The sequence below is a fragment of the Meriones unguiculatus genome, chromosome 9 (genome assembly GCF_030254825.1).
Source record: "Meriones unguiculatus strain TT.TT164.6M chromosome 9, Bangor_MerUng_6.1, whole genome shotgun sequence".
Lineage (NCBI taxonomy): Eukaryota > Metazoa > Chordata > Mammalia > Rodentia > Muridae > Meriones > Meriones unguiculatus.
The window spans coordinates 18,890,387-19,025,780 of record NC_083357.1 but is presented as its reverse complement, the minus strand read 5'-3'; the positions used below and the strand labels follow the sequence as shown (position 1 = coordinate 19,025,780).

The window sequence follows — 135,394 nt, the reverse complement described above, 5'->3', positions numbered from 1 at the left end:
GTGTAGCACAATTACAGCTTTGGTCACAATGTCCTAACAGAAATCCTTTCATGATGATAATGGGTGTCTATCAATAAAATCATCTACCGAATAAGCCATGAATTGATTTGATGGGAATAGTGGAGATAACTTGCCAGGTGCGCAGAATAACATCCTCCAAATACACTCATGCACGTGGTCCTCTAGGGGAAAACAAAAGAATTAGAATCCATCTATTCTCCACTAAAAAAAAAGATTTAGTTTTCTGTTCTGGGTAGCATGGTTGAGAGGTTTGTCAAGATCAGCTTGAAGGCATGCATGTAAAAACTGGAACCTGCCCCTCTAGCTTGGTGACTCAGTAGGTGTTAGGAACTATTAGATGATTAAGATGATTGATATATGAATATAGGTGTGCCTGCTGATTGAAGTATGGAAGGAACTAACCACTAACCCAAGAAACGTTCTTTAGAAGGAACTGTAGAAAAGCTAGAGTTGATCCACAGACAATTTTTGGGTTCGTGCCCATAATCTAAATGCCAACTCCATTTGGGATGGCATTGTAACTGGAATAACAGAGTTTGTGGTACCTGTCATGACAAACACCGATGTGGAGAGTCAGGAATCAAATCTTTAAATGATGCTTAGTGAGTCAGCAGTCTGAGAAGGCAGCAAATGAGGACTCTGAAACAAAACTGTCTTATTGTTGGGCAATGGTAGTGCACCTTTAATCCCAGCACTGGAGAGACAGAGGCAGGTGGGTCTATTTCAAGGCCAGCCTGGTCTACAAAGTGAGTTCTAGGACAGCTGAGCTACTCAGAGAGATCCTGTCTTGAAAAAACAAACAACAAAACAAAAACTGTCTTATATTTCATCTTCAGCCAGCAGATTATACAGTCATGGAGAAATGAAGTCAGTCAGTCATCTCATAGTTTAGCCTTGTCTTTTGGGTCAGGTGATCATGCACATATCTGACACACTAGAGATCTATGTCTCTCTCATTATTATCCCCTCAGATTTTCAGGGTACTTCTCTGGGGCCATCTAAACTGTAGAGTGTTAACTCAGAACATTCTATCAATTTTGTGTTAGACTATTGCTGCATATGCAGATTCTTTTCACAATGTGAAGTGAATATGTGCCCTTATAACACAGAATATTAAAAGGCCATTATCCAAATCTCTTTTGCCCCCTATATTTTCCAATGTCAATAGTAACTAAATCTATAAAATCTGTTTTATGTGGAAGATTTCATCTTACTTTTATGCCTTTAGTAAATTGTATGTATTGTGGGTATTCTGTGTAGTTTCTTATTTGTAGGGGATTCTTGAGTACGTAGTTGTGACATTGGTGCTTACCAAATATGACAGCAAACAGTTCTTATTATTAAAGGAGCATGGAAACCAAGGCCAGCAAGATGGCTCAGCAGCTAAAAGTCTTTGCCATACAAGTCTGATGGCCTGAGTTGTGTCTTTGGAAGCCATGATGGAAGGAGAGAACTGACTCCCAAAAGTTGTCCTCTGACCTCCACATGTACACACTATGGTAAGCATGTACCTGTGCTTACACATGCATCATACACAATAAATAATTTTTATAATTAAAATCTATTAAAACTAGAAAAGCTCTCCTTCCTCATGGGGTGCAGCAGCCAGGAGAGAAGAAAATAGAAGAAATCATCAAAACTAAAGAAAGCATCCCTTTCTTACATCAGAGAAATTTTTATGAGCTACCTTAACATTCTGTTAGATTTAGATAGTTTTTAGTACATCTTGGGAAGAATAACACTTTTTTGGAAGGGGGCAGATGAGATATTTCTAGAATCTCCTGTCTTGCAAAGGAAGTTACACTATGAGCAGAACCAAGTCATTCTTCTTCCTAAATGGCACCATTTCCTTGCCTGGGATGTGGACAGTGAAGGGTTAATAACCTGAAAGCCTCAAGAACCCCCTTCAGGAAGAGTTGTCCATCTGTTTGGTGGGAGGAGAGATTGGGGAGGGGTCTCCTGACAAAAGGTTACAATGTCAGGAGAACTGGAGCTGGTGCCAACATAATCAGAACTTCCACCAAAAATCAGCCCAAAAGTTCCCTTTTCTGCCCCCTAGCTCCTGTGTGAAGACTGACTGCCCTCCATTGTTCTGACTAAAGGAAAACTCTGCTTCTGTAGAGGTTGGTCTCATACATACATATCTGTGTGTATGTATATGTATGTATGTACTTTCATGTCACTGCAATCACTCCTGACCTAACAGACTGGATGAGTAGATAGGCTCAAGTAGAGAGGGTTGAGAGACGGCAGCACTAATATCAAGAACAAACTCTACGAACCTCAAAGAAAGAAAACAACTCAAGAAGAGTGTAAGGGGGAGGGATATAACTGGTGATACACCTAGGCATTGAAGTATGAAGACTTTCATAAGGCAGACAAGCATGAGGAAGGGCAGTCCAGACTGAGAAGGGCAGCCTGTGCGAGAAGACACCTGGGTGTCTGGAGGTGAGGCAGAATGGCGGTGTGGCTGAATAGAAGCAAGCCTGTGTGTTGACTTGCGAGGGTCTCTTAGCGACATGTGAGTGCTTCTGAAGTGAGCCCTGTCTAGATCCATTCCCTTGGCTACCCAGTACTCTTGGTGCCAGAGAGAGGTCAGAGCTATCACTTTGGGCTCAAGAAGAAAGCAAGCTTGCTTGAAGGTTACACCGACAGAGTGACAGGGGATTCCAAATCACCGAGAAGAAGAGCTAGTAGGCAAAAGCTTTGAGCTAATGTCTCGTGAGGTGAGGATGGAGAGCACAGAAACGTCTGCTGCTGGCCTCTCCCTCAAGTAGCTGTAATCACACCACCTCTTTAACTGGACGTTCAGTAGCATCCCCTGAAAGCAGAAACAGCCTCTGCTGCTTCCACATTAGATCCTGAGGTGTCTGTCCCTGTGACAATGAAGGAAGAGAATTGGTACTTCAGGATATCACAGAGTCTCTAGCAAGGGGCCCATAGTCTGAGAGACTCTTCCATCTAGGACGCATGTTGCACCAAACAGGATGCTTGGGAAAAGACTACAGATGCCCTAAGGCTCTTTTTTTTTTAATTAAATTTTTATTTTTTAATATTAGTTACAGTTGATTAACTTTGTATCCCAGTTGTATCCCCCTCCCATATTCCCTCCCAATTCCATCCTCCCTCCCTCATCTTTTCCCTACCCCTTTCCAAGTCCACTGATAGGGGAGGTCTCCTCCCCTTTCATCTGACCCTAGCTTATCAGGTATCTTCAGGCCTGGCTGCAAAGTCCTCCTCTGTGACCTAGCAGGGCTGCTCCTCCCTTGGGTGGAGGGGGGAGGTCAAAGAGCCAGCCATTGAGTTCATGTCAGAAATAGTCCTGTTTCCTTTGCTAGGGTTCCCAATTGGATACTGAGCTACCATGGGCTACATCCGAGTAGGGGTTCTAGGTTTTATCTATATATGGTCCTTGGTTGGAGAAACAGTCTCATAAAAGACCCCTGTGCCCAGATATATTTGGTCTTTGTGAAGCTCCTGTCTTCTCCAGGTCATACTGACTTCCCCTTTTTTCATATGATTTCCTGTACTCTGCTAAAGGTTTGGTTATGAGTCTCAGGATCTGCTTTGATACACTGCTAGGTAGAGACTTTCAGAGGCCCTCTGCAGTAGGCTCCTGTCCAGTTACTTGTTTTCTCCTACATCCATGTCCATCCCATTTATCTTTCTTAGTGAGAGTTGATCATCTTACCCTGGGTCCTCTTTCTTGTACATATTTCAGTATGTTTATCCTACCTTATAGGTCTAGTACCCACTTATAAGTGAGTATATACCATGTGTGTCTTTCTCCTTCTGGGATACCTCACTCAGAAAGGTTCTTTCTTTTAAGCATTTCTAGACTAAAACTGAGAGTACCCAGAGAGCACAACTTGTGAATGGAACCACTGGTCATTCTAGACAAGGCTTTTCTTCATCTCAGAGTACACAGCCTCTCCAGTCTCAAAGGCAGTATAGATGACTTTTATGTAAAAAAAGAAAAAGAAAAAAAAGGAAAGATAATTAAATGACATATGGAGAGAGCCATCTTCCAGAGCTCAGGTATCCACCATATGAAGTGTAATGACAATTTTAGTTTTGGCACTATTTTATTTTTAATTATCAGATTTAAAAATTCCAACAACACCCACATCTATAAGTTTCAAAGGGAAACCTCTCCCTCATTTTTTACCCCTGCACTGCCCTCTTTCCAAAACCAGTTACTAACATGTAATGTTTCTTTCTAAATATTCTATGTTTAGACAATCTTAGCAGCCATACAGAGGACCAATGCATTCCTCCTGTCAGCGGTGGCAGGGAGCCACAGTCCACCACTGCCACCAGGGTAAGGGGTTCTGCTGTAAGAGTTTCTCTTTCACCTTAGGGTCCTCCACTCAGATAAAGATGGATACTTTTTGACAATGTCACAGAAAAGGATTTCAGGTTAAATCAGAGGGAAGCAAAGTTAGTAAGTTTATTAATTATAAATAGGGAATGGAAGGCCCAAATATGGGCACATTTCTCTTCCACACTGTAGAAAGGGATCTGAACATAAGCATTGTTACTGGCTGAGTGCATATTCACTGAGTGCATATTCACATTAATGGCCTACTTGTCAGCCCAGGTAGCACACGGTGGAGGGCAGGACTGATGCCAAGTGGCATTAACCAAGACTCAGCAGTGCTGGAGGTACTGGAATAACACAGCAAATATATCCAAAGGAAGGAATCCAAAGAAGGTTTTTCTTGTAAAACCTTCTTTAAAAAAACAACAACGTGTTTTTATGAGTATTTTGCCTATGTGTATGTATGTGCACTATATGCAGGCAGTACCTTGGGGGCCAGAAGAAAGCATTAGATCTCCTAGAACTACAACTACGGATAGTTGTGAGCTGCCATGTAGTGCTGGGAACAAAATCTTGGCTCCTCTGAAATAGCAGCCAGTTCCCCTAACCACTGAGCCATCTCTCCAGCAACAGATACCCTTTTTTAAAAGGTGTATTTTATTTTAAATTATACGGAGGTGTCTGTGTGGATACATGCTTGTAAATGCAGATGCCCCTAGAGGCATTTGACCCTATGGATCTTTATTTACAGCCAATTGCGAGCCACCTGACATGGATGCTGGGAACCAAACTTGGATCCTCTGCACAAACGTGCTCTTAACCAGTGATGCACCAGTCTTGGAGCTCTGAAGAACAGGGAGCAGATGGCTGGTATAGTTATAACTCACTGGAATGCGACAGCAACCAACCTTCCCGGAAAACACGCCCTCTCTACAACTGCTGAGCCCTACTGTGGTTTTGTTTGAAAGAAACTAATAAAGAACAGTGGTTAGTAGACAATAGTTTCTGCCACATCTTTACATTGAAGACTATTCCTTGGGAGTGAGAGAGAGACAGAATACTTTAAGGCTTTTATTTTAAAACACATTAAATAAATTCATTTAATTATTTATATTTTTATATATTTTATATATTTATATATAAATTTATATATTTTTATATTTTATAAAATATATAAACATTTATATATTTTTCATCGAGAACTGATATACATCCTGGCCTATTTTGATTCTGTTTTAAGAATTTTAATGTTTTGGGTTTCCTCAATATAATTCCTGCATCTCTCTGGTTCAATATAAGCCCACATAAATATGTTAGAGTGTTTGAGTAAATGGTGAATGGAATTATTTCCCATTGTTTGCAGTCACTTGTAGGCACAAATACCTCATGCCTGCCACATTTCTATAGTATGCCATGATGAGATGTATTTCACAGCACCTAAGAATATGAACTCTAACCTCAGGAGAGTTACTCTCAACCCAGTTTCTATCTGTGTGGCTGTCTTTGTTTGAGGGTTTTTTTTTTAATGATTTATTTGGTTTTATTTTATATGCATTAGTGCGAAGGAGTCAGAGCGCTTAGAATCAGCATTAACAGACAGTTGTGAGCTGCCATGTGGGTGCTGGGAATTGAACCCAGGTCCTTTGGAAGAGCAGACAGTGCTCTTAACCACTGAGCCATCTCTCCAGCCCTTGTTTGAGTGTTTATTCCTGTTATAAAACACCATAACCAGAACAACTCAGGAAATAAAGGGTTTATTTCATCTTACAGTTTACAGTCCATCAGGGAAACTAAGACAGAAACACAAGACAGGAACCTGGAAACAACAACAGAAGCAAAGAGCATATGGGTAAATGCTGCTTACTGGATTGCTCCCCAGGGCCGTCTCAGTTTTTATTATATATCCAGGAACTACCTGTCAGTGGTAGCACTGCCCCAGTGGGTGGGAACCCTACTACATCAATCATTAATCAAGAAAATATCCCATAAATTTGCCTATAGGCAATCTGATGGAAGCATTTTCTAAATTGAGATTCCTTTGCCCAAATTACTCTAGCTTGTTATTTTGACAAAACAAACAAACAAAAAACTAACCAAGATGGTGACTAGGTAAAGAAATCATGAAATTTTCAGGTAAATGGTGGGATCTGGAAAGGATCATCCTGAGTGAGTTGTCCCAGAAGCAAAAAGACACACATGGTATATACTCACTCATATAGACATACAACATAGGACAAACCCACTATAACCTGTGCATCTAAAGAAACTAAGCAAGAGAGAGGACCCTAACTAAAATGTCCAATCCCCATCTGGAAAGGCAAAGAGGATGGACATCAGAAGAAGAAGAAAACAGGAAACAACCTAGGAACCTACCACAGAGGGCCTCTGAAAGCCTCTGCCCTTCAGACTATCAAAGCAGATGCTGAGCCTGATGGGCAACTGTTGGGCAGAGTGAATGGAATTTTAGGTAAGAACCGGGAAATAGTAAGAGCTGGAGAGGACAGGGTCTCCACAAGGAGAGCAACAGAACAAGAAAATTTGAACACAGGGAACTTCCCAGAGACTCATACTCCAACCAAGGACTATTCATGGAGATAACCCAGAACCCCTGCACAGAAGTAGCCCAGGGCAGTTCAGAGTCCAATTGGGTTACATAGTAATGTGAAGAGGGACTGCCTCTGACATAATCTGATTGGCCTGCTCTTTGATCACCTCCCTCTGGGGGGGAGCAGCCTTACCAGGCCATAGTAGAGGACAATGCAGCCACTTTTGATGTGAACTGACAGACTAAGATCAGAAAGGAGAGGAGAACCTCCCCTATTAGTGGACTTGGGGAGTGGCATGCAAGCAGAAGGAGGAGGGAGGGTGGGATTGGGAGGGGAGGAGGGATGGGCTTATGGGGGGGATGCAGAATGAATAAAGTGTAATTGATGAAAAATTTTTTAAAAAAAAGGAAAAAAATAATTTAAGAACCTTAAATGACTTTCAAAAGTGGAGGAAAACATGGAGTTAGTCAATTGGCATGGAGCACGTCTCGCCCCTGGGGGCAATGGTCTCCTGAACCTACTCAGACCTGGGACACCACCACTGCTAGTTCTAGAACTGACGCAGGATGTTTCAACGAGGGGGTTAAGGCTTCTCATAATATTTCCTATAAGCCCACACCTGTTTGTCTATATCCCCCATTTTTATTCATTATTAGCCAGATAGAGCCAAGTAATTGTGGTAATGATACTTGCTTTTTTGCCCAATGCTGGAATGCTAGTGAATTTAGATATGCCCTGGTTACTCGCATACCTCACTGGGTGCCTGTGCCCGTTGATGCCCCTCACGCTATGACTCTCTTCAGACAGAAAAGGGATCTTGGAACTACAGCCACCATTGTTAGTACCATCTCATTGGCGGCTGTTGGAGCTACCACCACGGCATTAGCCATGAGTCATACTGGGCAGACTGCTCAGACCCTGAATAATCATTTAGCCAATGTAGCTCATGCCTTAGTTGTACATAAAGGAATTAATGCTCAACTAAAAGGAAGCTTGATGGTGTTCAATCAGAGGATTGACCTCGTGCAGGAGCAAATTGATACCCTATGGCAAATCGCTCAACTTGGCTGTCAATGAAAGTATGCTGGACTTTGAGTCACTAGCATATAACATGAGAATTTTTCCTGTGCTGCAAATCTGTCTAAACAATTGTCAAGCTATATTTTAGGTAATTGGACTGGAGAATTCGATACTACGATGGAGCAGCTGAGAGTGGCCATTGTCACAGTAAATTCTACCAGAGTGGACGCAGGACTAGCCACAGGATTATCATCATGGATTGCTGCAGCCATGAATCATCTGAAGGAATGGGCGGGCATGGGAGCGTTAGCAGGCCTTCTGGTGTTGGTCTCCTTGGTTTGCCTGTGGTATATATGCAAGATTAGAGTCTCACAACAGTGTGATGCAGCCATGATCATTCAGGCCTTTACAGCCATTGAAGCAGGACATTCTCCCCAAGCATGGTTGGATACCATAAAAAGCTAAAATGTTACGCTCAGGATGCGAGGCTAAGCACTGCACTCAGGGTCAGCCGCTTTGGACCCAGAGAAGAGCATGTCTGATTGCATGCGGGTTGATACCCCAGGTCCCGCCTCTGAGAAAAAGGTATCGGACGGGTCTGATGCTTTTTGGGTGGATGACACCTAAATGAACATCGGTACAAAGTCCCAATTTATTTCTAATATCAGAGATCAGACCTCTACTCTTGCCTGATGCGTCTAAAACAAAAAGGGGGAACTGTAGAGAGCTGCGGAATGCTATGCCTTAAAGATGGAGCTGGTTTCTGCCTTCCACCTTCCCGATGGTGAGTGCTCTCTGTCACGAACAATTCCACATTTGGCTAAGGCTGAGCATCTGGCTTGCTTCCATGTATGTGGACCTATCTGCATTGCCCACGTGGCACGCCTGGGTTGGCTACCCAGAGGCTATTTAAGCTGTGGGCTGGCTTTCCCCAGGGTCCGAGAATTGTTCAAGGTTCCTGAATAAACTGCATTGGAAAAAAAAAAAAAAAGAGAGAAATATAGAATAAAAAAAAAAGATAGTGACTAGGATAAGTTATTATTCTTGATCAACTTCCTCATCTGTAGAATAAGTACTGATGCTATAGAGTATAGAGGCTGTTACAAGGATTTAAATGAGTATCATATACAACGACTTAGAACAGTCTTTGGTACATACTAAACTATATGTTAAGAGGTCCTATGATTATAAAATAATGTCTTGTTTTTACGATGCTATGGATTGAAGCCAAGGTCTTTCCCATGCAGGGCAGCTTTTCTATCTCTAAGCAAAGTTCCAAGCCAGTTAATTAATTCCAATCATTTTAAAAATAGAATATCTTGAATTAGCTAAGGATATAGTCATACCATCAGCAAAAAGAGGTAGTGTTCTTGCCCAAAGTGTACAGTGGTTATTTGCTCTCATTAAATTTGTTTTTGCTCCACTATTTTGAAGGCAACTTTAATTAAAATTAGCATCATTCTATTTACGGTATTTGCTTTCAGGTCTTGGTAAAGAATCTTTTGTTAGGACCTGGGAATATAACTCAATTGCATGAAGCCCTAGGTTTGACCCTCAGCACCACACAAACCTGGTGTGGTGGTGCATACCTGTAATCACAGCACTCAGGAGGTAGAGGCAAGAGGATCAGAAGTTCAAGGCCATACTTGGCTACTCAATAGGTATGATGCTGGTCTAGGCCATAGGAGATCCTTTCTCAAAAACAATGTCCTAATTTAATTGAATTGCTTTATTCTTGTTTCATTTGGGGATATTATTGGGGAAAGATGTGTTTGTTTGTTTGTTTGTTTGTTTGTTTGTTTGTTTTTTAACTAATTCCCTTTGGCACCTAGTAACAAGATAAGCAGGTTTGTTACATTTAATGGGTCCATATAGAATGATAGATCTGCTAATGTTGACACTATTTACATTCTTAGGTTCAATTCTGTTTAGTTATTTGTTGGGGGGTTGGTCTGATGCTTATATTTTTATGCTAATTACTGGCCCTCAAGATCTGGTTACTGCCCTATCTTTGTTGTATAACTTGCCTAAGACATTATTCCTGATAGCTTAATTAAAAAACAAACAAACAAAAAAAGGCCTGCAGCTGGGTAGGGCAGAAGGAAGTAGATGTGGCTAAGTTTCCTGGGCTTTGAGGACAGGAGAACCATGGGAAAAGACAGACAGACAGGAAGAGAGGAGGAAGAAGGAAACCATGATGGGTGAGTGATGGGTTATCGAGGAGAAGGAACCACATGGTCCAGGTGAAAGTACTCTAGGGATGGTGTGGATGGAGAAATCACCAATATAAAAAATATAAACAAGTATTTGTAAGATTATAAATGGAAGGTAGCCTACTTAGGTGTGGTTAAGGCACACCTTAAGGCAGATGGCATTGGATGGGGTCTGGGAGGTGGATGGGGAGGTTATTGAGATAGTGTAGGTGGAAATATCTGCCCAGCCCATGGTAAATAAGGCAATTATAAAATATAATAGCTTTCTGTGTCTTATAAATACCACTGTCTTAATAATGCCACTGTAACAATTATAGGGCTAATAGTAAACACTATTTAGCCTGATACTACTTATTTCAAATAGCAGTTTTTGTATTATTTTTGTTTCCTGCTCTCATAGTAAAACACTCTGACAAAAGCACCTTAGGAGAAGAAGGGCTTACCTGGCTCACAATTCCTTTTCTCTATCATGCAGTTTAGAGCTCAAACCCATCACAGTCCCCAGAGGAATGCCAACAGGACGACCTGACCTAGACAGCTCTTCCTTAAGACTTCCCTCCCAAGCTGTAGAAAGACTGTGATGTCCAGAAGTGGTGGGTGACTCCAAGGAAACAGTGTCTTTCAACACAGTGGATTTAATGCTTATATGAACACTGTGAAAGCGTGCACAAGACCTACATAGGTCCAAGCCAGACAATGTTGCAGCACTCACCCAGAGTCCCACTGTAATAGTGAAGCTATTAGCAACTGATACCTGCTGGTAAAGGGAAACAGTTCTCTCCGATGGGGCAGCAGTCATACCCCAGGGCCAGCTCATTGCCCAGATACAATATGCTGATTTTTGGTTTATGGATTTTTAAAGGGAGACAAAGAGAGGGAGAGAAGTGTGGAGTGATAGAGGGAAAGAAAGAGAGAATTAAGTTGAGTGGGAAAGGGGGTAAGGGGGATCTGGGAGGAGCTGGGTAAGGGGAAAACATGATCTAAACATACTGTATGAAAAAAAAAATGAATTGGAAAATAAAGGAAGAAGCAAAACTCCTTTCCCAGGTGATTCTGGATTGTGTTTAGTTGACAATTAAAACTGTCATGGAAGCCTAAGATAGTATGCTGCTGAAGATCCTCTTGAATTAAGGGTTGGGCACATTAAAAAACAAACAAACAAACAAAATCTATCAAACTGTCAACACTATAGAACGACAAAGCTATCCATTTCTAATTTTCACCTCTGACATCGGGTCATGCTTTACAACCAAAGATTACAATTAGTATTGTACGATTAGTACAATCGTACAATTAGTACTGTCTGCACTGCAGGTGTAACCTTGTTTCCATGGCCCAAGCACCTGTCAGTGCGGCCACAGATGCTCAGATCATGGACCTCTTATTTGAGTTATGTACATTCAGGGGTTTTTTAGATTGTATGCATATGGGTGGAGGGAGAGGAGGCGGCTGGAGAATGCTCATTTGAGTACAGGCGCTTGCACTTAAGAGTCCAGAAGGAGCTCAAAGTGCAGATGATGGTGAGATGCCAGGCCTCTTGCAAGAACAGTATACACTTAGCCACAGAGCCCTTTCTCCAGCCCCTGTGTATATTATTCATATTGTGTGGGTTACATTTCATGACCTTGTAAATCTTAAAGTATTATACTATGATTTGGTACCCACCTGAAAAGGTCCTTCCACATTCATGGAATCTGAGCAGTCAAACATATATTTGATAACAATAAAATAAATTTTGTCAGCAAAGCTTTATTTTCTTGTAGCATTGCTGAAAGACTTAGAGTACTGAGAAAGGAAGGAACACGGCACACATAAAAGAACATCTTTATATACTATGTGTGTCTCTCTGCTTCTGGGAGAGCTCACTCAGGATGATCTTTTCCAGTTCCCACCATTTACTTGCAAATTTCATATTTTCCTTGTTTTTTATTGCTGAGTAATATTCCATTGTGTAGATGTACCACAATTTCTGTATCCATTCCTCATTTAAGGGGCATCTGGGTTGTGTCCACATTCTGGCTATTACAAATAAAGCTGCTACAAACATGGTTGTGCAAATGTCCTTATTGTGTACTTGAGCCTCTTTTGGATATATCCCTAGGAGTGGTATAGCTGGATCTTGAGGAAACACTATTCCTAGTTGTCTGAGGAAGCGCCAGATTGATTTCCAGAGTGGTTGCACAAGTTTACATTCCCACCAGCAGTGGAGAAGGATTCCCCTTTCTCCACAACCTCTCCAGCATGTGTTGTCACTTGAGTTTTTGATCTTAACCGTTCTGATGGGTGTAAGGTATATACTCACTCATATAGACATATAATATAGGATAAACCTACTAAAATCTGTAACCTAAAGAAACTAAGCAAGAGGGAGGACTCTGGCTAAAATGCTCAATCCCCATTCAGAAAGGCAAAGAGCATGGACATCAGAAGGAGAAAACAGGGAATAAGTCAGGAGCCTGCCACAGAGGGCCTCTGAAAGGCTCTACCCTGCAGACTATCAAAGCAGATGCTGAGACTTATGGCCAATCTTTAGGCAGAGTGCAGGGGATCTTATGAAAGAAGTGGGAAACAGTAAGATCTGGAGGGAACAGGAGCTCCACAAGGAGAGCAACAGAACCAAAAAATCTGAGCACAAGGGTCTTTCCTGAGACTGATACTCCAACCAAGTACCATGCATGGAGATAACCTAGAACTCCTGCACAGATGTAGCCCATGGCATTTCAGTGTTCAAGTGGGTTCCATAGTAATGGGAACAGGGACTGTCTCTGACATGAACTGATTGCCCTGCTCTTTGATCACCTCCCCCTGAGGGGGGAGCAGCCTTACCAGGCCACAGAGGGAGACAATGCATCCAGTCCTGATGAGACTTAAAGACTAGGATCAGAAGGAAGGAAAAGAAGACCTCCCCTATCAATGGACTTTGGGAGGGGCATGCATGGAGAAGAGGGAGGAAGGGAGGGGTTGGGAGGGGAGGAGGGAGGGAGCTATGGGGGGGATACAAAGTGAATAAATTAATAAAAAATTAAAAAATTAACTTCACAAAATATAAAAATTTAGAGTTTCTGACCCCAAGAATATATATGAACATCTTTAGCCAGGTGTGGTTGGTGGTCCCAACACTCAGGAGGCAGAAGAAGCTGGATTTTTGTAAGTTCAAGGCCAGCCTGCTCTACAAAGAGAGTTCTAGGACAGCCAGGGCTGTTACACAGAGAAACATGTCTCAAAAAAAACAAAACAGAAAAACCAAGGAAACCAAAAAAAATCTTTTATGTTCCCTGCATTAGGCATTGAGACACATAGTGAACTGCAGTATACTGTCAAAGCTGCTGTATCTCTTAAAATGTATAAGAAATTCCAAAGGTAGAGATGTTATAATTAGCATGTATGTGTTTTGCTTTTCATGCTTTTGTTAGTTTTGCTGTTTTGAGTTAGTCCCAATAAGGCCACACTGGCCTTGAACTCCTTAGTTCCCCACCCCTTCCTCAAATGAACTGCTGGGGTTCGGACATGCACCACCACATTCAAATGACTCACATGTTTTGAAACACTATCATTAACATGTGACACTTGTCTTTATCTCATCTAACATGTCCAGGACAACTTGAACAGAATGCTACTCACAGTGAGAGCATCCTTTGAGAGGTAAGTGTCAGCTGGGCTGGTGCTGCAGGCTGTGACAACATTCAGGAAGCAGAGGCAGAAGGACCACAAGTTTCATGCCAGTCTGTGGTATATAGCATGACTGTGTTTCAAAAAACAAAAACTCAAACAAGTAAAGCACACACACACAAAAAAAAGGAAAAGGACATGCTTTGTAACTAGCCTTCTGATGGTAAACTGATAATATTGTGTGCAAATCCAGACATCAGTGACGGAGTCTAAAAATAGCAAAGAAGAGGTAACTTTGGTTGCAAAAAAAAAAAAAAAATGCAAGGAATGCCTTAACATGTTTGTTTCATTTGTTTTGTTTCCCCTAGATCTACAGTGATACTGAGACCAGAGTACAATTTTACTCAGGCCACAAAACTAGACATCGAAGCAAAGCTCTGGTTCCTTCATTTCTTAGTGTTTAGGTGTTCTCCTCCCTGTGCTGGGTCCTAGGAATCCTTTCAGAATGACGACAGCAGAATCAATCTTAGCATGAAACCAACACATGGCTAACAAAGCAAGGAAGCAAATGAACCTGGCTCACTTCCACACAATTTGAGGTGTGTTTTCTTTTTTCTATTACTCATAAATAAAACCTTCCTAACTGAACACAGGCAGAGTTGACAGGATAATAGAAAGGATATCATAGCAGCCTTCTTTCTTTAATCTGGAGAGAATGCTCTCATTCCTGGGCCTCCAGTTAGTCATTGGCTTACCTGATAATCTACTGGAAAGACTCTAGAAAGAGGGCTCTACTGACTTTACTGTGGCACACTTTGTAGACCAGGCTGGCCTCGAACTCACAGAGATCAGACCACTTCTGGCTCCCAGAGTGCTGGGATTACGGGTGTGTGACACCGCACTGGCCAATTCTTGGTCTTAATTTAATTGTTTTATGCATGCACAGGAAAGGTAAATGAACCTTTAGCAATAAAGTCAGGCACCAGTTAATGCTCTGTTTTGCAATAAATGCTAGCTGCTTCTTGAACTCTTCTCCCTTGAGCCCAAATGCTTTAGGGTTTAGAGGAGCATGTTATGATGCCTGCTTGGGTTACTGCTGAGCAAGCAGATGAAACCAGCTGAGTTTAAAGATGCTGGACACTGAGTGTTTACCCAGCTCTGTCTCCTGTTCTTAGTGTATGCTATCTGATCTAACAGCACTGGTGGTGCAAAATGGTAATACATATGTCCATCAAGATGGTAATATATATGTTATCTAAGCTTTCACGAGGCTTCTAGTTGGCTTTAACTTTTACCTTGTTGGGTTCAAATTCGAAGGCTATTCAGGCATGGTATAATCCCAGCACCCAGGAACTGAGGCAAGAGGATTACAAGTTTGAGGTAGCATAGGCAACATAACAACACCATGCTTCAAAGCAAACAAATCTATCTTATGATATTTATATTTCTAGAATTAATTTTCTTTTCAAATCTTTCAGGCTATGTGGACTTTGGGAGGATTGTTCTGGTTTAGGATTTTAATTTTTTTTTTTTGAGACAGAATAGCAACATATCCAAGGCTTGCTTTGAACTACTACAGATTAGTTTGAACTTCTGATCCATCTGTCTTCCAACTTCCAGTTCCTGGAATTACTGGCACGCACTACTTACAAAGTTGACTCTGGGAATCGAACCTGAACCCAAGACTTCATGTAATCACCATCTGAGCCACATGCCCAGCCTATCATTCAAGGATTTTGTGTTTGATCTTTTAAAAACTGCTGAGCTTTATAAATAAGTTTTCCTGTGCTGGCTTTGCAATAAGTTATTTGTCTAGTCTACTGGCAGTTTAATGAGTTCAGTCTGTGCCTTCTTGAACAAAAAGGAACTTGGGATATTGGGTGCATGTTAATTAGCTCTCAGATCCAGTCTTTTTTCTTTCTTTCTTTCTTTTTGAGGCCCAGAGATTTTGGTTGTTAAAAAATCATAAGCACAATTACGTCATTTTGCACTTTCATAGAATGTATATCACAGCAGACTCTTAGTAGTCCCTACCCTAGAATGCTACTTTTCTGAAACAGAATGGCATTAACCATAACCATTAACCATCAAGTTCTGAGTATCCTTGTCTAAAAAAAAAAAAAAAATGGCTTTCTGCTTTATTTACAGTAGCTTCCTCTGGGAATCTTCCTCACCTTTAGCCAAAGTTCCTAACTCAAGCCAGATACATAGTGAGGAATGAGCTGCCTGTGAGAAAACCTTCTGGTGTGTGTGTGGGGGGTGGATTGGTGTTATAAGTACACTCACCCTGTACCAAATTATATTAAATCTTTTCTCTGAAAGATCAGATCTCTCATGCTAACGACCCTTCTCACTTTAGATCTCCTTTCTTCCACAAACCTTCCCATGTACATCTGGATGCTGTTCCAGGGCCAGGCTCTGAAATCCCAGCTGTGGAAGAGATATTTGTAGTATAGTTCAGGGGAGCTCCCTGAGCAGACTCTCTGGGTTGAATATTGCTGTAAGTTTATATGGAATGTGAGACTGACTACGAAGTCATGGAGGCAAATATGGAGAGCCTTTGGACAGAGTTCATCATTAGCTGTTTCCCAGATGAACAGGACAGGGGTGACACTAGAGACAGATGACTACCTCTTGGGTTTGGGACACGGTGTGGCAGTTAATAGTATTTTCTGCTCAAGCATGAGGACCTGATTTTGAATGCTTGGCATCAGTAAAAAGCCAGATGTGGCTGCAAGAGTGCAGGCTTGGAACCTTAGTGCTGTGGGAGACAGAGATAAAAGGCTCGCTGAGGCTTGCTGGCCACCAGCCTAGCTTCAGGCTCCAGGAGAGTAAGGAACACATCATGATCCATCACGAGGCACAAGGACTCTGTTCTTTCCCAGCTGTCAATAACACTTATTAGTCTAAGTACTCTGTTTATCTTAGGGTGGAAAATTAGTTTACTACTGTGCTGGCTAATTTTATGTCAGCCTGACACAAGCTAGAGTCAGAGAGGAGGGAGCCTCAATTGAGAAAATGCCTCCATAAGATTAGGGTGTAGAAAAAAAAAGATTAGGGTGTAGGCAAGCTACTAAACAGTACCCCTCCATGGCCTGTGCAGCAGCTCCTGCCTCCAGGTTCCTGCCCTGCTTGAGTCCCTGTCCTGACTTCTTTCAGTGATGGACTATCTATCGTGTGGAAGTGTAAGCCGAATAAACCCTTTTCTCCTCAACTTGGTTTTGCCCATGGTGTTTCATCACAGCAATATTAACCCTAACCATAACAGCTACTAACTGAGCTACATACCATCACAGAAGCAGGACAGGGTCCCCAGCTCTAGGAGGGGTGAGTAATTTGGGTTGGGGCCTATGCTAGATGAGTGGGAATGACAGTAACTCTCCAAAGTACCCAGCTCATGGGAAAGAGAGGACAAGAATATTCACAGAATATCCACGATCAGGACTTTAAGACCACTGCTTGACACCAAATCTGCAGGCCAGCCATTTTTACCTTTTGTCTAGGGTAACACCCAGTTCTACAGGATAGTAAAATAAAAACTGTCTTATGCTTCCCTAGTCTCTTGACTTTACCATAATATAGCAAGAGTCTTGTTTCTCACTGTGAGAAACATGAGAATAAAGTAAAGAGTGATAGACCAGGATAGCCTAGTCTTCTGGCCAGGTACTTAGCCCCACACATGTGAACACATGTGAATACACACCGGACAGATGACCATTTCTGGCCAGTGTGCCTGTCTGGCTGCTTCAATGCTTCTTTGCAACCAGTCTGTGATCTGTCCCTCTACCTCTGTCTCTCCAAGTCCCATATTTAACTCTTCTGTGTGAGTCAGTTAATCCCGTCTCTGAAACTATTCTTCTGACTACTGCTTTTATACAACATGCGAACACTTTATTACAAGAGAAAAAAAGGATGAAAGGCCAGCATGGCAGTGCCTGCCTACGGTCCCAGCACCTGGGAGACTGTGGCAGGAGAATGAACAATTCCAGCTGGGTCTGAGCTACGTGAAATAAACACGAACAAGTGAAAGACAACTGGTCCCAGAGTTGCCCAGAAGCTGAGAGGAGCCGATATTATTCCTAGTGCCAGTTGTCAGCTGCTTTTCTTCACTCTGATAACCAGCATTTGGGGATGAAAAGGAATATGGGTTGAGGACAGACCCTGGGAATTCTAAGTTTTACACGCTTTACACACACACACACACACACACACACACACACACGTGCTTCTGTTTATGACAGCGCAGCGCCCCCACAGAGTACATCAGAAATGTCTGTTCACGACTGGGCAGGAACGAACCAAACCAGCGCCATGGAAACGAAGGCGCAAAGAACTGCCCTAAGGAGACCCCAGTTCTACTGAGCCGGGAGTCGCGAGAGGCGGATCAGGGGCGTGTCTGTCACGTGGAAGTGTTGTGCTGGCGTAGGCGCTGAGCTGCGCAGGCGCGGGGCGGTCTTGGTCCCACCAGCCCACAAAGCTGCGCTGCAGGGGAGTAGACGGGCAGAGGCACCTGCGTCCGCTGGCGCAGCTCAGCCAGGTCAGTGACGTCCACGGAGGCGGGGTCCTCAGAGTCGCAGGTGAGGATCCGGGCAGGCATGGGGCGGCAGAGAATGGATGCGGGATGCAGAATGCGGCTCGATCCTCCGGGGGACCGCTCTCTGATGTGCCCTCTGCCCACACAAGCGATCTGAACAAAGTCCACACTTGGGGCCCAGACACCGTTTCCCGGAGTGGCGATGGTGACTGTGTGACTTGTTGGGACAGAGGACTGAAAAAACGCTTGTCCATCTCCCGGGGCCTGGGGTCAGCCCCACGTGGGATGGTGGCTGCCAGGGGTGGCAGTGGCCATTCTAACTATCTCTGCACGGGTGTCCTGTGAGGCCGTGTCAGAGGCACCTGTTTCCCTTCTCTTCCAAAGGTTACAAACCTTTGACTTAGAAAGCTCAGTTGTAAATTTCCAAACACTGCTAAGGTATGTTAATGAGGACATGAGCAGAGCACCAATGCAGCCCATCCTCCAGGTTGTTGATCTGTTGAAGGAGTTGGTGAAAATGGTCCTAGAGAGAGAATGCCAAGAAAGCTAAGGTGTATGCTGGCAGAGTTTGTGTGGAGAGGGCACATAGCCAGAGTCCCGCTGACACCGTGACTCCTATCTGTTTTCACAGCCCTGTTACCTAGTTTTTTTGGTTTTATTTTTATTTCAACAACCCCTCCCCCCACCTTCGAGCTTGGTAGACTGTAAGATACTCAGGCTTTATTTTGAAAAGCATTGTCATGGAGTCTGCTAATAGAGTCTTATATTCTTCTGCATTGCCCCAGGCCTGGAGACAGAACTGGGGTTCACAGTGCCCACTCTGACTCCTCAGAAGATATTCATCAGAAAATCCTGTTTTGTATATTTGGGGTTGTTAGTATTTTGGAACACAACCTGCTCCTGAGTTACCCAGCAACTTATGATGTCATCATGTGTCGCCAGCCAGGTGGCCACACCTGGAAGGCGTGGTTACCTTGCCCCTTAAAGGGCTAACCCCGACACTTGGTCGCTCTCTTGCTCTCTCTCTCTTGCACTCTTACACACACACTCTCTCTCTTTCCCTCTCTCTCTTGGGGCGCTCCCCTTTCCATTTTCCTTTCTCTCTCCCCACCATGTCCTGCTCCCCCCTTTCTCCATATCCACTTAATAAACCTCTTGCAGAGAATATCGGTTAACCAGCCTCATGCTTTTTAAAAACTAACATTTCAGGGGTGATCACTGACTAATCCAGAAATGAGTAAGAATTAAACATCACTGCCAGTCTTTATAAAGAGCTTATAGCATCCTTGGTGCCTTTAATCCTGATTCATCTTATAAAGAATCAGAGATTGTTCCCATTTTACTGATGTAAAGCATGGCTGGTCCAGGTTCATACAACTTGTAGGTATTGGACCTATGTGACCACACTTGTTCTGACCTTTCCTTTAGTCTCCTTCCTTATAAGGGAATGCCATTGACTTGAGACCTTTTGTATTGTTCTTGAAGGGGTACAAAACATTCACAGCCCCTCCTTTTCCCTTTTCTTTTTCTGGCCAGGGTCTTAATATGTAGTTCAGGGTAGCTTTGGATTTTCCAGAAGCTGTCTTTTTATTTGCAGTCCTCCTCTCTCTGCCTCCTGAGTGCACTCTTCATTTCTAACAATCATCTCAGGTTTGCATGGCACCAGAAGGTTTGGTTAGGGCTGGAATTCTAAGGTGCATGCGCAGACTTAGTATCTCAGATTAACAGCAACTTTTGTTTTGTTTTGTTTTGTTTTGTTTTGTTTTGTTTTGTTTTTGCTCGTTAGCTATCTGCTCTGTGAAATGCTAAGTGTCTGTTTGGACAGGCTTATGTGGCAGACACCGTCCAGAGGTCCTGTGGAAGGAGCTAGCCTCACCTCTGAGCTCAGTGGCCTCTGCCAAGGGAGACTGCAACTGAGCAGTGCCCTTTGCCTTTGGCACTGCCACAAGCAATGTGGAGAGCCAAAGAATTAGCTCAAAGTAACGCTGGAGAACTTGTTCCATGTTTGGTGTCTGTTTTGCTCTCCTAGCACAGTGAGTGGATCTGAATCCTGCAAAATATAAAGACAATACTGTTCCTAGTATTGCCTAAAATCCCAGTACTCAGGAGGCTGAGGTCGACAGGTGGCAAGTTCTAGGCCATCCTGGGCTACATATCAAGACTTTGTCTTTTAAAAAAGGAAGAAAAAGAAAACTATTATGAAGCCTTTTCAATTTCCTAGAGTGCTGCTGTGTTTCATGTTGCTCCTCTTGAACATGTGCCACTACTGAACTCAGCTTGCTTTTCTGAAGATCCTAAGGTGATGAGCAATAGAATGGCCTCTTGGGGCCACAACACAAGGAATTAGGATTTGATTGCCAGAATGCAGTGTCTTTTGGAGGTTTGTCCTCATCTTCCTGTCTACAGTCATATAACTTGTCTATATTCACCAACTGGTCTTCTAAGCCAAGACAGGAGGCTGAAAAGTCAGCAGAATGGCCAGCTCTTTGGAGGGAGTCACTTCTCAGAGGAAAGGACTTCCCAGTCAGCTATAGCCCTCGCGCTTCGTTGTTGCTCCATTTCCCAGATGCTGACTGTGGTGTCTTATTCTCTTCTGTTCATGTTTCTGACTCTAGTGTTCCAGTGGAGGGTGGGATGGAGCCAGGCATTCACCCCAGAAAACAGCTGAAACTTGGAGATTGAGTGCAGCTGACTTCAGGTGGCCATTTCCACAGGTGGCAGGGAGTGTTCTGTTGCTCGCTGTTTTCACACCACTAAGCTGGCGTTTTCTATGGCATCCAAAATTAACAGGGCATTGTTACTGTATATAGGAAAAAGAGCAGACCAGCTTCTCTGCGGAGAATGGGCAGAGTGATCCTTAAGAAAACATTTGGCATTGCCTTGTAAGCTGCTTGCCAAGCATTGAGCCTGGGAGAGACTAGGGTTCTCTCCAGACACCGGGCCCCATTCAGGAGGAATCTTGCTCTCAGCTTGCTTAAGGCCAATGATGAGGTTTCAGTGCCGGCTGGATCTGACGCCAATGTATGTGTGTGCTGTCTGCTTTATGTACATACATGGCTGGCTTTGTGGGACCTTGAGAGTCCGAAGCAGAGTAAAATGCCATGGATTGGGAGTTGGGAAACTCAGAGAGGCCCAACATAGACATCGATGCCCTTCTTACCATATGACTTTGGGCTAGTCAGCTTCTCTGCATTTTAAGTCTTCATTTACTCAAGAAAGGGATTACTGAAATAGAGCTTTAATAGCAGAGGACGCTGGAGGAGAGGTCAGGTTGGGAAACATCTTTCTAGTCTTTTCACTGAAGGCCTGAGACAAGGAAATCAGGAGCCTCTTTCCTCCCTTTGTTTTCTCTCACCTTTCTTTCTTTAATCCCCTGGGTCTGCCTCAGGACAGCTTTTTCTGAAGTGGGAAGAGTCCCTGGGTGAGGCTGGGCAAGGCAGGTGTTCCCTTGATGCTTAGAATTTCTTGCTGTCCCTACATGTTTCAGACATGAGTTAACCCACCCAATGCTGATGCTTTTGTTTTGTTAAGACTTTATCAGTTCCTGCCTCGAGGCAGCTCTTTGAACAAGCTGGAGAAAGTAAGAATGTGCTCAGGCAGAAATGAGCTCAGTGGTGCTGGGTGCCCTCAAGACTCTCCATGTAGATGTAGTCACTGGGCGTAGCGGACTCTGGGCGTAAGACAGACAGGGGACAGGGGATTTCTAGTTCCTTCTGTCTAGTTAGTGAGTACAGTCCACCTCAGCTGTGTTCCATCACCTGGCCCGTGAACAGCAGAGCTGGGACTCAGTACAAAGTCAAGTCCTAAGCCTGAGTGTTTTTTTCTCTAAGGTCAGGCTAGCAGTGTACAGAATGAGCATCTGTCTACACAGAGGTGAAACTGAGCAGCAACAAGCTAGTTCCAACTTTGCTCCACTGTCAAATTTCAAAAGTAAAATTCAAATCCCTTTATTAGCGGTTCAATACATTACATGTACTTTACCTTACATTACATACATTTCATGTAGCAGATCCTTGGCAAGTGCCTGATAAAGGAATGAATCCACCTTGCCCTCTGTGTACTGTGAAGTCAGACAGATAAGCAAAACACAACAGATGAGGCCCATTTTCCACAGTGTGTAGACTTGTGGTATGTTCGCACATGGATGGGCCCTGAAATCAGATAGAGCCTTCAGATGGCAACGCTTTCAAGCCACTTAAGGATCAAACCTTAATAGCAGAGGACGCTGGAGGAGAGGTCAGGTTGGGAAACATCTTTCTAGTCTTTTCACTGAAGGCCTGAGACAAGGAAATCAGGAGCCTCTTTCCTCCCTTTGTTTTCTCTCACCTTTCTTTCTTAAGATCAAACCTTAAGTGGCTTCTTTGAAACTGTACACCCTTCCTGGAAACCTCACCTTGGCAATGTCCTCTAAGTCCCCATTCTGGTTTCTGTCTCAAAGTTTCCAGGTAGGGAGTTTTATATGGACCTGTTGCAGTAGATCCAAAACTGACCTCCATCTACTACTGATTTCTCTTCTAGAGTAAATGACACAAGTATCCAGCAAACTGCTCAAGCTTGGAACTTAGTGTCAATTTTCCTTTCCTTGGCCCTCACTCCCTACACTTTATCAGGCAAAATTCTGTCAATCTCACATGTGTCTTCTTACCTCACTGCTATAGTCTAAGCCTAGATCCTTATGACTCTGAACTACCCAGAACCAAATGAACTTGGCAAGCTCTACTTTGCTTCTTTACACTTCACTCTCCATGCTATTTCTTATCTTATTTATGATACGGGTGTTTTGCCTGCAAGTATGCCTGTATACAATGTACGTGCCTGCCTGGTGCTAGTGAGGCCAGAAGAGGGCTTCAGATCCCCTGGGCCTGGCATTTCAGATGGTTGTTAGCTACCATCTAGGTGCTGGGCCTCAAACCCAGGCCCCCTGGAAGCCTAGCCCGTGCTCTTAACTACTGATCCATCTATCTAGTACCTAGCTAATATGATCTTATCATTCTCTACCCTCCAGTTCAGCTTCTTTTACAATGAGCATCTCACCAGAGCTCACAGGGCCTAACTTCAGTCCACCTTTCTGGTCTCATCCCTAGCCACTACAGTACCCTCAGCAAAACACTGTACTTTCAAGACTGCACAATTTACCACTCATGTCATTCTTTTACCCAGAATTCCCTCACTGTGCATGCCAGCTAGATAAATACCTACCTGTTGGTAAGGCCCAACATGAGTAATACTTTCTGCTAAAACTCTCTCCTGAAATCATTGTCAGCTGAAGGCTCTTTCTGATTAGAGGGCCCAAGTGCACATATGTCCACCTCTCACATTGTGAGGGGGAAAAGGAGATGATAAATAGATAAATAGCAGGTAAGGATCCTTCTTGCCCAGCCTTCTCTGTATCCATTTCTTACTCTGCACCCAGGAAGCCAACTGGACTACCAGTTGCCATGCAGGTGCTGGGACTCAAACTTAGGCCCTCAGGGTGTAGAGTAAGAAATAGGTACAGAGCAGGCTGGGCAAAAAGACATGGACAAAAGAACCTGTCCCTTTGATGCTATGAGTGTGACATGTGGGCTGTGTTAAGGGCCTGGCTTAGTATGCACCATAGCAGAAAGGGTCTGCTGGCACTGAGGAAATGTTAACAGTCTGCATGACTGCAAATGACTCAAATCTTTGCTCAATTTTTTTAAGAACTAGGGGGCCTTGGCAGCTGGCCACTTTAATGTTTTCTGGAGATTAATCATTGGCAGCTGAAGGAGCCCCAGGGTATCTGTGTGGCCCAGTCCTGCCTGTGGCGTGGCTATGCTTAGGGGCCTAGGCGAGACTCCAGAGCTCCACCCCCAGCCCTCCCAATGCCTGCTCACCCTGCCTGCACACCCTGTGGGTCAGAATCTCTTGTCAGCAGAGGTGTGGACACCGCAGATGGTAAGCACAGTTCCCAGCCTGCTGAGGGATAGGGGAGGGGGCATGAAGCTGGATGAGGCATGAATGGGCAGGTGGGCCATGTTGGAGCTCCAGAGTGAGCTGTTTTTATTGATGTAACAGGATGTCCTGGAGTCTAAGGCACCGTGACATTCCTTCATTTTGGAGTTCAGAAGATGGGCATGGGGAAGATGGTAGCAGATTGGCTTGGAGAATCCAGCTGGGTTCTCTCTACCCACCCCCAGATCTCCCTAGACTAGAGCTGCCACTCTGAGAGCTCTTACAGCTGCTGTTCCCTTGCAGTCTTATCCAACATCACCTTCTGGGAGACAAGGGGGATCAGATAAGGCCAGGCATGGAGAGCTAAGTAGTGTAGCTGTCAGGTGGGGGTTGGCTCTTCTGTAAACAACCTTGCAGCTCTCTGTCAGAGAGACAGAGGGGGAGAAAAGAGAAGGGACAGCTGGTGTATGGTAAATTTCCTTCAGGCCAGACCTAGTGGGACTGTATTTGATGACTAAAAACAATAAGCTGCCGGTTTGAAATTCTCCTGACCTCCCTTGACCTCCACAGACCCACTTCTGGATGTGTGGTAAGGCTGGGTGTGACAGCAGAAAAACTAAGCTTTTGAGTGCTGTTTTTGTTTACTATAGATGGCAGTATTGCTACCTGCTGATAGGGAAAATACTGAACGCAGAATCTTAGTGTTGCCTCTGCAAAGAGAATATCTTCTGCTTTACAAGAGAATGAACGTAAGCCAAATATGTCAAGTGCCACTTAGAAAATTCGGGGTTTCTGGCCTCTTGGAGCACTCACTGACAGTCCTATCCAGTTATTAAAACCTCTCTCCCCACACTCCCTGTGGGAGTGGGAGTAAGTGACTCGGGTTCTGCTAAGTCTGGGCAGCAAGTTGTCGCCGTATCCGTTCCAAGACTTGCCAGAAGAGGAGTTGCTTTGAGTTCTGGTAGCTGGATACTTCTAGCGATCATTTTCACTGCTTATCTGCAGCAGAAGATCCACCTGCTCAGGTGGGAGCAGTGTGAGCCTGTTCACAGAGAAGTCTGCCTCCCATGAGTACTGCTGAGAAAGCCTGGGCTGCAGAGCCTGGATGGGGTGCTCTCAGAGGAGTGTCCTGCTTCTGTTCTTTTGAATCACGGTAGGGGTCGGGGATAAGAGTAAGGGTGGAAAACACCATGCCTGGAGTAGCTTTGAAGCTCACATCTTGAATCACAGTTCTTGAACTTGAGTTAAGGAGACAGTAGCCTCTGGGAAGTATGAATTTGAGTTCTTAGTGTGCCTTCAGCACCTAATCAAATCCTGCAGAGGGAAAATGAGTCTTATCAGGTGGTTCTACCCTAGACCTATCCCAGGTGATCTGAACATACAGAATGAGGTGGGGTCCTTGGGAGGCCTGAGATTAAATGCTATTTTAGGATGGTATGACAGCCCTGAGAAAACACAGGTGTTGATTCAGGTGGCTGTCGGAAGGTGGGCTGGATTACAGGGGTGGATCACTCTGGATTTCCTCTCCCAGAAGCTCCCGGTCTGATCAGTCTGTTCATGCTAGGCTCAATAATTCCTGGTTTGGCCAAGCTTTCATGTTGTTAACTGTGTCCCACGCCAATTCCAAAGCCACTCCTTTTTTCCCCGTGGCTGCCCAGACAGGCGCCTTGTGGCACCACAACCCAAGTGTTCTTACTCTGCAAGCTGCCTAACCTTCCTACTTTTCTGTTACTTTGGAAACTGAGCATGTGTCTTCTTAAGGATCACGAGCCGTGCTACATTTCCAAAATCGCCATTCCATCAACAGGTCGATAACAAATACAGCATAAAAATAAATGTTCAGTCTAAGTTGAGTTGAATTCCCTTGATGTGACCATGAGTAACCAAGCCAGATGCTTGTCATTGAGTGGTGGGGAAATGGAGCCCGGTGGCATCTAAGTGTACAGTAGGGATGTGTTGGTAGGGTAGGAGGTCCCTGGACTCCCTGAATGCACTGCTGGGATCTAGGAGTCTATTTGTAGGTGAGATGTAAGCTGGCCTGTGCATCCTCTCACAGATATGCTTATACATCTGTGACCAGATGATGGCACTCGTGTGCTCCTGAATTGTGTACACCTGTCTGTACACAATCTAGAACTGTTGTAGACATAAAGCTCCCAGCATTCTTCCAGGCTGTTCTGTTTACAGCAGGTGTCCGGGAGCTGTGATTGCTCTCCTAATTGTTCTGTGAACTATAATCCAGTTATGCGTAACTCTGCCAAAAAAAAATTGGAAGCAGGCCTGTGAAACGTTCTTTCCTGCTGAGCCCAAGACCTTGGTTGTGTAAGTCATTTTCATGACTCAACTGTATTGAATTCATTTCAGCACTTGTTCGTGGTAGCCATTGACCGTAGAACCACTTTCTGTGCTTCTCAGGCAGGTTCCCTCCCAGCTGAAAGCCCTTATATCAGGAACACAGGAGCATGCAGCCATCACTCCTTCAAACACCCATACTGGCCTCCTCTTCTTTTCTTTTTCCCATGTGTATAATTCATTCCTCATTTTTTAAAAAGTCATATTTTTGGTCATCACTTGCTTGGGGTTCCCTTTTAATTAGTTTATTGATTAACTTAATTATAATGGTACTGAGGATTAAACCTTGTGTATGCTAGGCAAGTACTCTATCACCAGCTAGGTCTCCAAATTCTTTTTGCTTTCAGACAGTGACTCAATAAATTGCCCAGAATGACCTTGAACTTGATAGGATCCTCCTGTTTCATCCTGCTGAGTAGCTGAGATACAGGCCTATGCCTCTAGACATAGTTCAAATTTGAACTTCCTAAGCTGGCTTTAGTGCTGGTCTGGTCTACTCTTTCCTTCCCAAAGTTGCCCCCAAGGGTCACTTCCTCCCTGCTTAAAACCTCCTGTCTCTGCAGTGATGTGGATTTCCCAGCTTCCACTCAGTCTTTGGAGAAATTTATAGATTACAGGGTGAAATTAAGACTCTTAGGTGGCTTACTCCCGCCCCTGTCCTGTCCCCAGTGATTCAGGTATTAGGCTGGGTCCAGAGGAAGTACCAGGATGGATGAGATCTTAGGATAGAATGAAAGCCAACAGAAGCACTGATGTTGCATGTAGTTGTTGGGAGGAGGTGAGCTGGATGGAGTAAGGACTGCTGTTCTGGGGTGGGATGCTTCTGGATTTACCACCCAGTGACACAGGTAGACCCAGCTGCAGGGAGCCTTACTAGTGAGGTGACCAGGCCCTAGCTGGGAACAGTGTTAGTAGTTGTGTTCCTGGGTATGTGGAGGGAGGGGCTTGTCCTCCTAGATACTGGTGTTTAACAGTGGCTGTGTCTAGGTAGTAGGCTTCGGGTAGTATCTGCTTTCATGTCAGCTGTAGTTTTATGCACTGGCGCTGTTGAAACTGGGTTGTTTTGTTTTGTTTTTTTAATGGAAGCATATTTTCTATAATGGGTGAGAAAGCTATTCTCAGCTGGGAGAAATTGACTAAGATTATCTATCTACCCCGCAAGAGGACCTGCTGGGCAGTGGCTGGGGCTTGAATGAATAGAATGCAGGCTTTGTTTCTGGGAGATTCTTAAACTCAAGATAGGGTAACAAAATAAGTATCCTCTGATCACAGATGAGAAAGCTGTCCCTACCCAGGAAGTAATAGCTGAGCCACTTGCCACTCTCATTGTGAAAGCAAATGAGAGGATTGCCAGGCAGGCTGAGCAGCAGGTGCAAGTGAGGCAGAGATGCAAGAGAAGCCCCTAGAAGGCTGTCATTTTTCTCCTTATTCCTCCCACCCTGGTGAGCTCCTTGGGACACAAATCTGCATGCGTCTGTGCCTCTCCCAACTTCTCAAACAGGACTCAGACAAGCAGCTGAGCAGCTCTGACCAGTCCCAACTCCCAACTCTCCGTGCTTCAGGCCCTCCTTCCCTGGCCCCCTGGCCAGTGTCCTACTGGAGTCTTGGACAGGAAGTCAGATTCCAGCTGTCCTGTGGGAACAGTAACATCTTCCTTCTTCTCAATCTCCAGACATGTCTTTCCTCCAGGACCCAAGTTTCTTTGCCATGGATATGTGGTCCATCGGTGCAGGAGCTCTGGGGGCTGCAGCTCTGGCACTGCTCCTGGCCAACACAGACATGTTTCTGTCCAAGCCCCGGCAAGCAGCACTGGAATATTTGGAAGACATAGACCTGAAAACACTGGAGAAAGGTAAGGAGTGACTGCCAGCATCAGTACTTTTCCAGGGTGCTAAGATGCATGCTTAACTCCTTTAGTAATTGTTCCATTTTCTTGAAGCAATATTAGGGGGAAATCTAATAACAGTTTTTAAGTTACAAATAGTTACATCGCCTGAAACATAATCATTTTTATTTTGCTGTATTCCTGTCTATACTTGCAAGTAGTCACATAGATGTGATCTTGGTATTAGTGGCTAATTTATCAATTTTTTTTAATTCATTTTTATTTTATGTGCATTGGTGTTTTGCCTGCATGTATTTCTGTATGAGAGTGTCAGAGTCCCTGGAACTAGAGTTACAGGCAATCATGAGCTACCATGTGGGTGCTGGGCATTGAACCCAGCTCCTCTAGAAGAGCAGTCAATGCTCTTAACCACTGAGCCATCTCTTCAGCCCCTAATTTATCTTTTTCTTATCGAAGTCATTTTTACTCTCTCTATTACTGTTGCCTTAACTGCAATGATAAATTGCTCCATAATGATCAGTAATATTTTACCATCACTTTACCATCATCAGCAATTCCAGAGATTATTCGGAGGAATTCCAGGGCTTTTCAAACTGTCACAAAGAATAAAATAAATAGAATTGTCTGAGTGGAGTAAGCTCAAGAAATACAGCTTACTCCATACTGCGTTCCTGATGCATGGTGCAGGGCCCAGGCCACAGTAAGCGTTTGCATATTTTAAAGGGAGATCTGAGGAGCTGATGCTACTTTGTGGTGAACTTGGCAGTGATAAATATGCATTAAGGGGGTGGAACTCTAGGACCCAGGAGCCTATGTACCTGTCACCTGGAGTCCATGGCAGGAGCTGTGAGCTCCACTCAGTCATGCCATCTCTACTCCTGCCAGGTGCATTTCACATCAGAGCCCAGGCTCAGTAGGGTTCAGTCATGTCCAGGTGTGGCAGAAATGTCTTGGTAAACATTAAGGCTCATGGGTTGGGTGGTCCTCTGGCTAGTACTCTCAGAGAGAAGCCATCCTCATATACTCAGTAGGTGAGGAGCTGGCCGAGGAAGGCAGGAGTGTGGTGGGTCATAGCAGGTCATCTTGGAAGAGCATAGAGAGAAACCTGCCAAGCTTTGTTCAGCCCAGGTCTTAAAGATCTCCCCTCTGTTTTTGTTTACACTGCATCCCACAAGTATGTGGATAACTTTGTGGAATACGGAAATAATTAATGTTAATCTATAATGAGTCTGTGCTAACTCTCCCAAGCAAGTACTTGTTGGGTATCTTCTACCTTATCTGTTTATAACTATTGCAAGATTCCAGTTAACATGTTGAGTTTTTTTTTTTTTTCATTTGAATATGCTTTCAAGAGTATTTTGGGTCTGGGTGTAGTGGTGCATGCCTGTGATTCTAGTATTCAGAGAGGCAGAGGCAGGCGGATCTCTGTGAATTTGAAGCCAGCTTGGTCTACAAAGTGAGTCCAAGACAGCCAAGGCTATACATAGCAATCCTGGCTTGAGAAAACAAAACAAAAACAACAACAACAACAAAAAAAAAAAAAAACCAGTATTTTGGTGAGGGGTGTCAAAATCTAAAACTCAGTTTAGGCTCTGCAGAATTATGACGATGTCCATTGCTACCAGCCATAAGTGGAATTGCCATTTTGCTAGAAATTATTGCAATTTGGATGTTTGCATTGAAAGTTGATGCTAGTGGTGAGGGACCATGGAAGTGTGCAGCAGGATCCTCAGTCCTTATTTGTGTTCTTTGGAAGATGAGTCTGCACTGTCTGTGCTTGCCTTCTCCCAGGTTTGGAGTGCTCATCCTGGTCCCCTCCTGGGCTGGGTCCTGAACTGAACTTGGCTCAGTGTAGTTTAGGAACATTGCATCAGTTGGGGAAGGACTGGGCAGGTCTAGATGGAGATAGTAACTATTTCTTCTCTCTCAGAACCAAGGACATTTAAAGCAAAGGAGCTATGGGAAAAGAACGGGGCTGTGATTATGGCTGTGCGAAGGCCAGGCTGCTTCCTCTGCCGAGCGGTAAGTTCCTGTGAGGATCTGTTAGAAGGAATGCATTCTGACAGTGGGGTCTGGAGTATTTCTAGCCAGGACCAAGAGCTTATGTGTACTCTTGAGCCTTCTGCCATTTCTGGATGCTTCTGTTATTTGCTTTATACAGTTTTGACATAGTCTCTGATCCTGTTTTTAACAATTCCATATATCCTAGTGGGGTTAGCAACACATTTGACTTTCTCTGTCTTTCAAGCCTTTTGCCTAGTATGGTAGGAGCCATGTCCTCCACTGACTTTTCATTTAATCCACAGTATCAGGAAGAGAAAATTCTGAGTTCCTATCGGTCAGCATAGATGCGCCTTTGTTGAGATTAGGATCTAGAATGCTAAGGAAAGCTCACTGTCAGCTGCCAGCTGCTATCGGATGAAGCTGTAGCATTCCTTTCTGTGTGCCCTTCCTTGGGACCCACTGGAATCTATTTCCACTGTAGATCATGGTCTGCTCTTTCTTCATTTTTGCTCTCACAGAGAGAATAACTGAATAGAGCTTCAGTCAGACCATTAGTGTGCATGCATTTGGCCTGTAAGCTTCAGTGAAGCTAAGGTTCTCTTACAGTGTGGTTCCAGGTTGGCAACACAAATGGAAGCCATTCCAGTAATGGGGAACACAAACCAGAGCCAGAGGTATGATTATTGAAATGCAAGATGCTAATACAACAAGGAATTTTGGAGTGGCCTCAGCTTGGCTCTGTCACTGTATAAATTAATGAAGAGAGGGCCAGTGTAGTTTGGTGGCCTTCCCAGGTGGTACTACAAGCCCCAAGTTCTGAGGTAACTTCTTTGACTAGGAGAAAAATGTAGTGAGGTTCTCTTGCCTTTGAAACCACTTAGCTCCTTAAGTAACACCCTTGGCTCTGTTAAGGATTATCACTCTCATTTCTCTGAAAGTCTGGAAAAACCTTAAGAGAGTTCTGCTTGTGTATGTGATAAAAAAAATCTACCGATATTTCTGAGTGCATACACATTACCACACCTTACCAACAAGGCACCTTTTTTCTTTTTTTTTTTTTTTTCAATTTTTTAAGATAGTATTTCATGTAGCCCAAGGTGAGCTCTCACTTGAAATTTAACCATTGAATTTCTGACCTTCCCATCTTCACCTCCTGAGTGCTGGGATTACAGACATGTACCAATGTATCCAGATTTCTGTGATGTTGAGGATTGATCCCGGGGCTTTGTGCATACTAGATGAACATCCCCAACCCGTGCAAGGTTTCTCAGGGTTCTGTTAGAAATACAAAATGTTGTCATCATTCTCAACGTACAGAGGAGGAGGCTCTGGAGCACAGGTTGCCACAAAGCCAGACTGCATGCTTAGTGTGTGTTCACTTCCTGCTGCTTTAGCAAAATGACAAGCGTTTGGTGGCTTTACCATCAGTTACCTTACAGGACTGGAGGTTAGAGTTACCAAATGGAGTCCGGTTGTGTTCCGCTGGAAGCTGGAGTGGAAGTCCATTTGTTTGCCATTTCCACCCTCCCAGAGCCCACTAGTATTCTTTGCTTATGAGTTCTCCCTCTGTTTCTCAAGTCAGCAATAGCTGCTCAGGTCATTATAACATCCATATAACATATAACACTTCCTTCCTCTCTCTTTTACATTTAAGATCCCAATAATGGCATTCGCCCTGTCCAACTAACACAGGACTTTTTCACTTTAAGGTCATGTGATTGTCCAGCTAAGTTTCCTCTCAGTCTCAGTTCCGTCTGGTTATGTGACAGATCACAGTCATTCATACTTGGTCATCTTTAGGGGTTCGTTATTTTCTGTTACTCTGGAGATGGAGTGTAAACCACGGGCTTTTAATTCCAAATCTACTGTGCCTCCAACCACTAGCAGGGAAGCTGTTCTGACATGATCTGCTGAAGCCCGTACAGAAAGAAAGTCCCAGGAGCAACTTGCTAATTGCAGCCTGTTCTCCTGTGCTCTGCTCTGTGCCCTGACATAGCATTTTGTGGAAATTTACAGTGTTCAGAAGGTGGGTGGATAGAAGTACAAGTGACTCAACAGATGTGTGGGCAGGAGTTGTATGACTCTGTTTCTCTCAGTGGCTTTATTTAGCGACATCCCCTAGAGGAAAGAGCCCAAGAAAGCAGTGAACCGCATCTCCCACAGGTGGTCTCCAGCCACATGAGACACCGTAGTCCCTCCCCTCTGCTCCATTCAAAGTTTGCTACTCATACTTGATAAATGTTATAGTCGATTCTGTCTTGTCTAGCTTTGCTTTAATTTCTTTTTTTTTCCTCGTTATAGAAAATACGTCTCACTGTATTTGTATCAGATGTAGGCAGGCTACATTTAAAAGAACTTCCTGATGATTCTTTAATTAGAAGCTCTAATGTGAAAAAGGAAGGGTCCTTAAGGTTGAAACTTTTCCATGATTTATGAAGTATTTTGCATTTTTTCCAGCACATGGATTACGAGGGTCAAGGAAGTCTATACCACTCACACCTTCCCATTGTCCATCTTTAGCTCTTTCTACTAAGTATTCAGTGTCTTCTGCATATCCAACCATGTTCTAGACACTGAGGTATCTATGAAGCAAAAGACGGAATATCTAACAGTGAAACATATTTGACATAAACGACAGTCCTTGATAATGGTGTGAAGGCTTAGCACCAAAAAAAAAAAAAAAAAAAAAAAAAAATTCCACAGCAGAAAAAAAGAGAATATGCTTGAGGTGCTTGCACAGAAGCCTGGAGGCCACAGCCATGTAGCCTACATGCGTGTGTCTGATGGACCCTTGGGCTAGCTAGTTTGGTGTAGGGCAGTAATGAACTGGAAAGATGATGTAGGAAAACCATGTCTTGGCTGAGAGTGGAGGGCATGTTTGGGAGCAGCCACTGTTATAGAGGTTTTCTGGGCATACTTCTCTTACCCACTGTGAGAAGATTAAAAAGAAAAAAAAAAATATCCTTTGGGGAATCTGCTTGAAGGCCGTCCTGTGGCCGAGTATCTACCTTGAACACAGGCAGACTGGGCACCACAGGCCTGGCTTGTTTTTGGTATTTTGTCACCTTTGTTCCTCTGCTCAGTGTTAGCCATGCCTTGGGTCATGGTTTGTGTTTTGACTACAGTGCTCATGCCCCCGAACCTTCTTGTCTTCCACAGGAGGCAGCAGACCTGTCCTCCCTGAAGCCCAAGCTGGATGAGCTAGGTGTCCCTCTCTATGCTGTGGTAAAGGAGCAGATTGGGGGAGAAGTGAAGGACTTCCAGCCTTACTTCAAAGGGGAAATATTTCTGGATGAAAAAGTGAGTGTGTTGTGGCCAGAGATATGCCTCAGCGCTTAAGAGTCCTTCCTATTCTTCCCACATTCAGTTTCCAACATCCATGTTGAATGGCTGATCGACTAACCTGCTCTCCTCTGTCCACTGAGCACCTCACTCGCATGTACAAACTCACACAGAGATGCACGTTTACACATAATTAGAAATAAAATATGGAAAGAAAGTATGTCCTGGGCTCTTGGGCCTTTGGCTGTTGGGAACAGTACTTAGCTGGGAGAGGTCCCTGACCTAGGGTGAGTCCATCTTGGAGCTGGAGAAGGGCCTCCCCTTCAGATTCCCTTAACTTGCACAGTTCCGCAGCTCTCTGAGCATAGCACAGGCAGATTCTTGTTTACTACTCAAGCCTTTCTTGCCCATTGACCCAGGAGGGTGGGGAAGAACAGAATAAACTTTTGTCCCTTCATTTATGCAGCTCTCTCTCTCTTCTTCTCTCCCCCTGAAGAATTTTGTAAGAACAGTAAGAAAGCAAGGGGGGAATCAGGGTTGCTTCCTTAGATTGGGACTACCTGGAGGCCAGAAGTTGAACCCCGTGGTAGAGTGCTTGCCTAACATGTTTAAGGTCCTGGGTTCAATCCTGCATCACAAAGATAACAAAACATAAAATAAAACACAGAATTTTTTTCTTCTGGTTTTTGTTTTGTCTGTTTGGTTTTTTGTAAAGAATCCAGAGCTGGCAGATTTCTATTTCCCTAGGCAGTTGAGTATGATTCTGGGAGGAATGACATGCATTAGGCTGCAGAAATAGACATGAAGTAGCAGGCTCTGGGGCTTTTGGCATTCTTCTTGGAGAAGAGAGACACACAAACTACTCACATAGGATCTTTCTTGCTCCATAGAAAAAATTCTATGGTCCAGAGAGGCGGAAGATGATGTTCATGGGCCTCATCCGTTTGGGTGTCTGGTATAACTTATTCCGGGCCTGGAATGGAGGCTTCTCTGGAAACCTGGAAGGTGAAGGCTTCATCCTTGGAGGAGTTTTTGTGATAGGATCTGGAAAACAGGTACGATCTCAGTGTTTACAACCGACCTCTGGGTATCTAGAATTGAGGCCTCAGATGGGCTTATGTGAGTGGCATGAATCCTCATGTTTAGAGTCTTCCCTCCTTCCTCCCAGTGGTTGTTGATCACACATCTCAAGCACACACTTTATAGTCAGGGCATGAGACAGTGACACTGAGACTAAAGTTGGTGAACCTGAGACCGAGAGCAGGGGAGCAGCTATACCAGTCAGCTTGGTCAGCTGTGACACTGTGGAGACCTGGGCCTGACTTCTCATTTCAAGTTGCGTTTCTGTACTTAACCAGGTGTCTTATTCTGTTTGTGGATATACTCAATCTGTATGTTCCCAAGCCATCAAGGATGGATATAGAGAAAAATAATGAGGAGAACGATGAGGGAGGGTGGCGAGTACACATGAGAGACCATGCTTTTCCTGTGGAGATCTTGCTGTCAGGGCTGTGCCTGGAGAGAACCCATTCTTCTGTGAACAGTCTTAGGAATCCTTGCAATGAGGGCCAGAATCAATGTACAGACTCCTGAGGAAGGGTTTGGGAAAGAGAGATGAGGTCCCTGTGAGCCTGGGAGGCAGGTGTACATTCTACATTGGGTCTTGGTACTTCTAGAGGACACACAGCAGGCATGGGTCAAAGAAGGAAGAACTGGAGGCAAGCCTGCCTGGAAACCATAGATAGGATATGCATATGTGTAGGGAGTTCTTGGATTTGTGTTGTTTTGTTTTGTTTCTGTAGAAAAATAGCCTTAGTCTGCATTGTTGGCTCTTACAACATAAGAGAAATAAGAATAAAAATAGAGATAAGTTGTGGCAGCGGAGGGGACACCTTTAGTCCCAGCACGCGGGAGGCAGAGATGGGCAAATCTCAAGCTTTATTTCTACTCGTAGATAGATAGATAGATAGATAGATAGATAGATAGATAGATAGATGGATAGATAGATAGCTCCAGGGGCTGGAGAGTTGGCTCAGCAATTAAGAGCACTCACTGTGCTCCTCCAGAGGTCTTGAGTTCAATTACCTGCAACCATATGATGGTTTCACAACAATCTATACTGGGATCTTATGCCCCCTTCTGGCATGCAGGTATATATGTAGATAGAGTACTCGTATACATTAAAAATCAATTTGTAAAAAAAAAAAAACCATGGGTAATTGTTCTTACTTATTTGTATTAGAATTTACCATCGAATGGTGTCCAATTTGACATAATTCTGTTTATTGAGTCTAGTATATGTCAAAATGTCTTAATGGTAATGGCTGCCAAGCACCTGCCTTATTGTTACAGGTGCCATATGTATGGTTTCACGCCTTATGACTGACCAGTCTGGGATGCTAACTTTCTCATTCCCATCTAAATGTAAGGAAATGTGCTTAGAGATAGGAAGCAAATCAGCCAGAGACACAGCTGGTAAGCACCAAGGAGAACCCGGGAACCCAGAAGGACAGTACCCCTCTTATAGCACAGCACTTACAGATTATCCTCAGAAGTGGTTCTCAGTGACCTGGTCCACATGATGCTAGAAGGTGGCCTCTCTCCTTCCCGTTCTGGCCCTGTGGGATTTCATTGTCTTACCTCTGCCTCCTGTAGTGGCCTCTAAGGCAGGGTTTGGTACACCTACATCTGGCAGCCTTTTCTTGCCTGGTGATGACTCACTTGGTACTCATGGCCACGCTAGCACATTCCTGGTGTTGTTAGGTGTGGTGTTTGTTGGTTCTTTTCAGAGCTTCTGGCAAGGTGGAGGGTGAATTGGGTTGGTTGGGCATCAGGACTCACCGGAGTTCTTCCTGAAGGTACTTTCTGCAGTCCTTTTATGTCAAGTGCCTCTAGGTATGAATTTAAAAAAAAAAAAAAATGATGATCTGTGAAACCTGGTTGCTTTAAAGAAATGCGTGCATTTCTTTAAAACAATGTAAAATCTAAATTTTAGAATCTAAAAACAGCAAAATAGTGAAAGGTGGGTAGAGCCTTCTGTCAGGTACTGAAGGCAACCCACCAGAACAGAGCTGGGTGGCAGCTGGCGTGGTTTCTCACACAGTAGTGATCACAGCTGCCTCCCATGCCATTATACATTCTTCCCCAAATTTTCACTACTGCATTTGGTTTGTTGGGCAGGTAATTGCCATTTCCTCATTCACAATCATCAGCACAGTGTGGTAGACTTTTAATTATTATTTGTGTGTGTGTGTGTGTGTGTGTGTGTGTGCAGGCATGTGCATATCACAGTGTGTGTATGGAGATTAAAGGACAGCTCTCAGTAGTTGGTTCTCTCTTGCCTCTTTGTGGATTGAACTCAGGTTATTAGGCCTGTATACTGCAATACTGCAAGTACCTCTGCTGGACAAGCCACCTTGCTGGCCTTGTTTCTTCTCCTTCTACTTCTCCTCCTCCTCCTCCTTCTTTTCCTCCTCTTCTTCCTTTCTTCCTGCATTTTCTCTTTCTTTATTTTTTTATTGTCTGTATAATGACAAAGCATAGTACAGATTATTTTCAATTTAAGGCAAGTGTCCAGATACAGTGAGGTAGAGAACTTTAAGGATTCCCAATGATCTCAAACTCATTATTTTATTATTTTACTACTTCATGGTAACTTTGGTAGGTCCTGTGTCTTAATGCATTTTCCTCACAATATTAGAAGTGTGACCCCAGTTTAAGAGATTTAAAGGAAGATGTAGGTCTACCTTCTCAGATGGCCATTCAGCACCCATCGAGGTTGCCACTGAGCTCTACTTCATAGGGTTTTTCTGTGTTTTCGTTCTCTTCTCTCCAGATGGAATGTACTTTTATCTGCCTGTCATCCAGGAAGCCTCCTACATATCCTTGTTGTAATTAACCATGCCTAGCTTCATATATCCCAAGTATTGGGACATGGCTTCCTTAGTCCCCTTCCTCAGAAGATTGGACTCCTCTAGGGTAGATGCCGGGTTTGATACAGATCTGGGCTCTCAGCTGCCCAACACAAGGCTTGATGGACAGCTGGCATTCAGAGTCTGCTTCATGAGTGAACACTCTGAGTGAAGATTGATATCTCTTCTTGTTTCTGCTTTAGGGCATTCTTCTTGAGCACCGAGAAAAAGAATTTGGAGACCAAGTGAACCCACTCTCTGTTCTGGAAGCTGTAAAGAAGATCAAGCCACAGATTCCAGCCTCAGGAAAAAGCTGATCTTGTATACCTGAGGGAAAAATGGGGCCTACACATGTGTTCACCGGGAAGAGCTGTGCTTCCATTGTGGCCCCAAGAGCTAGGAAGCCATTGCACCATATTCACTAGGAACTGGTGATACATTTTAACCTTGTTTTCTGTTTAGGCCCAGTAGGGCTAATAGGTCCCAGGCAAAACTGATTAAAAACCTAGCAAAGCAGTGAGAGTTAGTTGAGGAACGAGCTAGAAAATCCAAGGCTTAAAGTTTACTGGTACACTTCCTTTCAAATAAAAATGCCCTCAGTACTGGTTTTTGAAGTAAATTTTATTTTCATGTTTAATAAAATCTAAATTCTGAGAAAAGTGGGGCTAAGAAATAGCTCAGTGGTAAAGCATTCACCTAATATGTACAAGGCCCTAGATTGGTACACAGACAGACAGACCGACAGACAGACAGACACACACACACACATCTAAGAAAAGTCGATGATTGACTTGATAATTAGAGGCTTCTGATTGATGTGTGGTTTTTTTTGTTTGTTTTTGTTTTAACAACTTCATATATAATCTCAGGCTACCACATAAAGCAATTACTGTGTTCTGGTAGAGTTTGGTAATGGCAAACTACAAAGTGAAGTTTTTTGTGGTCTTCCATTATAAGTACTTGTTTCACTGGAAAAAGCTGTCACCTAATAAAAATATACATGGCTCTAATATGGCTCTAATAAAAATATGCATCAGAAATCACCTCTGTACGCAAGTTTTTCTTGCCTTTGTTCCTCTTGCTTCAGCCTCCTAAGTTGAGTTTTACAGACAGGAGCCACCACACCAAGCAAGACACAAGGGTTTTCTGGAGATGAGTAAAAGAGCCCCTATACTATTGGCTAAAAGTGAACAATGTATATTCTCCTGGGAGTAAGGAGTGACAGCTCAAGTAACTGATTTAAGGTGGTTGCACATAATCAGAAAAATAAATTCCATCATTCTTGTTAGTATTTTTGATGTCTCTCTGAAGGAATGATCTTGGCATTTAAATATGGTATCTGCTTCCATGTTGGCTTATGACCTAATCTGGTAAGCCAGGAAAAGGAGGACACGGCAATGATGAAATATAACTCCATCCATTTGCTATGTTTCAATTTTGTCTTACAAGTACAAGGCAGACAGAGCCCTAAGGAGAGCCTTCCTTCAAGGAGTCTCCGTTAAAACATCAAGTGGTCCAGTGGTAGAGGGATAGGTGTGGGAATCAAAAGAGGACCAGGCTAGAATCTGCCCTCTAGGAAATTAGGAGAGCAGATAAGGATGTCAATCAAGCCAAGAAAGGAGGCAAGATAGGGGCTGAGTATGCAGAGTAAACAGAGGAGGGTGGCTGAGGACCAAGATCAAACACTGACTTTGGTCTGACTTTGGTGGGGATGGCTATGTGAACTATGCACAGTCCTTGTTGCTGTTTCACAGGCAACACTTGTATGGAATTGATGACTTCTTTCCCAGAAGCCACACTCCGTTGGCCTCTAGTTATTGATAAGATAATGGAGGCCCCAAAACGTAGTACTCTAAAACAGTTCTTTCTTGCACTAAAAAGGAAAAGTTGGGCTAGGAAGATGGCTCATGGGCAAAATGCTTGCTATGCATGCAGAAGGATCTAGATTCACAGCAGGCATGTAAACAGCTGGCTGTGGCCGTGAGTGCCTGTAAACCAGTTAAAGGTGGAAACAGGAAGAACCTTGGGGAACTGGGGTGGGGTACGGGTGGGGAAGATGATGTTGGCCAGGCAGTCTAGCCAGTAGGTGAGCTCTAAGTTAAGTAAGTGACATCTGTGTAAAAAGTAAGGAGAGTGGCAGAAGACATCCAGCTTCAACATTTAGCCTACATATGTGTGTGTGTGAACGTGTGTGCATGTATATACACACACACACAGTCATTTCCTACACACTAATACAAATTTTAGAAAAGCACCCTTCACAGATGAGTGCACACATCTTACTGTGACCACATTCACTAGCTGCTGCTCTTGGAGCCCTCAGATTTCACAGTGCCCTCTCCCTCGTGTGGCACTACAGTGAGCCGTGAAGCCAGCACTATGTCTTCTTTGTGACTTTAAGCAAAGCTCCAATCTTCGACACTGGTAAAGTGGGCATGAAAATTGCATGTGCTAATCAGAAGTATTTATGAAGAATCCCTGAGGAATTGGCAAGCTGGATGCCAGCACTTTCCTGGAGAAATAAAAACTTACAAAAACTGGTTAAATGTGTCTGGTGACAGGCAAGGGTTTGAAGTTAGACTTCTAGCCTCTCATGGGTCTAGGAATTAGCATACCTTATTTGATAACTACATTTTGATGGTATGGCTCTCAGTTCCTTGCAGACACTCTGTCTTGTAAGAAATATATATATATCTCAAAAGGATAGCAAAAGTACTGACAACTACAAATTTTAGGTGATTCTTCGGGGCGGGGGGCAGAGTCTCATGTATCCAAGGCTAACCTCAAACTCACTATTGAATGAAAAATGAGGACATAACTGCTCCTGGGTATGGTGGTAGAGAAGGTGTAGATATGAGAGTGAGCACAGCCAGAGGCATCTAGAAGGGTCCAGACTGAACATGACCAGTGGACTGAACCAATCAGGCCAGAGAGAAGAGTAGTTGGGGAAAGCGTGAGAGGAAGAGAGGGCAAAGGAGAAGCCAAGAGTGAGCCAGGTGACCAAGACACTGTATGCCCAAAATGGTTGAGTTAAATAGGGATCCAAAGCTGGGGGGAAGAAAAATGAAGTTTAGCCCCTGAAAGGGAGAGATTTAGGGTGGGAGGGGGGTGAGAAGGTGGGAGGAGCCATAGGTACCTGGTGAAACTTGTGCCAGGTTACTCTGAGACCTAAAAACTACTACAGAGCTGCCTGCCCAGTGGTGCAGGCCTGTAATCCCAGCACTTGGGGAGACAGAGGCAGGCAGATCTCTGTGAGTATGAGGCCAATCTATCTATAAAGTGAGTCAAGGACAGCCAAGGCTATGCAGAGAAACCTTGTCTCAAAACCAATAACAAACAAACAAAACAAAACAAAACAAAAACGCAAAACCTATGCAACTGAAGATGGGCTTAAACCCCTGCCATTCTTGTGCCTCCATCTCTCAAGTGATGAGAGCCTTGTGCTGGGCATAAGGCCCAATGTTGCATGTGTGCTAAGCAAGTGCCTGATCAACTAAACCTTGACTTGTAAATCTTACAAGGTAAATGTTCTGGCTGGAGAGATATCTCAGTAGTAGAGTTCTTGTCTAAAATGAATGTCCTTAAAAAAATAGGTTAGCTGGGGATAGTCAGTGTGTTGGCTGGAAGAAATTCTAAATTCCCTTGGTAGCCTTGATCTATCCCAGGCTGAGGGGAGATCCAGCCTTGAGCTGCCAGGGATAGTACAGTATTTGTTTAATTCTCTTGTTGGGCAGAAGGTGAAAGAACCATTTGAGCCGTTAAGGTTTGGCACTGTCAAGATTTCTGTATAGCAGCTTTGAATGTTTAACCAGATCAGTGTGAGCTTGATACTAAGATACTCCACAGGCCACACTTGGAGCAGCAAGGCTTTAATGAAGACCATGGAAATGTATCTGTCTCTGTGGGCTATGGGCTTAAAGCTTCAGCAGGTCCATCTATGCATCAGCAAGCTTCCCATTCATTTCCCTGGTAAGACACGGGATAACCCACAGTGGAAATGGGGAGAGAATGAAATACCAATTCCTTGCTGTCAAACCAACAGAGACATTCATTCCCTTCCTTTTTCACCTTTTAAAACAACTTCTGATGCTGAGGCTGCTGGTTGCTCCAGAATCTCTGGGGTGGGACCCAGGTAACTACATTTTTTTTAAATGACACAGAATCTTGTTTTATAGCTGTAAGTAACCTGGTAACAGAATTTAAGTTTTTGGCTGATTCCAATATACAGCAAGGTTGAGGAGGATGTGTCTAAAAACATGGTGTTGAATGAGAAGAGCAACAGTCATATTTTAAAGACTGTTCCAGAGTAGGCATCACTTAATCCTGTATGGTGGCTGTGGAGAAGGTCTACGTGTCAGATATGAAGTGGTCATGTGTGTATGTGAGTGTGGTGTCATGTGTAAGTACAGGCATAAACATGCCATGGTATGCAGGTGGAAGATATGGATATGAGAAGCCAAGCTTTAGGAGTGGGTTTTCTCCTTCTACCATGAGCTCTGGGGATCAGATCAAACTTAGGTCACCAGCACTTGAATGACAAATGCTTTTGTCCACTGGACTATCTTGCCAGTTCCCAACTTCTGAGTATTTGTGGGAAAGATGGGAGTCCATAGAAGGATTCTAAGAAGAGGAGAAACAGGATCCAATGTCCAGTATTCTGGCTGCTTGGAGAGAACAGGCCATAGAAGATCAAAGCTGGCAAGCAGGGAGATCTCTGGGGAATGGGTTTTGGGATCGAGGAGGCAGATAATGGTGGCAGGAACAGCGTATAGACAAGGCTGGCACTGAGAACTGTCAGAAGCTGAGTGGATGGAAAGCACAGCCAAGAGGATCCTAGATGTGGGGGGGGGGGGGACGACAAGAAATCAAGAATGACTGCACAGTTTTTCCTCAACAGCTAATTGTTCATGAGATGTGCAATAGGAGGAATGGAAGGTGATAGGGCAGTGGAAATTTTTGATGTACTGCCACAGTGACAAGAAATGAGGTAGAGGAGTATCAGCTTGTTCACATTGTAACAATACTGGTGATACTAGAAAAATGACAGCCAATAGAATTCCACTCACATGCACGGTTAAGTCATGCCAACAGCATGGTTCAGAGTTCCATGCAAACATGGTAAAGTGCCAAGACAAGCCTAAAATGACAATCACTTTGTCAAGGGTAAGTCCCATCCAGGGGCTTGGCACTTTAAAATCCCATTTCTGGGGGCTGGAGGGATGGATCATGGGTAAGGATGTTTGCTGTGCAAGCATGGGGACCTGAGTTCAGATCTCTAGTCTAATATAAAATCCAGACATGGCTGTGTACACTCACAAACTTAGTACTAGAGGGTGAGGATGAGGGAGTCAGGGGACCCCTGGGGCTTGCTCAACATCCAGCCAAGAAATGGCAAATGCTAAGTTCATTGAGAGATCATTGCAAGCAGAGAACAGTAGAGCAGTGTCCCAATGTCCTGTTCTGGCCTCTGCATATGCATACAACACACACACACACACACACACACACACACACACACACACACACACACTGGTGCTCAGACATGACCCCAGTCCAGGTCAATAAAGAACATCAAATAGATCTTGGCGTTTGTATTTATAGAATGTCCTTAGGGGATTCTAGTATGGAGGCAAGGTGGAAAACCACTGCTCTAAATTGAGAAAAATTGTGAAATCTTTGGCAAACAAAGGAATTTTCCCCTTTCTGTCGAAACCTTTGTCAGTGTCTGTTTTGGATTTATGCAATAGATGCCCATGCCCTAAATTCCATGATGTTCATCCAGGAAACCTGGGGAAACTTTGCTGGAGGCAGCTGTGGCTTTGCAGTATCAGTCTTCATAAAAAAAGGAACTGCTTAGGGAGGTGGCCAAACACCAAAGAAGTTTGTCTTATCAGATGTCAAACAGGCTCTCAAAAACCCTAGGAGCTGAAGGAACAGTCTCCAGAGGCTCTCACATGACAAAGACTGCCCTTGACTAGTCAATCGTGTTAATAAATGTCATCATATGGCACATATCACCCCCGACCTCACTGTTCAGGAACCACAATGGAAAAGCCACAGGTTGGGGAGGACCAATGTAAAATTGGTGCTTGACATGATAGAACTGCTGCACTCATGAACTCACAGCAGGCTTGCTTACCTACACAAGAACATTCTAGTATGGCTGCTCTAGAGAGGGATTCAAGAGCTGCCATCCAAACTGTTCTGAACAGTTGATGGCTGCTGGTGGCCATCAGTTTTATCTAAGTGCATGTCTCCTGATAGACCAACCATGGTTCAGTAGGTTTCCCACACCCAAGAGTCTATGAACAGCACAAATGGAACTGAATGTGGACTAATGGGCCACAAGTCCAACACATCTGCTGGATGTTATCTTAGAGCAGGTGGGAGGAATGTGTGGTGCTGCTAACCTCTCTACAGCACCTGCATAAACCCTGTGGGTACCACAAAGGTAGAAATAGAAGAAATACAGAGGCTGATCTATTGCAGTAGAAAGCCCAGGAGTCTTTCCTTCCTTTGGCAATGACTTTTCTGAGTTACTGAATCTGGGGCGAGGGAAGTGAGCCGTGTGAACAGGGCACTTTGTGGTTGTGATCTTCCTGTGCTTGGAGAGATGGATTCTGGCTATGCCTTCATGTCTTTTATTGTGATTATATCAAGATGTGACAAATCAAGTGGCACAAATTTCTTTCTTCAAGTCCTGAGAGGTTAGTGTGCATATAAAACAGACTAGTAGGCTAACAGAGATGGCTCAGGAGGTAAACAACTTGGGCCACAAGTGTGAGGACCTGAGTTTGAATTCCTAGAACCCATTAAGGCTGAGTGTGGTAGCTTACCTCTGTAGCTCCAGTTCTTCCACAGCAAGATAAGAGGCAGAAATAGAATTCCTGGATGCACACAAGCCCACTGGCCTGGCTTACATGCAGCAGCCAACAGGAGAAACTCTTCAAACAACAGGGAAGGCAAGGATTGACAGTAGAGGTGATCCTCTGACCTCCACACACAGCGCTCGTACTTACAGACATGCATGTGTGTATGCACACAGCATGATTTAAAAAGATCTTGAAAGGGCTAGGTTTTCTAAGGGGGCGCTTCTGGCCAAGGAAAGAGGCCACAGGACAATTTTCCATGTGACTTTGGGCACTCAGCTTTCTACTCTTTGTTTTTTGGGCCTGTTGAATATGCTGGGAGTCTAACATGTTGAGATCCTGAAATACGGATGTGTTGTAGGATTCAAATATCCTGCAACAAGGAGGAACTGGGGAGAACAGACAGCATTCTTTTCCTATTACACATACAAAAAGGATATTAATGATTTAGTGCAATTAGTCAGCCCTTTTGCTTTGATGCATAATACCCAAGGTTGACTAATTTCTGGGGTTTGTTGGTTGCCATGCAGGTGGCTCACAAAGAGACAAAACACTACTCACCCTTAGCCTTGGCCAAGCCTGTAGGACCTGCTCATAATGAATCTTAGGCTTCCATTGTTTCTTGAGACTGATCTGTAAATAATAAACCTGATTATGTACTTTGTTTTGTTCATTTTGTGTCAGGCAAGTTGGTGAGCAGGTCACAACGAACCTGCTTCCCATAGAAGTAATAAACCATTTAAACCTGCAGGAATTTTATCAAAGACTAACTGACCAGGTAGGGAATGAAATGTCTAAATCCAGCCCATTTTAAAAATCTTGTTTCACCACAGGAGGGAAAATGAAACAGAAAAATCCTCCTGAAGGTCACATTCCAGAATTACAAGCTTCTTGAAATACTGAAGATTAATCATAGGACTGAAAATGCCTTATCTTCCTATTACTAAATTTTATCACAATATCACAAAAGAACAATTTGTAGGAAGCCTTTTTTATCTGGTACATTATGTTCTAGTATCAAGAAAAAACACAAGGCATACTAATGGTCCAAAATCAGAGTAGGAACACACAGAGCAAACATTAGCATGAGACTCAGGCATGAGGATGCTGACACGATCATCCTGAGATATGGAAACACCTCTGGGGCTGGGATGTGGTTCAGTTGGTAGAGCACTTGCCTAGCATATATGGGTTTGATTCTTCCAGCATAGCATTAGCCAGATGTGCCTGAAATTCCAGCACTCATAGAGGCAGGAGGATCAGACATTCAAAGTCATTCTCGAATAGTCAAAACTTATAAGGTCAGGTGAGTGACCCTGATAGATGACAGACCCATATAGACCTGCACATAGGTAGATAAATGGTAGGTATGTAGACAGATAGATAGATGGATAGATAGATAGATAGATAGATAGATAGATAGATAGATAATTAGACAGATGATAGAGTAACTAAATCATCAAATAAAAAGAAAATTGTTGATACGCTAAAGTTCAATGACTAAAGTAGACAGTATATGAGGATGTGAGAAATGTAAACATAGATGGGAATTCTAAGAGAGTGAAATGCTAGTGATAGAAAACTTTAGAAGAGCAATGAAACTGCTGAAACTTGAAGGAAGGCTAAAAAATGAGTCTACAGAAAACTGTGAAATGTCTATAAAAGATAACAAACGCTGAATGAAAAGTATACTCAAGTAACAAGAATGAGAGTAACAATGAACAGAAATACTTGAAGCAACAAAGAGTGAGAATTGAGTCTAATTAGCAAGAACAATAAACTGTACATGTGCATGCGTGCAGCCACACACATTGTCATAGTTACCTTTTTGTTTGTGTAACTGTGACCAAGATACCTGGCAGAAATGACTAACGAAGGAAAGATTAATTGGGCTCTGATTTCAGAGAAGTTTGGGCTCACATCATGGGGAAGATGTGATGGGGACACTCCTAGCCAAGGTGGTGGGAGCGAGTGGCAGGGATTCTCAAATGTTGGTAGACCAGGAAGCAGAGAATGGCTACAACAGGGTAATACTCTTCAAAGGCTTTGGCTACTCCGCCAAAGGAGTAGGCCCCACCTACTAAGCCCCACCCCCAATCTGAGGACTACATTTCAAATTCACATGTTAACAGTATATCATTCAAACTGAAAAAAATCTTGGAAGAGCAACAGAGGGGGCGGGAAACACTTATAAAGGAGTAAAGATGGAGCTGAAGTGATGACTCAGAGGTTAAGAGCACTGACTCCTCCGTTAGAGGTCCTGTAGTTCAATTCCCAGCAACCACACAGTGGCTCACAACCATCTAGAATGAGATCTGGTGCCATCTTCTGGCATGCAGGTGCACATGCAGGGAGAACATTGTATACAGAATAAATAAATCTTTAAAACAGAAAGAGTAAAGAAATACATCCGGTTTTCCTCCAAAATAAACATGAAAAGAAAAAAAAAAGAGGAGGATGAGAAAAAGCAGTGCCTAGTTGTCACAAGCTTGTCATCCCAGAGGTATGGAGCCTGAGGCAGAAAGGTTTTGTGTCCAAACTGGCTACACAGTGAGACACATGGTCTCAGCAACATAAAACAGGGACAATGACATGGCTCAGAGGGTAGAAACACTTGGTGCACAAGCATGATGATCTGATCTCAATCCCCAGAGTCCATACAAATGTGGAAGGAAAAAACCAGCTCCACATAGTTGTCCCCGACCTATACGTGTGCACTGCATACACACACACAACAACAACAATAAATAACTTTAAAACTACGGTTTCTCAGAAGCTAAGGAAAGTCTAGTAGGTGCTTTATAAGCAGACCATTTTTATCGAACTGTGGTATTAATCTTTTCATTATTGTTAGTAACTAATTACACAAAATCTATACTTTTTTAGAATGTTGGAGGCAGAATAAATACATCATTTAGCTTGTTTTTCTCATGAAAAGCTCTAACTTTTCAGATAGGATAATATTTGAAATTTCAGAAGCCCTCTCTGAAAGGAACTCTTTGTAGCTTCACTTTTTATAATGTGCTCATGAATACAAACTGTAGCATTTGTGGCTTCCTAATATTCCATTCTTGGTTTTTGACTTCCAAGTTGAGGTTATGAAAAAAAAAAAAAACCTAATGATTTGTGTAATTTAATATCTACAAAGTCGTGTCTAACATTGATGGAAATAACATGTCAGGTATGTATTTATGTGAATATTGACATGTGGCTGTGTAGCTTCAAAATGTGTCCACGTGTCTTTTCTGGGTACACTAGTTCCTACTAGTAAGTGAATGTTTATTGCAATTTACTTTTACAGTATGTTAAAATGCAGCTAATTTGGTAATAGTTGATGTATGAAATAATGGTCTAGGCTGCCTTGTCCTTCACTTCTTTAGTAAAAGTGCTAATTTTTAAAGGTCAAGACAGTAGAAGTTGTTTGTACAGTTGATTTTTATAAAATAAAACTGCACTTTAAAAGCCATGGCTTCTGCTGGATATGGTTAACACTTATATCTCCATAATTAGGCAGCAAAGGCAGGAGGATGGCCACAACGCAGAGACAAAGCTGATGTCTACAGGGAGTTCCAGGCCAGCAAGGGCTTCCTAGATCTGTTTCAAAATAGCAACAACGTGGCAAAGCAAAATGCTGGCTTTCTATAATGTGGTAGATATGTCATTTAGGTTGATTATTGCTGGAAGAGGGAAATAGTTCAAACATTACATGCATCCTGTTAATATACATGGTTATCGATTTAAAATGTTTTAAAAAGAATTTCAGTCTGAAATATGCAAATAATTATTTTCTCCGTTAATTAATTTATTTATTCACCTTATATCCTGATCACATCTCCCCTTACTCTCCTCCTAGTCCCCCCACCCTACAACACAAATCCCTTGCACCCGTTCTCCCCTCCTTCCAAGAGAAGACGGAGATCCCCCGCGGGAACCAATCTACCCTGGCACATTAAATTCGCTGCAGGGCTAGGCGCATCCTTTTCCACTGAGGCCAGACAGAGAAGTCCAGTTGGGAGAACGGGATCCAAAGGCAGAGTCAGAGAGGGCCCTCGCTCCAGTTGCTGGGGGGCTCTCATGGAGACCAAGCTACGCATCTGCTACGTATGTGCAGGTGGCCTAGAGCCAGTCCGTGTATGCTCTTTGGTTGGTGGTTCAGACTCTGTGGGACCCCATGAGCCCAGGTTAATTGACTCCGTAGGAGTTCTCAACATGTCTGGCTCCCTTAATCATTCCCCCTATTCTTCCATAGGACTCCCCGAGCTCTGTCTACTGTTTGGCTGTGGGTCTCTGCATCTGTTTCAATCAGCTGCAGGATGAAGCCTCTAAGAGGAGTTATGGCAGGCTCCTATCTACAAGCATAACAGAATAACATTAATAGTGTCAGGGATTGGTTCTCTCCCATGGGATGGGTCTCAAGTAGGACCAGATTCCTTCAACTTTCGCTCATCTTTGTACCTGCACATCTTGTTGGCAGAACAAATTTTGGGTCGAAGGTTTTGTAGGTGGGTTGTTCTTTACAAATAATTCTCCAAACTCAACAGTTGTGAAATGAGTACATGTACTTATATATGCATGTGTATGTATGTGCATGCAGGGGTAAATGTATGTTGTGGCTGCCAGTGGACAACTGAGGGGCCATCCTTAGGAACACTATCTACCTCTTGTGAGACAAGGTCTCATTGGCTTGCTGCTCACTGCATCGGTGACTTTTATCTGCGAATAGAGGGTCATCAACTGTAGCAAACTTAGACACAGGATATCAATAATGGGGGAATCTTTGCAGGTACGAGGTTGGGGATACACAGAGAAGTTTGTTCCTTCCACTTAGTTTTATTGTGAACCTAAAACTGCTTTAATAAAAGTTTGGGTTTGGGCTGGAGAGATGGCTCAGAGGTTAAGAACACTGGCTGTTCTACCAAAGGACCCGAGTTCAATTCCCAGCAACCACATGGTGGCTTACAACCATCTATAATGAGATCTGGTGCCTTCTTCTGGCCTGCAGACACACATGCAGGCAGAACACTGTATAAATAATAAATAAATAAATTAAAAAAAAAAGTTTGGGTTTTTGTTGTTGTTTTGTTTTGCTTTTGTAACAGCTCAATTAACTGGGCAGAGATATGAGCAGAATTTAAGAAAATGGGAAGTAAATTTGATTCTTAAGTATATAAAACTACTCAGATTTATTTGTAATTATTATGTGTTAATAATATAAAATAAACTAGTCATTGTACGTGTATGTATGTATATTAGCACAAATTTCCACTGGTGCCAAATAACATACTGTTACACAATCATTAAAAGTAAAGTTTTTGTTTGTTTTTCAAACAGAATCTCTTCATGTAATCCTGGATGTCTTGTAAACTAGGCTAGCCTCAAGCCTACCTCTGCCTCCCTAGTGCTGGGATTAAAGGTATGCAGCAGCATCCCTGGTAAAAGCCAAGAAAGAATGTTTAGTGTGCTTGGTAAGTATGTCATAGTTCATAAATCAGCTCAGTTTCTTAAATAGCTGGAACTATAGACATATACTACCACACTTGGCCTATAATGTATTTGTAATACCAACGATGCTGACAAGTCAAATTGGTATATTAAAAACTTAAACATACAAAATTCTATGTAATTTGTCTAGATCTACCTATACATTGTTATCTGGGGCTAAACAAGATTAGTTTTTATTTTTCTCATGTGTAATAATATGTCCATAAGCAATCCAGGCTAAGAAGATCAGGGAGTAGCTTTTTTTTTTTTTCTGTACTGTTACTACACCATCTGAGGTTTATGTCTTCTGTTTCCAAACAGATCTTTCAAGATCCCCATAGTTCACCAGAACAGGTGGAAAGCTGATACCTTTTCCCTGTAAGGCCCAATTTGAAAACTGCACACCTAACTTTTGATCACAGCCTACTGGCCAAGACTTAGGGATGTGGTTAACTACGAGAATTCTTCTTCTCTCCCTTCCTCCCTCCTTTTCTCTTTCCTTCCTTTGCCCTATCTCTGTGAGTCTCTCTCTGGTACTGCATCTCTAAGCTTCACCCCAACCCCAGAAATGTAACCCCTTTCAGAAAGGATCAAGAAGAGGTCAGCTCCTCATTTTGAAACCAGTCTCTTAGTGAGATTTTGAGAATTGATATTAAATCTAAGACACAAATTTGTACCTATCTTCTCAAAAGCTTCTCTTCTTAGTGTCTCTTCTACATTTCATTAGCATACTGTATATTCTAAATTTATTTACATAAGTTAAGTGAGCCTAAAAAGAATGAGCCTAAAATGACCTTTGTCTTGCATACTTCAGTGGCTATATCTTATTGCTTCTCTTCCCTCCTTCCTCCTGAAAGAATGAAACCAAATTTCAAGCAAAACTAACTTGTGTATGCCATAACATATGTACAAAAAAAAATGCATGAAACCTGATAATATCATTTGTCTTTAGGAGAAGGTGCTAGTATTTGAGGACATAGTGGGAGGAGAATGTCTTTTGTACATTTATAACTTTTTCCATATGGCTGTATTAACTAGCCACACATTTTTTTTTTTTTTTGAACAAAGCAAATACTAGCAAATTATGTGCTCAGTAAACCTTCTGCCTGGTTCAACGACAAGGAGTTTGCTTGTTTTCCTTCAGCCCCCTCAGAGAGGGTTTGATAGATATGGTGTGAAACACAGGCCACATGAACTGCAGAAAACCATATGGTTTGAAGAGCCTGAAAAACCCTGTGGGCAACATGAGCAAGGGGCTGGAAAAGAACACAAATCCAGATAAGGGTCTGGTAGAGCCAAGCTTCCTGAGCCAGCAGACCCGTTTATTCAGACCATGCTTAGCTTTAGCTTGTTAGAAGCACAGGAGGCTGTTCTGTTGCCCAGGCAGCTACCCCCCAGCACAACCTAAACAGAACAGAGGTGGGGGACACTGGAGTTCTTCAGGCAGGGTAGGCAACACACTGAGAGAGGGGCCTGGAAATTGAGGCACAGCCAGCTCCTAAGGCAGAGGGTGCCACCTGCCCTTTGAGCTGGGAGCCTTTTAAGTCTCTGCCAGGGAGAGGCCAGACTCCCCTTATCTGACTCATCTCTTTTCCAGTTTTTGAGGCTCAAGGGAACCTTGAGGCAAATTGCTAGGGTGCCAGGACCTAGGAAGCCCCAGTGCAGGAGGACATCCCTTACTCTGTCCCACTGGGCTGTGGAGGGATCATAGAACGGACGCCCTTCTCTCCAGGCAGAATGCTCAGGCCTGCTTGCTGGCCTGGTTCCTAGTACCCTCTGAGGTTGTCTATGGGGTTCTGTGCACCCCGAGTCACATTGCTACTGCCACGTTTTGCCTAACTTCCAAAGAAAGAAAACAGAAATAGTTCGCAGCCCTCTGGATATTCACATACTACTTCTACAATTAACAAATCGGGATTTTATAATTTCAACCCAATAGATTTCTCCAAACACTTAAACATTAATTGTAATTGTCTTCCCGATTCTAACAACTTAGAGTCTCACAAATGTTTCAAGCATCTTTAAATGTCTAAAATAACATAATCACTGCAAGACTGCATCAGTACACACGCTAAATCTGTTTACAGTGCTAGTATGCATGTGTAAACTGGCTTCGTTAAATCTTGTCTTTAGCAGTCTTGGGAGCAGGAGGAACAGGCATGCTGCCCATCACTGCCCTCTACTGGGAAAACAGTTATGCCACACCCACTTAGACTCCATGTTCTCTGTCAGGACTTCTTTACATTTGCAGCCCCTTTTACCTGAAGCTCTTTCACAAGACCCCAGGTAAATTGGGTAAATTGCTATATAAAAAGTGAATCGGGAGCTGGCTAGATGAGTTAGCAGATAAAAGTGTTTTCCATACAAGCCTAATGACTTGAGTTTGATCCTGGGAACCCACATAAAAAGCTGAATAAAATAATGCACATCTAGCACTTCTCTAGCAAGATGGAGTTGGAGTCAGGAGCACCCCCCTCCCCCAGAGCGCAGGGGTCAGCTAGCCTGGAGTGTGCAGCATGGCAGACATAGAAAAGACCCTGCCCCAACAAAGAAGAAGTTAAAAATTGGCTCCTGAACTGTTCTTTAACCACCACACACATACCCAAATGTGCACAAACATGCTAATACTATAGCTAAAAAAGCAACTTGGATACTGATGGGAAGGTGTGCTTGTTTGTTTTTATGTAAAGAACAAAATCTTGGTTGCATCATGTAGAGTATTTATGCTTTTCAGCACTGATCCACATTGTGATTTTATAGTCATCAATGCTGAGGACAATTCAACACATTTAGGGCCATTTTAGAAATTGCTGGAAATTCTTTCCTAGTCACAAGCCAAAACTCATCTAATGGTTTCTTTTATGAAATTCAAGGCACTAAACTCAAACAACAGTTCTTAAAGTCAAACACTGAATATCCCCCAGTCACAATAAAGGTAACTATTTAAACCTTTTCTTTATGTATATGTTCGTATTTTAGGATGCTTCTACAGTAGTGGGTTTTCATATTGAAATGTATTTTGTGTTAATTATCCTTCTCTACCTTGCCCTCCCACCCTGACTCCATTTTACCCTACCTATTCATTATTCATGTTTTCCCTACTGTATCACTGCATACTGTCTCATGATCCCTGAAATGCACCCCATGGCCTCTTCCTAACTTTCTGATCTCTTCCACTTATGATGGATATAAATGTATGATCTTTGTCTTTCTGGGTCTGGATTACCTCACCCAGGATGATTCTTCCCACATCCATCCATTTAGCTGCAAACTTCAAAGTTTCTTTTCTTTTCTCTTTTATAACTTTTTAATTCTTTGAGAATGTCATACAGTATATTTTGATAGTATTCATCTCCAACTTCTCCCCCCTAGTTCTTCACTTAATTCCCCTAGTTTTTTGCCTTCTCTCACTTTATAAAACTAATAACCCAGTCCCCTGCTATATACTACAGGCCAGAAAATGAAATGCCCAGTGCCAGGAATGGGGCATGATTTTGGAGTTTTTGGCCAAAGGGGTGCTGAAGACCCCCCCAGGCATTATAGGCTATTGCCATTGCTCTTGATTGCCCACCAGAACTTGACATTAAAACCCTATTGCTGAAGAGACCATACTCCTGAGTCATGGAATATAGAGAAATCAAGCTGGTACTGACTGGAAACTTCATTCCCATTGCTTAGCTTTCATAGTTCATAGTTCAAAGAACACTGCCAGAGGAGAAAAGTCATCATCAGTCTTACCCAGCTGTGGACCCTGTGAGACTCAGTGATGACTGACCTGGCAGGATAATGCCCACCTGTGCAATGGTAGCCCAGGTGTTATGAGAGTAATCAAACACTTTCTGATTGGCTTTCAGGCCTAAACTATAATGTGGAACCCCATACCTGACACTGATATCAGGGCCAAGAGCCTGTGGTTAGATAGGTTATGGCCCCTAAGGGGAGAACCTCCTATGATGTACTTCCTGCAGCAAGACCACACCTCTTACACCTACCCAAACAGCACCATCAGCTGGGGAACACGGGCTCAAAAGCTGGAGGCTATGTAGTGCATTTCATTCAAACCACCAATGACTTGTATCAAAAAAGGACAAAAGTTGACAGCAATCGAGGAAGCCTCAGAACGTTGAGCTCTGGCCCCACCTCCAGACATTCTGTTATAGATTCTCCACCCAGGCTACAAGCACCTGGCACTGTGGTGGTAGGAATAGTGGCTCCTACCTATAATTCTAGCACTTGGGTTGCTGAGGCAATAGATTTCGACAAGTGTAAGGATAGTCTGGGTCACAAATTGATCCCTGGCCCTCACCCCCAACAAAGAACAGTTTGTCCAAGAATGAACACAAATGCTTCTGGCTGGCCAGAGAACAGCGCTTATTTTAAGATGCATGAGAGCAAGGAGCAGAGACCAAAGACCCCCCCCACACACACACCTGAGGAAGTGACAGGCATAATCTGGCATGATCTTGAGTGACAGAGCGTCCAGAAACTGCTGGAGCAGTAAAAACAGAGACCAGCGATGTCAGAGCAGCAATGGGGAGCGGGTGACCTGGGACACCACTAGACCCAAACACTCCAAGCTTGCTCATCAAGAGCCTTGCTGTGGGGCTGTTCCCCCCTTTGCAAGTACACACACACACACACACACACACACACACACACACACACCTCTGATAAATTCCTATGTTTAGAGAATGGCCCTTAGGTGGCAGTGTGCACATGAGACATCTACTACAATCCATAGGGATTGTCCCCAAAGGCTAGCTGTGCCCCAACCAGTTTCTGCGAGAATAGAGGGCACCTATGATAGCTCTAACATCATCTGTGCTCTTTTCCACCCCTGGAGTGAGAGCAGGGGGTGCTTCCTGAGACTTTTCTTCTGGTAGGGTCTAAACATGGAGATCTACAAATCCCCGAGTATGAGACTGAGGGACTCCATTCCAGACATTCCTAGTCCTATCACTTGTGGGTTGAGTGACTTCTCGGAGCCTCCTTTACACATTTAGCTTACCAATGCAGAGCTTTGGAAAGTCATGGCCCACAAGATTGTGCTAAGTGTTCAAGGCTTTCAGTATATCCCATAGCTCCATGAATGGACACAAACACCTTATCCCTGAGTGAGCACAGCCTTTTAGGATCATAGCTGGGACTTAGCCAAGAAGCCTGACTCCTGGGCTCTTGCTCTTAACCTTATGATCTATCTCCCTATAATGTTTTATATGATCTCCTCTGTGGTTTATTTATTTGGATAAACCATATTCTTTTATTCAGAATAAGCTATGGTTGAGTCCAAGACAGGGCTGAAAGGATACTGAGCCCACCTAATGTCTGCCCTGCCCGCAGTTTGTGGATGGGATGACAGGCTTGAGAGACAGTGGGATTGCTTGTCCCCATCATCCACTAGATCTCTTCCAGCCTCTACCATTGCAGCACGTTTCTCTGCATCCTGTGCTCACACGTGGTCTCCCATTACAAATACAATTTCTGCATTGGATGGAGCACCACTAGAGGGCAGAACTCCCTCGGCTAAGGCTGCAGTTGTCAGAGTGAGAGGCACTTGGATGTTTTGATTCTTTTTTTTTTTTTTAAGATCATTTTAAGCGAGGTGGTAGTGTTGCACACCTTTAATCCTAACACTCGGGAGACAGAGGCAGGTGGACCTCTGTGAGTTTGAGGCCAGCCTGGTCCACACAGTGAGCTACAGGACAGCGAGGGCTACAGAGAGAAACCCTGTCTCAATAAAGAACTATTAGGGAGGCACTGTATGACAGGTCAAGAAATACCTGTCTCTCTTTTGTTCTAGTTTTTTTTTTTTTTTCAGGCACCTTTTGCTTATTTTAAGAAGGGCAACAGCAACTCAAAACTGATCTTGGAGTGAAAAGACTATCAAAATCCTTGACCCCTGGCAACTGTGTGTACCCTGCTTCCTTCCACACACCAGTAATTTGCTGGCCTCTCTGTCTTCACCTCCTCATCCTAAGACCACTGACCCCTTCTTTCCTCTCTTCTTGGCCATCTACCCCCATGGATACAAGCCTCTGCCTGACCATGGCCTCTTGTCACCATTCCTAAGCATCCTGCAGCTCCTCCCCACTTCTTTTCTCCCACTCTACCAGGCCCTGCTGCTGATCTTTCTTCCCACTAGTCAATACTCATTATGTGGGCTGGGTAGTCTGGGGATAGCCATGTGGTAAAGTGCTTGCCATGTAAGCATGATGACCTCAGTTTAATCCCAAGAACCACACTGGGAATGTTTCCAGCCCTGTACTTTTGTTTTTCTGTCATGCCCTTTTTGGCAAACCCCAGACTTTGGTTAGTCTCTATGGTCTCTTGCTCTCTGCAGTTGTGCTGACCCCAGTTGCTGAGAACTAGTGGAGTAGGCTACATGGTCTGGGATGGATACCAGTCTGGCTCCAAGCATCCATTTCAGTCAGGCTCACAACGCTTCCCTAAACGCTTGCCTGCCTGCTCTTCCTCCCCTCAGTTTCTCTGATATGCTTGGATTGTGTCAGCTACCTTCAGGGGATGACTATTCCTCCTCTGCCTTCCAGGAGCAGAACAATGACATCTGCATTCTCAGTCTTTTCTCTTCCTCCAGGCTCCACAGAGGTGCAGCTGCCACCAGTCTTCATACTCAGAAGCCCACCTCTTCCCACCTTCCCCAGCAAGCATCTTCCAGGTCTTTCCTCACACTCTGTACTCTCAGCCTTCTTTTCACAACACATTTTTTTCATCATTTTCTAGCTAATATCTCTTGTATTGCCCATGATAGCTTCTTCAGCAACATAATAAATCAAATCGAGTCAAATTTATAGTACAAAGGACACGTCCTCTGATTTCACAGGAGGACTTCAATGAAGTTGCAAGGCTGGGCAGAGGTAGGGGCTTCTTAAAGGGGAGTGGGAGGTTATCTGTGACATGATGGTGAGACAAGGGAATTATAGCCTTATTTAGTGAGTTTAGGAGCCTGTAGGTGGGTCTTAGGTCCAGTGATCACTTTGGAATCCAGAACTAGGAGCTGGGCTTTGTCCTGGTTAGAAGAGAAGAATGGGGACCTCTTGATCCAAGCCATCTTACCCTTGAGCCAAAACTTCTGACCTAACAACCCACTGTTAACTGGCTTTGCCATTGAATCAGCTCCCTGACCTACCCCAGAAGCCATGCAGTCTTTAGCCTATCTCCCTGGCCTCTCTAGCGTCATTCTCACCTTTCTAAAACTGTCATTTCCTCTTACCTTTCATACAGATTACCCTCCTGACTCCCTTCCTACCTCAGTAGCCACTCTTCCTTTTTCTTTGGGCCTATTGTATTTCTCTATGTCTCTAAGTTTTGTCCTTGATCCTTTTTTCCTTTTCTTGGCCATCTGCTATGTTTGGAGACAGGGTCTTGCCCCATAATAAGTTTTAGTCAATGACACAGGAACTGTGGGGCTTTCTATGGGAAGTACTGCTTTCCTGAGATAGGAAAATTCCTTCTTCTTTCTTGCTTTCTCCTTTTATTTGAGAAGATGGAACTGGAGTAACCAGAATACAGCCAAAAGCTGACTCCGAGGAGGATGAAGTCCGCCTACTGTGCAGGGCCAGCTCAGCTCAGCTCAGCCCAGTGGATCTGTACCTAGAGTGACATTGCAGAGATGTCAAGCAGCTTTGTTCTGTTTACCTTTGGATGTCTTACTGTGTCATGGCAGAGTTGTTTTTAACAACTGCAGTGACCACCAGCAACAAAAATGATTTAGTTACTTACTGAGTCATTGCTATAAGAAGAAAGCACAATTCTGGGGCTGGGCAGAAGGCTCACTTTGCAAATTATTTAGCCATGCAAGCAAACAGGAAACTGAGTTTTATTCCCAGAATCCATGATTGAAGAAAAAAAAAAAAAAAGCTAGACATGGTGGTATGGGTTTATAATCCCAGTGCTCGGGAGACAGAGACAAGTTAGTGTGTAGGTCTTGCCTAATCAGAGAGGCACAAGACAGTGAAAGGCCCTGTATCAAAAATAAGGTAAGCGGAACCTGAATAAAAATGATACACAGGATTGTCCTCTGGAATCAACATAGCACATGTACACACATGTAATTGCACATATGCAAACTTACACATAAGACTACACAAGAAGTAAGCATAATTCTCCAACCAATAGAAAACTCCCAGATGTATAACTTCTGCTATAAATTTCTTTAGTATCTCTTCTAAACTTTATAGAACAATGGACCACTCCCATCTGTTCAGGGGCACTTCAAATGAAAGATTTCTTTTTTTTTTATTCAGATTTATTTTATTTAATTTTTTTTATTTTATTACAATTTATTCACTTTGTATCCCAGCTGTAGCCCCCTGCCTCATCCCCTCCCAATCCTGCCCTCTCTCCTTTTTCTTCTCCCATGCCCCTTCCCCAGTCCACTGATAGGGGAGGTCCTCCTCCCCTTCCATCTGACTCTTGCCTATCAGGTCTCATCAGGACTGGCTACATTGTCTTCCTCTGTGGCCTGGTAAGGTTGCTTCCATCCCCCTCCCTCTCAGGGAAGGTGATCAAAGAGCCAGCCACTGAGCTTATATCAGAGAGAGTCCCTGTTCTCCTTACTAGGGAGCCCATTTGGAGACTGAGCTGCCATGGGCTACTTCTGTGTAGAGGTTCTAGGTTATGTCCTTTCATGGTCCTTGGTCAGAGTATTAGTCTCAAAAAAGACCAGATGTTTTGGTTCTGTTGCTCTCCTTGTGGAGCTCCTGACCCTTCCAGGTCTTTCTATCTCCCCCTTCTTTCATAAGATTCCCTGCACTTTGTCCAAAGTTTGGCTATGAGTCTCAGCATCTGCTTCAAAACCCTGCAGGGTAGAGTCTTTCAGAGGCCCTCTTTAGCAGGCTCTTGTCTTGATCTTTGTTTTCTCCCTCTTCCGATGCCCATCCTGTTTGCCTTTCTGAATGAGGATTGATCATCTTACCCAGGGTCCTCCTTCTTTCTTAGCTTCTTTAGGTGTACAGATTTTAGTATGTTCATCCTATATTATATGTCTAATATCCACTTATAAGTGAGTATATACCAGGTGTGTCTTTCTGCTTCTGGGATACCTCACTCAGGATGATCCAGTTCCCACCATTTAGCTGACAATTTCATGATTTCCTTGTCTGTAATTGCTGAGTGGTATTCCACTGTGTAAATGTACCACAATTTCTGTATCCATTCCTCAGTTGAGGGACATCTGGGTTGTTTCCAGATTCTAGCTATTATGAATAAAGCTGCTACAAACATGGTTGAACAAATGTCCTTGTTGTATAGTTGAGCATATTTTGAATATATGCCTAGGAGGGGTATAGGATCTTGAAGCAGCACTGTTCCTAATTGTCTAAGAAAGTGCCAGATTGATTTCCAGAGTGGTTGTACAAGTTTACATTCCCACCAGCAATGGAGGAGGGTTCCCCTTTCTCCACAACCTCTCCAGCATATATTGTCACTTGAGTTTTTTCTATTTTGATGGGTATAAGGTGAAATCTCAGGGTAGTTTTGATTTGTATTTCCCTGATGGCTAAGGATGTTGAGCAATTCTTTAAGTGCACTTCTCAACACACACATACACACACACACACACACACACACACACACACACACACACACAGTCACCCAGTAAGTAGTGTGACTGTTGATTCAGCAGAATGTGGCATTTCCTTATTTTTACTTTTCTATCCAATTAGTACTTATCAGTTCTGTCTCCTCAGTTCACTGTGAAGCTGCCTATTTTGTTCCACTTCCTCTTCATCTTAATCCACTACAGTAGTTTCCTTCATAACTCTGTATTTAGTTTGGTTTCCTTAGAGCCACTTTTCCTACTCCATCCAGCCTTAGAGAGCACAAATGTGACAGTGTCACTGTTTTGTATAAAACTTTTCAGGCAATGCCAAGAGCCTCTGGGCGACCAGACTGCCAGGAATTATGATGTGATTTATATACCACTCCTTTTCATGGCATAGCCTCTATGCCAGGTACCATTGGCTTGAGCATAAGACAAGGTCTTATTCAAATATGGTATCCCATCTCCTTCACAGAGGTTAGTTCATGTGAGAGTGGGTATGTGACCAGAGCTAGACCAATTATAATACTCTCTTACACTTGTTCATATTAGCACCAAGATCAACTGCCTTGAATTTCCAAAATTATTCTGGTTTCAAGCTCTTTCAATGCTGTTAGTGATCTGAATGTACCATCATCTTCCATCTGTATTTGTCTAGAACTGTATTTGTCTAGAACAGTTTAAGTAAAGTCCTCTTGTTTGCTACCAAGGTGGTGGTACATACCTTTAATCCCAGCCCTCTGAAGGCAGAAGGAGGTAGATCTCTGAGTTCATAGCTAGCCTGGCCTACAGAGTAAGTTCCATGACAGCCAGGGAAACACAGAGAAACCTGAAATCCTGTTTCCAAAAACCAAAAACTGAAACCAAAAAAAAAAAAAAAAAAAAAAAAGAAAGAAACAAAAGAAAAAAAGAAACAAAACACAGTCCTCAGTAATATGAAGAGAGCTGGGAGTTTAGTCCTAACAAGACATTATTTATAGGTAAAGGAATTCTTTACAGCTTTCCTAATATTCTTTGAAGCTTTATAAACTTTTGTTTGTGTTAGTGCTGGGGATTGAATCAGAGTTTCATGCATGGTAGGCAAGTATTTTACCACTGAACTGTATCTTCAGCCCTGGTGGCTTCGTATTATGAGATTATAAGGTAGATATTTCTGTGGTCTTGACCTTATAGGGAAGAACCGTAGGGCTCAGAGATGTGACAGGATTTGCTTACGGTTAAGAAATAATGAATTAGGAGAGCTTGTCACCAAATGCTTCTTCAGTCCAAGGTACCACCCTTGCTTGTACAAATACAAGTTTTGTTAGGTAAGCTCGAGATGGCCACAATAGCCTGAGGACAGGGCACTGCAGAATACAGAGGAAGTCAAAGGTTGAATTCTTCTACCCAAGGTTTTATTTGTATCAAGGACAAGAGGAACATGCTTAGCTTCTTAGTTTTCTTCTTTCCAATTCTATTTCTTGCTCATCTGCTGGTCAGAATCATCACTCCTTCCTCCCCCACATCATTCTTATCACTATACAAGCCTCTTGTAATTTTTCTCCATAATCTAAATCCTTCACCCAACAGGTTAATACAAATTAAAGTTAGAAACAGCAGGCTGCATGTGTCTTTAATTCTAGCCCTAGAAGGGTAGAGATAGGTAGATTTCTGTTGAGTTTGAGGCCATCGTGATCTACAAGTTCCAGGATAGCCAGGGCAACAGAAAGACCTTTTCTCAAAATAGATAAATAAGTAAAATTTTAAAATGGAAAGTAAATAAATGTGAACAAGATAATCGTCTTCCTTTCCCCTCAATAGTAAATAGGTAGATAGTTCAGAATAGGTGACACCCTAGACCCTGGAAACCTACTTATTCTAATTTGGTTTGTCAACACCCCCAGCACATGACTTACCCTACAGACACACATGGCTACTGGAGCCATGCATTTCATCTGCACATTTCTGGAAAGAACGCTGGCCAAGGAAAACACACTGCTTCCTTTCCTTTAAAGCCAGGTTAGAATTTGCACGTAACTTTTCCACTTTCTATTGGCTGGAACTGAGTCACACGGCTATATGTAGCAGAAACATTTGCCTATATGTCTGTATGTGGCCAGACAGAATTGGAAATTATGCTATGGAAGGCAAAGAGATAGATGGTTATTGGGCCTGTCTAGCTACTCCACCAAGGCCTCCAGTGTGCTACATCCTTAATTAGATCACTCATGGTTCTCTGTTTCCTATTGGGTCATTTATGTGCAATGGCTACTGCCATCTGGCTTCCATCCCACTATTCCAGGAACACTGCCCTTAGCATGTCTACCAATGGCTTTAAGCTGCTAAAAGAAATGGACACTTCTCTAACCTGAAACCCAAGCAACATCTAACACAGCTAACTCCTTTCTGGAAACAGCTTTCTCAGCCTTGGGCATAGGCATATGGCATTCTTTGCTCTCCCCTGGCCTCTCAGCCTGTCTTCCAGTGTTCTTTTCTTGCCTTCCATTCCCTCTCACTCCCTGGGTCCCCCCTGAACCTTCTCTTCTGCATCTATCTTTCTTCCCTTTAGGTGCCCTTCTCTGCTCCAATGGTCTTTATTACCTGATGATCTCCCAAGATACACCTTCTTCTGTGCTCTTGGTGACAACTCCGGGTGTATATCAGGCATTTTCAAGTCAGCATGGTTAAAACGAGATTGTTGATGGTCATCCTGAAGGCCACCCCACACAATAATGAGGCAGTGTTTGCCACTCTCTGAAAGAAATTTGAAAATTATCCCTTTTATTTCTACATTTCCTCCTCCTACATCCATCTTTTTGGTCTTAAATTGAAAATAGTATCTCTGAACTATTCATCTTATTCACCATTTAATTTATTTGTTTATTGTTTTTTTTTTCCTTTTTCAAGATAAGTTTCTCTGTGTAGCCTTGGCTGTACTAGACCAGGCTGGCCTCAAACTCACAGAGATCCACCTGCCTCTGCCTCCCTGAGAGCTGGGATTACAGGTGTGTGCCACCACACCAGTCTTCAGCCACCACTTTAGTTTGAACTTTCTTCATATTTGGCTGGGATTAAGGCAAAAGTTTAAGACAAAGGTTTAAAATTAAATTTAATTTTAATTTGATTAAATTTAATTAAAATTAAAGCTTTTAATTTTTGTATGACAACTACTACATTTTCTCATCTTACAGCAGAAAATTAGAATGTTACTTTTTTCCATAAGCCCTTCATTTTTGGCTTAACAAAAATGTTCTATCATTTGGCACAGTCCATAGGCCCTTGGTATGCTGCTCTTCCCTTCGTCCCCAGTCTTTGCCCAATGATAGCCATGCAGTTTTCTTTCAGCTCCGTGACACATCCAGAGTGTGCCCTTTTCAAGGCTTTGGCACCTACTACTCTCAACTTGTACTTCTAGATTAGATTACCTGCCACTTTTTCCCAAGGCTAACTCTTCATTCTTTTGCTTTCAATTTCAACATCATCTCCTCACCTTTCCCTGACCCCTCCCTTATTCTAGCCCAGGCCTTTGTCTTTGTCTCAGCATTGATTTCAACCTCAAATGATTTGTCTTTTCTACTAAAAAGTAACTGTGTGGAGGGAGAGGTTTCAGCTGCTGCAGCCCCAGGATAAACACAAGACCTGGTGCTCATACACCAGACACCCAGCCATGCATTTTCGTTAGCTAGAGGTGACAATATGGACAAGTTTCCTTGCCTTCTTTTAGCTATCTGGGGTGTTCTAGAGACAGGCTGAGTCCCCCCTTGCTAAACAAGCACAACAAGCAGTGGAAAGGAACATTCTATTTCTGGATTTTTTCTCTTTACAATGAACTTAAACAGGTTGGCTGTGCGTATGAAAACACAGCCTCGGTCTTAGGCCACCTTTGTGTTGCCCAGGAGGTGCAGATCTGGCGGTCAGCTCCCTCAAATTTACACGAGTTTACCAAGCAGGAGCAAGGCTGTGCTTTGCTCTACCGGCAATCAGGCCGAGGCTGGGATGAGGTCGGCCTTTTCATCACAGCGGTGTGGATACCTCTGTACATCTATCTGCCTGTCCTTATGGCCTTTCACTTCCAAGAATCAGCCCAGCCATCTCCTCAGCATAAAGGTGATGAACAAATCTCAGCAGGCCATCTAAAGGAAGCTTGGTATTTTTAGCACCAAGACTGGAAGGAGCGAGTCTTTACGGCTTGGCTGTAAAGAAATCTCTACCACCCGTTTTTAGAAGACTACCCCCACCGCTGGCTTCCAAAGCTGGGCAGCAACGCCTTCCATCTTAAAACCAGCCATTTTCTCAATCTTCTTCCACCTCCCAGCCATCCCGAGAATCCCTTCAGACAAGGCAGCTTGCAACTTGGATTTCTCCCTGGCTCAGCTTTCGCCGGGTAGGGGTCTAAGGCCGAAGGTGAGACAGCAAAGCGTAACTCGGTCAAGCGCTCAACCAGCGGCCACAAGTTACCGGCTTCGCCAGCGTCGCGGAGCCACAGAAAGGGCCGACCGGGCTAAATCCCGCTTGGGGCACCGCCCAGAGCCGGACAAAGGGGCGGGCCAGCGATTCTCCTCTCTACCCAAGGCAGAGCGCTTGCAGGTCCCGGTGAGAGGTGGGGGCGGAGCGTGGCGACCCGGGGGCGGAGCATAGGCGGGGCGTAAGGAGGGTGGGGCGCTCACTGTGGGAGGGGCAGTCGCTGCGGGAGGAATCGCTGAGGGGAGGGGGGCAAGCGGTGAGACCCAGGTCTGGGTGAGAGGAGGAGCGAAACATGGGGCGGTGCCTGCGTGGGGGAGGAGCAAGGGGCGGGGGCGGGGCCTGGGTAGGCCAGAAGCGCGGGGCGGCGGAGCGGCCCAGGGAAGCTGCGCCTCTTTCTCGGCCGCGGCCCCGCCCCTCCGAGCCCCGCCCCCGCCGCTCGGACGGCCGGAGTCGCGCCCTCCCGCTCTGCGCTGTCGAACTTGCTCTAACTTCCTCGGCCGATCGGGCCGTGCTGCCTCCGCCGCTGCCGCGCCCGGGTAAGTGGAGCACGCGGCCCCGCTGCAGCGTCGGGCCTGTTCTCATTGTCTCGGGCTGGCCCTCGTAAGCGTCCTCCCGGGACGGTGGCTTCTCCCCGCTTTTCCGCTCGGCCCCGGGACTCCCTTGCCTAGCGGGTGCGGCCCCGCAGGCGGCGCGGGCTTTGTCTGCTGAGACCGCCCGCGAGCTCTGGAGGCCGCGGCCGGGACCCCGCCGAGCCGAACTAGGGCGCTGTGTGGAGTGAGAGGCGCGGCTCTCCCCCGGAAGGTGTGTCTGCACCCGCCGCCGGGGCTCTGCCCGTCCTCACCTGCGAGCCCAGCGGAGGGCGCCTTCTTCAGCTCAGGTCCCGGGTGAGGGGACGGTCACCCAGCCCCCACTCACGCTGGGTGTGCTCGTTGCCTCGCGGTCCCACCCTGTCCGGCTGGAGTTTGAGGAGGTGGCGACCCTGGTGTCTCGGTGTTGGTCTCTAAAGGCTGTGCTTGGAAGTAGAGCTCGACTCCTGACCTACCCCGAGCTTTGGCCAAGTTGTGGTTCTGTGTCTTGGCTTGGTCCAGGTTGCAGCCCTCCTTCTCTTCCTTGCTGGGCATGCAGTGCAGAGGGTAGGGAGAATGCGCGTGTGGGGACTTCGGCTCCTGAACCACAGAAACTCTTGTCTCCGGTGAGACTGTCTTAAGCCAGTGCTTTCCTGGAGCTGGTTACATGGCTGTATCAGGACGCATCGAGATGTGTTGGGCAGCGTGTGTTGGAGCTAGTAGCAGGTGTGGTCCCAGTTCTCCAGGAGGACTGGTGGCTGTAGGTCAGTTGCCTAGACAGTTTCCACACAAGCCTCTTGACTCCAGAGAAGAAGTTGGTGCCTGCCGAGCGCTTCCTTATTTGTGAAAGGAAATCTGGGCCCCCCACGTTCTAACAGCTCAGAGGTTGCTGGGAGACACCCTTTCAAAACTCCTTCTGGGCCCTTAGAGTGAAGCCCAGACATCTGGTCTCTGGCCCATTCCACAGCTGTCCCCAAACCTCAGTCTTTTGAGTACTGGGGTTATACTCAAGTTCAGTTCACACCCTGCTCCTTTCTGACTATTTTTTATTTGATTGTTTTTGTTATTTGAGTCAGGGTTTCTCTGTGCAGGCTTGGCTGCTCTGGAACTGGCTCTAGAGACCAAGCTGGCCTCGAACTCGCAGAGATCTACCTGCCTCAGTCTCCCGAGTGCTGGGATTAAAGGCATGTGCCACCGCCTCCTAGCTCCATTCTGGCTATTTCTAAAGTCAGGGACAAGACTTGGAAACCTATGTCACTAGATGTATTTTACCCTTCTTATTGTGTGTCTGCTGTACTCCATTTTCAGCTGGAGATTGGCTTGATACATCCTTTCTACATTTCTGGACTCTCCTTTTGGACCAGCTAAATATGTTTCAGAGAGTGGGGTGCTCTGTGCAGGTACTCTCTGGGCTCACATCTGTAAGCCTTGTGTAGTGGGCCTGCAGTAGGGGTGCTCAGTTGTATTTACTGATAGGCATGTGGTCTAGGCTTAGTTTAATCAGAGTCTGAGCCACTGATTCTCCAGAGGTTTGTGGCTGTCCCCAAGAAGAAAAGGCATAGAGGGGGAAGGGTGGGCTACCATGGGAAGATTCCTCTCCAGCGCCTTTCTTTTCAGGCAGCTGTGCTAGCTCATCTCTGAGGACAGGTGAGGGCTTCTCCCTTGCCTGTTTGTAATGGAGTATGAAACTTCTGCCTTGTGTGGGCGGGGAGAAGCCTGCCCTGCAGGTTGTAGAAATGAGGCGAAGTTACAAAGAGGCCAGGGTGCAATGGTTCTCAAACCATTTCTGGCAGCCTTACCCTGTGCCACCATGTGCCCAGTTTAACTTCTTTAGCTGAGAAGTTAAACAGGAGTCATTTTTACAATGCCTAAAAATGCTAGTATGTCAGTCCTGAGAGCCTTTTGCTGGTTCGAAACCCAGTGAACTTGTGAACAAGCATACAGGTATTACATAGCATAATGGTGCATTTGTCAAGGCACAGTATTTTTGGAGACTTCTATCAAGCTACTATCCCAACCTTACTTTAATTGCTTAAAACTTGGAACAACTGAGTGTGGTAGATATTAACTACATGATCTTACAAATGAAAAAACTATGGCCAAGAAAGGTCAGAGTGATTTCCTTGAGGTCTCTGCTTGAGAGTTGGATCCTATCATTTAGAGGATGCCTTCCTCCTGGAGGTGTTTAAGCATAGTGGACAAGCCTTAGCCAAGGCAGAACTACTGAGGCCTTCAGTACAGGTTCCCTTAAGGCCCAGTTTCCAGAGTAGCTCCTCCATCTATCATGACCTGAGTACTAACTGCCCCTGAATCCCTGCTAGTTTGACTGACGCTGTAGTCTCAACCCCACAAGGCCAGATGATTGCATGTGAAGCTGGAGAGCCTTCTGTAGAGATCAGGTTTGATGTGGTTAATACCAAGGCTTAAAGCAACAAAGCCTTTTTGTTTGTTTGTTTGTTTTTACTAACTCCACATATACGTCACATATCTGCTTTATGTTGCCTTTATTGTAGGACCAATCCATATCCCTAGCTACATAGACATAGCCTTTACAGGTAAACTTTTTACCTGTAAGTGGCATTTCATTGGCTTTGCCAAGTCACATGGTAGTTGTCATCCTCAAGGTGGAGGTAGGGTAGGAATCCAAAACATTTGATGAGCCAGGCGTGGTGGTGCATACCTTTAGTCCCAGCACTCAAGGAGATAGAGGCAGGCAGATCACTGTTTGAGATGACCAGCTTGGTCTACAAAGTGAGTCTAGGACAGCCAAGACTATACAGAGAAACCCTGTCTCAAAAAACCAAAACACCGAAAACCAAACCAACCAAACAAAACCATTTGATGAGTAGCATGAATGCCCGTCAATTGTCTGTCACTTGCTTCTTCTCAAGCTCTGGTCCTGTGCCATCAAGAACACTTATGAAGTACTCAGAGAAACACTGCACTGTTTAAAGATGGAGTTGCCATATTTGAAAGGTAGAAGTTTGATAAACAAGAAAGAACCTTATGGAGAAGTGGTCTTTAAAGGCAGAACACTCCTCTTTTCTCTGACCCAGGCAAGTTACTTGAGTTCCTCCTGTGTCCTTTAGCTCATTGGCCAATTCATTCGTTTATTCAAAATCAGGAAGTCCTAGCCCAGAGGCTGTGAACTGAGGTGACAATCCCAGTTTCCTGCTGCTTCGTATTAGTGCCTTTAAAGAGAAATGATTCCACCTATGAGGAGGAAAGCAGGCATGGCCATCGTTCTCTTGTGGCCACTGGACTTTTGGACATGTTGTATTTCCCTATCTTGCCTGGATTTTTCCTAGAAGCAGAGCAGGTAAAGTTTTCCCTAGTTGCCACACTCTAACAATTCCCCTTGTGACTGAGGGTAAGCTTGCAGGACAGGGAGTGTGGAACAAAGTGTTGGTTTGGTAGGGTGACTTAGAGGGCAACTTCCACAGAAGAGCAGGGTAGAAACAGGTAAGATGCATTTTTCTAGCCACTCTGATTTCTGCTTTTGTGTTCTGTCACCTGTCCAGCTAGTACACGAGTAGAGGTAAGGAGGCCTTAGGTTATTCTTTTTGAAGGTTAGTTCACTGTTCTTAGGCATGGTTACTGCTTTTTCAGGGCTTCTATTTTCCTACCTGTGGAATGATAGGAGGCATAAAGGCCTCTAGCAGCTCCTACTCTTGGATGGTCACCAGTGCCCAGTATAGGCTATGCTTGGTTGTTTTCAGCATCTTTTGTGAATGAGTAGCACTTTGGTTTGCCTTCTGCAGTGTGGCAGTGGCGTCTCTGACTATGGGGCACTGTGGGATCTTATGGTCTTTTGGCAGCTTTCTTCCATTCCTGTGTGTTTTTAGTTCAGACAGAGCAAGTAGTTGAAATGGTTCAGTACAGGATCTGGCCTGTGGGTAGCAGTTGGTGTGTCTCTGCCCACTCAGCATGAAGATGCCTAGCATAGTCCAGCATGCAATGGGTAGTAAAGAAGTCCAGCTTTTGATTGATGTCTAATTGCTACCTCTGTAACCTAGACTAGAGTTGCGTATTTTCTCATCCATGAAGAAAGCCCTGTCTGTGTTGGTCGCTGAGAAGCCAGTGTGTACTTCAGGTTTGAGAAACAGGGTCTCAAGGTCCTTGGTCAGGCCTGACACTGTTTTGGGACAGCCTCTATCTCTCTGGAAGTTTCTGGCAGTGCTTACCAACAGCTGATTCTGGGAACCCTGCTTCCTCCACCCTTGGGGGTTGGGAGGGGTTGGGTGGGGCTGTGCAGGGCTGTGCAGGGCTGTGGTTTTCTCTTTGGAGGTAGTAAGTAAGTCTGGTAATCAGAGTGTAAGCGGGCCTGGACAGGCTGTAGTTGCATCTTCATCACTTATAATCTATTCTGCTTCTTTTTTTAAGCAGCCAGAGCCCACATTTATCAGCTAGATAGCTACCTCTTCTTGGCCTCTCTTGGTCTGTACATTGTGTGGCTAAGGTGGTTGCTGGCATCCTGGTAGGAGATAAGCACATGGTGTCCTCAAGAATCTTGAGCCCTCAGATCTTGCAGGGCTGAGGTGGTTGGTAGTATCTGGGAAAGGGTAGGGTCAGAGGCTGGTGAACCTTCTCTTTGTGTTTTCTCTCGCTCTGTGTAGCAGCTACTGGGTGGGTGCTACAGAGCCCAACAAACATTCAGAAACAGAGGCTTTGAGGATTTGATAGCTTTGGCATCCAAGAGACAGTGCTTTCAGCAGCTAGAAGGGAATGAATAACTCCTGAAATAAATCTCTTGTCTGTATCTGAGGTTGGTGTGGTAGGGGAAGAAGGGGTTCAACATAATCAAGGGGTCCCCATGAAGGTCTCTTTTAAAGTATCAGAGGAGAGGGAAAATAGCTAACTCAGCTTTTGGCCCCCAAGCCTGCTGCAGCATTCAGGTGTGGTGGGACTCTCAGCATCAGACCTGTACAGTACTAATGATGTCTAGCTGTACTCCAGGTTGCTTCTTTGCTTCCCAGACTGTGAATTCCCTCCTTTCTGCCTTTTCTGACTAGCCTGTACGCCTGGGCCACATGGACCTAGTCTTCTAAGGCTTGTAGGAGGGGCCAACTCCAGACCAAGTGTTGGTGACACTCTGGGTGAGGGTAAGATGTGAGTCCTGGAAGACTGAGGAACTCTGTGCAGAAGAAAATTATTCTGGCACATGTTGAAATGTTAAGTTGTACTTTCAAGACTTTTGTAGCAGGGTTTTTAAGTAGGGAAGAGAGACTGGGTTCAACTCCAGAAACCAAGGAAAGTGGGAACTCACAGCCAGAGAGCCCTATGTCAGGATCTTAGAGAATTTCTGAAGGTAGGGGCGTTTTCAGGTGAATGGCTTGAAAGAATTCTCAGTGAAGGCAAACCAAGAGGCCAGATATTATGTGGGAGACAAAGGGTAAGGAATTTGATAATATGTTGGGGATAAATTGATTTAGCAGGATTCATGCTAGAATTGGCGGAGGCCAATTCAAGCATGGTTACATTCAAGGTTCAGAGAGCTTAGAGGACTTGGCTGAAGTTTGGTGAAGGACCTTTTAAGTAGCCTGGGTTCAGTCTTGTGAGGTTTTACACTGATCTAGGCTCATGACCCCTCACATTTGTTTCTCAGGAGTGGTATTTTCTCCTGTGGGTGTTTCATTAGTATGATCATTAGTATCATTCCTTTTGACATTGTTAGTAGCTAAAGGTCGTCACCATTTCAAGAAACTTTGGTCCTATTGTCCCAGAATGTACTGGTCCTTGTGTTTTAATCTCCTGTCCTTGAAACTCCCATCTCCAAACATTGACTTTTGGGTTTATTGGATGGATGTCAGACCAAAGCTAGTCTCTTCTCTGAAGTCTTCTGCAACTACTGCTGAAGTCCTGTCTCATGCTCTCTCAGTCCAAAGCAAACCAGTGTGACAACTCAGCAGCCCTCTCCTACAAGTCTAAGACTTTCTTTTGTCTGCTCTGGGTCTATGGAAGGGGTCATAGGCAGTCTCTGTAATAATATATTTTTAAAAATGCCGCATACAACAGATCTGGTATGAAGAGACTTATTGTACAGAGGTGGAGAGAGAGACAGAGAGAACAGAGAGATAGAGAGAGAGAGGGAGGAGAGAGAAAGAGGAATGGGTGTAGGCACCGGGGAAACAGAGAGGAGCAAGAAGCTGGTGCAGAGAGGAGTGGGTTAGTGTATCAACTTGTTAACTAACAGTTCCCTTCATTCCCTGGGCCTGCACAATTGTTTTTCCTGTTCTGCACTTTCCTTCTTCAAGAGGGAGGCGCCTCTGGTTTTCTGACTGCTGCCTCTTCTTTCATTGGTTATTCCTGGTACAGGTGACCAATTGGTCTCTCTCCACCCAGAAGCTGTTCTTGTTTCAGCCAGCTTTACAGGAGTAAGATTCTAAGGAAACCTGTTAGCTGTAGGTAGGGCCTTAACTCACTTCCCCAAAGCCAGTATCTGTCCTTGCAGTGGAAGAATAGAGATCATGTCCTTTCTTCACAGTCATCCTGCCCCCCATAGTCATTGTCTCTTGCTCTCTTAGTTGTTTCCTGTGAAATACAAGCAGTGGTGTAAACAGGATAAGTTGAAGGGGGGTTGCCAAGAAAAGAGTCTGTGGTAGTGGACAGTGTTCATGCCTCTGGGCTCTGGATAGGCACAAGCATAGGAAAGGGAGTGGGGAGGAGCTTGGTACTGTGGTGATGTCAGCTTGTGCAGAGACCCCTCTGAGTTCAGGCAATCTTGAAGTTTTCCTGTGAACACCAGTATGGTGAAACAGGATATGCTCTGGAGGCTCACAGATTCCCTGGAGAGGGGGACCTTGGTCTAATGAAAGGTTTTGGGTTTCTGGTAGGACCTGCCTTGACCTTCACTGGGCCCTATCAAGGGATCAGGAACTGTTTATCTTATTTATTTATTTATTTATTTATTCCCAGCTCTTAGCTTTGCAAGCTCCAAGTGCTAGTGTGGCCCTAATAGTTTTGAGATCCCATTTGTGCTGCTTCTTTTGCGAGTCGTTTGTTGAACTTTATAGTCAGGAGCTTCTTTGAGAAAGGGGAACCAAACACTCTCTCTGTCCCTCCCTGGCCTCCATTCCCTGAGCCCTGGGCAGTTGTGAGCTTGAGACCATTATGAAACCGCCAGCTTTGTTGTCCCTGGGGATGAATTTATTCTGCAGGAAAGGTTGTACTCATGGACCACTCCCTGCTATTGAGGTCTCTCTCCCAATACCTTGGCCCCCACTGTCTCTAATGGTGATTGTGTTAGCCCCTCAGCAGCAAGAAAGACTGTGATGGTTTTTGTATTATTCCTTGGGGGAAAAAAATCACATGAAGGAAATACATCAGTGCTTTTGAGTGCAGAGTATTTATTGACACACCCATTAAAGGGGGGCTTTTAAACAATAAACACAACCCTTTAGCAAGAATAGGCACAGGAACACAATCTCTCAACCCTATGTTGCAGCTTCCATTTCTTTAAAGGTTCATACAGCTTAGTGGCTTAGTGGCTAAGGGGTTGGGTTTTTAAGCTGAGATTTTGGAGAAACTGTTTTTAGCTTGTCCTTGGAGTGGGGCCAGGCCTAGAAATCTGTTGAAATATCTTTCTTTAGCTGCTAAAATGGGGATGGGCTCATAACGCTAAGACTTGGAGCCTTGCTGGCGGCTGAGGAGGCCCCAGAAGTGACTGTTGGATGCCTGAGTTTCAGCCTCCCTTAGATAGACAGTCTCTGTGTCTCTGTCTCTTTGTGTCTATCTGTCTGTCTCTTCCCCCTTTCTCTCTCCCCATCCCCGACCTTGGAGTTCTATAAGTGGCCTTTGGTGTGGAATAGCATTGTTTTCTTTCTGTCACTATCAAAATCTGTTCTTGCTTTTCTTTCATAGTAAAACTTTATATTTGGGGTAGGATGAAGTTGTAAGCAGGGAGTTGAGTGGGCTCAGAGGCCTGTATTCCCTTCCCCTGTGCTTCTTCCTTCCCCAACAAGATTTAGTCCTAGGGAGATGCCAGATGCTGCCTAGAGAGTGCTATTCATGAAGTATTTTCCCTTCCTCTTTCCCTTTTCCCTTAGTTTTCTTCTTTTCTTTTCTTTCTGACACGGTCTTTCTGTTAGTATTTAGATAAAAATGCGATGCACACAACCAGTCTTTTTTTTGTTTTTGTTTTTATTTTATTTTTATTTTTACTATTAGTTACATTTTATTAACTCTATATCCCAGCTGTATCCTGCTCACTCATTCCCTCCCAATCCCACCCTCCCTCCCTCATCTTCTCCCTGCCCCTTTCCAAGTCCACTGAGAGGGGAGGACTTCCTCTCCTACAACCAGTCTTAAATCCAGTGAATTTTATTGGATGGAGATGGAGAGAGAGATATAGGGGAGAAGGGGGCGCACTGACAGAGAGAAAGGGGAGAAAGCAAGAGAAGGGAAGAGCAAAAGAGCAAGAGAGTAAGAAAGCAAGGGGAGGGAGGAGTGGCCAACAAGTCACTATGTACCTGGCCCAGATGATGTCATAGAACATAGGTACTGACAGTATGTTGTCAGGACCCTGAAGGTCCCTAAGGGAATGCTAGTTGAATTGCTTGCACAACATAACACTTTCTAGATAGCTTAGGTTAACTCAATTCATCTTCTGCTTCAGTCTCATGAGTATTGGGATTATAGGTATATGTAACTGCACCTGGCTGTGGTAACTTTTATTATTATTATTATTTTCTTTTTTGGTACCTCTAGCCACAAACTTTAGACATTTTAAATATATTGAATTAAGTTTAATCTTTTATCATTTGAAAAGTAGATAGAAACCACAGAAGAAATAATAAAAATCCATACTTCTGGCCTCTTTCGCCACACTTCTCCCAAGCCCAAGGCCTCCACCATCAGGTGTTCACAGGATAGTGGAGTGTGGCAGGACACCTGTGCACACACCTCTTTATCCCTTTTGTTTATTTCCACAGTGGCATGGAATTGACATTGCTCTGTACTCACCTGAGGTTCGCTCTGAGATTTATCTGAGGATTATTCCATTTTTTTCACACATCCTTTGGTCCATTCCTTTTAACAACAGTAAGTTGTTTTGCTGCAGAGTGAACCTTGACTTACTCTTCTGCCCCCTCTTGATGGACACTGAAGTTGCCTGAGTGTGAAGTGCTTGGTGTGGAGTTGAAGCCTTGAGGAGCTCATCAGGAAAAACATGGCTGGTTTGATTGCAAGAGGAAGAGGAGTTTCTGAGGCTTGATGCTGGGGCAGTCTTCTATTTTTGCAGTGAGAGTTGGCAGGGGCCCTGTGAGCTGCTTTCTGTCCTCTGCTGTGCATGGCTCAGCTCAGACCATTCTTTTCCCGTGAACGTGTTTGGAGGTTGTGGCTGTGCTGTGACCATGAGGCCTGTATACCCACACTTGAGCTGAGGAGTCTGAGGAGACTGGGTGAAGTGAGAAGCAGAGAGATCACTTCTCACAATGTGAGACACTTAGTAGGTTTGAACTGCATAGGCTCTAGGTAGTGTGAAAAACAAGCCCTAACTAGTTTGTATTCACCTGAGGTTAGACAAGCCAGGGCTGATCCAAGAACTGCTGCCTGCCCTGGGAACCCTCCTAGCCTGCCTGTTCTGCTCCTAGGTCTGACTGGCAAGTTGGGATTGTCGTAAACACCCAGCTAAATGGTAGATGGCTTTTCTGTTTGAGTAGGTGGTTCTTGAGTAGAAGGTGGGTTTGGGAAAGGAGAGAGGATTGTGGGAGAGGGCATAGGCTACTTAGTTTTCTGATAGTTTCCTTGTCACTGTACCCACTGTGTCCCCCGAAATAGCTAGCCATAGCCATCCTATGTGGAAGACTCCTCTCTATGCCCCTGGCTGGTGGTTTTGTGGCCTGTGCCCCAGCCCTGCCCCTATCAACCTCCCACGCAGAGGCCTCCTCACCACTACAGTCACATGCACTCCCTATGAGAAGCCCAGAGCTACCAATCCTGGAAGCTCTGTTGTTTGGAGCCTTGGCTCTCTGTAGCACAGAGGTTTCTATTGTAGCCTGGTGGCTGCTAGGCCTGACCTGTGAGGCTGAGGAGGCGGGGCTTAGGGATTGACAGTGGAGCTATTCATGGGCTCTGCCCTGGTTTCCTGCTGCCTCTCCTCCTGGGTTTGTAGAGGGGGAAGGGGGAGGGAGGAGGAAGAGAGGAGGGGCCAGAGCTGCTATTGTTAAGGGCTGCTGGAGCCCATTGTGCTCAGTGGAGGTCTTTTGCTGGCACCCCTGAGTCACTGCGCCCTTATGGCTCTCAGATTCTGGCCCTGCCTTCTTTCTTCTGTGCTTTTTGTGGGCACCTGTTTTAAGATCTCTTTCTGCTTTTATGTCACGTGTTTTGCCTGGAGCTCCTTGGGTAACCCTCAGAACAGCTGGGAAAGAGCAAGATGCCCAGTCTGGCTTGTCAGCCGCCTGCCCACCGCCTGTGGACATGGAAAACATGTCCATAGAGCTCTCACTGCCCAGCTGCACCCTTGGGTGGGGGCCAGGCACGTGCCTCAGCGACTGTCAGTCTTGTAGGCGCCCTGATCTTCCTTTGTGCTCACCCTGTATCTTGTCCATGTCCCTCGTCCCTCCTTGAGCTCTCAGCTGCAGAAAAGCCTGCTTTCCAGCAGCCCAGCCAGCAACCACCCCCTGCTGTTGAGCCACAGCTCTTTCTTCTCCTTTGTTCAGCCACCTCTGAGCTCTTAAAAGCTGGCAGCAGGCAGCATGTGCATGATACCGGTGGAAGCCTTCACAGTGCAAGTCTATCTACTGGGCCAAAGCTTGGCAGCTTCCTACCTGTACCTCTATATCCCAGCGAAGACAAACATTCCCTTTTTTTTGTCACCGCCTCTTAGCAGATCACATAGTGACTCTTAGAATGAAGACAAGGAGAGCACACTAAGTTTGGGCCATTGCTTGGTGTATGTGTGAGGTAGGTTGGGAACTGGTCACTTGGTCCTAAGAAAAAGCACCTTCTGACAATATAGTAAGATTAACATTAAAGTCTTGTCAGAAGAGCTCTTCAGAGCCATTAGTGGCAGGGTGCTAGCTAGAGAAACGTAGGAATAGTTTATTTTGGTCTGTATAGTTAAAGACCTTTTTTTTTTTACCTGAAGGGAAGCAGTCCCTGCCCCTTCACCTCCTTCTGTGTGTCTCCCACCTCCCCAGCTCCAGTTTTTGGTGGTCAAAAGGAACACTCTCTTTGGAGGACCACTCTCCCTGCACGGTCAGGCATTTCTTCCCGGGGACACATCTGCCATTTCTGTCTCCTGTCTAAACCACACCAGGATCTGTCAGAGTGACTACCCTTTGAAATGTTGGGTTGCTTTTTGTCCAGAACATTTCCTTTCACCGCTTTAGAACTTACCATCTTTAGATAGAACCTGGTTGGCTGTCTGACTCGACTGTTGTCAGCTGTCTTTCAAACCAGGGGTCCACTCTCAGGCCCAGAAGCCTGCAGGTTAGACTGTCTTCATGTCAGCAGACATAGCATCCATGAGACTTAAATCAGAAAGGGCTGGAGTTTATTGTTACATGTGTAAAATATGGCTCCCATTTTTGGGGTAGATGCATCTAAATGAGCTCTGGAAGAAATCTCAGTTCAGGCTGCTTGGTTGTGCTGCTGAGTTGTTTTGTCATCTTAACACAAGTCAGGGTCATCTGGGAAGAACTTCAGTTGAGAAAAATGCCTCCATTAAATTGGTCTGTGGGCAAGTTTGTGGGGCAGTTTTTTGATTAGTTTTTAACGTGGAAGGGCCCAGCCCCATATGGGTGGTGCTATCCCTGCGCTGGTGGTCCTACGTTGTATAAGAAAGCAACTTGAGAAAACCATGAAGAACAAGTTCCTGCTTCAGTTCCTGTCCTGACTTCCCTCTATGGTGCGCAATGATGTGGAAGTGTAAGTTGAAACAAACTTTTTCTCCCTGTCTTACTTAGGGTTTCATTGCTGTGAAGAGACAACCACGGTAACTCATTTAATTGGGGCTGGCTTACAGTTTCGGAGGTTTAGTCCATTATCATAATGGCAGGAAGCCTGTCACTCTTGCGGGAAGACATGGTGCTGGAGGAGCCCAGAGTTTTACATCTTGATCTAAAGGCAGCCAAGGAGGAGGCTCTCATTCCACACTGGGCAGAGCATAAGCATAGGCTTCAAAGCCCACCCCTACAGTGACACACTTCCTCCAATAAGGCCATACCTCCTAATAGTGCCACTCCCAGTAGGTCAAGCATTCAAATACTTGAGTCTGTGGGGGACTATACCTAGTCAAACCACCACACTCCCCAGGTTGCTTTTGTCATGGTGTATTATATCACAGTAGTAAAAACCAAACTATGATGCAGGTGCTCAGGACAAAAGCACAGGGATTAGAGGCTGGGTTTGAATCCTGGAGGTGCAGGAGCTGGCCACTTCACTTCCTTGGATGTAGGCCTTTGACTGGATAATGGAGGGAAGGGCTGCTCAGACAAACCTGGGCAAGGTTCTAGCTGTGACCCTTTTTACTTTTGTGAGTCTAAACTCCATAAGGTTTGGATCATTGCCTTGAAAGTCCTTGTTCAATTGGAATCTTGTAAAAGAAAATATCTTCAGATAGATAAGCTGAACAGAGTTTTCCCTTCTCCCAGGCAGTTTTTCCCTGCTTGTCCAGGCAGGGGGCCCTAATGAATGTCTGTGGTTCCCTTTTGGAGCTTCACTCCTCTGAGCCCCAATACATATTTCTACCCTGCCTGTTGTTAGTGGTTTTTAGAGGGGCCCAGTGGCTCTTTGGTGAGATCTTGGGTGGATATTGACTTGATTGTTCTTGGTCATACCATATTACTCCTGTTTACTCATGTAGTCTGTCTTACTGTGAAGTTGGATCTGGGGAGAAGAAAATAAAGTGTTTTGTTATACCAAGCTTTTTGATATAACCAAAATGAGGTTGTATCACTAAAGTAAAATATCGAAATGTAGAGATATACCTATCCTGCCCCCCCTTCTTAGCTTTGTGAGTGTGTGGTGTTTAAATGTGTCTGTTCTATTTGCAAGAGGCAAAGGTGTTCTTTCCTTGGCATCTTCTGGGTGGGATTCTGGCCTTTTATCTGCTTTTGCTCACCCTGCGTCACCCTTGGTCCTCAGGCCTAGTCAGCCCTGCTTGCTCCCTATCCCATCTGCGGTCCTGCTGTTTCCTTCCCTTGAGGGCAGGGCAGGTACAGCCTCTGTCACTGCCTCTTGTGAGTTTGTCCCAAATAACTGCTCTCTAACTCGGAAGCCATCTGAGGGCCTCAGAGGAGGCAGGTTTCACTCATCTGCCAAGAGCAGCTTTCACAGCTGTGAAATGGGAAGAAAAATAACTGGAGAGGGCTGGGGGTGTGGCTCAGTGAAATAAGGCTTATGCCCTATGCAGGAGTCTCTCTAGCTTCCTTCTCTAGCGCCACAAAAACAACTAAAATACCAATTACTTCCATGATGGAGATGTTTCTCCTGGCAAGCATATCGGATCCCTGCCAGTCCATACACAGTGAGGACATGTGTCCCTTGGTGATTTACCCTCCAAGTACCCCTGTTTGGATTGCCAACTCAGGCTGCTCAACCAATTTCATTAGCATCAGTATCACCTGAGCCATTGAAATGCAAAACCTTGTGGGAGAGGGAAGGTTAACCTTGGTTCAGCTAATCAGTCTGTCTTCACAGAGATTCCCAGGCACTTATGTGCACTCGCAAGTATGAGAGTCATTGACCCTGATGCCTGCCCTGTTATTTTCACACCTTGCCGGCCTTCTATAAAGTCATGTACTTTTAAGAGGCCTGAAACTCCAGCTTTGTGTCCCCTTTCCTCAGTTGTGCAATATATCACAAGTGTCCTGGGTCCTGGTTGTCTGAAGCGGAGCTGAGATCCAGTGAGCCCCCTTAAGTCTTCTGATGAGGTCATTTTGGGGGCAGGGAGCTGAGAGGGTAATTGGAGTCTCCCTGGGCCATCTGGTACTGCTTACTCCACCCCATCTGTCTTCCTCAGCTCACACCAGCTGGAGGATAGAGTCACTATCGGCTTGTAGGTGTGTTTGAATTTTGGGGACACTCTAAGCATTCTATTCAAAGATGCTTTGGTATATATTGGTGTTCAAATAAATAGCTGAGGAGACTACAAATTGACATAGATAGTAGCAATTAGATAATAGTGAAACAAAACATAATAAAATAAAACAAAAAGTAACATTGGAATTGGACAAAACACACAAGAAAAGGGCCCTTGAGAAGGTGCAAGAAACATTTGCACACTCAGGAATCCCATAAAAACACTAAACTAGAGGCCATAAAATATATGCAAAGGACCTGTAGGGAAAAAAAGGAAAAACTTATTATTATTATTATTAAAAATAAAAGCCCTTATATACATTGTAAGATGAGGAACCTCCAAAGATGCTGTTGACTTTGTTACTGTGGGCCATCTGCAGGGCATGCAGCCAACACTTAAGAGTACTTTGTTTCTCCAGTGAGACTCCCTTGATAGAAATAAATTTTCATTTTCAAGTCACCAACAATTGGAGATTACTTCTGGGTCCAGGACAGGGGCTTGTGTTCACTTCTTTCAGCTTTAGGAGGAGTCTTCTTGGATGATGGCTGAGCAAGGCACTGATCCTCTTCCCTGGCTGGAGTCTGTTTCTTAAGAAAATGTTTGAGGTGTCTCTCCTCCTCATGCCAGCCTCTGCATTCTAGTCATGGGCGGTGGGAAAGAATTCATACCTGCCCACCTGCTCTGCTGCCTCTCACCTTGTTTCTTCTGTGGTTTAGGAGCATATCTATTAACCCTAAGGAGTTTCCTATCATTGATTCCCAGTTTTTAAAGGAGCCCCTCCTTGTTCCATTTCTCATTTGATAGTCTTGAGTATGTAGCTTTATTTGGTTTTCCCCAGTAGGCTTCAGTTTTCATAGCTTCTTCTGGAAGGCTTTTGTTTGCTTGTTTTGTCTTTGTTTTGTTACTCATATCCCAAAGGCTCTTTACTTTGCTGGGGAGGCCCTCTCTGGCCTGGAAAGCCACTCACTCAAAAGGCAGGGGGAGGTTGGAGGAGTTCTCCAGAGTACCATCCTGGGGAGGGGTTAGTGATGTCTCCATGTCTCAAAACATAGTGTATTCTAGCATACTATGCAAATGTGGATGCGCAAAGTTTTAAACATCTTAGAACCATAATCATTATGCCTTTTAGACATGAAGAAAATGGAGGCAAGGAGTAAATATGTACTATTCAAAATTCTCTCGTTCTGCTGGGTGGGGGCAGCCCACAGAAAAGAGAACATTTCATATCCCCATTAGGCATGCAGGTTGAGTTCTTGTAACTCCACAGAGCTCGGTTTCTGGCCAGCAGAGACCTCATTATTGAAGCAAAGTTTTGTTTTCCAGAGCTGGCTCATTCTTCATGGGGAGTAACTGTAGAGTTCATAGAGTTCTCATCCAAATGTTGGTCTTGGAAAGGTGACCATGTGGTTTGTCTTGTCTGTCCACAGGACCCAGCCTAGAGCTGGAGTACACAGAGAGCTCTGGAGATAAAATTCATTGGAGAGTGAGTCTGGCTCGATGAGATAGTTGTCTGCAGCTTGGTTACTGCATGTCCCCATGTACACATGAGGCAGTACTGTTGCTCTCGCACCTGTGTGCCCTCACATGCCTCACACCTTAAACCAGATGCTCCGCAGAGCACTTTCTGATCTGCTCTCTGCCTTCCAGTGCCTACTTGCTGTATTTAGGAGCTAGAATCCTTTTGCATTGGTGGTATGTGCACTGCGCTCTGATGAGACTCAAGTCATGAAGTGTCCTCTCCCAACAACAAAGGTGCTGGCTGAGCTCGACTGTGTAGTGAGGGGATGCCAAGCAGGCTGTCTTTAGCCTTGCTGGCCTGGGAACCCGCCGGAGAATTTCTGAATTGGCAAAGGGCATGGTCTGTGTGTCTTGAGTTCTGGGGGTAAAACACACCAGCCTCTGAATTCTTATCTCCACCTGGAGTGCTGTGGCTCAGATTCTCTACATTGTGTGAAACTGGCTGAGGTCTTCCAGTGTTCTTGCCAGGTGATCTTGTAGATGTTTTGCCATTTTCAGAAGATTATTACATATAGAACACTATGACAGACAGTGTCAGTCCTGTGTCCTGTGGGTGGGTAGCTTTACCTTTGATGGCAGAGGGAAAGTGGTGTGGGAAATGAACTTGTAATTCATTGAGGTACAAGGGGGCAGTTTGGGTGCTTGGGCCCTGCCTCACCTGGGTTTGCAGATGCTGCACTGAAACTGTGGTGCAGTTGTACAAGCTGTGAGGTGACTCATTCCAAAAACCTTTGCTTGGCCCGCTATCTTGTTGCCTTAATGATCTGTCTGCTGCTGCTGCTGCTGCTGCTGCTCTTCCCCTCCTCCCCCTCTCACCACCTCCCTGTTTTTTAAGAGAAAAAGTCTGCAGACTATGTTTTGACTTGAGGCCCTTTATTTTATGCAACCACTTATGATTTGTGTTTGGTTGATGTTTCTGCATGATTAGAGTCAGGTCATGCACTTTCCTCAGGAATGCTTCCTACAGATGCAATGTGGCCCAGTTGCAGCCTGGTTTGACTCAGTTTGACTCATTGTTGGTGAAGTGAGCAGTACTGTGCTGTCAGCTGGTTTCTTCAGAGCTAAGTTACTAGGCCACCGTTTGCAATTAGTCAGTGCCTGTTGGGGAGGAGCTTGGAGACCTACATTTGAAAACGTAGGAATCTTGATAGATTGGGTTATTCCCGTCACGGTTACTGAATGGTGATAACCTATTTCATAATTCCCTCTTCAGTTTTTCTTTGGCATTTTTCTTTAAGGAGATCTTTTTCTCTCTGGTTTTTCCTCCTTCCTTCCTTTCTTTGTTCCTCTTTCTTTCGTTCTTCTCTTCCTTTCTCTTTCTCCCTCTCTCCCTCCCTCCCTCCCTTCTTTCCTTCCTTTTTTTTCATTTCTTTCTTTTCTTCCTTAAAGTGCTTTTCCAGATCTATGCTACCCCTTATTGAAGGAACCTTCTGGAAACATCTCCTGGACTCATCAGCATGTTCTGTTTGGGTTCAGCTGGACCAAGGGTATCATTTTCCAGTGGGCACCCCATGGAGCCAGCTAACTGCAGAGAAAAGTGGCCCACTCTTCTTGCCACCATGCTGGGTTTCTGGGTCAGAGCTTTTTTGAACAAAGGGCCTGTAGCTTTACAAAAAAAGATTATAAAAGGAGTAACTCTGAAAATCACTGAAGTGGGCGACCTCCATTCAAGGCCCAGTGGTGCCCCTCTCCTGACCTATAGCCACCCTCCTTTAGCACCTTTCCCTGTGCAGTAGCAGCTAGTGCCAACCAGACAAAAGCTGACTCTAAATTAGCCATTAGTCCCGTGGTTGTTCCTGACAGTGGGTTTGGAGCCATGGGTTGTTGTAGGTAGAAACTCGATGTTTAATTTAATATGTTCAGTGTTTTAACAGGAAGCCAGGCATGGAACATTAGGCCTCTTGGAAAGCCAGGTGGGGTTCAGAGCTAGCTGGCTAGATTCTTTTGATGCTGTGGTGGGTGGTTGAGGGCCTGGCAGATGTTGGATCCTCATCTCCTCCTGCTGTGCAATACATTAGGGTAATACTTGTAATAAGGGAAGATGCCGCCTCTGAAACCTTATATTTTCTTCCCAGGGCAGAAAATATCCTTTTTGATCCTGTGAGTGGCCTTGGGTGTAGGGTATTGGGGTGTGGGTCAGCAGAGGACATAGATACCTCTGACTCTTCAGTGAGTCAGAGCCAAGCTCCGCCTTCTGCCTAGAGGGTAGCAGTGCCGTGGGCTGAGGCATAAAATGGTTGCTTTGTGAGATTCTTGTGGGTAGTGAGGCAGCTATTTTGGCATGTCATTACATGCTTCTCTTCTACTAGAGCCCTTGCCCCTTTTGTACCCGCTTGTATTTACCTTTCCCTAGTCTCCTCTCCTGGACCAACCTGTTCCTCAGCTTGTAAATGAATATTCCTACTATCTTGTACACTCTAAAACCTTCTCACTTGAAATATCCAGGGTCCAAGAGTGCTAATTGGAGGCTCAGAAAGTCCTAGCACTGCAAAATAGGGCTGCCCTTCTTTGGGAAGGGCCTGGTTCAGCTTGACGGTGGGTGCTAGGAGTCTTGGAGGCCTTGTGAAAAGGTAGAATCTTGGTTAATGGCCTGCTCTGCCGAATGAGAGGGAGAGGAAATTGCAAGGATCATTAACTGTGTGTGAAAGAGGGTGGGCAGTTATAGCTTGGGAGTGGGAGTGAGGTCTCTGAGGTCAGCTGTGTGTTCAGAAAAAAAACGGGAGAGGGAAGGTAGATGGAGATAGCTGTAAGAGATCTTCAGGACTTACGTGTGAGAGGAGAACAGCTCATGTACAGATGTGTGGTTAGTCAGGTTCTGCAAGGTAGGTCTAAAACACTGGTAGCCATGCCTTCCCAGCTCTGGTTCCCCTTTGTTCACTGTCCTCTGGCTTCCTTTCCTCTCTTGGCCACAGTCTTCCTACCAGTCTGCCTGTCTTGTTTCTTCCTGTGATGTACAGTCTGTATCAGAAAGGAGCTGTTGGTATCAGAGCCTCTCAACATTAATCTTATTATAATACTAATTGAGACTGAGGGGGACTGAGACCTTCACTTCTGGCAAGCTTGTGTTCATGGTGATGTTATCTGAACCAAGGTGGCAATGCTTGGTTTTAAACGACACATTGTCCAAAGAGGACAAGTAAGAATGAGGAGATATCTGACAGCCTCCGGAAATGGAGGCCCTAGGAATGCATGAAGGAGGCTGGCTTCCTGTTTGGGTGAGCTATGATTTGACTCCTTTGGGTGTGGCATAACCAAATACCAAACCACAGGCTCCAGAAGCTAGCTCTGAGTGAGTCCCAGGGGCTGAGGGCAGATCTGAAAATGAGTGGAGGATACAGTGAACATCTCTTTACCCAAGAGTTTGTTTGTTTGTTTGTCATTTTTCATTCATAATATTACATTCCCACTGCACTTTCCCTTTCCTCCTCTCCTCTCAGTTCCCACTTCTCTTCCCAACTCCTCTCTCCCCAAGATCCACTCTTCCTCCATTTTTCTTCTGCAACCATCAGGCCTTCTAGGGATATCAACCAAACATGGCATAGCAAGTTACAATAAGATTAGACACTTGATATCCCCTGATATCAAGGCTGGATTAAGCAACCCAAAAGAGGAAAAGGGTTGCAAAAGTAGGCAGCAGAATCAGAGACAGCCCCCATTCCCACAAGGAGTTCCATGAGGAAACCAGTCTACACAACCATAAATAACATATGTGCAGAGGAGTTAGATAAGACCTATATAGGCTCCCTAATCATCAGTTCAGTCTCTGTGAGCCCCTATGAGCCCAGGTTGGTTGATTCTGTGAGTTTTCTTGTGGTGTCTTTGATTTCTCTGTCTCTTACAATTCTTCCTACTCTTCTTCTGAAGCATTCCCTCTGCTCAGCCTAGTGTTTGGCTCTGGGTCTCTACATCTGCTCCTATCCAGTTACTGGATAAATCCTCTCTAATGACAGTTATTGTAGGCTCTGGTCTACGTATAGAAGACTATCATTAGGAATCATTTCACTAACTTTTTTTTCAGTCATGTTTAGTTCTGTCCTAGGTCTCTGGGGCTCTTAAGCTGCTGGTTTCTGGCCCTCCAGGTAGTGTCAGGTGTGGGCTTCCTCTCGTGGCATAGCCCTTGATTGGACAGTCCTACAAGTTCTCACCTTTACATATCTTGCAGGCAGAACAAATTGAAGGTTTTGGGGGCTGGGTTGATGTTCTAGTCCCTGCACCTGAAGGTTGTTTGGTTACAGAAAATGGCCAGTTCAGGCTTTGTTTCCCCCATTACTAGAAGTCTTCACTAGTATCACCCTCATAGATTACTGGTTTCTACTTAACCCCCCAAAGGTCCCCAGTTTCAGTCATGTCTCTTAGTACTCCACCCCGACCTGATCCCTCCTATTCCTGTCCCTTCTGCCCCGACTCCACCCATGAAATCTATTCAGTTTCCCCTTTCTAGGGAGATACATGCATTCCCCACTTTGAGCCCTTTTTGTTATTTCTCAGGGTCTGTGGATTGTAGCATGATTATCTGTTACAGCTAATATCTACTTATAAATGAGTACACATGCGTACTTTTGGATCTGGGATATCTTACTCAGAATGTTATTTTTGTTTGTTTTTGTTTCTGGTTATTTATTTATTTTTGTTCATCTATTTGCCTGCAAATTTCATGTCAGGTTTGTTTGTTTGTTTGTATTGTTTGCTTTCAGGTGACTAGTATTCCATTGTGTAAATGTACCACATTTTCTTTATCTATTCTTTGGTTGAGAGACGTCTAGGTTGTTTCCAGTTTCTGGCTATTATGAGTAAAGCTTCTATGAACGTAGTTGAGCAAGTGTCCTTGTGGTAGGATGAAGTGTCCTTTAGATATGTGCCCAGGAGTGGTGTAGCTGAATCTTGTGGTACATTGATTCCCAATTTTCTGGGAAACCACCACATAGGTTTCCAAAGTGGCTGTAAAGATTTATACTCCCACCAGCAATGAGGAGTGTTCACCTTACTCCACATCCTTTCCAGCATGAACTGTCGCTTGTGTTTTTGATCTTAGCTATTCTGATAGATGTAAGGAATCTCAACATTGTTTTGGTTTGCATTTCCCTCATGGCTAAGGATGTTGAACATTTCTATAGATGTTTCTTGGCCATTTGAGATTTGTCTGTTGAGAATTCTCCGGTTATTTGCTTGCCTGATGTCTAGCTTCTTGAGTTCTTTATATAGTTTGGATATCAGCCTTCTAACGGATATGGAGTTGGTGAAGCTCTTTTCCCATTTTGTAGGCTGCCATATTGTCTTATTGATCTTACAGAAGCTTTTCAGTTTCATGAGGTCCAATTTATTAATTGTTGATCTTAGTGCCTGTGCTATTGGTGTTCTATTCAGGAAGTTATCTCCTGTGCCAATGCATTCAAGGCTTTTCCCCACTTTCTCTTCTATCAGGTGCAGTGTGTCTGGTTTTATGTTGAGGTCTTTCATATGTTTAGACTTGATTTTTGTGCAGGGTGATAAATATGGATCTATTATCATTCTTCTACATGACAACATTCAGTTAGACCAGCACCATTTGTTGAAAATGTTTTCTCTTTTTCATTGTATAATATTGGCTTCCTTTGTCAGAAATCAGGAGTCCGTAGGTATGTATGGCTTTACTCCTGGGTTTTCAATTTGATTCCATTGATCATGTTGTCTTTTTATGCCAATATCATGTGGATTTTCTTATTGTAGCTCTGTTGTACAGCTTGAAATAAAAGATGGTGATATCTTCAGAAGGTCTATTATTGTATAGGATTGTTTCAGCTACCCTGGCTTTTTTGTTTTTTGATTTTTTTCCTATATGAAATTGAGTATTGTTCTTTCAAGGTCTGTAAAGAATTGTGAATTTTTGTTTGCTTGTTTGAGACAGTTTTTCTTTTTCTTTTTCATTCTTTCTTTCTTTTTTTTTTTTTTTTTGAGACAGCCCTGGCTGACCTGGAACTCTTTATGTAGAACAGGCTGATATTGTAGATATAAACATGTTTTTGTTTTGGTCCCAGGTGTGATATATGGGACTGATTCAGATGGTCCACATCAGACTGTTGCCTCATGCTGGCTCTGAGAGGAGCTCTTTGCCAGCTGCAGATAGTTTGAATCTGAGGACTCTGGAGAGAGAATAAATGCCAGAGCCCAGAGAGTGGAGGGAGAAAGACCAAGGCTGCTCCTGCTTTTCCCTTGCTACTCTTGGTTGCTATTGTGAAACAAGAAATTGAAGATCTACTGAATTGAGGATTGAACTGGCTCCGAGAAACCCAACGACCTGAGCAGCAAGAACCAGCTAAGAAAGTTTTGTGCCCCCTAACTGTGCTCCCACTAACCCTTTCTTTCTCCTACCTGGAGTTGGGGTGATGGAAGGGGTTGGGGTAGAGTAGGGAGAAAAAAGATATAAGAAACAGAAATAAAAGAGTGTTTAAAAAAATGTCTTCAGGCTGTCCTCTAACTCAGCGATCCACCTGCCTCCCTCTGACTTTGTATTAGAAATTTTGCTGGGGACTGCATTGTATTTCTAGATTGCTTTTGTTAAAAAGGCCGTTTTTACTATGCTAATCCTACTGATCCATGAGCATGGGGGATCTTTACATCTTTTGATATCTTCAGTTTCTTTTTCCGGAGACTTGAAATTCTTGTCATACAGGTCTTACACTTGCTTGGTTAGAATTGCACCAATAATATTTAATATTATTTGTGGCTATTGTGAAGGTTGTTTCCCAGATTTCTTTCTCAGCCCTTGTCATTTGGATGTAAGAGGGATGATGATTCTTTTTAGTTAATCTTGTATCCAGCCATTTTGTCAAAGGTGTTATCAGCTTCTATCCCAAGTCTTGATTTAAAGATCTAATCTTTATGCAGGGTGTGGTTCCTACTTTTAGTCGCACCACAGGGGAGGCAGAGGCAGGTGGATCTCTGTGAGTTGGAGGCCAGCCAGGATAACATAGTGAGATCCTGTCAATAATAAGGATAATAATAAATAATAATCCAATCTTTATTCTGAACTTACAGCTTTTTGTCTCTAGCATTTCACTGTTCTCATCAGTGCTTTAAACCAACATTTTATTGTCTTACAGTGTCTGCAGAAGGCCAGTTTAGCAGAGCTCAATTGGTTTTCCATATAGGTTCTCCCAAGGCAGTTACAGTGTTGGCAGGGCTGTGTTCCTTTTCTGAGGTTTTGGTGGGGAATGCTCATTCAGGCTGTAGCAGAATCTTCTCTTTGCTGCTTTGGGAGCTAGCTCCATGTTTCGCTGTTGACTGTCAGCTAGGGTTGTACACATGTGTGCCTCCTACAATCTCTGGTGTCTCCTGTCTCAGACCTGCAACAGTGCAACACAGCTGGTTATTCTTGGAGCCTCTGAATTCTGTTTTTGCCCTCAATTGGAAAAGAGCTTTGTTTTTAAGGGCTTATGCAATTACAGTCAGTCCTGCATACCCACAGGTTCTGAATCTGTGGATTCAACCAACCATATTGGACTTACTCAGGAAACAAGTTGTGTCTGTCTACGTACATGTTTTTTTCTTGACATCATTTCTTAAGCAATACAGTAAGCAACAATTTACAGAGTATTTACAGTACATAAAGGATTGTAAGTGGTCTAGAGATGATTTAAATTTCAAGAAGACATGCATAAGCTGCATGGTAAAGAATACCTTTTTAAAACCACATTTTACTTGTACCCTTCTCTGCATGTATTTGAATGTATATCTATTTATAGCTGTCTGTCTTGTGGGTGCTTGTCAAAGGACAATTTGCATGAGTCAGTTCTCTCCCACTATGGGGATTCCAGAGCTAGAACTCTGTCATTAGGCTTGGTGGCAGGGGCCTTTACCTGCTGAGCTATCTGGCTAGCTCTACATTTTTTTGAAAGGACCTGACTAGGCTTTGGCTTCCTTGCCATCCCTTCACAGAAACAACTGTTTATTGTACCATTTTTAAGACTAGTTGATTAGTATCCTTAATCACAAAGTTTCTTCTGTTCTTCATGTGGTAATAGATTATGATTCCTGATGTTTTTATCTCACTAAATAAAAAACTACTAAAACTACTTCCTAGGAGTTTAATGGGTGAACATTCGAATTGAGCAGGCACGCCCAATTTTACTTTTTTTTTTTTTAAAGTGCCATATTAAAGGGAATTTTAAAAAGAAATCTGGGCATCAGTGTTGGGTAAGGGAGTAATAGGGAAAAAGTATAAACTACCACTAAGTGGGTGAGTGATCCAGCTTAAAGTGTAAGAATTTATGTTGCCGATAAGAATTGATTTTGGACAGGAAGAAGAGGAGAAGGGATTTGTTTGAAATCTTCAGACAAAATAAGAGAGAGGATTGTGGGCCGAGGTCAGTAAACATAAGTACAGTTGAAAGCAGGTGATGTGGTTTTATATTAGACTCCTTCCCCTCCTCTATGATACTGGTCATCTCCCTTTCCCATGGCATTCTATGGTAGGAAGATCAGAGTCTAGGAGACTCAGGTATCTTGTAAGTTAATGTTGAGAACACACTGTGCATTTTTCCAGTTTTTTTGTTTTTTGTTTTTTTTCCTGATGGCTTGGTTGGGGGAAAGTAACTAAATAGATACAAACAAAATACCAGACAGTTAGAAACCCAATAACATGGATTTAGCAAATGGCTCAGTCAGATCATCCTGGACAAAACTCTATCTGCTCAAGGACACAGTTTCCAAATATTCAAATTGTTCTTACCAGGGACATGAAAAATACCTACTATGAATGACAGCAAAACTAAAAAAAAAAAAAAAAAAAAAAAAAAAAGAAAGAAAAAGAAATCTCTATATATCTTGAAGGAATCAGCCTATTTACATAAGAGTATTTTGAGAAAAACACATTTTGATTAGATTAAGATAATTGCAGTATTGTGAAATAGGAACAAGCTAGCATTTTTAAAAGGCACATTTAGAATGCAAAAAGTTATATAAAAGAAACAAAAGCTGAGCAGAATTATAGAATTATTAAGAATCAGTAGGAGGTAAAGTTAAAGTGGTTTTCCAGAAGATAGAGCTTAGGATGTGGACAATAGAGCAGGAAGGGTAGGGTGATTAAAAGATTAGCACAGGTTCTCACATCCCTTAAAAAAAGAGTTACAGAGGGTGGTGGCATCATGGAGGGAAACACTTCTTAGAAAAAGAAAGTACCTGTCTTCAGGTTGGAAGTTCCTCTGCCAATGGAACCACCTGGATGAAGGTGGACCATTACCAAAGTCTTGTGGTATGTAAGTAGATGACCCCAAAGAAACAGAGTACAAAGGTCAGGGACAAAGAAAGATTCATCTTTCTCCCAGCCTAGACTTCTATTCACAGGTAGCTCTGTACCCCATCTAAAAACCTCAGAATTTCTCACAACACTAAGCAGAGGCACGCTTTCCTGTGGGCGTTTCCCAAAGAGAACTGTGTACCTCTCTGTCTAGTATCCTGGAAAATGCTGCTCTGAGGATAGGAACAGAACATCTGGTGCATAAGAACTTACTGAGGGCAGATTTTGACAGCTGAAAAGAAAAGCAACCTCAGTTGGTGTGGCTCATTCTGCTGGCTTATGTGGTCATCATAATACCAACTCTGAAAATAACCACATCCAGCTCTACAACTTCACTGTAATTAGAATGGAGGGATGGAATAGGACAAGCGTGAGAGTGTGGTTTAGGAAAAATGGGGCTGGTAAGGAATAGAGTTAAATTGCCATCTTCCTAAGTAGGGACTGAACAGGTAGTACCGAAAAGTGAAAACTAGGGAATAGTAATGTAAGCATAGATGTAGAGTCATTCCAAGAGAGGCACGGGTGTAAATTGTTAGAGTCAGTGTCTTAGTTAGGGCTTCTATTGCTGAACCAAACACCTTGACCACAAAGCAAGTTGGGAAAGGGAGCGTTTATTTGGCTTAACACCCAGCCCTGTTCATTATTTGGAATTCAGGACAGGAACTTAAGCAGGGCAGGAACCTGGAGGCAGGAGCTGATGTAGAGGCCATGGTGGGGGACAGGGTTGCTGTTTATTGGCTTGCTTCCCATGGCTTCCTCAGTCAGCTTTCATATAGAACCCATGGTTACCAACCCACTCTGGCACATCAAATCATAGCAGGACTAAGCACATCCTTTCCCACTGAGGCCAGACAAGGCAGCCCAGCTGTGGAAAAGGGAAACAGTTAGAGACAGCCCCTGCTCCAATTGGTAAGGAACATGCTGCACATCTGCTACGTATGTGTAGGGAGCCTAGGTCCAACCCATGCATGCTCTTTGATTAGTGGTTCAGTCTCTGTGAGCCCTCATGGGCCCAGGTTAGTTTACTCTGTAGGTCTTCTTGTGGTGTCCTTGACCCTCTGGTTCCCTCAATCCTTCCCCCCCCACCAAGACTCACCAAGCTTCACCTGTTGTTTGGCTGTGGATCTCTGCATCATTTCCATCAGCTGATGGATAAAGCCTCTCAGAAGATGGTTATGCTAGGCTCCCGTCTGTAAGCATAGCAGAGTATCATTAATTAGTGTCAGCGGTTGGCTCTATCTCGTGGTGGGTATCAAGTTGGGCCAGTCATTGTTTGGCCATTTCCTCAATTTCTGATCCACAGTGGGCTGGGCCCTCCCCCATCAATAACTAATTAAGAAAATGTCATACATCTGGGTCTAATGGCACCATTTCTCAATTAAGGTTCCATCCTTTCAGGTAACTCTAGTTTGTGTGTCAACTTGATATAAGACTAGCCAGCACAGTCAGCTAGAAGGTAAATGCCCCCTAACATGTTTCTGTGTTATTGTCTTTTTTTTTTTCTCAGCATGATGGTAGATTTCTTATATTGTATTGCAGGTAAAGTTAAACAGTCAAAATAACAGGGAATAAGGAATGCATAGCATGTGGTAAGGAGCAGGAGTTCAGTAAATTGTATATGCAAGTGTGCACACTACATTCATTTATTTATTAATCCCTTCATTCATTCATCAGAGCGGTTCTGGGGATTGAGGCCAGGGCTTTATGTATGATAGGCAAGTACTGCCCTATTCGTCTAGTCCATGAAACGTAGTCTTCACAGTGGGTCATAGTCAAAGAGCTGCTAAGTTTGTTTTCTTGTCTGTGACCAAAACACCTGAGAGAAGCAATGTAATTAACTTTGTGGGTTAATTTTGACCTACAGTTCAGAGAGGCCCAGTTCACAGCAAGGAAGGCATGGTGGTTTTGGCAGTAGGAGCATGTGCAAACAAGGAAGTGAATGGGTTTATAACCCCAATCCCTAATGACCTCTTACCAGCTAGGCCCACCTCCTAAAAGGACCCAGAGCTTTCTCAAATGATGCCATCCTCTGGGGAACAGGTATTTAAAACATAAGCTTGCAGGAGACATTCCAGGTTCAAATCATACCAGATGAAAAGCCGTGGTCTACTGGTCTCCCACTGTCAGTTCACTTTCATTTCTTTGAATTGGAAACTTTCTGTAGTTGAGTAGGTGCTAATTTATTGAAGAAAACTCTCAAAGGGTAGTTTTTGAGACTGATACTCCAACCAAGGTACATTCATGGATATAACCTGGAACCCCTACACAGATGTAGCCAATGCAGCTCAGTATCCAAGTGGGTTCCCTAGTAAGGGGAAGAGAGACTGTCTCTGACATGAACTCAATGGCTGGCTTTTTGACCACCCCCCCTGAGGGAGGAGCAGCCTTGCCAGGCCACAAAGGAGAATATAGCAGCTAGTCCTGATGAGACCTGATAGGCTAGGGTCATATGGAAGGGGAGGAGGACCTTTCCTATCAGTGGACTTGGAGAGGGGCAGGGAGGAGATGAGGCAGGGAGGAGATGAGGGAGGGAGGGTGGGATTGGGAGGGAATGAGGAAGGGGGCTACAGCTGGGATACAAAGCAAATAAAATGTTACTAATGTAAAAACATAAAAATTTAATAAAAAAAAAAAGAAACCTCAGTGGGGTTACAGCTTTAATGAGATAGATTAGGAAGCCCTGGTGAATGTGGGCTCAATATTCCACTCCCCTACAGTGGCCTTTATCAGCGTCTATAATGCCAAGATGGTAAAGGCAAGTGTGATGGAAACCTTTTTGGAAAACCACTCCAAACCCACACTATGCAGCTCCCTTTCATGCCTGCAAATTGTTCTGTAATCACAAACCATGATGTTCACGTTTCATATTTAATGTGTATTCATTTTCTTCTGCTGGCTTATTTTCTTGAGGCAAATTCTGAGTCATGAGTTAAAGGATATGACCAGATTTAATGTCTGTAACTGTTGGCTTTCCAAAGGGTAATGACATAGTCACCTCCTGCCTGCAAGGTATGGATATGCTTACCATAGTAGTGGTGGAATTCTCTTAAATTTGAAAGCATGAACTAGTACCCAGGGATAACGTGTGGATTTTATTTTCAGTGATGACTATTTTTACATTTGTGAATTCTGCTGCCCTTCCATTTCTGTATACTATGTATGGCCATTGTTTCTTCTGAGCCTTTTGTTTTATTGGTTATGAGTCACTGTTACATTTATGTTCCATCAGGACTGCACCTTCAGAAAGATTTCATAATTCATGTTTCTTTTATTATTTTAACCTTAACTTGTAATCATGTGGGAATTTGGCGGTGAGTTTATATTTTCTTTTTTTTTTTCCTATTGCCTCAAAAGGGAAGATGATTAAGAAGGAGATGGGCCTGAACACCTGTTCTCTAGAGTGTTTTTACACTTGCATGTGTAGTGTGCCCCTTAAATGTTTAGATTGATGTTTACCTATTTAATTCTCAGATTACCAATCAGCTTTCTCAACAATACAAAATAGGCTTTAGGTTCTTTTCTGCTAGGTCTGTTGGTGTTTTGGAAGTTTATTGAGTTTTAGGAAGCCAGATTGGTGTCTGTCCGTCCCTCTGTCCCTGTCTCTGTCTCTTACTGTGTGTGTGTTTAGGTAAAGAGTACTGGTATCAGCATTTGGTACTTGGCTAAGTTGCCTTCACTGATGTGTCTAAGTTTTGCCAGTGAGGTGAGATCCCAAGGACCCTGGATACTCTGGAATCATTTGGGATCAGGTCTAGTTTCTGGTGTCATCATGGTTATGAATGTGGGAAGAGCCCGGGCAAGTGGCTCATGAGTGCTCAGTCCTTTTTCCACCCCTGAGTTTCTAAGGCCCTTGGTTTTCTTCTCCACTGATGGAATACCATTGTGCCCTGTTTCAGAGGACAATTTTAGGCTGAGCTGCAAAATCGGTGTTCCTGTTGTTCTACACTAAAAGCTTCAGGCTAGCAAGAGAGAAAAGTAGTCCCCTAAAGGACCCAAGGCCACTCTCATTTCCATTCCTAAGACTTATGGCAGAGGGCTGGGGAGTAGGTTGGAGAAAGGCTGAGTTTTTCATTCTCCTTGAAACAGTTTTCCTTGAGTTGGGGATGGGGAAATAAGTGCCATCAGGAGGACACCCAGGGCCCAAATTGTCATTTGTTCAAAGGAAATGACACATGATGCTCATGCACATTCTTGGTTTGTAAGTTGCAGGCGGGACATGCTGTGTGAGTGTGATATCCTATGCCCTGGATGATTAGGGAGTGTGTGGCCACCATTGGGTGGACCTGCTGCTAGTGTGATGCCAAGTGTTGGGAAGTAGCTACATGTTGTGATTTTTAATTTAGGTCTTGGCTGTTGCAGTTGTTTAACGAGGGCTTGGACTACAGCATTTGGTCTATGCAGTGCAGACAGAGTTGTGTCCTGTTTGGTTGTGGGGCCTGTGGGGCAAAGGAGGGTAAGCTAGATGGGAGGGAAGATGGCACCCTGAACAGGGAGAATCTTCTCTCTAGAGTGTTAATTTCCCTGCGGTGTGCTCTTGTGTGTGTGTGTTCTGCACATTGAAATATGAACTAGAGCTAAAGGAGAATTGTAAGGTGATGTGTCTCCACGGGGTAATAATGAAGGCCTGGAGCTGGGCACAGGGTGAATCAGCATGACCATGCAAAGCAGACATGTGTGTGCTGGTGAGAACAAAGAAGAGGAGCCCTAGAGTTCTTAACCTTACTGGGTAAGGTTATGGCCATGGAGTGCATTCTAGGAGTTCTAAATATCTGGGTGCTTGTGTGGCCTGCTTCCCCAGCTTCTTCATGAACCCCAAGGAAGAAGGGAAACATTTGGTGCTCTGAGGATAAGGTGGTCTTGTCTGTAAGAACAGGGTTTCTACCACTTGTGACATTTTGCTGTCTTAACAGCACATTTCAGTAGCTAAGTTGGTTGGGTTTAGTTGGTTCTGGGTTTAATTTTAACTCCAACACAGGACAGTCCAGCTATCTCTAATTATCTCTTCTTCCCCACAAATGTCCTCAAATGAAACAAACAGCTATTGTGTTTTCGGAATGTCATTCCTGGTTAGGTGTCTGCAGGGCACATAACACCCTAGCCAGGGTGCTGCACCCAGACAGCAGAGCCATTCTGTCTTCTCAGAGACAATAGTCTCTCAGTGTGTAGTAGCTATTCCACCAGGCATGGATCTTGCCTCATGGGCTAGTCACTCAAGAAACTTGTTAACAGGTAGTGGGGTGATGGTGAATAGATGTGGGGCTGCATGGTGGCTGAGAGTTCACTCCTGCTGTCTTGCCCATCTCTCCTGGGAGTGGCAGCAACTAGGGTGAGTGAGTAAGTGGTGAGGTCTAGACCGTATACATGGATTATGTACATTGGAGTGTGGCCGAGTACATGCAGGGCCCTTTTCTAGAGGAATGTGGGTTCATGCTCCTTCTTTGTGCATTTTTTTTTCTCAGAACATTGCAAGCCTGCAGCTACATTCATAGTCACCCCTAAAACTGATTTTGCAAATAGCCCCTCCTCAAGAAAACTGCAGAAATTGGTTAATTCAGGTATCTGGGATTGTCTCCTCACTGCTAGGTGGCTTTGTTTGTACTTGGGTGCTGGTCCTCTATCTGGTCTCTCCTTCCCTTGAAAGTGTGTTTGTCTGCATGACCATGTGGAGAGGTGGTTTGGGGAGATGGTACACAGGACTGGGATGATAGCCTTAGATCCTGCCTCCTTCTGTCAGCTTGAGTAATCTACCCTGTCCCACCATTCATCCATGCTTTATTCCTGAGGCTCATGACAAAGGAAAGTGGGTCTGGCTCTGTGAATATTTTGGTGACAGACAGATAAGAAACAACACAACATTAATTTTGCAGCTCCAAGGCTGTTCCCATAGGAATAGTATAGTCCAGATTTATTGTATTTGGCCAGGATAGGGGTAGGAGGTAGAAAGGAGGATGGAGTGAGGATAAATGCTGACAGCTGCTGTGGGCCTCAGGGGTCTCACTACCTCAGGGGTCAAGCCCCGGAGCTTGTCTCAGACAATAGGGCAAACAATACAGGGCCTTAACTGGGTCATTGTGTTGTCCCCATGGTTGTATCCTGCACAAGCCTGCTGATCTTTCAGGTTTCTTCCCACCATGGCTTCCTGTGATCAAATCTTTATCTCCTCCTTTGGCTATGGTGGGTAAAAGAATGTACACAGTAGAATCCACTCTTCATGGTCCAGATTCTGGGTTCTGTCCTTACTTTCTTTTTTTTTATGTATGTATTTTTAGAGGTAAGGTCTGACTGGAACTCATGACAGCACTCCTACCGTAGTTTCCCAGAAGCCGGGATTATAGGTCTGAACTACTGTGTTCCACCTTTCTGTCATATCCTTTGTCCTTAGGAAAGTCACTTAACCTTTCTGCACTCAAGTGTTTTTGGTGTGGAATGGAATAATCAATACAGCCAAGAAGGTTCCAAGTAGAGTTTCTGGTACTTTGAAGACACTTAAAAATTGTCATTTTCCCTTTCTAATCCACCTCTCCCTCTCTCTGGAAGCTGACTTAACTTGCTTGTTGTCTAGCCTCTAGTTGGCACTGGTAGTAGAACTATGTTTGGACCAACAAATAGACATATGGGACAGATTTCTGGAAGTTGAACAAGAGCTTTGGCCTTTCTGTGCTTGGGGAGCAGGCTTGAAGCTGACTGTGCCTTATCAGTCACTGTCCCTGCAGGTCCTGCTTCTCAGAAGATGCACTATTATAGATACTCGAACGCCGAGGTCAGCTGCTGGTACAAGTACCTGCTCTTCAGCTACAACATCGTCTTTTGGGTAAGTCCAGGGGTGTGGCCATGGTCCCTTGTGTGATCGCAACCTTCATCACCAAGTCATGATTCTTTGCATAGTCCTGATGACAAGAGTACAGTGAGGCCCTGGAAAGAGGTGGTGGTTGGGCTCCATGATGCCTTGTCCTCATAGAACCAGCCAATAGTATTGTCATGGGTGGACCCATGTGATTGAAAGCCAGATTAAGGGCTCCAACCCAGTCTGGATGATTCAGGAAGCCTTTGGACACTGTCTCAGTGTGACAGTCTTCCTATCCTTGCAATGCCAAAGTGAAACATGAACATCCAGGTGCTTTGTGGGCCAGGCTCTCTTCTGTATCCTGGGAGGGGATATTCAGTACACAGCTGAGAAGGCTGTAACGAGGGTATAACATCCTGCACTTCTGGAAATTGTGCTATACTAAGAATGGTATTAGCTTCCTGAGCATCGGAAGGTAGGTAGGGCAGCTCTTTCCTGTGTGTATGTGTTTGGCAGGATGTGCAGAGTCGAGGATGCAGGAGGTAACCTGGGGCCTGAGACTTGAGGGTTAATGAAGAGGCTGCCCAGTGGAGTTGGAGGAGGAAAGATCAAGTCAGAATGGTAGTTGCAAAGGCTATCTGGCTGGCTATCCTGAGGCAGAAGTGAGCTCAGTATGTGCACAGGACAACAGGCAGCCAGGAGACTGGAGCAGAATAAGTAAGGCAACACAAGTCCTACCATACTGGGCATTCAGGCCTCAATGGGTGTTGAAATTCGTTTTTTACCTCTTCTTCTGCAGTGCTAGACGTTAAGCCTTGTGCATGTTAGGCATGTACTCTGCCACTAAAGCTACACCCCAGCTTCCTATAGTTTTCATTTTCAGATAGTCTTAGTTGCTGTCCTGGCTAGTTTAATGTTTGATACAAGCTAGAGTCATTTGGGAAGGGGAACTCTCAATTGAGAAGACCTCTCCATAAGATTTGCCTGTAGGCAAATCTGTAGTGATTGATAGGGGAGGGCTCAGCCCATTGTGGGTGGTGCCACCCCTGGCTGGTTTTCCTGGGTGCTGTAAGAAAGCAGAAACCTGACTGGTGTTCCTGGGTGCAGAGCAAGCCGGCAAGCAGCATTCCTCCATGGCCTCTGCATCAGCTCCTACCTCCATGTCCTGTGTGAGTTCATGCCCTGACCTCCCTCAGTGATGGAATTGTAATATGCGAGGTAAAATAAGTATTTTCCTCCCCAAGTCTTGGTAATGGTGTTTTATCACCTCAATATAAACTCTGATTAAGACTGTTGCCCAGCAGCTCAGTCTCCAAGTGGGTTACATAGTAATGTGAAGAGGGACTGACTCTGACACAATCTGATTGGCCTGCTCTTTGATCACCTCCCCCTGGGGGGGAGCAGCCTTACCAGGCTATAGTAGAGGACAGTGCAGCCACTTTTGATGTGAACTGATGGACTAAGATCAGAAAGGAGAGGAGAACCTCCCCTATCAGTGGACTTGGGGAGTGGCATGCATGCAGAAAGGGGAGGGAGGGTGGGATCGGGAGGGGAGGAGGGAGGGGCTTATGGGGGGATGCAGAATGAATAAAGTGTAATTGATGAAAAATTAAAAAAAAAAGAAAAAAAAAGACTGTTGCCCAGGATGCCTTTGAACTTATGCACCCCCTGCTCCTGCCCCCGCCCTCACTTCAGCCTTTTGAGTAGCTGGGGAGTAGCCTTTTGAGTAGCCTTTTGAGAGCATATGCTACTGTACCTGGCTTTCTATTCTTTAACTTTCGGAAGGTTTTATGTATGTGTTGGGTTTTGTAGTCTGAGTTCAGCATTACTGCAGAGTGAGGGAGAAGGCTGGTTGAGCCATGCTCTGAGATGAAAGTTTGGTGGGGGTATATAGAAAGCTTGAGTGTTTCTTTGACCTTAGAGGATGTCAGAGACCATCCTGGAAATGCATTTTAAGGAGAGAGCATCAGAATGAATGTACAAACCAGCTAAAGAGAAATTTGAATATTGCCTGATATGCTGAGACTAGGTGGGGGAAGAAAGCCATCTTGGAGCCCGCCAAGATGAGTACAAGCCTGAGGTAAAAAGGAGTTTCTCTGGTAGAAAAGAACACTCAGCTGTGTTGCAGTTGGGTGAACTTGGTTGTTGTGGCTGGTTGGAGATAGGAAGGGATGGGCTGTACTCAGGAGGTTGGTCAAAGAACAGTTCTTTCAAGTATTCTGGCCTCAAAAAGAAGAAAATCTGGGCAGTTGTTAGAGCTAGTCAGGGATTGGAGAGCTACATTGTGTGTGTTTTGCCACCAGACCTGGCAGGGTGAGGCAGACACTGCACAGTGTGGGAAGTTCAGGGGAAGTGATAATGTGTAGAAGCTTTTATATTGGTCACTGGGGACAAGTGGAAAAGGGGGCGCAGAGCAGGTGGTAATTTCTTTTCCTTCTGTTGTGGAGTTGGTGTTTACTAAGACTCCACTCCTTCCCTTCCCACCCCTCCCCTCTTCACTTTCTAACCCTTCTGCTCCTTTTTCTTTGCTTTAGTACTGGGGATAGAAATCTGGGGCTCATGCATGTTCTACTGCTGAACCCTCCACCTGCCACTTCCTACCTTTTCAAACTCAGCTTTATGGTGTCATGTCCCGATGATGTATCTCTGTGTACTTAGGAGTTTTCTGTTCTAGAGAAAGAGGGTGGAATGCAGTGGCATTTTTTAAAATTAATTAATTTATTTAATTAATTAAGTTTATTCACTTTGTATCCCAGCTGTAGCCCCCTCTCTCATCCCCTCCTAATCCCACTCTCCCTCCCTCTTCCCCTCTCATGCCCCTCCTCCAGTCCACTGATAGGGGAGGTCTTCCTCCCCTTCCATCTAACCCTAGCCTATCTGGTCTCATCAGGACTGGCTGCATTGTCTTCCTCTGTGGCCTGATAAGGCTGCTCCCTCCTCAGGGGGAGGTGATCAAAAGAGCCAGCAGTAGCATGGTTTTTCACCCCAGACTTTTTCCTGTGCTCAGACAATCTTTCATCTTAGTTCCCAATGGGTATCGCTGGGTTTCTGTGTTCGCTTTCTGTCACTATGACAAAATGCCAGGGATAGTTAACTTATAAAAGAGAGACTTATTTTGGCACACATTTTTAAGAGGGTCCATGATCACCTGGACTGTTGATTTCAGCGTCTGGTGGGGGTGTCAGATGTGGAGTGTGTGACAGCAAAGTGCTTTCCTTAGGAAGCAAACAAGGTGAGGAGTGGGCTAGGACCTCCCAGTCTCCTTCACTACCATGCACCCAGTGATCTGCAGACTACAGCAGTGTGCTCTCAGTTGCTGAGACCTGCACTGCATTCTTGCCATGTACTCAGGCTTCTGAGACCTGCTGCTCCCTATCTGGAGAGCCTGTGCTTGCTCCCTGTTTCCCCAAGTCGGTGCCCCCTGGCCTAGCCTGCTTTGGCTTTTAACTTGACCTTTGACTCATCCTAGTTATTGCAGGCAGCACAATAATCATTGCCACAGCAAAGTCCCTGGTCACCTCTTCCTTCCGAGGTTCTTCATTACTGTCTCTTGGTTCTCAGGGAACACGACTTACTTACTTACACATTGATAGCACAAAACAGTGGAGTTCAGTGAATCCAGAATTGCGGCAAGCCTGCCGGATTGAAGTATGTGGTAGTATTTTAAGGATTGTGCAGACTTGGCAGTTAGTGTATGTGGTTGAGAGTTAATCATTTTTGTTAGTGAGCACTGGGGCAGAACAGGAGGGAACAAACAGGAACAGTTAGGAAACGCCCTCATAGACAAGAATGAAAGTGGGTGGCTGGTCCCTTGGTGTTGGTCATGGTCCCAGCATTCCTGGCAGGAACTTACTCTACCTGGGTAGGACACAGCATTGTGCAGGGACACTCATGCGGTGAGACTCACCGAGACTTGGGAAGCTCACAGAGGTCAGCCTGCTCTGGGCACCTGGATGCAGTCTGGCCTCTGCCCTGAATCTAGTGACCCTGAAAAGCCTGGTGTTACCATTGAGAAATGTTAATGTGGATCTCTGCTGCCTGTCGTCTCCCTTACAAGGTTTTAGGAAAAAAATAGAAAATGGCGTGCTAAGTCCATATGTCTTCCGAGTTTTCTTTTTTTAGATGGAAAAAATAGAAAAATGTAACAAGCCTCATGTTTCTGTCATTCGGCTTCAAAAATAAACTATTTACAGCTGGTTTTATTTCATTTTCATCCCCCCCCCACTTTTGGATTACTTTGAATCAAAGCCTGGCTCATTTTCCACACATAATGTTTGTTTGGTTTGTTTTGGTGGGGAAGGGCAGCTTAGTAGTCCTGCTTGAGTAAACAGAAGGCAGCCTGTTGTTTCTGTGACCAGGTTGAGGTGTAGGGACAGATGAGCTACAGCTGAGCCATTTGCCTCTTTAGCATTGTTCCCATGGTCACTATCTTTAGTGGATAGATCCCTGTAGCACTCAGCAATTTTTGTCAGCTTTCTTTTTCTGACTTTGAGGCTGGGGTCCGAGGGACCATCATCCATCTTTAGTACATCTTACTAAAGATGTAGATGCTGCTGCCTGTGGAGTCAGTGAGTTAGGCTGCTTGAGGTTCTTTACACTGGGATGATGGCTTCCAGCAAGCCTAGGGATTTGAGAGCACTAGCATCAGCCCCCCTTTTCCTTTGGTCGTCGTTTTTTGGTTGTGTTAGACCTGTTTCTAGTTCAGAGTCTCAGTTCAACTCAAGGAAATGCAAATCAAAACCACAGTATGATATTACCTCATGCCCACAAAGATGTGATGTGTTTTCTTTAAAAAAGAAAAAAAAAAGCAGAAAATAAGTGTTAATGTGGCTGTGAAGAAATTGATGATCTTGTATATTGTTGTTGTAGAAGCAAGTGACATCTGTAATGTCAGGTTGGTATTACTTGAGGTTAACAATGAAATTATCTGTTCCAGCAACCCTACTTCTGGATATATATTCAGAAGAATTGAAAGAATTGAAATTGTTTGTACACCACAGCCAAAATGTAGAAGCAACTTGTGGCCATTGATGATCAGGTGGTCAGGAAATTAGTATTTGCCTGCCAAGAGAGCCTAAATTACTCTAGGGCACACACTACAGTGTGGATGAATCTTTAGGACATTATGTTAAGCAGAATAAGCCCATACAAAAAGAACAGTTTGGAGCTCCTGTCCCCTCCTGGTCTTTCTATCTCCTCCTTCTTCCATAAGACTCCCTGAACTCTGCCCAAAGTTTGGCTGTGATTCTCTGCATCTGCTTTGCTCCCCTGCTGGCTGGAGTCTTTCAGAGGATGTCTTTGGTAGGCTCCTGTATTGTTCTCTCTCTTTTACTGCTTCTGGTGTCTATTCTGTTTGCCCTTCTGAATGAGGATTAAGCATCTTCCCTCGGGTCCTCCTGTTGTTTAGCTTTTTTAGGTCTGTAGATTTTTAGTATGTTTATCCTATATTATATGACTAATATCTGCTTATAAGTGAGTATATACCATGCGTGTCTTTCTGCTTCTGGGCTACCTCTGTCAGGATGATCTTTTCTAGTTCTATCCATTGCCTACAAATTTAATGATTTCCTCCAACAAAGCCCCAGAATCTTGGTCCAGGGAACCTGCAGAGACTGATATATCAACCAAGGACCATGCATGGAGAGGACGTAGACCGCCTGCTCAGATGTAGCCCATAGGCAGCTCAGTCTCCATGTTGGTTTCCTAGTAAGGGGAGTAGGGGCAGTCTCTGACATGAACTTGGTTGCCTGCTATCTGATCACTTTCCCCTTGGTGGACCGACCTGGCCAGCCCACAGAGGAAGATGATCCAGGCAATTCTGACGAGACCTGGTAGGCTAGAGTCATATAGTAGGGGATGAGGACCTTCCCTGTCAGTGGACTAAGGGAGGGAGATAAGGGAGGAAGAGGGCAGGAGGGTGGAGATGAAGGAGGGACTATAACCGGGAGGCAAAGTGAATAAATTGAAAAAAAAATAATAATAATTAAAAAACAGACAATTTTTTTTTAAAAAAAGCAAAAGAACAGTTTGATTTCAGTGTAACTAGAGTAGTAAACAGACATAGAAAGTGGAATTCTGTGAAATTTTAGGTGAAAATGGGGAGGAGGGTCTTAGTCCATTTGTGCTGCTATTACAGATTACAGAAGCTGGACCATTTATAACCAGAGAAGTTTTTTCAGTGCATGGTTCCAGAGTAGTGGCTCTCAATCTGTGGGTTGCAACCCCTTTAGAAAGTGAATGACTCTTTTGCATGGGTCTCCTAAGACCATCAGAAAACACAGATATTTATATTGCTATTCAAAACAGTAGCAAAATTATAGTTATGAAGTAGCAATGAAAATAATTTTATGGTTGGGGTTACCACAACCTGAAGAACCATATTAAAGGGTCACAGCATTAGGAAGGTTGAGGACCACTGTTCTAGATGCTGGGAAGTTCAAGATCGGGGAAGTTATATCATGATGGAAAGCATCATATGGGTGAGAAAATGAAAGAGGGGAAAGGGAGACTAAATTCAGCTTCTCTTTTTCTCTGTCTTTATATAATGGTAGGGATACACATGGGGCCGTGGGTACTAGGTTAGTGCTTTGCTGCTGTGCTTTGTCTGCATCCTTGAAACTCAGTTTTAAGGCGAGCCCACTTTAGCAGGAATTCATCCAGCCATCCTTACTACTCACTCTCTGAAAAACCCTTCCTTCCGACACTGTTGCAATGAGGACAGAGTCTCTAACAGCTGGGTCATGGGGACACAATCCAACCATAGCATGGAATTGCTGTTTAGAGGCTCTGGTTTCTGTTTTGTAATATAAAAGGAGTTCTCTGATGGATTGTGATAATGGCTGATCCTGTTGTGATGTACTTAGTACCACCAAGCTGAACACTTGAACATGGGGAAAATAAGTTATGTGTGTTTCACTACAATTTAAAAAGAAATGTCTCATTTTAGTAGGCAGAGGAAGAGAAACTGAGAAGCAAGGCTGCGGGAGCTGTGGAAGGACTGTCTTTGTTTACACACAGCCCAGTTCTGTAAAGAATGTGCACTTTCTTGGATTTTGCTTCCTCAATGTTCTTGAAGGGTATTATCTGCATCTCAAGATTGCTTTTCCCCCATAAGCATCTACTATAATTTCCACAAGTTCAGGTAAAGCCCTTGCTTGGATCTGGTTCAGAGGTAGATTTAAAATGAAGATTCCATCCCTTCTAAATGCAGACAGTAGGCCTGTGTGCACAAGGAGAGCCTCCTGCACACCTTTAATTTCAAAAATGCTTACAAAAAATAACTCTCCATCATTGACATCATTAATGATTTTAAGTTTGAGCTATAACTTTCTGGCTTGTAAATTTGGGGAGTTAGAATCTGAGCCTAACAGTGCAGCGTTGCGTCTGATTGAGACAGTGGAACAACGACATGAGTACCTGAGCTCTGTACATGACTTAAAGCTCCCTCCTTCAAGGTGTCTGATACTACCTATGTGTAAGGTGAACATAATTTATATAGTCTGGGTCAGGAAACTTAAGAACAAGGGAGAGGTTATTGATAGTTTTGCCCGAACAACAAATGAGCCCCAGTCTACTATTGGCACACCAGGACAGGAGGTTGTCCTACTCTAGAGAGACAGCAAGAAGCCTGGTAGAAAGCACAGCTCTAACCCATCCCTCAATTGATGAAGAACTGGCTTTTTTCTCCCATTGAGCTCTAGCCATGTTGTATGAGACCCAGGTCTGATTGCAGTCAGTTTAACTTCCATCATGTGTGTTCTCATTCTCTCTTCACCAACTCTTCCCCTGCCCATTCAGATAAGGTCTCATGTCGCTGCGAGTGACCTTGAATTTCTTATGGCCCTCCTGGCAAGGACCACTATCATGTAGTACTGGGGTTTGAACCCAGGCCTTCATGCGTGCTAGGCAAGCATCCTACCAAATGAGCTACATCTGTAGCTCCTTTGCTTCCGTCTTTTAAATGATGCATGTGAAAGAGAAGAGTCTACTATTTTAATAATGATATGATATAGTTTTGTTTTCACTGCTGAAATATGGTAACTTTTCTTTCAAGAATGATTGAGTGAACTTTCTGCAGTTACACGAGTTCCAGTAGACTAAACAAGGTATCCCAGGATAACTTGCATTTCTTTTTCGTGCTGCAGTTGCCTGTCTGTTGGTGTATGTATTTTCATGTTCTCATGTAGTATCCTCAAAATCTGGAGGGCTACATTTTCACATCAGCATTACTGGTATAGAACATTTAGGTTCTTGCCACGCAGTCTTTGGGTGGGTTTTTGTAGCAACTCCCACGTGAGACATTTAGGTTTTTTCACTTTTTCACTATTCTAGATAAGGTTGTAGAGACCAGGTTTTATGTAGTATAGATTCTTCCCTGTAGGAAAGAGAGGGAAGTTATTGCTGAAATGGATTCCTAAGAGTGCGATTAAGTGGGTCAAAGGTGTGCACATTGATTTGACCTGGCTGACACATTTAGCCAGTCAAAATAACTTTTCCAGAAGAGCTGCCCCAGCACACAGGAAGTGTTTTGCTTATCTCTTGACAGAGGTAGGAATGTGTATATTCTCAAACTTGGTCTTGCCAAGGCTGAGGGCAGAGGGCAAGGACTGGCCTAGTCAGGGACTTCCCTAGAGCTAAGGTGTGGCTAGGAATATCGGCCTCAGCCATGTGTGAAACTGAGACCACTACGGAATTTATTGAGGAAGGCCATCCCAGGTGCATGGAGGCTAATGCCTGGCGCATAGTTGATACATATCCACAGGGTGTGTGCAAGCTCAAGTTGTGGATGTCTGTCCACGCGCCAGTAGATCTCTGGCATGGCAACTGTCAGGGAGGTCCACCTTGTGGGTGGGAGTGACTCCATTCCATCATGTTTGTGCTTGGTGTTTTGCTTATTTTTCTTTTTCAGAAATCCCTTTTAATTCTCTTGAGGGTCTGGGGAGAGGGCTCAAAGGATAAATCGCTTCACTGTCAAAGTGAGGACTGGAATTCAGATCCCAGAACTTACATAAAACTGGGCAGATACTCAGAAGGCAGGTTCCTGGGTCAACAGAGAAGATACCTGAGACAACTTGTACCCTCTGCACCCTGGTATTTCCTCATGGCATTTTCATGCCATCTTAGTGTTGGTTTCTTTCCTGCCTTCATCTACCTTCCTTCCTATCCCTGCCTTGCCCTTCTACTTTGAGTATTCCTAATTCCAGTTCATATCGTGTCTTCTATTGCCACCCCACACCCTGTCTTTGAAACCTTTTAATTGCGTTGCATGGGCACCTTCTGGTTTCCTGGCCTCAATCCACATATGAGATTTTTGTGAAGCCTCACAATGATTTTCAGTAGTGGCTGAGCAGTTTATACTCCCACAAACATTATATAAAGACCCCCATTTCGCCATACTGTTACCAGCCAGCACTTGCTTTCATCATACTAGCCATTCTGACCAGAGTGACATGGGATCTTAGAGTAGTTTTAATTTGTATCTCCCTGATGGAAGGGCATGTTGAGCTTTCAAAATATATGTATTTACTGGGGGGAAAAAGGCAGATGAATTAATGCATACCCTTAATCCCAGCACTAAGGAGCCAGAGGCAGATGGATCTCTTGAATTTGAGGCCAGTATGTGATCTACAGGGTGAGTTCTAGGCTAGTGAGAGCTACATAATCAGACCCCAGGTCTGTATCCATTCAGTTCATTGGTCTATTTATTGATTGGCATTTTGGGTACTTTCCTTTTTGTTTTTTAGTGGTTAGTTTTTTGCGATTCTATATATTAACTTAAACCCCTTAGTCTAATGTAGCTCTTACATTCAGTAGACTGTCCATCAAGTCATTTTGTGTGTGCTTGTGTGTGCATGCAGGAGCTTTTCAATTTCATATACTGTTTGTCATTTCTTGGGCCTATTTTTTTTTGTGCTATTACGGTTCTATCCAGAAAATTATTGCCTATACCTGGGTCTGGAAGTGTTCTTCATGTGTTTCCCTTTCTCAGTGTAAACTGCAATGCGTTCTGTACATGGTAAGAGACAAGATTTCATTATGTATCTGTTGCTGTCCTGGAACTTTGTAGACCAGGCTGGCCTCAGATTCACGAAGATCTGCCTCCTGAGTGCCCCACAACAATCTTTATATATCTTTCTTTTGCTCCCTTTCCCTTGTAACATGTTTTCCTATAAATTCCAGCATATATGGTGTTTATCTTCAAGTCTTTGCTAATTCTGTTTTTGCTTTTGTTCCATTGTCCCCCATTGGTTGATTTCAGCCACCTTATTACAGGTATTTCTCTCTCTCTCTTTTCTTTTAAATCCTAGATGCCAGGTACTTTTTCACGAGAGGATTCTTCTGTCTTATTATGAGTGTGTGTCATGAGTTGCATATAGTTGTGAGCTGTTAAAAGCTGCTAAAATAACGGGCAGTGATGGCGTATGCTTTTAATTCCAGCACCCAGGAGGCAGAATCAGGTCAGTCTCTTGAGTTGTGGCAAGCAAAGTCTACATACAGCGTGAGTCCCAGGGCTACACTGAGAGAAATCCTGTCTCGGAAAACAAAACAAACCAGAAAAGAACTTCTAAAATAATACAGGAACATACAGGGTTAGAGATATGCAGAATTTATGTGGCTGAACTGAAGGAAATCCTGTCTTCGTGCCTAGGTCCAGATGGTTTTAGTGTGATAGTTTAGTCGTGGGCTTGGCCGTCTGTGGCCTGCAGGTCAGACCTGATTCTGCTTGTTCTGCACATAATTTTCACTGGAACAGGGCCACATCCATCATTTGTCTATCATCTCCGGCTTCTCCCCATGTTCACAGCCCATGGAACAGTTGCAGCAGAGCTCATAGAACACGTAGAACTAAGAATGTTTACTGTCTGGCCCTGGTTTAGTAACCTAGATTTCTCTCTGTTTAATCACTGGGACACTGAAGGCAGAGATTGTCATGCTGGGGTGCTGCCTAGAGCCTCCCTTGGATGACTGTTCTTACTCTGCTTTTCCTTGACCTCAAATTACTGGGTGGGTGGGGGTTCAAGTTATCAGTGTCACGGTGGAAGCTGTCCCTGGAGCAGTCCTTGCCTCTTTTCTGGGCCCCTGGCTTGATCGCTTGCAGTGCTGCAGAGGGCACATCTGCTTCTTGTTCACAGCAGCCACCCATCCGGAGGGAGGAAAAGCTGGTGTGTGATAGCTTTGTGACCCGGGGTATGGTGCCTCCTGCCTTGGGCCCCATTTCCCCTATAATGAGGAAGCTGAGAAAGCTGTCCCAGCCTCCCCTCTGTTTCTCAGACCTTCCAAACTTCCTTTGAGAGGTGGTTCTTTTTGGACTTTAAAAATGGGTGTTTATTATATTTATTAGTATTGAGTGTGTGTGTGTGTGTGTGTGTGTGTGTGTGTGCGTGTGCGTGCGCGCATGCATGCATATGCATGTTCCCTGGCGTATATGTGAAGATCAGAGCGCAACTTTAGGGAGTCCATTTTCTCCTTCCGCTGTGGGATCTGGGGATCAAATCAAGACATCAGGTTGATGTCTTTACCCTCTGAGCCATTTGTCAAGTCCTCAGTTCAGACTTTTAAGATGGGATTGTTTGGAAAGAGATTCCCTGCTCTGTTAAGAGCTACCAGGGTTCCACTATTCCTAGTGGGCAGGGGTGTATAACCCCAATAGATAACATTATGACCCAATCAGTACTCAGCCCACTGGGTGGACTTTCAAGGCCAGGTTGGGTTTAAAGCAGTGGTTTTTAAGGCAGTGGGTCGCTACCTCTTTGGGGGTTGAACAACCTTCACAGAGGTTGCCTAAGAACACCAGAAAACAGATATTTGCATCATGATTCGTAACAGTAGCAAAATTGCAGTTATGAAGTAGCAATGAAAATGATTTTATGGTTGGAGGTCTCCACACACCATGAGGAGCTGTATTAAAAGGTGGCCACATTAGGAAGGTTTACAAATCCTGGTTTAGGGTCTGTGCCTTCTGGAGGCCAATCTGACTCCAAGTTTAGTTGAATCATTGGCATTTGAAGGCGTCTCAGGTAGCTCTCATATCCTGTGAGCTCACAGACCTTGGGATTCTGGAGTGTGCCTGGACCTTGGCTTTGCATCCTACCTGGCAGGACTTAGGTTGCAAACCATAGCCAGTAGAGGTACTTGATTGTGAAATGGAGCTGCAGAGATGAATGGCTGCTCAAAGCCTTGGGGTGTATGAAGAACAAACTTGATGGTATAATATCTTCTGGACCCTGTTCTCTCCTGCTTTGTGTTCACATCCTTCCTGCCCCCCCCCCCAACTCTGCATCTCTGTTTTCTTCAGAAGCAGAAGCTGAGCCTCTGGATGGGGTTCTTTTTCTTTAGTATAACAGACTGTTTGGGAACTGTCAGGAGTAAGACTGTAATAGCTGCTTTCTCTATACTGGGAAAAAGTACCTGACAAAACTTAAGCAAAAGGTAGTTTTGGGGGCTGGAGAGATGGCTCAGAGGTTAAGAGTACTGGCTGTTCTTCCAGTGGTCCTGAGTTCAATTCCCAGTAACCATATGGTGGCTTATAACTATCTACAATGAGATCTGGTGCCCTCTTCTGGTGTGTAGATAGAAATATGTAGGCAGATAATAAATAAATAAATCTTTAAAAAAGCTAGTTTTATTTTGGGCAGGAGCATTAGGTGGCTGGTCATAGTCAGGAAGTAGAGGGAGAGGAATACTGGTGCTCCATTCTTCTTTTTCATTCAGTCTAGGACCTCCGTCTGAAGTGGTGTCTTACTACCTCAGGTAAAACTCTTTGAAAATACATATGTCCTCTAGTTGATTCTAAGTCGTGCAAATTGGAGATTAAGATTAACCATTACTGGGGACACAGCCTTCAGTGCAGTAGGTGTAGTTGAAGGAGGGGTCACCTGGCTGGCCCTTCAGTCCTGGGCTCTGCTTGTACTCAGGAGAGCAGGGTTCCTCTGTGTGAGCAAATCTTGCTAGAGGCCTTTGCCAGTCCTTTCAACCTGTAGAGGACCATCTCTGTCATGTGGAGGAAGGCATAGGTACAGAGAAGCCCCCCACCCCACCACCACTTGCAGGAGGTCCACTTGCTAGAATGTTGCAGAGCTAACCCTGGACCCTGGGCTGCTGACCTGTGTTATATATTTAGTACTGTTCCGGACTGTATGGTGTTTCATTGGGATCCCTGCTTCTTGTTTCTGAGAAATCTAGAAGGAGGCCTAGGAAACTGGTTCTGATCATCAGCCTGTGAAAAGACTGACCGAGAACCAGAGCTCAGCAGAGCAGAACCTCAAAGTGTTGCCTTGCTACTTAGTGGAAAGACAAGATGTTTGGAGCCTGCAAGAGTTGCCCCACACACTTAGACTTATAGCAGTTGTGCAAGGGACCAAGGCCATTGAGTCCTGGGTGGGTGCTCTTGACTTGCTTGGTACTGGGACTTTTTCTTCCTCTTGTCTAGAAGGGCTTAGACAGTTATGAGACTTGATCCTCCTTAGGTAAAGTGCAGCAGGCTTACCCTTATGATGAGGGGATTCTTGGGGCTTCCAGAGTGATGCAAGCCTGTGGCAATCTTAGGATGTACCAGTAGGACCTCTTGTTTTTGTTTTTTGGAGGTGTGATGGCTAATCTTGGGTGTCAACTTGACCACATCTAGAAATAATTAAAACCCAAGTAGCTGGGTACATGTGTGAGGGATTTTTTTTTTCTTAATTAAATCATTTGAATTGGGAAGACCCACTTTTAATTTGGATTTTTTGGGGTGGGAAGATATACCTTTAATCTGGGCCACACACATTCTACTGGCAGCCTGTACAAGGACATGGAGGAAGGGAACTGGAAGCTTTTCCTGTTTGCCTTTTTGTTCTCTCCGGCAAGTCCATTCCTTCTCTGGCACTAGAGCCAACCTCTTTGGGATACCAACATATACTGATGACCAGTTGAGACATCCAGCCTTGTGGGCTGAGCAACTACTGGATTCTTGGACTTTCTTTTGGTAGGCAGCTATTGGTAAACTAGTTGGACCACAGCCTATAAGGCATTCTGATAAATTCCTTTTATACATATGTGCATTCATTCTATTAGTTTCGATCCTCAACAGAAGCCTGACTAATACAGAGGGGGTTGTGGTATTGTTGTTGTGTGCTGTTCTATATGTGTCTGGGGCCTTCCAGATCAGTTAACCCTAGGGAAGGTAACCCAGAGATTTTCACTTAATAATCTAGGTGCTGGAACTCCTTGAATTGTACTATGAACTACTTTAACCCATTGTCCCAGTAACACCTTTTAGTCCTGTAATTTTTCCTGAATCTTTACAGTGACTCTCAGAGAGATCCTTCTCTCTGGTTGGGACATAGACTTTTAGAATGCACCTTCTTCACACCTGGCTGTGTAAGTCATGTTCTTTGAGAGTTGTACAGCCTAGAAGCTCCTCTGTGGAACCCTTTCTCACTTTGCCTTCTGTAGATACTCTTTAGGGTAAGTGACTCAGAATTCTGCTTGTTCTTCTGTCCTGGTACCCTGTGGGTAGTGAGATAAAATGTTGTCAGGAGTAGAAATATCCAGATGGGTTCTTAAGTCTGTCACCAGCTAGCTGTGTGACTTTGGACAAATGGTTCTACATTTGTTTTACATCTGTCTGGGAGGTCTGGGTAGAAAGCGATAGGTTTGCCACTCACTCTTGGAGCTGCCCAAGCTCACTTCCCTTGTCTGGTCCTCTCTCAGGCTCTGTGACCATAATTGGTCTCCAGAGTTCCTGCCTTGGGCAATATTCACTGAACCCATGATCTGACATGTGGCTGTTAAGTTCCTGTCTTTCTGGTATGAGCTAACTTCACGTCTTCCTTTAAGACAATGGGAGAATAGAGGTGTCCTTATTTTCAGTCATTGTAAGAGAAAACAGTGTTGCACAGCTGCGACTGATTTCTACAGGTCTTGAAGCAGGGTGTGTGTATGCGACACGAATGGGAGCCTGCTTGCATCTGCACAGCTTTGCATACATTCTTTGGCAGAGCAAACATCTTTCTGTTTAGTTTCCCCAGGGAAGAATTAAAACAGCACCTCAAGGGTGGATGTGGTGGTGAACACTTTAATGACATCTTATTAATGCCTTTATTCTGTACTCTAGAGGCAGAAACAGGAGGATCTCAATCAGTTCAAGACCAGCCTGGTTTACATAGCAAATTCTAGGACAGCCAGGACTTTATAGAGAGACCCTGTCTTAAACAAATGAACAAACAAAACACCTCAGCATGGGTTCAGGAACACCAAAGTTACTTTAAGGCTTTAAGGCTGATTTAATGCCGGGGGGCGGGGGGGGGGGGAATGGGATACTGTGGGGGAGAGTGGGGAAGAAAGGGGAGTTCTTAGTGCCATGGATCGGATGTTTTAAGACAGCTTTCTTTCAGCTGTCCGTATGGTACCAGAGGTGAGTGGACTGTTGCAAGTGGTTAGGCAGGCTGGGTTTTAAATGGGGACACTGGGTGGCAGTAGTGTCAGGTACCTTCCAGCCTTTTTGCCCCAATTCTGTATGTGATTTGTTCATGGTTGACTCTTGCCCGGTGAATGAGACCCAGCAGTATGCCTAAAAAGAGAATGGGAAGAACCTCAGGCTTGGGGCCTTCTAGTCTTGAAGCCCTGGTGGGGTTCTCACATAGACCCTACTCTGTACCATCCTGCTCTACATGAATGGGTTACAGCCCTGAGCAGACAGACACCTTTGTCCTTAGAGAGCATGGCTAGAAGGTAGGCACAGTCCATTTGGCTTAGGATCAGGGTCACAAGGAGACTTAAGCCAAAGTTATTTAGTTCTGAGTGATGGACAGGGAATGGCTTTACGTAGGATGGCAAAGATGGACATCTCAGGAGGAGAGCTAGATGATGTGAAGGGAGGAGGCCAGGAACTGCTGCAGAGGAAAAACCTTCTAGGCCAGGGAATGGTGGGCTCTGATGGAATCTTACTTTTATCCCTTGTGTGAGGGGAAGTTACTGGAGAGTTTGGAGGAGCAAAGTGACCTGATCATAGTCATGTTTAGTTACTGGCAGCTCTGCATCTGAATTCACCCAGCCAAGAGAGAAGACACTGTAAAAACTGTACCAAGCAGAAGACTTTTTTTTTTCTTCTATCATTTCCTAAACAATACAAAGAACAGCTATTTTACAGAGTGCTTACATTATATTTGGTGATATAAGTAGTCTAGAGCTGAGAGAGGATGTGTGTATGTTACTCACCAGGCTTTGAGGATCTGAGAATTTTGGTATGTACTGGGGCTTTAAGGCCAGTCCTGTGGCTATCACTTGATAGTGGATTTTTAAATGATGGTTCCAGTTTTTTGCCAGCCTTGGAAGATGTGGATTATAGACAGAGGGGAGCTGAGAACCAGGAAGAAAACTGGGCATGCACACTCTTATGTTTTAAAGATAAAACAGGCAGATGGTCCCAGTTGGTGAATGTGAAGCCCTTTTCCTCTCGTGGGTTTTCTCCTAAATGGCTAGTGGGCAGATGGTGGCGATGTTTAATGAGGGAAAGGGAGCTAGGGAGGAGCAGGCTGGGTCCCTGGAGACCACAAGGGGATGGTAGGTGTGAGTTGGGGAAGAGCTAGTGATCATGGGTGTAGGCAGTATTTAAATGTGTATGAATCCTGGGTCCCCCTAACTGCTCCAAGGGTCTTTGACTGAACCATGAGGTTTACCATATTTAGTGGGGTCTGTAAGGGAAGGACAAGCAGCAGGCAAGTGTGAAGATAGCCGTGTATGCTCGGTGTCTCTGAACCTGGTTGAATGGGGAGGAATGACCAATAAGTGACGACTTCTGATGAAGTCAGATGAGAAAAAGGTCTCACTTTGTTAAAAGAAAAGAAAGTCAGAGGGCTTGTAAGAGAGGAGTAGAGAGGTCTGTTAGTTTTTCTTCCCATGCCACTGTGAAACTGATAGTAGGGAGAGGATGTAGCCATATGTGGCATCCAGGAGAAGAAAAAGAAAGGCCTTATCTGCCAAGAAACCAGTGTGGTATGGGGGGTAGCTCAGGAAACTTGTCCACAGGGCTCAAGATGTTCAAATAACATACTAACACTGAAGGCAGCTCCATTTGCAGAGCATGGAGTGTTTAGTTTTATAAAGAAAAGAATATCCCTGCTTTAGGGCTCTGTGGTTCATTTGGGTAAGTCCTGCTCTCTTGGCTTTAGTGAGTACCTGTAGGAGGGAGGTTGGGATTACAGTGCCTTTCTTCTGCTTAAAAGAGTTTACCTTAATTTATCAGTAAAACCCTTGTATTTCCCGGGCACATGTGTGTCTCATACTCTGTTTAGTTGGGATGAGGAGACCCCACTCCGGTCAGTGAATGACCTGAGTAGCTGTTTGTGTGTGAGGTCTGAATACTGGGCTGTGGGATTGAGATGTGGGAACAGGTAGTCTTGGATTGTGCTCTTCTCTATAGCCTTGCCTTGCAGCTGGTCGGATCCATACAGGGCCAGAGGCCTCAGCTCTGGCAGTCATCAGAAGTGCAACATACACACTAGTAGCACACTGAAGTGAGGTGAGGGTGAGAGTTGGGTAGGAAGAAAGGAACCAGTGTCCTGTCAGCATGAGGCTGTCTCATGTGGACTGATCTCAGGACCTTTACCTTTGCTCTCTGGTCTGTCTGGGGTAGAAACCAGCTGTCAGTCATTTGGGGGAGGTAGGTGCTTGTTATCTGCAGTCTCTCTGTCCCTTTCTTGGTGTAGAGGGCTCCTGTCATCTGCAGGATTTGAATGCCATCTTGGGCAGGAGACTGGAACACCCAGCAAGGATGTATATTTTATTTTAGTGTTGGTTTCTGACCTTACTTTTCTCTTCTCTTCCTCCTTGTACCCCTGCTCAGTTGGCTGGAGTTGTCTTCCTTGGAGTCGGGCTGTGGGCATGGAGCGAAAAGGTAAGTGGAACCTCTCCCACTGGGCCCCAGTTACCAGGCAGCCAGACCCAGAGCCAATAGACTTGAATTGTTCCCTCCTCTAGCTGTTCAGTAGGCAATAACCATGCAGAGAAAGGTTTGTAGCTTTAACCCTCAGAAAGAATGTGCCTCTGAGCTTGGCTCGGCTCCCGGAGATCATGGATGGTTAGGCCAATATGGAGGAGTTAGGTTGGAGGTTTTAAGCTCTGTGAATACAGAGATGTTTTCCTCCTGTTCTCAGAAGCCCCAAGTAACCCCAGGACGTGGCAGCTGTGCCCAAGGCAGGGCTGGGGCTGCCTCCTAGACCCTGTCCGTACCTCTGGGAACAAGTGAGCAGGTCCCTGAGCAGTCATGCTTACTCCTGAAGTGCTTGTCCTGGTTATGTGCCCCTGGGCTCTCTGGGGCATAAGGTGAGTCTTTAAGCACCTGTATGCTGCTTACCAGAGTGTGAGGGAGGGGAAGCCAGGCAGCTAGGTAAGGGAGCAGTTGCTATTCAAGGGGGTCTAGAGCTCCAGGGGCAAGGTGGAGTCATGGTACTGACCTTACTTACCCCATGGTAGGTTAATGATAGAACCTTAGGTGGTGAATGCTGGAATTCTTACAGGAAGGAGGAGCAAGGGGGACCAGGAAACTAAAGAACCCCTGTCCTGTGGTTGCTTCCAGAAAAAGGAAGCAGCATACTTTGTTCTGTGAGCTTTCTTGTGATGGTCTTAGGAGCAGAATGAGGTCTGTCCTTGAGCCTGGGTGCCTTTCAAGGATTTGAATGCCACCTGTGAACTGCTGATGGCAAAAGCTGGAGTACAGTGTCTGTCCCAGTGACCTGGAAGCAACAACCCAGGCCTAACAGTGCCACTGTGTGGCTGTATTTGGGACTGCAGCAGGCTTGAGCCCTTACCCTGGAGTTGGCTGCCCAGCTGCCTGGTTTGACGGCTCTTACCTTTTTTCTTTGAGTATCACAGAATCTGTCTGTCGTGATTGCCACTGGTCACATATAACTGCATGCATTTTTTAAATTTTACTGGTTTTGGAGGGCAGTGTACGTATATGTGTGAATAAAAGTGAAAAAACAACCTACAGGAGTAGGTTGGTGTTCTCCTTCCACCATGTGGGTCCTGGGGATTAAACAGTACCTTTGCCTGTTTAGCCACCTCTCCTTTCTCTGACTAATTGTATTTCATTGCAAGTACAGCCAGTGGTTCTCTTTGGTTAGTGCTAATGAAGGCCTCCATCATAGAAAGTTCTATGAGCAACACTGTCCTCATTTACCCTTGCTGGGGATGTCTCCTCAAAATGTTCATTATGAAGTTGCTTTTAGTCAGTTTGACCATAGCTCATAGGACTCCCCTCCTCTGAGGCATGGCCAAGGTATCCTACAGGCTATGGAGGAATCTGGGTCTGGGCTCTCAGGAATACCCCTCCTCTTTCCGCTTCAGTGTGGACCAGGAACTTCATGGAGAATACCTGGGAACTATGGTGGACAAGGACAGTATACGCAGGGGCTCTAGGAGGTGGGCAGTACATCTAGCCCATCGCGTCTAGCCTGGCTCTTGATGACTGGACTTGCCTTCTGAAGCAGGCCCCTCGGTTCAGTTGCTGACATAGCTTGCCCCCAGGGCCTTAACTCCATCCTAAGGACACTGCTGCCTTTTATTCTCTGCCTCTTCCAGGGTGTGCTGTCCGACCTCACAAAGGTGACCCGGTTGCATGGAATCGACCCTGTGGTGCTGGTCTTGATGGTAGGCGTGGTGATGTTCACACTGGGATTCGCAGGCTGTGTGGGAGCCCTACGGGAGAACATCTGCCTCCTCAAGTTTGTGAGTGGTCTTGGAGTTGAGGGTGGGAGGTAGTGGATGCCATGGGCTAGACCTGCTGTTCACATGCATTTTCTGGTCCAGCAGAAGTAAGGAACAATCCTCTGAACCTGCTCTCTCACTGGAGGGAAGACTTTAGGGAAAAAAGCTGAAATGATGGGTCCTCGCCCTCGGAGAGTGGGGTTCCCTGTGGACCCTCCTCTCCCATGGAAGTTGCCAGCAGATTGCAGGGTGCCTGCCACCTCCTTTGCTTTAGAGCTGCCCTTAGACGTTCTAAAGGGATTGCTTGCTGCTCACCTTTGCCCTTCCTATAATAAAACATGTTGCCAATAGCTTTAAGAAATCTTTTCCCTCTTCCTAGATGTGAATCTGTTGGATGTGCAAAGAAGAATTCTTTATTTTCATTTTCTGGCAAAATCACGAGTTACTAAAAGCTTAGTTTTATATTTAGATACAACTTCATTTTTAATGTATTCAGTTAAAATTAAATAGCACCTGGTGAGGAAAACAATTTTATTTTCTTCATGATCTATTATTTGTTGAGTTTATTAGGTCAAGCTTTCTTTATTTGAAAAGCAAAGCACACACCTTTTCCTAGATCTCCTCCCCCTTAATAATACTGTGTTCTGTATCTCACGTCCAGTGAGCAGGCTGTGTGCACAGTTGTGCATGCTTGCAATTTTTCTCTGGTTTGCTTGGAAAGGTTCTTTCACATCCAGGATGTGGCAAAGCTTTAAGTATCCTAACATAGACCCTTCAGGCCATGTGCAAAGCTTCATCTGTTTCCCAGTGGCTGCATGAATCCCAATAGAATGTCACCACTGCCATCAGGGTAGGGAGAGAGGGATGAGGGTTCCCTCCTAGGAAGTGGTGGCTTGGAGCTTTGTCCTCCCTCTTCACTCCTCTCAGTTACCAACTGTGCCATATGTAGTGTTAATAGTGATGAATCCTAGTTGCAGAGGAGGCGAAATACCCCAGCAGGTGGTGGTTCTGGATCAGGTCAGGTATGTGGATCTGCTAGGGTACTGATGGCTAACTCCACCTCTCTTCTTGTGCCCATGCAGTTCTGTGGGGCCATTGTGCTCATCTTCTTCCTGGAACTGGCCGTAGCTGTGCTGGCCTTTCTGTTCCAGGACTGGGTGAGGGATCGGTTCCGGGAATTCTTTGAGAGCAACATCAGGTCCTATCGGGATGACATTGACCTGCAGAACCTCATCGACTCCCTTCAGAAAGCCGTAAGCTCTGCCCCTGACATTCCCTTTCCTGCCTCTGGTCAGCCTGAGGTACCCTGAGCTGAGATGGTAACGAGGCCTTTCCTCAGAGTGGGCTTTCCACTACAACGTGGCAGGAGGTATGGAGCATGCCACTCTGCCTCTACTTTGCTGGGCTGCTGGCATGGCAGTTTGAGCTCCCTCAGCATTTGGATTAAGCAGACAAGTCTATCTTCTACTCCTAGAACCCATTCCTCCCTTCTGGGTCTAGTCTTCCCTAGTCTTCCCTAGTAGCCCTGTGGGTAGTCACAATTCTCCCCAGATCTGGGGCCCTGGGATGTAGAGGGGATGTAGAGGATAGGGCTCTTCCCCTAGGCTTGTAACTCACTGCAGGAGCTATTCCTGTGCCCTTCTTCTCTGGGACTTTTCTCCTTCCTGTTTGACAAACTGCCTAGGGAAAGCCTTCTCCAGATGGAGGAATATGACCTCTTTGGAACTTTCTTCCCCAGGTGATTGGATAGGCAGGCTCCGGCTGTGTCCCTGAGACTTCTTGCTCCTTCCCCTTGTTTGCAGCTGTACCTACCTGGAAGCTTGAATCGGTGGCTGCTCTAGCCCCTGGGATGAATCCACTCCCTGGCACAGTGGCATGTTTGATATTCCTCTCCTAGTAACCTGGCTTCTGAAATGTCTTTTCTATGGAACACTTGGTTCCAAAGATAAAATAAACCAGAAAGCACTAAAAATAACTGACCGATATTAACCCAAGCCTGTTTACCCTGTTGCATGTAACATGGGGTCTAGAAAAATCTGTTTATAAGATTAGAGAGTCTTCTGTGTATTGTTACTGACTTGGGAGAATCTGGCACTCTGGCCCCTTTGGATGGCCTTGCTGCCTTTTGTTTGTCCAGTTTCTTTTGTGCTCAGTCGGCATTGGGTTTGCTAGTTTCTGGTACTTTCTCCTGCTCTTTCCTAAGGGATGTCTTCCCTGTTGCCCATCTATCTCTTTTTGAAACAGGTGATATAAGATCTTGCTCTGTAGCTCGGGCTGCCCTTAAGCTTGCAAGCCTCGACCTCCTGATTATTGGAATTAGAGGAATGTTTTTTCTCTACCATGCCCAGCTCCTTTTCTTCTAAAACTAAAGAGGGATCCAGTGAGTTCTAGGGTTTGGGATGGAAACATTAGTCATTAAGTCATTAAAGCATCTTTCATAGTGGAGGAGTAGGGATAGGGAAGATTCGAATTTCACTAGAAAGTAGAGTGTGAGGGAGGCAGAGGTTCCTGCTGGCCTCTGTTTTGGCTTCTGAGACCTGCTGTGACTAGGCTGCTGTAGTCACAGTGATGTTCTTAGTGTGCTTGGTACCACTCGTTTAGGCTGAGGAGCAGTTTTTGTCAGCTGCACCATATAGACTCCAGATCAAGTTTAATGAGTTGCTGTTCACCCAAGTCACAAATCACCCTTGTTGTAGATATTTAGCACCTGCTTTATATAAAAGGCCGGAAAGGTAACTATGGCCAGTGTGACCATTTATCTTAGCGAAAGGCCTGTTACACAGCAGTGTTATTTGGGCTAGGAGAGTACTACATCAAAAGGCCTTTATCGGGGAGGGGTTGTAGTTTGGGTGGGCTCTGCCAAGGGGTAACTGAAACAGGTGCTGTGAGCTAGACTTGGTTGCATAGAGGAGATGCATATCTGTTTCCTTCTTAAAGGAGTCCCCTATGTTGGCATCATTCAGTGTCTTTCTTGGCCTTGGTGTCTCTGGTAGATGGGAATATCCAGATTCACCTTGTGGTGGGTGAGCTACCTGGCACTCCTCATGCAGTTCTTGGCTTTTGTGATTTCAGAATCAGTGCTGTGGGGCTTATGGCCCTGAAGACTGGGACCTCAATGTCTACTTCAACTGCAGTGGTGCCAGCTACAGCCGAGAGAAATGTGGAGTACCCTTCTCCTGCTGCGTGCCAGATCCTGCGGTGAGTATATGTCCCCTCTGCAGCCCAGCAGCCTTTCAGCACACTGATGGGGTGTGTTGCTTTCCTGCCACTCCCTCCACCACCACCCCTGGTCCTGCCCCCTTTTGTACTTTTTCTGCAGAGTATACTCACAGAAGTTGTGAGGTTACACATCACCATGTGGGGTGGGGGTGCAGCAGCTCCAGGGTTAATTTTCTAGCTCTTTCTTCACCTGCTTTCATTCCCAGTCTTAGGCCTAAGTCATTGGGCTTCTGGAAATTGAGCACTTTGGGTAACCAAGGAAGACTACGTTTTGCCTGAACAGAGATCCGTCCTCCACAAGTTTCTGCACAGCCCTGTGGTGCCTAGTCATGGTCTCTGAGAAGCAAGCCTTCCCTGTTATTACCTGGGCAGGATTCTTGGTCCAGGAGAGGCCTTTTTGCTGAGGTTGCCCAGTGGTGTCTGAGGTGTTCAGGAATATTTGAAATACACCAGTGTAGCAAGTGTAATGGCATCTGTAAGCATCAAGGCTGACAAAGCGTAGCCCAAGGCTAGGATTTGGCTTGTTGCAGTGTATGATCTGTGAGCAAGAATGCTTTTAAGTTACTTTTCAGTGGTGGTGGTAGTCAGTTTTGCATCACTATAACAAACCCTCTGAGGAAAGGTTTGTGGGAGTCAGCGGCAAGCACGAGGTCCTAACTTTAATCCCTAGGATTGAAGAAGAGTTAGTGGGCTTGTGGTGTTGGATGCTTTCAGATCTGTGGTACCTGCTGGAGACAGTAAAGACTACACCGCAGGCAGGGCTACCCACCACATGGCTAAAGAGCAAAGCAGAATACCGTTGTGTTCTTCCAGGACACATCCCTAGTGACCTAAGAGCTTCCTCCCAGGCTTCATTTCCTAAAGAGTCCACCACCTCCCCATAGCAATACCCTGGGGACCAAGTCTTTGGGGACATTCTGCATCTAACCTTATTTTGTGATGTATGAGAACTGGTGTGAAATTTAGATTCCAGTGTCCTTAGTTTTCTGGAGCTATAGCCATGCCCGATTGTTTGTGTGCTCTCCGGGTCTGTGCTCTTGCTTATAAGGCAAAGTGAGTCCTGGTTCTGCACCTGTGTCTATAGCATTTGCTGCTGAACTGCCACAGCAGCGGCTCCTGTGCTAGCTGGAAGGGAGCTGGCAGTTGACCACAGGGTATAATGTGCAGAGCTGTGCTGGAATTTCCACAGGTGCTACCTGGCACTGGATTGTGATTTTTTTTTTTCCTAATGCCTTCCACCACCAAGTTTTTGACAGGAAAAGAGTGACTAAATTTTCTGCTTTTTCTACAGCAAAAAGTCGTGAACACACAGTGTGGCTATGACGTCAGGATTCAGGTAAGCATACCAACACACAGCTTCAAGGACTGTTTCTTAGGTTTTAGTCTGTGGTCTCAGTTCCTGCTTTAGCAAAAGTGTGTCCATGCACACAGACACACATGTATACACACACACACACGCATGCAAACTAGATTTAAAGCCCTGTGACTATAATATCACTAAGCCCATCACTGCATGGGAATTAGTGTGGGACTGGTGACAGAAGCTGAGAGTTACCTATTGTACTGCAATTGAGGATAAAGTTTGTGGGGTGTTCGACTAGCTCCAGCTTCCACATGGACATAGTAGGAAGATGAAGGTGCTTGGACCTAGTGTGGGGCTCAGAATCCAAGGCTTCCTTCACAACATAGGAGTGAGGGCTTGGGTATAAGAAGGTAACCAGAAAGACACTCCCACCCCCCACTGTAGTCCATTCTCTGGTGGGTTTTGGTGTTGTGGGTGGCTGCTGTTGTGAAAGGGAGGGGTGTCAGGGAATGTAGACATCCCCCTTCTTAACCAGGACAGTTGATCTTTCATTGACCGTAGTTCACAGGAACAGGCTGTTGTGTGATGAATGTTTTTTTCTTCCCAGAAGGGAAACCCAGTCAGTCCCCAGTGAAGGCAGAACCCCCATGACCGAGATCACTGCCCTTTTTAAAAGGCCCAAGATGGCTTGGAGAGATGGCTTAGGAAAAGAGCACCTGTTGCTATTGTAGAGGACCCAGTTTTGGTTCCCAGCACACATTCAGTATCTCAAGCTGTCAGTAACTCCAGTTTCAGAGGATGAACAACACTTTCTGGCCTCTACAAGCACTGCATGCAAGGGGTGTGCAGACATACCTGCAGACAGAATGCTTACACATGTAAATTAATTAAAGAGAAAGAGAGAAGGGGGGTTGCAAGAGCTTTTGGCCTCTTCCAGCATATAAAAGTTAAGTTGGAAGATACTGTTTAACCAGAATGCAGCAGCAGCAGACACTTAAATCTACCAGTGCCTTAGTGTTAGGCTTAACATTCCATAGAGGTAAGAAAGAAATTGCTGTCATGTTAGGTCACTATGGTACTTTGTTGTAGCGTCCCAAACAGTCAGAGAGGTGCATCTTTACGAAACCTAGCTTTCCTGTTGGGAATTTCATTGCCATGTGGGGCAGCCATGACACAATGTAATGACTGGGAAGCTGACGTGGCAGACATTTATTTTCTCACAATTCTGGAACTTAGAAGTCCAAGATCAAGCTGCCAGCTGAGTTGACTCCTGAGGCTGCTTGGGATGGACCTGTTCCAGGACTGGCTTCCAAGCCTGTACAGCTCTCCTCTCTCATCTTTACTTCTGAATATGGCCGTGTATGGACAGTTGATGAGACTGCACCCTGATAGCCTCATTTTAACTTAGTCACCTCTGTAAAGACCTGTCCCAAATCCAGTCACAGTCTAAGGTTCAGGACGTTAGAGTTTCAGTGCAGTGAGCATTGATGGCACAGTGCATCCCATAATGTCACTAACGTGAACTGATGCTTCATCCCTGTTGACATGCAGGGAGTTGATGGCGAAGAAACTGGGGCTGATTGCCACTTATGAGACAGTAAGAGTGGAATGTGTACTGGGACAGCATCCCCAAATACTGATTTTCCTTAGGATTGGGAAAAGGGGATCTGGCTGAATGTCTCCCAGAACCAAGCTTACCAGCAGGCGAAACAACCTTAAAGTCCTTTCTTCTGCCAACTTCCTTGATTGAGAATGCTTGGAATCTCACTTCTTCATCTCTACCTTAAGAGACATACTTTTTTTCCTCCAGGCTGCAGGTGCCCTCTCATCTCTAGATGTGGAGATGCAGAGTGAGTTTATCTTTGGCCCTGAGAGAGCCTTTAGTTAAACAGTACAGCCGCATGCCCTAGGAGGGGCCCAGACTGAATTTGGAGTATGTTTCGTTTTTGCAAGGTTTGCTCTGTGGTCCTCACTCTGTCTCCCCAGACCACTGTCCACATGCTGAGCTTTGCTCTGCCCCATACAGAGTCAGGCTGTCTTAGGGTAGGGCAGGGATTGTGTGTGCTCAGGCTGAGGCCACTATACTGTTTCCCTGCAGCTGAAGAGCAAGTGGGATGAGTTCATCTTTACAAAAGGATGCATCCAGGCTCTGGAAGGCTGGCTCCCCAGGAACATCTACATTGTGGCTGGTGTTTTCATTGCCATCTCACTGCTGCAGGTATGGCCCTTTACATATGCTCTGCTGTGAAGGAGTCTGGCCTAGGCAATAGGATGTCCAAAGCTGGGCACATGTATATGTATGCATAGCATGATGTTACCAGTACCTGTGTGTTGGAGGGTGGGCCTGGGACGGGCTGTGGCTCCTCTGACCCCACAGGTTGCTACCTAAAAGGAGAGCCTTTTAGGGCAGGTAGATGAAACCCTCTGTAGAGAGCCTAGTAGGCTTTATATGGAATGGCCTGTGTGTTGGTCAGGGGATTGGAGTGCACGGCCAGTAACTATCACTACTCTGGGGTCCTTCCCTTATAGTAGATGGAAGTATCAGAAGCTCTAGAGTGGGAGGTAACTTACTACCTGGGGCAGTTATCCCAGAACTTCCTTGTCCTCAGTCCCCTGGCTGGGCTTCCTGGAGTCTTCTGTCACTACAGAGCCCCTTCTGACCCTTTGGTGGCCCAGGGGTGATTGGATGCCTGGTGCCCACAGGAAAATCTAGAAAAAGACAAGGACCCAGTTATATCAGGGAGACTGTCAGTTTTACTATGGCCCATGTATAAGAGGCACTGGCTGCCATTGAACAACTCCTGGGACAGTGGAGGCTGTGCTTTGTATAGAGAGCACAAGTGAGGCGGCTCTGCTTTGAAGAGGTGACTGGGTGGACCTGGCTGCAGCCACACCACTCGTCTTTATTCTTTACTCTGTCATTGTGTTAAGTGACTACAGAGACTAGAGAGAAGCTGTGGAAAGAGAAAAAAAATTATGTGTGAAATAGCCAGGGCAATAAGACTTCAGAGAAACTGGCTTCAGTTATGAAGCATAGAACTTAAGGAGGGGGGAGAAACAACAACACCAAAAAAAAAAAAAAAAAAAAAAAAAAAACAAAAAAACATTTCCAAAGGTTACCGAGGTTCTGTTGGTCTGTTTAGGTAGAAAAACCTCACCCTTTCCTCATGACATTCCTGTCTGCTAAGGTCAGGATATGTCTGCCGAAATCAGGGTTATGGCTGGGAGGTTATTCCCTTGGGAATCAGGCTGGCAGGGTGGCCAGTTTGGAACCGTTGGTGTTATTTTTCAGTTTGACCTACACTCAAGTGTGTGGGTCCTACCTGGTATGTGGCATGTTCATTCCTTGGGGAGAGGCTGAGCATCTGTTTTGGTCTGTGGTGCCTTTTTTGACCTCTTTCATGTATGAGGGATGCAACAGCCTACCACGGGGCTCATTTTCCATGAGGTGGGTCATTCTTTGCCACTTGTTCAAGCTTTGCTCTCATGTTGCCCTTGACCTGGTAGAGTAGGTGAGGGAGTCCATGTAAGCAGTCTCAAACGGCTCATCTCGGCTCCTTGCCCCTGTTTTGGGCCACTGACCTTTGGCTTTGGTTTCAGATCTTTGGCATCTTTCTGGCGAGGACCCTGATCTCAGACATCGAGGCAGTGAAGGCAGGTCATCACTTCTGAGAAGCAGAGGCAGCAAACGGAGCTGAGCCACATGTGGAGGTCAAGCCTTTCACTGTCCAGCAGGAGAAGTCAACATAGCCACCCACAGCAAGACCCCAGTCTTCGGCATCAGTTTGATGTGACATCTCTGTTTCTTCTTGCTGGTGCAGAAGACCGAGGCCTCTACTCATCTGCCCAGGCTTGACATGGCATCTCTGAAGGGTTTTGACCTGAGACAGAATGTGTCTTCATGTGGAGTAGTAACTCTGAGGACAAATGGCTCCAAGGCTGCCCAGAAGGCTTGATGGCCCTCTTGGAGCCCAAGAGCATCTGCAGTCCCCTACCTGCTCAGTGAGGCTTCGGTACATGCTCACCTATTATTTGCTGTGGGCGGAGCATTCCTATGGGACCAGCAGGTTGAGGACAAGGCTTCTGGCTCCATTCAAGAAGCATGGGGAAGGATAAGTAGTCCAGTGGTCCCCCTCATGCCAACAGGGTTCGTAGTGGTGCAAATGTGCCAGGGATTTGCAGGAACCTCAGCCATGTCCATGTGAAGTATGCCTGAGCCAGCCATAACCGGTCCTAGGGAAGCACCTCACCACTGCCTTCCAAACATGCACTGCTTTCCCAGGGTAGAACAGCCTTGTTTCTCCATAGCATTAAGCCCTGCTGAGGGCCAGCTCTCCTGTTGTTAAGGCGTGTAAATAGTTTATTTATAGGGGTAAGAGTGTTCCATCACCATGTCTTCATAGCCTCTTCTCTCTGGCATTCTTTTTCTCAGCAGCCTTACCCAGTGTCTGGGACAAAGCTGTCCTTTTCAGTTCCCCGAGTGTCTCAAGAACCAGCTTGACAGCTTTTCCCTCTGGTCCACATTCCCTTCATGCACTGCTTGGCTTCATTGTCTTCTGGTCTCGGTGCTACTGAAATGGTCACCAGAACTTGAATCCTGATTGACCCTTTCTCCCTACTGCCCTCCAGGGAGCCCCAGTTCCTCATTGCCAGCTGGAAACTGGGTTCCTGTCATGACCACATACAGCTAGGTAGTGGCCCAAAGTGTGCTGTCCCTGGAGGGCAAAACTTCTGCAGCCAGGCCCTGGCGAGCTACAGACACCAGGTGCCGTATGAAGGCTCAGCACATCTTGTTTCTAACTCACCCAGATGCCGTGTTCACTGTCAGTGCTATGCTGGGGCTGCTCTTGAAAATGATGTCTGTCTTACGTACTGGATACTCCCAAGGCATGCTGGGCATCTGTCCACCTTGGGCTGGGCTACTCTAATGCTTCTCTATAGCTTGTATCTGTCCTTACCGTTCAGGGATTGAGTGCTACCTTCAGTTACTTGCCGAAGTGTACATTCTAGTGTGGTGTATACTGGTGATACTGGTGGGTGTGTGTTCACGATGATGATGATGATGATGATGATGATGTTATAATTTTTTAAGTAATTCTCTATAGACTAGAGGAAGAAGAATGCTTGTGTTTTTAGGAAGTGTGATGCTTCTCTTTGACCTGCCAAACTCTTTTATGGAATATATCTTTATATTAATGCTGTTGTTTGAGTCTTTTTTGTTTGTTTGTTTGTTTGGAATCACTATTAAAAAAAGCTTTAAGCATTTTGGTGATAAATTGAGCCACTGAGCTGACCTTTCAGCGTGTGTGACTGGGTGGTACAGAAACCCAGTGGTTAAGTCAAGCAATCATGTGCACATCCTGACAGATTCCACGTATCTTTCCTGTATACCCTGTAATTGTTAGGCTTTGGCACCCTCAGCTATAACCATCAAATGGAAAACTTCCTCTCTAGGACTCAGGAAAGGATTGTTCTCAGTTATCTTGATCTAGCCCTGATCATACTGCCCATCTCGGCAAAAGTGCACAGGGACCATGGTTCCAGAGAGGACACTGCTGCATGAGCTGCTTGCACTGGTTGTACTGGTGGTCTACAGTTGGTAGGGTAGATGACTAGCCCTACTGGAGGCAGTTGTGATTGCAGACACTCCCTGCTGGCATGTTGACACCAAGGGCTTCCGGCAGCTCTTACTATTCACATGGACTTACAAACCGGGCCCATCTGGAGTCTTTCCCCGTGTCACACGTCCCTACTTAGGATGAAGTTTATTCATGAGTTAATTTTTAAAATGGAGCTATGTCAGTCCATCCCATGTGGCTAAATGATAAAACAGTGGAAGATCAGGGTAATCGGTGTCCGAAACATTTCCTGGCCTGCCCTGAGCACCCACTCTGTTCCTCTTGGGCTGATGAGCCAGTGTGTGATCCCTGCACACCCTGTTCTCCCTTCAGTCTCTAAGGCTCTTGTCTGTCCCTTGTCCCTCTCTCAGCCTCTCCTTAGGACTCTGCCATCCTTTTCCCAGGCAGCTTTCGACCTGAGTCACTGGGCCTTCCTCTCTCCCACCCTCCATTCCCCACATGACCAGTGTTTAACCACCCCCGACCACTGTGGCACCTAACATTGCACTACCCTCTGCAGCGTCCCTGCTTCAAAGGGACGGCACACTTGTGACACTCCTGGGCGCCCACAAACCTCGGTTGTTCTGCCCTCCTTGGCAGGCTGCAAGCCTACATAGGGTTGAGTCCTGAGCTAGGCAGAAAAACCATCTGCTTTGCTCTCCAAGAAGCCTGACACAGTGTTCCTACCTACCTAACATGACAAATTAGTAAACAAAATCTTCCAGGAATGGAAGAAGTGCTCAGAGAATGTAAGTTAACAAACTCATTTGGTTCCCAGAACAGTTTTGAGGGAGCCATATCGGGCCCAAAATGCAAGTCTCAGAGAAAGATAGAGAAAGATAAGTTATCAGGAGGGGTTTAGAAGTGCTGCATCCTATAGGCCTTGACTTAGCGCCTGGACCTGCAGCAAGAACAGAAGGCAGGCTGCCAGCTGTGCATTCCCTCAATGTAGCTTTAGCCCAGGATGGATCCAGCCAGTCCCCGAGGGTCTTCTAGCACAGGTATTTGCAAAAGACAGAGTGTAGGTTCCCTTCTCTAGATGGACTGGGTACTTAATAAAAATGTGTTCCCCCAAGGAGTATGGGCACTGCCCCATCTGGCAGCTCTGGCAGTGGACACTGGATTCATTTTTCTAAGACCCAAGCTGAGGTAGCACAAACTGCTCTCTGGTCTATGTGAAATACTTGCTTTCCCAAAGTGCAGTTGCTGGGAAGGGCCAGAGCTGTCATTCACAGGTAAGCTTTTCGGTGGATTTTCTGTGCTGAGAAGTGCAGGATCAGACACTTTCTTTTCTGAGAGACAGTTCAGAGTCCTCTGAGTCAGCATTGCAGGCTGCTACTGTTGGAGGGCTCCTCAGCAGAGGGAGAAATCCTCAGTTTCTTCATGGGGCCACTTGATGCCTTCCTGGCCCATCACCTCAGAGGTATAAGAATTGGTTGAAATTCCTCAGCTCTGATAAGTGAAGGACACAGTGTTTATATGACTGTGGCTGGGCCTTTGTTCCAGCATTACATTTCTCTGTCCTTGAGGACCATGGGTACCACTTTGTCAGCCTTGAATCTTGGGAATGCTCTACCCTTCATCATGGTTTTAATTGAGGTGCTTATACGTTGATGTGGTCCAGAGGGATGCCGGCCAGCCCTTTGAGCTGAGCTTAATTTTTATAGTGTGCAAGATCTGTCTTTCATCCTCAAAGACATGTAAAGGGGATGTTCCTTTGGTCAGTTACTTTTGGTATCTCCAGGGAGCTGAAAAATGTCAGATGAGCATTATAAGACTTGGGGCTGGAATAGAAACAATGGCTTAGCAATTAAGAGCATTTATTGCTCTCCCAAAGGACCCAAGTTTGCCTCCCAGTACCCACATGATGGCTCACAAGCACCTATGACTCCTGTTCCAAGGGATCCAACAAGCTCTTCTGATATCTGTGGACATGAGGCACACATGATGCATATACATACAGGCAGGCAAATTACTCATATGATAAACATCTTTTAAAAACATATCTTTTAAAACTGTGGGGCTAAATTTTCATTTTGGGAGAAAGAATTAAAGAATTCCCTTAAGCGGATACTGTTCTAGGGTTTTGGGATTGATCTGCCAGTGGTGGCAGATGCTGGCTTTGGAGTGGAAGGAGACAAGTATCCCCTGCAAAACTCTGAAACAATTATTTCTCACTTGGCTTTCTTCTATATTCTGTACCTCATAGCCCAGCAGGGGCTTCAAAAATATAGCTTAATGACTACCAAACTAAATTATCACCTTGGACCATCATATTTGTTATCTGAAACTTTTAAATTTTATTTTATTTTATTTTTAAACATAAGTAGAAGCTGACTAAGTAGAGAGTAAAGTGAGAAGTATGTTTTCTTTTGCCCAAAGACAACTACTCTTAAGGATACATCCAGAAAATGTCTTTGGGTCTTCATTCAAATGGGAGTCATTTTTTTGCAGCTTTCTGTGGTTCTTTTAACATATTGATCCATTGTGCATTCACTTGGCCAAGCTATCTAATGTAGGGTCATGCCACAAGTAAGTAGATGTTGCTATCCAGGGGATTATGTTTGCAGCTCCAGGTAACAGAAAACCCCATTAAACCAACCTGAACAATGAGTGGAGGGTTTTGGCTCCTGAAACTGGAAAGTTCAGAGGCGGAGTGAGTTTCAGAGTTGGTGTGACCCAAGTGGCTCAGTGATGTCAGCAGTATCTGGTTTCCTTTTCACTGCCTGCCACAGTGTCTCCCATCACTGGAGACTGAGGGAAGGATCAGCCTCTAGCCTCTGTGATGGCTCATCTTGGTATAAAGTGAAGGAGGGAAGGTCATAGTACCCCCATGACTGCTCATTCAGCTTCAGTCTCATGTTAGAAAATAACCCTGTACGATGGGACACAAATGCTGGGAATGCTGCTAACTTCCCCTTATCCTCCTTTCATTACTCTTAGGATGTTTATTTCAAAACAAAACAACCCCCCCCTGCAGTATAGGTTGGTGAGAGGTGCTGTGAATAAAGGGGCTTTTTTTGTGTAAACATTGAAGACTTGCATTTGCATAAATGTCTGTAATCCCACTACCCCTACCAAGACATGCAAGATGTAGACAGGAAAATCCCAGGAAGCTTGTGAGTCAGCTGTCTGGCCTGTTCAGTGGAAGAATAATAAAGAGCTCCTGTCTCAAGGTGGGAGGGGAAGACCAACACTAGAGGCTGTCTTCTGACCTTCATGTGTGTGATGTGCTAGAACTACATCCACAGTCATACACAGGTTGTGTCTACTTTGTAGCTAGATATGTACATGCACAAAGGGAAAAAACAAACTGCAATATTTGTTATTCAAATCACTTAATAGGGTTTTAACATGTGTATATGTGTGTGTATCGTGCTGGGCCTGGTCACTGCTTTCTACTGGTGCGTGGGTCAATGCCCCCAGCTGCCATATTTCTTTTTTATAAGATGGAAATCATAGTGGCCATCCCTTGTGGCATTTCAAGGCTTAAATGAGATGAGGTAGGTGAAGTTGTTTTAACATTTAACATAAGGATGTTTACCTGAAGCTACATCCCCACCAGCTGAGCTACCCACAATGAATGTCACACAGATTCCTGGGGTAAGCAGAAACAAAGGAGTCACATCTCTGTCACTTGGAGCTTAAGATCTGTTTGCTTTCTGTGCTATAAGGGTAGTGTATGAGGATGGGGCCACTTGGTCTTACTAGAGTATGGATTCTGCCAGAAGCCTATACAAGTAAAGAAGTTGCCGCTGAACCCCCAAGCCCTACCCAGGGGTACTTTGGAGCCCAAGATGAATAAGAATCCTAAAAGAACCTAGAGTGGACAGAAAAAAGAGCTGGAATGTTGGTGTAGTTGTACAGCCTGGTGCAAGCTGTGTTTTGAAAACTGGGTCATCACGTTTGCATGGTTGGCAGACCCCATCTGTTCCCCCTCCTGGTAGGGAGGACAGGCCCTGAGAAGTGGGTACCTGACATGCTCCTCGCCTCCAGTGGGAAAGCATGTCCTCCCATTCCATGAATAACCAGGCTCACTATGAAACCAGGGAATAACCTCCTGTGTGCTTTCCTGGGTTTGGAGAAAATCTGGAATGAAAATGTGGGGAAAACTTGAGAGTCCACAAAAGTCAGGTAGCAGGCGTGATTTTCTTTTTCTAGAAGCAATGGGGTTGGCTGTCTTCTAAGCAATGGGAATTGGCTGTCCCCTTCCCCCTGGCTGCAGCTTGGTTTCATTGCCGACCCTGTGTCACCCTCCTCAAACCCAGCCACGTCAGCCTTGTGCGCTTGTGCAGAAGCCCAGGTTATAGGTTTATGCATTTTCCCCCATGGGCCTACACAGTCCTCATTTCAGCAAGGTGAATAGAATTACGATGTTACATCCTTTTAGATCTGTTCTTGTTGGTTAATTCAGTACAACTGGGGCCTATATGGAAAGCATTGGAGTGGCCTCTTGGAGGGACTGAGCACCTGTCCCTGAAGGTATGTGAGGAGGCCTGGACCCTGTGGCCACGGGAATCAACAAATGGTGGGTTTTTGTTTCGTGGACTGAGGTGAGTCTTTTCATCTTCAACAGGTAATGGTCCTTCCCATGCTCTGTTAAGGACACATAAATATAGATTAGCACATATAAAGTGTTTTTTTTTTTAAATTTTAGTTCATTGGTTGAGTGAGGGGGAAAATTAGCAACCAATTCAAAGGAGAAATCACAATGATGCATCAATCGACGTGGAGTAAAGTAATATTAAAATGGTTTTCCAATTGAAAAGGAATCTGCTGACTCCCATTTGGATATTTCCATAAGAAAAAGTCTACACTAGCTCTGCATAGCTGTAAAATACCTCAACGGTAATGACAGTGTAGATTCAGACACAGCTGTTAGTGTTGTCCTAAATGACACAGGTTTTCACTGGTGATAACCAGAGACTTATTTACTTCATATTTCTTTGTAACCATCTATCTGGCAGAGCTCACTTTTAAAAGGATCCAGGCAGGTTATCCAAAGGAGCTGTTGACTCATGGTGAAAAGTGGAGCCTGGTGATTAGTGGTCCAGCCATCCCAGGACCACCACCATGGAGAGTGTTTGGGTGCTGGTGGTCCTGTGTGTGTGTATGGCTCAGGCATGAGTGACAGTTCCTGAATGTCTGCAGACACCTCAGCTGCTGCATCCCAAACTGCTGAACTCATCCTCCTTCAGCCCAAACCTCACCCTCACTTATACCTGTCCCCATCCCATCCATCCACCAGTGGCCAAATTGAGGAGTGAGATTTATATCACACGGACTCTGAGAAAAAAAGTGGTTCTCCCATATTTGTCAAGTCACCTGTTCTGAAAGTTGCCCCCAGATTTGCTTCTGCTTCACTCTGATGCCCTTTGGGACACTTGAACACCCTTCTCTCTGACCCTTCTGCACTCCTCCTACAAATTTCTCTTTGCACCATTAATGTTGAAATCTTTTTGAACATAGCTGCATTTTGAGGTATGTTTACCTGCTTTCTTTGTAGGTTAGAAAATTTCCTGGCAGCTGTGGATACATGAGGACTTAGTAGAACAGAATAGAATCTGTAGTGAATGTTCTAAGAATCTGGGCGATGAGGGTTACCAGCCTCTGGCTGGTGAATTCTCTTCCTCCCCTATAATGTAATTTCTAGAACCAACAAAAGCATGTATTTTAAAATAGGTTTTTATTGTTTCATAATTCCATATAATGTGTTTTGATCATCTCCACTGCCACTTCTCACTCCTCCTGGGTCCCCTCCCCACTTCTTATCAACCCACCTAGTCCAATTTGTGCTGTTTCCAGCAGTTTGTGGCCACTCCAATGTAGGAGTGAAACCCTCAAAGAAAGATGACTCTGGAGGGAAGAAGCCATTAGCTGTGAATAGCCCTTCAGTAAGGGGTGATGCCTGTAGACTCCTCCCACCATGCTAGAGTGTGAGTTGACTGGATTTTATGTTGGTCTTGTACAGGCAACCATGACTGCTTTGAGTTCATGAGTACAGTGGTCCAATCATGTCCGAAAGACAGTTTCTCTTTCTGATCCTTCTTGACCCTTGCTTCTCATAATCTTTCTGTCCCCCTCTTTCATGATTGTCCCTGAGTTTTGAGGTGGTAGGTGGAGGAGGACACAGACACACAACTTCTTCATTTTTATATAAGAGGATTCTGATGACTGAACTTTTGGATGTCATGAAGCTGGGAAGTGTTATGACTGGGTTTACAGTCAGGATTTCCTCTCCAAGGACTGTTCTCCCTCCCTGCTGTCGACTCTGACTCTTGGGAAACAATCACAGATCAAAGGGCACCAGCAGGTTTTGGAGGGAGTTGTTGACACAGCATAAAGTAAAATAAAGGTCAGAAAGTGAGTACCTGGTCCCTGGCAAAGAGAGAAGTAATTCCAACACTGGGTATTAAGACAATGGTTCTTACAGTGTGAACCTCATGCCAGTAGCTTCAGTATCTAACTGTACAACTTGTAGAAAACAGGATTCACCAATCCACCAGGTTTATGGACTCAGACACTCTGGTGGAGCTCAAGTTTCAGGTGACTGGTGTATAAGTTTGGAAGCTGTCATATATATTTGAGTGAGAAGATTAATTGCTAAACAGATGCCCCTCAAATTTGAGTGGTTTGGAAAAGGTTTGCTTACTTCTTACTGCTTTCATAGACCCTGGTGGCCACTGGAAGGTGGGCTCGTCAGTGCTCTGTTTGCCCTCTCTCAAGGACTTAGGCTGCTTCTACTTTGTGACTCCACCTCCTACTCTCCTTGTGAGTGAGGGACAGAGAGGCACGAGGCTCACGATTCATCATTCAAAACTCAGGCTCATCTTTAGGGGCTGGCAGAAATCTGGCTATGTGCACAAAAGGAGAGGAGAGGAGGGACCGACAGGTGGTCTGTGCTCAACTCCTGCGATTCAAGGAAGTGAAGTAGATTTCCTAAGTCCTTTTGTGCAGAACTTGAGGCCCAGGCGCATGGGTCTGCTCTGTCTTCATGAAGCCTCTGATCCAGTCTGGAGGCCATGAGCAGCTTCCTCACATGCAGGTCCAGGTGTGGGCTGTGTTCAGGTTGGGACAGATGGTTCCCTGGTTGCAGATCTGACTGAGAAGTACAGCTTGAGTGGAGCAATAGGGGCCTGGAAAGACTATCTAGCTGAGAACAAGAGCTGGAAATGGGATGAAGTGGGAAGGCACAGATAAGGTACAAAGAAAGCCATAACTTAGGGAGACCTGGGCCTTAGTGTTGGATCCACCTCTGTTTCCTCACATATAAACAAGATGACTTTTTTAGAGGAAAAAAAAATACAACCGCAGGTGGGTTGAGGACACCAGTAGCTTTTTCCTGGTTGCTCTATCCTGCAGGGCCTAGATTGTGCCTTCCTAACCTGGCCTGGAGGGTTAGGCTGATGGTAATTCTCAGCCACCCTGAGGCAAGAAAAGAGCTTGTCACTTCTGGCCAGGGTGGCCTGGGTCTGGTGGGATCTGAATTGTGGGTGTGAACCTTATGTAGCTCAAAAAGGCACTAGGCAGGACCAGAATACTTCTTGGTCATCACTGAGTATTAAGGGCCCTATGAGGCTGTCTGCAGGACAGCCTGCTGACTGCCTAAGGCTGCAGATCCCCTCATAGTGTAGCTTAAGGGCCTCAGTTGAGAGGAAATCAGATGGACTAGTGCTTTCTGATGAGCAGGATTGGTGCTCCAGGAATGGCTTAGGAAGTGTGGATGCAGGCCAGGAGTGGGCATGTCTGTCAGATGCCAGATAGAAAGGCGACAACCAGCCCAGTAGTGCTTCTACGTCAAGGACCCAGGACTTCCTATTCCATAAGCTGGTGCAGGCACGAAGGATCACCTGTGAGCATATGATATGCCTCTTTAGGAAAGAGGGATCCTTTCACTGTTTCTGGCTACCCACGATGAGGCAAACAAAGAGGGGCTGAAATACCACTTCTCGACAGTATAACCTACATCCAGCAAGAATGTGTCAGATGACTGAATCAGGAGGCTGGGAGGATTTCCTGGGGGAAATGGCATCAGGAAAGGCCCAAGTTCCTGCTTCTTTGTGTCATTTCCTGTCCTCTACAGTATCCATGACAAGATAATTGGGTCTCCAAATTCCAGCCGCAGTGGGGAGCTGGGGTCAGGACACATTCGTTTCCCAGGGCTAACACCTACCTAAAAAAAAGTGGTTCACAGGCTTCCCATGTAGGTAAGAATAGTGGAATATAGGACTTTCTGGGGGCAGCAGAAACAGTGAGGGTCTTAATGTTGCCAGTTGGCATCTTTGTCTCTGCAATGGGCCACTCTTTCCTACTGCACACAGGCCTTTGCCCTGCAAGGAAGTTCGAAGGTCATCATCCACAGTAACAAGCAAAAAAAAAAAAAAAAAGCTAGCCAACTTTAGCACACAGGATAGTCTTTTAATGAGAGGACTATGTGGGGCTTGCTCAGCAGAGAAAATTGGTCACCTCAGCCCATGCTTGATTATTTTAATTCAGCATTTCAAGGAGCCAGGTCCTCCATGGAGAATCAGAAGAACCAAACTCACGCTGTGACTATATGTGCCTGGCTTACTCATACTCACCGTAGCCAGCTAATGAGGACAAAAGTGACCTGATGTGACGCTTACCTTTGTACAGACGAGGAAACTGAGTCATAAAAGAGGACTGTCTGGGAGACGGGAGACCTGTGGGCTATGCAGCTGCATGCAAGACTGGTTGGCTTCAGCCTTGAGCTTTGCTTTGCTCCCTCTGTCTCTCTCCACCTCCCTCAATTCTTCCCTCCCTTCCCCCTCCCCTCCTCCCTCCCTCCCCCCTTTCTCCCTCCCTCCCACTTTCCCTCCCTCCCTTCTATGTGTGGTGCATGCACACTACAAATTGTATATGGAGGTCAAAGGACAACTTTGGGAGTTGGCTTCTTTCATGTTATGAGTCCTGGAGATTGAACCCAGCTTGTTGGGGCTGGGGATGAATGCCTTTACCCTCTGAACCATCACCTCCCACACCCCTAACTCACAACTTGTTTTTGAGATAGGCTGTTCCACTGGCTTGGAACTTCCCAAGTAAGCCAGGCTGTCTGGTCAGCAAACCTCAAGGATCTGCTTTTCTTTGTCTCTCCAGAGCTGGGATTACAAGTTTATGCCACCACACTCCTGTCTTTGTTGTTTTTAAATAATGTGGATTTAGGAGTGTAGAACTCAGGTCCTCACACTTTACTGGTTATTTCATCTCCACAGGCCAATACTGGGTCTTGCTGGTCGTGAATGTGGCATATCCCTAGTTCATCTTAAAGTATAGATAGGGATTCTATCACCAGAGATGTCTAATTTTCTTTGCTTATCCACCTCCACAGGTTAAATTTGTTCCCATGTTGGGCAGGATGGCTTTTCGCAAAGGCTGTTCTAAGTATTTACTGTACATATAAGCAGGAACACTAATAATTGAGCATCCTGCCTCTCCCCAGTGGAGACAAGGTCTTTTAT

At 44.9% G+C, this 135,394-nt stretch overlaps 2 protein-coding genes and 1 long non-coding RNA gene across 7 annotated transcripts; 2 read left to right on the top strand and 1 right to left on the bottom strand.

Annotated features, from left to right (window-relative positions):
* Positions 1–18,118: 18,118 nt before the first annotated feature.
* Prxl2a (peroxiredoxin like 2A) lies at positions 18,119–38,615 on the top strand. Of its 4 annotated transcripts, none has more exons than XM_021657780.2 (6): positions 18,119–18,267; positions 28,202–28,381; positions 30,306–30,397; positions 33,539–33,679; positions 34,552–34,716; positions 37,776–38,615. In XM_021657780.2, exons 2-6 carry the CDS (start codon positions 28,204–28,206, stop codon positions 37,887–37,889), a joined length of 690 nt encoding a protein of 229 aa, XP_021513455.1. In that variant the 5' UTR covers positions 18,119–18,267; positions 28,202–28,203; the 3' UTR covers positions 37,890–38,615. The 4 variants fall into 4 exon arrangements, with proteins under 4 accessions (XP_021513455.1, XP_021513457.1, XP_021513456.1 ...); XM_021657782.2 differs by having other exon boundaries at positions 18,128–18,267; positions 28,219–28,381; XM_021657781.2 differs by having other exon boundaries at positions 18,151–18,307; positions 28,219–28,381.
* LOC132656418 (uncharacterized) lies at positions 36,419–63,990 on the bottom strand. Its single transcript, XR_009594164.1, has 4 exons — positions 62,062–63,990; positions 45,003–45,074; positions 37,059–37,183; positions 36,419–36,552 (listed from the first exon to the last, which is right to left on the bottom strand). It is a non-coding gene; the product is annotated as an uncharacterized LOC132656418 (long non-coding RNA).
* Positions 63,991–64,329: 339 nt separating this feature from the next.
* Tspan14 (tetraspanin 14) lies at positions 64,330–125,493 on the top strand. Of its 2 annotated transcripts, none has more exons than XM_021657785.2 (9): positions 64,330–64,460; positions 96,019–96,116; positions 113,914–113,964; positions 115,650–115,796; positions 116,858–117,028; positions 118,848–118,973; positions 120,286–120,330; positions 122,396–122,515; positions 123,898–125,493. In XM_021657785.2, exons 2-9 carry the CDS (start codon positions 96,036–96,038, stop codon positions 123,967–123,969), a joined length of 813 nt encoding a protein of 270 aa, XP_021513460.1. In that variant the 5' UTR covers positions 64,330–64,460; positions 96,019–96,035; the 3' UTR covers positions 123,970–125,493. The 2 variants fall into 2 exon arrangements, with proteins under 2 accessions (XP_021513460.1, XP_060246904.1); XM_060390921.1 differs by lacking the exon at positions 64,330–64,460 and adding an exon at positions 64,708–64,725.
* Positions 125,494–135,394: the final 9,901 nt, after the last annotated feature.

Bases quoted from the DNA above. Each gene is read 5' to 3' on its own strand.
- Prxl2a (XM_021657780.2), top strand. From the start codon at position 28,204: ATGTCTTTCCTCCAGGACCCAAGTTTCTTTGCCATGGATATGTGGTCC. The intron at 28,382-30,305 runs GTAAGGAGTGAC...CTTCTCTCTCAG, and splicing joins CCTGAAAACACTGGAGAAAG to AACCAAGGACATTTAAAGCA. The intron at 34,717-37,775 runs GTACGATCTCAG...TTTCTGCTTTAG, and splicing joins TGATAGGATCTGGAAAACAG to GGCATTCTTCTTGAGCACCG.
- Tspan14 (XM_021657785.2), top strand. From the start codon at position 96,036: ATGCACTATTATAGATACTCGAACGCCGAGGTCAGCTGCTGGTACAAG. The intron at 96,117-113,913 runs GTAAGTCCAGGG...ACCCCTGCTCAG, and splicing joins GCTACAACATCGTCTTTTGG to TTGGCTGGAGTTGTCTTCCT. The intron at 120,331-122,395 runs GTAAGCATACCA...GTTTCCCTGCAG, and splicing joins GCTATGACGTCAGGATTCAG to CTGAAGAGCAAGTGGGATGA.